Source organism: Sturnira hondurensis, unplaced genomic scaffold (assembly GCF_014824575.4).
Source record: "Sturnira hondurensis isolate 20B ecotype Veracruz unplaced genomic scaffold, ASM1482457v3 Scaffold0024400, whole genome shotgun sequence".
NCBI lineage: Eukaryota > Metazoa > Chordata > Mammalia > Chiroptera > Phyllostomidae > Sturnira > Sturnira hondurensis.
Window position 1 is genome coordinate 96,670 of NW_028097031.1, and position 117,773 is coordinate 214,442.

The following is a 117,773-nucleotide window of genomic DNA, read 5'->3' on the forward strand; positions in this document are numbered from 1 at the left end:
AGGTTCCTCTGAGGAGCCTCATGGAGCTTGTCTTGGGTGTCTGCCCCGGGCACAAAGGGGAGAACATTCACCCGTCAGCTCGAGTGGCCCCACAGTGTCGCCTGCTCTGCACTCTCAGATGACTCTGTGCAAGAGCCAGATGGGTCCCCAGTGTCCCCCATGTCCATGTCGGAGGAGCCCTGGAAGTACAAGGTCCTCACCATTGGCCACGTAGGACGGGCGGGAAGCTGTCCAGATGTGCTCGGGGACAGTTGCTGCATCAGCGGCTGGAGGAAGGGTGGCTGAAAGGGTCTGAGTGCACAGAGGAGCTTCCCACCCAGCCCAGCTCTTTGCAGGCTGGCTGTCTTTAAGCGGGTGGGGCCAGAGGACTCAGCGGCTGGGTTAGCAGAAGTGGCCACAGCAGGGGGGCTTGAGCTCTGGTGCATCAGATGCACCCACAGGGCTTGTTGAATAAAGCACAGCCTGGGAGGCCCGAGCCCCAGTTTCTGTTTCGGTACAGCCAAGGCAGGGTCTGAGCATCTGTAGTTCTCAAGTTCCTGGGTGATGACAATGCGACTAGTTGAGGACCACACTCCAAACATGTCCACACCACGGCCCTACGGCCACTGCTCCCGAGCCCCAAATTGGACTCACCCCGCTCTAAACTTCCCGCCCCAGTGTTTCAGCTGGTCTGGATTGGGCACCAGGACCCAGACCTCTGGCATCACAGCATCCGAGCCTTCGGCTGCCCTGCTTGGCTTGTCAGGCCATGGTCACTGTTACCAGAAGGCCCAGAAGTGACACTCGAGTGAGTGACTCTCCTGGGCTCCAGACGTGCTCCTCTTGAACTCCCTATGATAGATAATCAGTCCATCGTCAAAGCTCTTTTCTTTGCCTCCTTGTCCACTAGCATGGCGGTCCCCAAAGGACCCTGTGACAGTCATAGATCCCAGTTTACTGGGCCCTTACTGGCTGCCCTGCTGAAAGCATCCCTCTGCCCCCAGAACCAAAAGCTCTAATCTAGCAGAGCCTGGGTCTCAGGAGAGAGAGGTAGCAATTCTTCAGGAGGGTCACTAACTAAGATGGCGAAAGAAGTCAGTCCTGCGTCTACCCATTGGTGCTCGGACTGGTGTACATGAATTGGAGGGCGACGCGTGTCTGTCAACTGCTGTTGATGCATGCACACTGAATCCTGGAGGGCGGCCCCTCCACCCTGCAGGGCCCTGCCCTGCAGCTGGTGCCTTTGCCAGCCCCCTTCTTTGTTCTGTGGGTGCTGGTGCTTCGGGGTCTCAGGTGTGTATCCACACGAGCAGGTCCTTTGGTCAAGTGTCCATCGGCTCACTGCCTTTGCAAAAACAGTGGTTCTTGACGTGATGTTAGGTGAGACCCATGATGACGGGTCAGACATTAGCTCAACTGCGTTGGAGAACAACCGTGGGCAGGAAAGGTGAATTGTGTCATGAATAGATTCAAATCCAATAAGGACACATCACTGCTGTGCCCATCGGCATTTATAACTGTGGGTCTGATCATGCCCAGCTCGGGAGAAGACAGCCCCATTGCTGGGTCCCTTAGTGTCCCGGAATCAGGTGCCCAGTAGCGCACCAGGAGTCTGAGTTGTTCTGAGAAAGCATGGTTTCTGCCCAGGCTCACTGGGTTTCTGTCAATATAGCTGGGACCCTCCAGGGGCAGAGCCGCAACCTCCTGGTGCTGCCTGAGACCCCACACAGTGGTCTTCACTGCTGTGCGATGGCCGGAGTTGCAGCGCAGTACCACCAAAGCCTGAAACCGATCTTTTTGTGTGTGTGGAACCCACTCGGAACTGGCAGCCCTGATGAACGGGTTGGAGGAATAAACCGAGCACAACGGACATGCTCGCAAAAACCCAGAGAGGCCTGCAAACGCCGTGCCTCTGTCCCAGGGCCAAGGGGTGCAGTAAAGGACTTGACCTTTACTGCAGAGCGATCGTGCGGGTCTGCCCCAGGCCGTTGGGCCTCAGTTTTTCACGGTGTGGCAGGCCCGATTCCTCCGGCTGTCTATCATGCGTCCTCTGGCTCTCATAAACCTTCCTAGAGGATCTGGGGTGCTTGCCACTTTCTGAGGCTGAGTCTGCCTGACACTGTGGGCAAGCCTGATGTTCTGCAGGATGGCAAGGGGTCAGGGTCCTTTCTGACTATACTGACATAGCTATACTGACAGAAACCCAGTGAGCCTGGGCGGAAACCGTGCCGCTCCTGCACACCAGCGGCTGTCAGCACCGTGCCACCCACAGTGCCTTGGTGTTCTATCAATGTCATGATACTTTAGTGGCATAGAACACCACAGTTACTATCTTACCATTCTGTGAGGTGGGAGCCCAGCATGGGTGGGCCCCCATGTGCTCAACTCAGGGTGGTGTTAGGTCCGGGTTCCTTCCTGGAGGCTCTAGGGAGAACCTGTCTCCTGGCCTTTTCCTGCTTCTAGACACAGCTCACATTCCTTGGCCAGCGGTTACCTTCCCCCACCCTCAAAGCCAGCCATGTGCGTCTCTCTGGCTGTCCTTCCCTGGCCACCGCTGACCACAGCCCAGAAGGGTTCCCTGCTTTTAAGGACCATGTGACGAGGTTGGCTTGTCCAGACCATCTAGGAAAATGGCCCATCTAAGGTCCTTGACCTTAATCATACCTGCTTCCGCCATGCAGGGTAACATGCTCAGGGTCCGGAGATGGTCCTCTTTGGGGGTGGGGCCACCATTCTGCCAACTGCAGACAGCTATGGGATGTGGGCCCTGATTGATGAGTAAGCCAGCCCCGACCTCCTATGTCGAGGGTCTGCTTTATGACTATCCTGGGTATCAGTTGTGTTAGCCTGAATTCTCTGAAACAGCAGAGCCCAAGACAAAAGCTTGCAGGCAAATCATTTTCCTGGGAAATGACCCCAAGATGCAGGACACACAGGCGTAAAACAGAAAAGAGGAAAGCTAACATAAAGAAGCATTGCTGAATGGCCCTAGGAACTGCAGCATCTTCTGAGTGCTTCTCAGAACTGGATGCCCAGGGAACAAAAGGGAAAGGCATCTGCCCCCAGCAAGCGTCCACTGTTGGTCAAGGGCAGACCTGTGGGAACGTATCTCCTCTGCACTTCCAGGATGTGAAGGTGTGAATACCAGATGAGTTCTGGGGGGGCCCCACACCACAGCGAGGCCCACGTGAATGGGGTGTGCAGAAATCCGAAGGGGGAGGGGGCACTTCCTTCTCTGAGGTCCTGGGTGAGATCACAGGGCAGAGGTGGTTTGAGGTGGGGCCCAAGGTTTCTGAAGCGAGGACCAAAGGTGCTAAGGCTGGAGATCACTTGGCATGTGTGACGAGACGGCAGGAGGGGCACGGCACTGGCAGGCACCGGTTCTGCACCGTGCATCTGAATGCGGAATTGGCCGCTCAGGGTGCCAAGCGCTTGCCGCAGAGTATGGCCCGCCAGGCGCCAGCCAGCAGGATGGAGGCTACTCTTGAGCTGGACCCCAAAGGAAACAAGATCTTGCCAAGGTGGGTTTGAGCTTTCGCAAAGCTGATCAACTTTCATTGTTATTTTTTACTGTTGACGTCTGCACAATGATGGAATAAAACAAAGACAGTTCCTTGTTTTCTACTTGCAAGCTTTTAAAATTCAAGTGTGTTTTACTATTACAAGCTGGAGCTCTGGTTAAACAGGCAGTTCCTGAGGACTGGTTTTCAACGTCTCCAGCATCAAATCACTGCCTTTACAGTTTTGGGGGCAGGGAGGGGGATCACAGGTCACCTGCTTTCTCCCACCACCGATTAGGGGGAAACAAAGAGGAACCCATGTCTCCATGAAGAGCAGTTGCTAGAAATTTTGAAACATTCACCTTTATGTCAAGATTACACAGCTCCGGGTCACAGTCCTTGCTCTATCGGTCTCCACGCGAGTTTCTTAGGATATTTCAAACTGCAGACAAGAGATGAAGTGTTTCAACTAAGTCGCAGGAGGATCAAAAGCAGTTGTTTGCTTCTATCAGCTTCATTTGGCGTTAACCTCAGACGTTAGCGTTCACAAAACACCCCGGAAGGTGGGAAAACGGTTCCATGGAGAAGGGCAAGGGCCGTTAAAGCTGCGTTAGTTGGGTTTCTAGAATTTGTGAAGTGACCTCAGAGAAGGCTGGCCTTTTTCTGAGTGCCCCAGAGGGACAGGGGACCGACCCCGGAAGCAAAATCATGACTAGGTATTGAACCTGGGCATGGCATGACAAAAATGAGCTAATCGGTTTTAGAAAATTAGGTTTAATTCCTAATTCACAGATTCTTATGAGTTGATAGGCCCCTTAGAGGCCACGTCGTCCACTACCACCAATGCAACAAGTCTCTGTAAACCCCAGGGAGCACCAGAAACACGCAAGCCTGAGGCCCCTCCACTGGAGGCCCTGGCTGGCAGCAGGCAGCTCTGCATGGGCTATAAAACTGCTTTTAATCTTCAGAGGCCAACCGGTAATCCTAGGTTGTTCTTAGGAACACAAAGTAACTCTCTCTATAGACCTTCCTGGCTAACTTCACACACGCTTATCACCCAATTCAGGACCGACTTTGTCTGAAGTGTAACAGTAAGTCACCTGTATACATTCCTCCACGACAGACAGGTGGGAAGGCAAGACCACGCGTCTGGTAAGGCTCTATTTCTGACTTCAGTGAGTGCCTTATAAGCTGAAATGACATGAATGCCCGTATTTAAAAATAGAGTATTAGCTGATTTATTGCCTAAATGTTAGTAAATTCAGGAGGGAAAAAAAAAAACTCGAATAACTGAAATAGTTCTCTAAAACTTTATTCAGAATTATTCACCTCACTGTTAATAAGGCGTCCAGTTAATTCTGTGCCAGTATCACTAGGTCTGCCCATTTTTGGCAATGGACTTGGAGAAAGTCCATTTTCTGACACCCAAAAGTTAAATTACTTTCTTCAAAACACACCAAATTCCCAATACTTGCAAAAGTATTGCATGCACCATTTTCCTATCCATCTTTAAATGTGAACTTCCATTCATCTGTATCAGTGGATGTTAAAATGAAACCATTTTAACAAATTATGACTTTACAAATCAAAATACCATTAGTTAATATTAAACAAGAGTATTTTACAAACGCTACATTACACATTACCTTGCAATTTGAAACATTACATTTCATATTTGTGTAAGTTGATTTTAGATAATTCAGACTTCATGAAATTTAACAGCAAATGCAATTTTAAAAATTTAGTTTTGTACATTAGTTCCAACGGTCTCTATTTTACAATCTATAAGGCTTATCATGTTCTAGGTCAGCACCAAAATTATCTACAAAACTGTCTTATTCATACCACGTGATAGTGTTTTTAAGGTGAAAGTCTGAGAAGACGCTTTACAGACCCTACCCCCCCCCCCCCCCCGATCTGGAAGTAGGGCACTTGTTTTGGCTGATCAGAGCGCATAAAAATAGGGGTTGTACCTTTGCATTTTCATTAAACAGATTTTTTAAATGAAAAAACAAAAACCAAAAACACTGTGAACTTAGGTCGTCGGTGTTTGAGTTGAGTTTGTAACCCTGAAGCATCAGAAGTAACCTAACCACGCCTCGCCCCATCCTCCCTTTTTAAAAACTGTAAAAGGCAGCCAGAAAAATGGTTTATTCTTCAAAATAAGGTACAAGGGACTGCAGCAGCCACCTCAGTGCCGCCCAGCCTCACCCAGCACACCCCGACTCAGGAGGGCCCGGCGCTGTGCCGCGGCCCAGTGTGCCGCGCGGGCCACGGCAGGCGTCCGCCAGCGCCGGCATCTCTCTGCGCAGAGGCCCGACCATCCCTCGGGCCTGGGTGTGAAGCCGCGTTGCTGTTTCCAGAACCAGTCACCAGCCCAACTCGTCTCTCTTCAGAATGTACAAAGTCCAGAAAAAGGCCATTTGCTTTCAAACAGGGTTTGTGTGTATCACACATAAAAACACATTCCTAAACTATAAACTTTCCTCAAAACGCACAGGTACTTCCAGTAATCTCATTTGTTCAAAGTATAAAATTCGTACGTGTCCAGACAAATTAGAACCGAAGACAAGTGCCTCTCTTCTGCAGAAGCACACGACTCACTGAACCGCATTTAGGACGAAGCCTCACGCACACAGGCGGCCAGAGGGTGGGGACTTACAGGCCCCTAACAGGCCCGCGGCACCGAGCCTTGGCCAGACCCCACCAGGAAGCGCACGGCACACTGAGCAGAGACCTCCCCGAGAGCCTGGTGGCTTTCCAGGCTCCGTGTCAGTCACACAAAATGGTAAGCAACATGTAATCATTTAATATCACCCAGACACCCCGTTCCCAGCCGTTCCCACACACACCCACCCCCCAAGCCCCACTGGAGTCTCTCCCCTGCACAGGAGTCCTCAGTGCTCCCCGTTGCTGATGACAGCCGCTTCGGGGTCCGCTGCCGTTCCTGGGAGTCTGGGCACTTTCTTAGCAGGACTTGGAATGTGCTAAAATCAGAGGGGAAACATTGTCTCAAGGTGTGTTTTTTCCTTTTTTTTTTGAGTCACCGTGCTAATTAAAGTTTTCATAGAAAAACAGAGAGCGTAACTTCTGATAGGTGTGAGCTAAATATATATGCTATGTAACTGTTCATAGTGGGAACTAAATATCCGTTCTTTATCTCCTGGTGAATTCAGTATACAATTATCCATACAGCAAGAGACAGGAAGCCCCCTGGCCCCCCGACACAGTGCTTGTCACACTCCACATCCACAACTCAACACCAGAAGCTGGACCTGCCGCCTGATTTGTGTGGTGGCAGAAGACCACACCCATCAGACCTGTGATGCACAGATAAACTGAGAACCTTCAAGACGATCAAGTCCTCAGTTTGGTGCTGGCTGTGGTCCTGGTCAAGTCATTTGACAACGTGCAGCCTCACCTCTAAAATGGGCATAATATCACGGACCTCGGGTAGTTTGTATAAGGATTAACTTAGAAAATATAAACGAAGGACCTAGCATAAGGAGGAATTCAAAGCATGGCGATTATTGTCGCCACCTGACAGTTTGGGGGCCGGTCTGACAACTGGCCTGAGGCCTCCACACCCAACCCCACAGCTTCTCATCGAGCAGCTCCACGAACGAGCCTCTCTCTACCAGTCTTTCTTTAAGTCCTGGCATTGCTAAAACCTAGTGCTTTCAAAGTGCTGATAATTGAAGTGAAGGACTTTGCAGAACTGGACACTAGCACAGCTGGAACCCAACCCTAGAGTCTTGCTCTGACTTCCTCTGCTTCCTGGACTTTGACGCAGGCTCCGCCCAGCGGGGCCGTACGTTGTTGTGGATGAACAAAGTCACAGGGACTACCAAAGTCCTGTGGAGGAACAGGGACGGCATGGCCACTCTCAGGGAGAGCGTGTGCCCCGACCCTTACCTGGACAGGCTTTCATTGCTTTCTAATAGCATATACATCAAAGAAGGTTCTCATTCGTTTTGCTCAGGTTTGCTTTAGGTGATTACTTTTTACGGATAACAAAGGAAAGGATGTTACTGATTACTTCTTAAGAGATTAACAAGGAAAAAATGTTGCAAATGCAAGGGAATGGTAAGAGTGATTGGTCTGGTTACACTCCATCCTTGGGAGAAGTTACTTTAAAGATACGCAGTAAGCATTTGCTGCTTCAACTCAGGGTGAGGGAGATTTAACAAAAGCAAACCTCAAAGCAGCCCAGATACAATGCAGGCCTGGTTTCCCATGGGAAAGCTGATCCATGGATTTGGCTCCTGTGTGTCAACTCATGACTGCCAGTTTTCCAATAGGGCTGGACTACCTTTGCCATTGCCAGGCGGACGGGTTCCCTATAGGACATCCCTCTAAGTTCCTAAATCTCAGTTCAGCCCCCTAAGGCCAGGGATCTAGGGGTGGAAAGCTTGACCCTGCCAGAGTCCCGACTTACCTCAGCCACCGTGCTGGAGTGTACGAGCCCCACCCCTTCGTCCAGAGTGTCGGCACTGGGAGAGGGGCGCCGGGCATATGTTCTCCTGTGCTTTTCATCCACTCTAACCAGGTACCATGTTCCTTCAAAGAGTGAATCTATTGAACTCTGGGGAATATAGTTGGCTAAAAGCAAGGCAGAGAGTGTGTAAAATTAGTTACAACATACAACTATCTGGTAATAAACTAAAGAAGGCGCATATTTTCCCTTTCATCAACATTGAATTAGGACTGAATACGGCCTAGGTATGTGGGTATCCTTATCTTATATGTACCACATTTAATGTTGTTATAACCTCCCAATAGGCTTTTGGGCATACGTTTATGCACATTAACAGTTGAATGTAACATTTTTACCCAGGTGATGAGTGTCCTCTCGGAGCTTCATGCTTTCAGCAAAGAGAGCTGGAGTCACACAAGTTCTTGAGTCAAGCCTTGATTTAAGATCACGCAAACTTGCTGTTATTTTATCAAGAGCAGACCCTAAAACAGTAAATCATTCCAATGTTAAAAGACTAAAAATAGCAGGCCCAAAAGCCTAAACAAAATGTTGCCCAGTGGGAAAAAATATCTTATTTTTGTTAGAAATGCTGGATATGGTTTAGTACAAAGATGGTGTCTCTCTGACACAGCTTCCTACAGCCTCCGACTACCCATCTGCCTGGAGTCAGTGGGTACCCAGGTTAGAAAGCAAGCAGGTGGGATTCGAAACTACAAATAACTTCTGTACAGTTTTTTTTTAATATTTTATTTGCCTGGCTGGTGTAGCTCAGTGGATTGAGTGTGGGCTGAGAACCAAAGGGTCACTGGTTTGATTCCTGGTCACATGCCTGGGTTTTAAGATTTTTTAAAATCTTAAAAAAAAAAAAGATTTTATTTATTTATTTTTAGAGAAAAGGGAAGGGAAGGAGAAAGAGAGGGAGAGAAACACCAATGTGTGGTTGACTCTCATGTGTCCCCCACTGGGGACCTGGCCTGCAACCCAGGCATGTGCCCTGACCAGGAATAGAACCTGTGACCCTTTGGTTCCCAGGCTGCACTCAATCCACTGAGCCACACCAGCCAGGGCTGTGTACAGTTAGTTTTTAAAGCAGCCCAAGTCCACCATCACTTTTTCTCTATGGTTTTGCTCCTACCAGCTCAGGAAAGGCACAAAAATTTCCTTCAAATATGGCCAAGACCACAAAGCTATAAAAACTAGGTAACTTAGACATTACCAAACAATAAGAAATGATTCACTCATGTGATCAGACTCAATCATTAAACACTCAAAAGCTGCCTGCGTTAAGTAGGTGTGTTTCCTGTTTCCCCGACTACATGATTAAAACATGAGATAAAAGGAAACCTTTAAACTGGTATTTTTTTCTGACTGGGAAGGAAAGAAAGAAGATATTCTTTCTCACTCAGACACAGTCCTGCCCTTTACCCAGTTACAGCAGATCTGCGGATGAGGAGTGAAAATCGGGCTATGCTGAAAGAGGTAACGGGGGATGGGAATGTACTAATGATCTACGATCTACAGGACAGACTCAAGTGCCTGGGGGTGGGCTGCATCAGCCTCACAACAGCAGGTCCCCAGTACATTCTTGGTGAGAGCCTCAGTGTTTACCTGGTGTGGCATCTTGCGTGACCCTCAGGGAGTACAGGGTGGCTGCCAAGCCAGAACCATAAGAGAACACGCCAATCCTCTTTCCCGCCAGCTGCTGGGGCGAGTACCTGTGCAAGGGAAAATGATCAGGATGGCGAACTGGCCCAACACGACAATGTGCAGGAAGCTACAGGTGGGAACAAAAGTTTGTCCTGTAGCCATGGGACCTAACCCAAAGCTTTACCCTTACAGTAAGCAGACGAGCATCTTCGCCTCTTGGAGAATGTGGGACTTACGAAAGTTCTCTCATGGTAACATAAGCTACTTTGTCAACCAGGGACTGATGGTTCAAATGAAAGTCAGGAATAATAAAATCACAAGGCCAGTAGCCAGAAAGGCCAATGTGACATTAAATGCTCTGGAATAACTGTAGCCTCACCCCATAGACCCTTTCAAGTCAATGGACAACAGGCGGGAGAGCCCGTTGGGCCTCAGAACCCTAGCATCCCCACGTGCGGGGAGGGGAGGAGCTGAAACGGTACTTACTGCGCTAGAACAGAGGCGAGGGAGCCGTACACGGATGGCGTGTACATATTCCCGTTCTGATTTGATACGAGCAAAGATGTCTTTGTTTTCTGATGAAAGAGTTCAGAGCTAGCTTTCATGAATGCCTTTTCTACTTCTCTATCAAAGTAGGTATCTTCTAATTTAACATCCCTGAAAAATTTGTAAAAGGCAGTTTTAGTGTTCAGAGACCCCATCTGTGTAGTATTAGATCATGTGCCCAGGTAACATTTCAACCTGGAAGTGGGCGTCACTGTTTCCATGGCTCCATGCTAAAAGCCAAGCAGCAGCATGCTAACTGCGATGGAAGACACAGCAGTTGTAGACAGGTAATCCTTTTTCTCGACTTTTTTAATCATCTAGTTAAGACAACTTGATTGTAATGGCTTAATGAACCCACTCAAGCACTGCTGCCGCCACACAAAGTATACTACTTTAAGTCCACAATGTCTACTTAGCTAGAAGAGTTACTGCATCACAGGAGCCAAGTCTTACAAGCAGAGTAGACTCTGATCAGATGGAGAAGGGACACAGGCCAGGAGAAACAATGAGTTTGGCAGGTGCGGCATGCTGGGGAGCCTTCACAGTGGACGGCTGTGGAAGGGACAATGGGAGCAGATTTGACAGTGGCAGGGCGCAGGGCGGATCTGGGGCAGGCACCAGGGCTGGAGAGTGCGAGAGGGCAGTGAAGGGGCTATTTAAATGTGGGCACTTGCAGGGAACATTATCGTGGTGACGACGGGGAGCTAACAGGAGGAAGTCAGAAAATCCGAGTAGAAATGCCTAAAGAATTCCTGTAGGTAAAAGCCACCACTTCTCTGAGACTCAGTTTCTTCACTGATGACGTAAGAGGACAGACTAGGTTACTCCTAAGAGCCTTTTGACTGTCAAATTTTCAGGACTATACAAATCCAAGTTTAACATACATAAGAAGTATTCTCATATAGAAGGAAACAAATTCATAACCTCTTACCCAAAGGCTTCCAGGCCACTATAGATACTATTCTTATCTCTATTTGGGTCATTCAGGAAGTCATTCAGCATCATCCGAGCTAGAGATTTCTGAACCAGCTTACAGTAGGGGGAATGGAAGATCATGAAGCCGAAGTCATTCAAGGTAAAATGTTTATCAATTCCCTCTGAAAAAAAATCCAAAGACATTAAGAAACCCATATAAGCCACTAACTCTTGAGTTTTCATTTTTGAACAGGCCTAGGATGTTTCTACATCTTTAAATCACAACCAAAAATACACTGTACAATGAACCTCTATAGTTTAAAATGAGTATCAATAAGACAGCCAGAGAAAGGAGAGATTACTGGTTTCCAGAGGCAAGAGTCACAGGCCGTTAATGGATTATGTAATCAATTTAGTGAGTCAGGGCCAGTATTTTTATTTTTTATCTTAAAAAATCAGAATGTTTTTCTTTTTAATGTAATACAGTAGAAAATACACTGCACAATTTGCAGCATGGATAAGTAATTTCATGACATTTTTATTTGGGTTTAGCACGCACAGTTGAAAGTGTATTTTTTAGTCTGGGTCCTAATAACGTTACAAAATCACGCCCTGACAGGGTGGCTCAGTTATCTGGAGTGTCATCCCGTCCACCAAAAGGCTGAGGGTTCAATGCGCGGTTGGGGCTCAAACAGGAGGCAACCTATTGATGTTTCTCTCCTTCCCTCCCTTCTGCTCTCGAAAATCAATAAGCAAACCCTCAGGTGACACATGATGTTAAATATAAATATAGTATGACATTTTACACACTGCAAATGCTTCTCATCCGGCACCACTAGGTTTCTGAGTATCGGTTCTTTAATCCTCTCTCACAACCTCTGTACAGCAAAGTTGGACTATGGGAAAAGCACAATGTATACGACACTGTGTGTTTTGTTTTGTTTTGTTTTGAATCCCTGAGGGGTGCGCTGTTCCCAGAAGTACTGCAGTACCAGGCTGATGTGTGGAGTGGACAGAGCAAGCTCCGATTCCATCTGCCAGCTCCAAAAATCCATTTACTATCATGTCCTTGGACAGAGGATGTATATTAAACTGATAAGAACAGATACTACACTTGATCTTAACCAAAAGGCCAAGAAGCAATGACACTGTGTTTTAGCAGCATTGACTCAGACATTGTCCTTCTCTGTACCTCAGAACTTCTTCAGCTGAGCCAGCTTTGTTCTGGAAAAGGTATGTTGTATCCAGAAGAACTGCGCAACTACATCTATTTTCAATGCAGTCAAAATACATCAACAAACTGCAGGCAGTCTTTCCTTGGCCAGAGAGCAGTGCTTGAACCCTTGAAGCCGTGTGCTGTGTTCTACTGAAGTTCTGACTGTCGGAATGTTGTTTTGTAGACACCGCGCCATGATGTGACTGTCTGGACGTCTGTAATCAAGTTACACTGTGGAGTATGCCACTCTGTTGAGTGGTCATCAAAGACACAGACTGCTTGTTGTTTAATCAAATGTCCTAGAGCATGTACCTAATATTGTATTATGCTTATTCTAAAAAGCTTTGTGGCCAATTTTTGAAAACGATTAAAAAAATATACCACTGATGAACTTTCTCAGGGGTAAAGATGAAGATAATGATGACATTATAAAAGCAAACATGGGAACTTCCAGTCAAGATGGAGGTTTGAGAAGACATGCTTCGCCTCCTTGAGCTGCCAGAGAGAATTACAGCTAGATTTCAAAACAAATAATACCCAGAACTGTCAGAAAATCGAGCCGCCTGGGAAGCCCGACAACCAAAGATGTAAAGGCACACTCATCCAGGCGGGCAGGAGAGGCGGGGTCACAGAGACGGGAGGAGTGGCTTGGAGATGCACTATGGGGTGCAGAGGCGGCAGGGGGGCAGATGACCCCACGTTCAGATACGGCAGCCAAAGATCAGAAGGGATAACTTGGGAGCGAGTGATCCCAGCCCTGGGAAGATAAATCCCTAGAACTTCTGGCTGTAAAAATCAGTGAGGGTTGGGGCAGTGGAGGAAACCGCCAGATTTTCAGGCGACTCGGCTTAAAGGCCTTACATGGTCTTAGGACATATGCAAACCCACCCACTCTGGGATTCAGCCCCATGGACACAGCGGGAAGGGCGCCAGACGAGTATGAGAAGTGGGTGAAGTAGCCAGAAACAGAGCAAGTGTCTGACAAACTTCCAGAAGCCAGGCAGCAGCACTGTCCCCTCTCCAAGCCACTCCACCCCAGAGGAAGAAAAAAAGGGACACTAATGAAGGACGCCCACACAACAGGTTCTCACTGAAGACACCCAGCAATTCGTCCTCCCCAGAGACCAAGCCAAGGAAAACGTCAAACCCACCTTTCTGCCACCGGGCATGGATCTTTTTGCGGTAGACGGAGTAGCAGCGGTCCAGCGCACTGAGGTAGCACTGGATGGAGAGTTTCCCATCTACTATGGGGTATTCCGAAAGCATGTCTGGCTTATAAAAGTCATAGGCATGTTGCATGTGTGTCCCACGAAGTCCTGTTAGAGGCACAAAGGCAGATATCCATGGATTTCTGCTTCTTAATGTCTGCAGGTTAGTAAGCATCACCGAGGGCCTTTCTCAACCAGCCACTTCTGGCGACTTGCGGAATAAAAATCACAGGCGCAGCCAATACGCAGTTGAAAAGAAACCACCGTGTCTACATCTGGCCTAAGAGTCCTTGGATGTACATGTTTGTGAAAGTTTCCTAATCTAACTAGGAGACCACAATTGCTTTACTGAACTGAAAACAAACTTGCCAGTGACAGTGTGGCCGTGAGTTCAGGGACTCCTTTCAGTGATCACGCAAACCCACTCTCCTCCCTGGAATGGGGATGACCCCACTCGCCTCACGTAACTGCTCTGAACACTAACCACGATAATGCACATAAAGCGCTTAGCAGGCAGTGCCTGCACCCAATGAATCTACAGTCAGCACCAGCTTCTATTTCCAAACTTCTCGGCATATTGTGCCAAAAGAAAACAAAAGAAAAACAAAACCCAACTTTCCCAAACACTCACCTCGGTCAAAAATCAAAGGTGCATTTGGCCCGATGAGCAGAGCAATGGCCCCGACCCCGCCTGTAGGCCTAGCGTTCCCCGTGGCATACACAGCAATGTCCCCTGCGACCACCAGGGCATACCGTCCTGAAAAACAGCGTCAGTACAAAAGAAGGTCATCCACAATGTAAATACTACACAGGGAGACAGAAGAGTTACGTTTTCCCCAGAATATGCTTCCCAACTTTGGTAAAGAAAGAAAATGTCTGACTAAATTTTGATAAGATAATTACTGTACATGATAAAGACAACCAATTTATAACTCAGGAAAGTGGAAAGTCACAGCTATCCTCCCGTGTACATTCCAACAAGCCCTGGTGCTGACGTTTGCACACAGCAACGACTCAAAGGTCACCTGGGCCTACCTGCCCCCAGGAGCGTTTCTGGGGAACAGACACATACCGTCCCACGAGCTGGACTCGATCCAGTTCACAGCGTTGAAGATGGCAGCCGTGCCGCCGTAGCAGGCGTTCGTGGTGTCTATTCCCTCTATGTCCGTGTTCCCAGACTCCTCAAAGAGCTGCATCAGGTGAGTCTTCACCGACTTGGACTTGTCGATGATCGTCTCTGTTCCCACTTCTAGCCGCCCAATGCAGTTGTAGGAAAGGTTGTTTCTCTCCATCAGATTCTGAACCACAGTCATGCAGAGAGAGTTGATATCTTCTCTATCTGTGCAGAAGCCCATCCTGGCCTGGCCCAAGCCAATAGTATACTTTCCAGCATCTACACCATCGTATTTTTCCAACTCCACTTGATCAACATATTGAGAAGGAAAATAGATCTCCAGGGCAACAATTCCCACATCTTTTGGCCAACAGGCTTCTGCATTCAGAGGAAGTGACCCAGGCATGGTGGAAGAGCTTTAGAAAGAAAAACAGAAAAATACTGTTTTGTTATCAACTGTCAAGTTCAAACTTGATAAATTGACATTAAGAGTTCAACTATCGCCTAAAATATTAGTTTACTTCCTAAGTTTAGTATGTTTCCTCAGGGCAGTCAAATCTAAGTATGTGGCAGTAGCAACTGCAGCAAGAATTAAATACTACCATTTAAAATTATCATCTTTCAGAAAGGTTTGCACTTTATTTAAAACGAGACAGGTTTATAGATTTACAATATGATTATTAGACGTAAAGGAAGCTCAGATAAGATTCTTACATGTTGTAAAGAACTGTAAGATGAAATACAATGGCAACTTAGTAATACAACCCACGAATCATAAGTACCTGATGTATTTCTGGCCCCCCGAAGTTTAAATTAAGTCAGTCAGTCCTTCGTCACAGACACATTGGTTAGTCACAGCTACTGACTTTATAGGACTTTACAGATTGTTAGATCAAACAATACTGCATTCTCTATTAATCTAAATAATCCCAGCAAGTACAAAAGCCACACTGTAGAAGTCTACCAGTCCATACAAGCCAATCTACATACAGCCTGATACGTGGTCCTATCGTTCCAAAGAAACCCCCTTCCCAGAAACCCAAATGATTAGAATTTTATGCAAAGTTTCAGAACCTATCACAGGATCAAACGTCAATATTCTGTACTTTCTACAGGTTGTGTATAGGTAATAAATGATCATAAAAACCACAAGGTATCACTTTGCTTCTAAATTAGGGGAAAAATCTGATTGAATTTGAAAACTGGTAGTTCACACATTATTAGTATGGCAACTAATTCTGAGATGATGACCCTTAAAACCACCCCTTCTCTTTTTAAAAGGGCACCAAAAGGTTGGACACACTGTCAATACTTACAGTTAATAAGATACACTTATTAACAGTAAAAAAAATGTGCTAACCACTCAAGACCATTGTGCGTATAGGCAAAGCCACATAAACTATCAGAGCCTCAACTTCTTCAGAGGTTGTATTAACTAGGAAAACAGAAACTATTCTACACACTTCAAACAGAGGGACTCTAACACAGGGAAGTGGTCACAGGTTGTAGGCCCTCAAGCTGCAGGAGAAAAGGGGCGGTGGTTACTCAGGTCCCACGAGCCCGTTCCTCCTAGAGTTGCTGGAGCCCCAGCACCAGCCCTCCTGCCGCCGAGTTAGACCCAGAGGCCCAGGCCAGGCTGCTGCCGCCCACGAGGACACAGGGGCCCCCTTCCTCCTCCTGATCTCACTGAAGCACTGCCACCAGGGGTGTCTTAGAGCCCAGTTGGCACAGGGGCAGAGAAATACAGGTGTCAGGCTTTGGGGAGTGGCAGAGCCCTTATTTTTAGAGAGAAAATTCTTTCCACATCTGACCTCTGCAACTCGATTTCCTTTTTAGGTATCCCATCACAGGATGCTGTTGCTTCAGGGGCAGGTTCTCAGTTCCTCCAAGACAAAGGTCCTGGCTTACGAGAGTTACCTGGGTCAAACTGCCTCACTAACCTTCCATGGCATTTACTGACTCACCACTAGTTTGACCCCTGAAAATGGACAGTCGACTCCTGCATCTGTGTCACTTGTCCTGTGCCATCCTGGGAACTTGGGGGCGGCATTAGGTAAACTGAAACTACAGACTGCTGCCATGGTGAGTTAGCTGTTGAAGTCTTGAGAGAACATCAGAAGTAAAAGTATGTCTTTAAATCATGATATCTACCCTCAGCCCATAAGTCATTAAATTATGTGTGCATTAAAACCTAAAAAATAACCATCTCAAGTATAATCCCATAATTTAAGTTAAAGGCCTTAAGGGGTATCTGTTGAATCTTCCTGCTGAATATTAGAAGCTTATTCATATTTTTTTCATCCAACCAATGATAATGCATTCCATGCCAAAGATCAGGGTAAGTTTCAGAGCAGAGGGCCCTTGCCCTCTCAAACAGTCCCTGTCTGGTGGGATAGTGAGATACAACAGAGCCAGTCACATGGTTGGAGAATTACGCAGCCCGCCTGGTGGTGGGGACAGCAGGAAGAAAGGCTGCCCAGTTTCTGCTGCCGACTTGAGTCTTAGGAATGAGGAGGCGTGATCAGTCCAGCGCTGCAGAAGCCAAGGGCGCTGGGAGATCTCCGACAAGGTGGACAGCACACACAAAGGCACCCTCCAAGGGACCATAAAATGCGTCACTAATTTGTTGACGTGAAGTGTGAGGCCCAGCGAGTAGATCAGAGAGGTAAGAGGGCAACCTGGTAACTGACCAGGTCACAAAGGCTCTGGCCTGCTCACACAGGGGGTGTCAGCATGAACACAAAGATACTGAGAAGCCATCAGAGAACTGAAAGCAGGAATAATGTGGTCGTATTTAGTGTTCAGACGAGTGTTTGTCCAATTCTAGAATCAAGTTATGGATGACAAACAACACACTTTTAAGTTTAAAAACCAGAAAATAGATTGTACAGCACATGGTAAATGTAAGAATTTTTTTCATGCAATTGTTTCAATTATGCACACACATATAAAGAGTGCTTCTTACTGAGGGTCACTGTCTCTACAGTCACTGGTGCTGTGTAGAAAACAGACTTGAGCTGGGAAGCTGAGGCAGCAGTACAGATAAGACACAGGTCATGAACTAGAGCATGACCTACAGAACCTAAGGGGTGAAGAAGAAACGGCTTCCAAAAATACGGAAGAAGGAAAAAACTGGCCAAATTGTGACTGACCAGACGTCAGGAACGATCAGGCTGACTCCCAGGCAGGCAGCCTCCCCAGCTCTGGCCTGAAGCTCACTGTTGGACACTCGAAGTGAACAGAGAGAGAAGCAAGTCTCCACCTTGTTCTGCCTTTCTCCTCGCCCATGCAAACATGTCAATTTATAATCTAAAATTTTGCTACACTGAAGTTGAAATGAGGACATAAAGGACTATGTGATATGTCACTAGGCAGATTCTAAGTTTAGAGAAAAATAAAAATATGATTAAATCTTCTGCACAGTCCACAGAAAAGAGTTCTACAACTAGTGTTTAAAAAAAAATTCGATCCTGGCTTTCAGCACCAAATCAATCAATGACCAGTCCGCACACTTAGGCGAGGAACCCCTCCTACTGGCTACCTTCTAAGTCACCAGGGCAGAGGCAGGAGGATTAGCTACCTTCCCAGCCTGTCCCACAAGGTTCCCTTCAAATTCTTTTCAACTTTCCAGTCTGTGCTAAACACGCTGCAGACAGTGTAATTTCCCCTGCCCCGCCCAGCAGCTTGCAGTGCTTTTGGAAATAAAATGGACAGGGACATATCACCTTCTGAAGGTATAAACAACTTTGTAACAAGCCATGAACACCAGGCTTTAATTCCAGAATTAATCTGTATGTACCTTATTTATGGTAATTGACTAGCTCTGATTAATTATTGCACTTACAAAATAAGCTGCATTCTTAAACTATTTCATTTGGAAAACAAATGTAGCTAAACTAAAATAACCCACACACATCAGGTTAAATCATGACTCCAATCTTGGTATGAAAAACATTTTTTACATTGTCTAACTTGGTCAATATTGCTCATTCTCTTGGCTAAGTTTTCATTATACTCTTGGTAAAAAGCCATCTAATGTGAAATATTTAGATTTTGATTAAAATTAAGGAAGAGTAAGATTAACAAGGGAAAGAAGAAAAATACAGGTAAGTAATTAGCTTCCATGGCATTTAAAACAACACAAAGTTTGATATGTTTCTGGTCTGTATGTTTACCTTTAACTGTCCTATTAAGTGTACATTCTTATGTTGTCTTCTCAAATGTTCCCTGAAGTAGGTCAGTTACAAATTAGAAAAAGGGGAAAAAAGCCTAACTAAAGATCTGAGACGTTCACATTGTGGTATCTACCCTTAGCCCATAAGTCATCGAATTATGTGTATATTAAAACCTAAAAAAACAAGCACCTTAAGTATAATCACATAATCTCGGAGAATGGGGTATTTCTGATTAATTCACTATTCTGTATCTATCACAAAAAATTTTAAATAGAACAGTTTTAAAATCTGACAGTTTAAAATCATCTGCATATCTTTTTAACCTTTTGCTGATAAAAAGGTACTTCGTTATTTTTCAGAGCATTGTACTCATAATAATAAAGAAAAAGAGTCTAGGCAGGATAATGGGGATTCTGTTTTTATAATAAAACATATAAATTTCTTTAAAGAGGAGGGTAAAGGTACACTGTTACCACAATTCTGCAAAACTTTCAAAGCTATCTTCCAACAAGAACAGACCAGCAAAGACTCACGTCTGCTCTAAAGTGAAAGCTCACCCCTTGCGGTGGCCGCAAGGAGCTCCGGGCCTTATTTCCTAGAAGGACCCAGTGGGGCCAACATGATCCACTGCTGCCCTCCCACTGCAGTGAGAGGGCAGCAAACTCACAGTTACTAACAACCACACCTAAAACAAAAGCAAGCTCAGCTAATAGTTCCAAAACGCACACCTGACTATTGTCAAGATGCTATTGGAAACTTTGTCAAGTTTCTGTTATTTAGGGTCAGCCTCTCTGCACGAGACAAAAAGCTTCCAGAGAGTTGGAACCGTGTCTTGTTCATCCTTGTGTCCCTGGTACCTACCCCAGCATTTAGCTTATGGCAGAAGTTGAATGTTGAATAAATGAATTTCTACTAGCCTTCTGAAGTCAGTAATAATTGTGGGAAATTGTAATACTGAAGCACGCACACACACACAAAAGCAGAATCGTGAGTAATCAGATTATTGCTTCAAACACACTGACAATCACTGTCCAACCTCACATAATGGTGAAACTCCATCCACAGCCCAGCTACACAGTTTCAGCATGTAGTACAAAAAGCGCTACGCACATGCATGCTTACCGGTGCTTTTCCCAACCACACGATGTGCACAGTTATAGTATATTATCTTGTGAGTGAGCACTAACCTGCAAAATCAGTGCTAGGTTTTAACCATTAGTCAACTAAACACAAATCAGATAGGCTCCCAAAGCATGAGTGTCACTCGTATTTAAAGCTGGATGTAACCCCGGACTGAGTCTGCAGGTGTGTGCCCCCCTGGGGAAAAGTTAAACTCCCATTCAGAGGAACACCCCTTACCTGTGTGAGGGACAATGAACTTCAGTCTCCAGGTCTGTCAGTGGTTCCTCCTTCAGGCACTAGGAATTTCAAATGAGAACTTTGTTTAAAGTCATAAACAAATAATGGCTTGAATTCAAAGTGAGTTAAAATAAACATGGTCCAATTACATTATGTACCACAGAATTCGACTTTGCTTAGAAAATACAGTAAAGCTCACAAATGAAACTTCCCCCCTTTATTTGATTAGCTCTTATCCCTAGGGGGAGGTTCAATCCTGGTAATGAACGAACGGACATAAGCCCGTGTTCGGGCTTTCAAGCAAGTATGATGCTGGGAGAGTTGTGGTCTTCTTCACTAAATTTGGGTTTTCAAGAATTGGGAGAAAGGGCCCTGGCTGGTGTGGCTCAGTGGATTGAATGCTGACCTGCAAACCATAGTCACCGGTTCAATTCCCAGTCAGGGCACATGCCTGGATTGTGGGCTAGGTCCCCAGTGGGGGCATGAGAGGCAACCACACATTGATGTATCTCTCCCTCTCTTTCTCTTTCCCTTCCCCTCTGTCAAATAAATAAATAAATAAATAAAACTCCTTTAAAAAAAGAGAGAAAGGAATATAGGTAAAATGTACTGGGCTAGCAAATTTCCAGAGTAAAGAGACTTTATACATTCAAGAGCTTGCTCAGCATTTAGGAGTTTGTGGCTTTAGTAATCAGTGCCTCATTGAGCCTCAATTCCCCCGTCTGTAAAATGGAGCCAATACCTGCCTACCCCAGCTCACTCTGAGGTATTTTTGAGAACACAAAATATGTAAATAATGCTTTGTAACAGAAAGGACCAATACAAAATTTTCTGTATTGAGACAAACATCAATTTGTTGTTCCACTTATTTATGCATTCATCAGCTGATTCTTGTTTATGTGTCCTGCTTGGTATTGAACTTGCAACCTTGGCGTATCTGGAAAACGCTTTAACTGAGCTACCCAGCCAAGGCCAAAAGGACCAATACATTGACTATTACCCTAGTTCTCAGTATTTTTCACAAACAAAATGCCTGTCTTCCTAGCAAGATGTAATTATCTCCATTTATCTACTCTTATGCTCCTAGTTTTCAACTCAACCAACTTCACCCTCTACAAACTTTTAGAGTGATTTCCCCCTTACCGCTTGTATTAAAAAGACAAGCATTTGCTAGATCAACAAGAGAAGAAACATCAAGCTTTATCAGCATTTAAATTACGTGGTAACCTGCAGCATTTTCTGCAGCCCACCTGTTTGTTGTGTGTAGGATTGTTACTTGAGACAACAATTCTGATGTTTAACTGGAAGCTCCCTTTGTGCTAATTACCGGCCAATGTGGCACTGGCCCAGAAACCACAATGGTGCTGTTCAGTTAAAGGTTTACTTCCTTTACATCATCACGTGATTTAAGAGTGCTTTACAGACTTAGTACCTTTTAACTCATTGTTTACCCTCACCTCCCAGAATTAGTAAATCCAGAGTTTTACAGTAAAAAAAAAATACATTCCAAAAGACCCTCTTTGATTAAAGCATTAAATACACACTTTGAAAAAAATATTTTTTGTTCTTTATTATCTCAAGTGATGCTTTTGTAATCTGCAAATTAAGCAGACCATGGAGACCAGTTCTCACTGGTGGGGAAAACACCACTCCCTCTGCATGTTGGGACTACTTCAGTAACAGTAATATTTCTTCTGGAAGTCATGGAAGTATACGCATTTGACACTATTTATGCAGAAGTTTCCCCCAGCTGCCAATTCCCCCTCTTTCACTATTGATTACTTTAATTGAGGAAGGAGTGCATTTGAGATTTTGCTCCCCAGCATTAGGTCATCAGTTTGGTTCAAATAAACTCTTATAAAAATTCAAAAAATAACAGATAAAGAAATTGGGCAGGAAGGTTGGGGGAGGGGGAAGGGGGAAGAGGGAGAGGGGACAAAAGAGGGGGGTGGGCAGAGCAGGCACTAGGGCAAAGAGAGAAGGGAAATCGGGTCCCAGAGGGCAGCTGGGCTGCTCAGGCTGCCCGGGAAAGGGGGCCTGGAGACCAAGTGCACGCAGTAACGCCACTCTGGGGGAGAGCCCACTGGAAAGAGATTAGGCTCCCCATCCTCTCTACTCTGGCTACAACAGCAAGTCCCCAGCAGGCCAGCTTATTTCCTGCTAAAGGTGTTCTCAGAGCACGTGCCAGAGTGGAGCAGGCCAGGTCAGGACAGTTAAAGAATCACAAGCCACTGGGCAGGTTGGTACAGGGCAAGTTCAGAGATTCCTGAGAGGGAATGAGTTTGGCAGAGGTGAAAACTGAAGAATGCCAGGACTGCCCAGGGCCAGCCAGGGTCCTGTGCTGCAGCCTTTTGCTGGGGCCCAGTTAGTGCTCTGTGCTCCTCCTCTGGCTTCCCCTTAGCCTGGACTCAAGCAGACAGGCAGAGAAGTTCATCCAGTAAGCATCTTGGTACAAGGTAAACTATATAGGCAGTTTTACCTGGTGATCTTTTCCACCAATACAAGAGAGAAATCCAGGACACTGAGAATAAGCTGCCTTTCCACCTTAGGAGTAAGGAGGCAAAACCACTGTTAAGAAAGCCCTGCCGACACTGCACACGCTGCTGGTCTAGTTCTCCAAGCACAAAACAGGGATTTCCCTGCCTATTCCCCTCCCCTCCCTGCACCTTGCCCCCCCACCCCCACTCCTGCGCCCACCAGTTACTGCTCTGCTTATCAGAGATTCTATTCCAAGATCCTCTTGTAAGCTATCTCTTCCAGGAAGATCTCCTCGTTTTCTAAATCAGGGCCCTGCACTCCTACAGCAGGCTGGTTACCCACACCTAAGTCTTCACATTCTGCTCTGAAAACTACGGGGGAGCTTCTCAACCACACTGGGTCCCTAGACTCCTGTTTGGGGAGGCACTGTATTTTGATTCTTTTGAAAGCCCTTTGAGACCTCGGAGTAAAGGGCACTCAACTGCCATTTTTAAGTGGCTGAATGTTGAGTTTTAACAACCAGGGGACAAATCTTGTAGATGCAAGTACCTGTAGCAGCCCTCACTAGTGCGTCCTTTATTTGCTATCATTTTTAAGATGGGCTGTAGCACCAGTGTCCAGAAAATTGCTTTTCTATTGTTGTTGTTCAAAGCAAATGATGGGTTTCAACTGCTCCCAGACCCTAACCTGAAAAATGTGAGGAGTTGAAACAGAATGAGAAGAGATCATTTGTGGTTCTCACAATCATTTCCACATGCACACACCCCCAACCACAAACCCTAAAAAATGAAGACTGGGAGCCTGAGAGATTAGCTTAGTCCTGCTGCTCTAACTATACCCAGTCGGCAGACAGCAAGTGAGCATGGACACGTGCCAAGCACTAGGATGAAAAGATGATTAACAACTGAGTCCTACCATGCTTCCATTAGGTGGGTAATGTTTCCCAGCTTTTTTAACCTACACCACCTTCTCAAGAAAAGTACCACTCCTTCCATACTGTTCTTTTTGTAGCCCAACATAAAATTATAAGACTTTATATTCATATCTAAATGAAATTAAATAGAGATTCTGATATATAGCCCAACAAGCTCCTCCATCCTCAACTATTTCCCCACATTCTGTTCCACTGGATTATGATTTTAAATCATTCTCGGCTACCCAGAAAACACATTATATCAATGTCAGGGTTTTGCATTTCCTGGGAGAAAAGCTTTCTAAGGTTCTTGATCCAAAATTCTCAAAACCAATCCCAGGTAAGAGAAACAGGATGTGAAAGCATTTTGGAGGAATATTTAAGTGAACAAGATAAAAAACAAAATCCAGAATTAGCCTAACAGATGATGTGCCCTCCTGTAGCTTCAAATGTAACATCTGTATAACTCTCCCCGTTGGAAACACCCTCTGAGAACTGGAGTTACGGACTAAAGCGGAATCAAACTGAACTAGAATTGTAAACTGGGCAAACTTGCGAGACAAACCTACCAAAGACAGATACATAAGATGTGCTATTCCTGCTCCTCTTATCCAAACAAAAATATGTGAAATAAAAAAAAAAGTTTTGATCAAAGAAAGAACACAAGCTTCTTAGATGTCTCAAGCTTCAAGAAAACGCGTGGCACAGACACTTGGTTAAGGACTTTCTAACAATCTGTGCAATAAAAGTCCACACTTTATCTCAGAAGGAAAAATCTGTCAACTGTATGAGCACTTCCATTTGTCATAACTTGGTCATTTTCCTCGTCATCCTTTTTCGTGATTCCTCCCCGAAACAGCAAATGTTACTCAGCAGCAGAACACACCGCCCTGCTGCAGCAGCGTGGCGAGAGCATCGGGAGGGAAGCTCTGCGGCAGAGGCGAGTATCCAAAGGAGCCCGTGAGGCCCTAAGACCAAGGCCACAGGGCAAGCACGACAAGCAGGGGCAACCTTGCATAACCTGTGGTCCAATCCCTCCTCTACCCTCGTGGCTCTGACATGTCTTTGTGTGAGAAGGCTCGTGGGTGCCTGCTCACTCAACCATCCTAGCAGGTCAGGCTAGTCCTGGAGCTGTTAGCAGGAGGGAGGTACAGGATTTCAGAAGACCGCGAAACCTTTTTCTTTTTAACAGGCATAAAAAATATGGAGGCGAGAAGGTGGGAGAGGCAGGAATCTGTGGTGCCTGAGGCGAACGCAGTCAGAGCAGTCGAGAGCGCGAGTACTCGGCCAGGCTGGCTCGCGGGTGGGATGCTTCCTCGCACCCGCACCAGGAAGTCGGGCCGCCCACCCTCCCTCCTCCCTCCCTCTTCCCTCCCCCTCCGTCTGGGGCGCCAGAAGACACACCCCCGGACACCTACCACCGGAGCGTGAGCTTCCCCATCCTTCGGGTCCACCTCCATTTACCCCAGGCTCCGGAACGCCCTGGAGGCCCAGCTCCTTCCTCGCCCCTCTTGATGCCCTCCCCCCGCCCCACCCCCTCGGTGGCCGCGACCACTGCCCTGGCACCGCCAGCTCCGGGATGACTGGAACACTAGAACCGTAACCTTCAGCGCCCTTTCGCCTTCCCCGCTCCGCAGCTCGCCAGCCCGCACCCGGGTCCCGGACTCTCCTCCCCCCAGGTTCCGGCGGGGAGCCCCGCACGGACCAGACTCTCGGCGGGCCGCCCCTATCCTGAGCCAGACCGATCCCGAGCTCCTTCGGGCCTAGTCAAGGGCACCGTCTCCACCCGGCCCTCAGCCCGCCCGCGGCCCCTCAGCAGGCCAGCGCCGGTCCCCCTCGCGGGCTACCCACCCGAAGGTGTCCGGGTGGCGACAGAGGAAGAGAAGAGAGCCACGAAGGCGCAGGGTGCGGTGCCGGCCCTCGCCACCAGCTTTATAGCCTTCCAGCCTCCCGACTCCGGCACCGCCGGGAGGCGGTGAAGGCGGGGCTGGAGCTCGAGCAGCCAATCGTGGCCGGCAGAAGAGCCCGGCAGTGCCCGCCCCTCAGCCCGCTTTCTTCCAATGAGAAGGAAGATGGGGGCGGGAGCTCGCAAAGTTTTTCCCTCGTGGATGGAAGGGCGGGAGGAGGGGCGGTGTCGACGTCTGGGGGCAGAGGAAGTGGGGTGAGAGAGTGACGTAAAGTGGCCCGAGGACCGGCCTGCCAATGACAGAGCGGCACGAGATGACGAGAACCAACGGGAGCGGACTGAGAGGTTCTCCGACCAATTGGAGCCGAGCGAGAGGAGACCGGGGCCAATGGGGCCGGCGCGTCCCACCACTGGGGAGAGATGGCCAAGTGTGCTGGACAAGTTGGTCCTCGCTGAGAGTCTGTCACGTTGCCTAGCAACCACAGCTCTGCTTCACCTGTAAGATTTGTGAAGTACTTGTTTTACATTCCATCTTAACGTTTTCTAGTTTCCAGGGCTGCGAAGTGCACCTTCCTTACAAGCTGGAGCAGAATACGCCACCCAGAGTGTGTAAAGCTGTAAATATTCCAAATCTGCGATTTGTAAATACCCAATATGGCCACCTCTATTCAAAGCCACCTTGACTTTTTAAGAGACTGCTAGTCGGACAGCCCTTCCTAACTAAACCCAAGACAAGATAGTTTGGGGTGAGACACCAGCAAGGGCAGAAAGGGGAGTTGACCCTGATTCTGGGGTCTTTGCTAGCCTGTGCACTCTGAGAAAGGGGCTCCCAGAGGCTTATTCCTCAGCATCTTCTGAGCTTGAGATGTCATAGGTGCCAGATCAAGGGCCACTAAAGAAAGGAAGACACCCCATGATTCTCTGTAGAGAATCCACAGAATAGGGAGTGCCCCCAGAAAGCAGAGAGGAGCCACTCAAGCCCGAGGAAATCACTGGAATGTTATTTGGGAGAATCCAAAGGATTCTCCCGGGCCTTATGTTAGATTCTGCCTCCTCTCCTCCTCAGATAGGGAAACCCCAAAACTTAACTTTGGTGGGGCGCCAAGGGAGATTTAGAGTTGTTCTATCTCTCACCCTCTGAGTTTGGAAGCTGCTGATAAAGGGTCACTGATGATTCTATGCATCACATAACTGCTGTTACGAGAAAATATATTATCCACTATAGATACTGATCTAGTAAGAGACATTCTGTGCAGCGAAGTAGCAACATACATTGGCAATGGAACAAGAGGTGGCATTAAGTTTTCCAGGGGAGAGGAACACTCGTTTCTCTCCACAGTGTTGCCCTTGATCTTCATCCTGTTCCAGAATTCATGCCATTTCATATTTTCTGAGAGTACTAGGTGATAAAGGAAAAGACACATCCAAGTGTGATCCATAGCAATTTTGAGAGAGGGATTAAACATTCTTGGCCTCTTAGAAACCATTGAGACGCAGTTAAGGGTTAACATAAGAAAGAAGACACAGCTTCCTTCTCCAGAAAGTGAGGGCAAATAGTTCCAACCCCAAGAGCACACAATGGAAAATGTTTAGCCAGATCGTCATGAGGATGATCATCTGGTACAACAGGAAATTTCCACCAGGCACAGACTGTCTTTTTGATCAAATCCACCTTCATTTAAACAAAGTGAGCATGGCTGTTGATCAATGGGAACCCAAGCCATGGATAACAAAATGGGTTAGTAATGAAATACAGAACGGCTCAATTGAATTTTAAAAAGCAAGCCTCTGAGGTTCTGTAAAATATAGGAGATAATACCAGGCTCCACAAGTATCGGGTATGGCCATGCAATTGAGGATAAAGTATACATACTCCTCCTATATTTTTTCTGCAGGGGTTTTTTGAGCTATAAATTGACACAAGCAGAGTGAAGTCAGTGTCCTACTTGAATGTGCATTGTTAAGATATGGTAAGATATGTTTTATTACATTGTTTCGAAATGTCCTGCCAAGTAGTATTGGTCAAACCCTGCTGTTCAACGGTTTATTATTCTGCACTACTTTGACATGAGCAAAAGTTTCTCAAGAATCAGGCCCTGGCTGGTGTAGCTCAGTGGATTGAGCGTGGGCCTGTGAACTACAGGATTGCAGTTCTATTCCCAGTCAGGGCACGTGCCTGGGTTGCAGGCCAGTTCCCAGCAGGGGACTCACGGGAGGCAACCATACATTGATATTTCTCTCCTTCTCTCCTTCCCTTCCCCTCTAAAGATAAATAAAAAATATTAAAAAAAAGAATCAGGCAGATGTAACGATAACATTTAGTATTATAAATTCCACCAGCGAATGATTATTTACTTTCTACCTGCCCTGTGGCAGGGATTGTGCCAGACCTGTGCTGGCAAACTCTAGCTACATGTGTCTCTTGAGCATCTGAGAGGTGGCTGGTCCAAAGTGAGACGTGCTATACGGGTAAAATCCTACACTAAATTTTAGAGACCTAGTGCAAAACAGAAGGGAAACATCCCTTTAATACTTTTTATGTTGATTATATGTAAAGACAATGCTTTTGTTATATTGGGTTAAATAAAAGACAATTATTAAAATTAATGTAACCTATTTCTTTTTAGTGTTAAAGGCAGCTGCTAGAAAAATGGACAACTACCGAGGCAGCTTCCACTTGTGCTGGACAATCGGAAGACCAGACTCTGTTCTTTAAAGAGTTCATGGTCTAAAGAGTGGAGGAGAGAAAAGCAACGAGCAAAGAGCTGGGTTTCCAGCCTGTAACTCGCTAGTTAAAGAGTAGGAGAGGGTGGGGTGGAAGGAACTTCCAAATTTGCCAACAAAGATATCTCCATCTCTTCAGATTTAAACAGCTGTATTTGTCTGAATATTCCATCAGTTCAAAGTTGAATTCCCTGTCAGGGCCATCTCTCTGCAAGCCTTCCACTAGGCTAGACAGCATCGGGTTTTATGGGACTTACTGGGTTGTTGTCACATCGGAGGAGGGGCTCAGTCCTGCTTGTGGGTTCTGGTACTGGCTTCCATGGCTGGCCAGGCCCAAGCCTTGGCTGTCCCCAGGGCTGTTGACACCTAAGGCAACACATTAGGCTCACCCAGCCTATGTGCAGCAAAATCCTGCGGCCCTGCCAACCAGCGGGGCTAGGCTATCTTCCTCCTCCTGCTCTGCAGGAGGAGTTTCTGGGTGGTGGAGGGGGGCAGGTGGCAGGGTGACCTGTCCCTACCTGAGTGCACAATGACATGTGTCCTACCCTCCTGCCACACTCCAAAGTGGTCTTGTGGGTCCCAGTGAGAGATTCCCCTCTCTCCAGGATGTGGCCCCCTCAAAAGTTCTGAATAGCAACTCGATCAGAAACCCTACTGATCTAACGCCCCCACCCCAGCAATCCAGCACGTTTTTCCACACTGCTCCACTCTGCAGTTTGACCTCTGGCCCTTCCACTTGCCCATCTCTCACTCCTGAGAAGGTCACTACTGTGGGAGGATGCAAGAAAGGCAGTTTTTATTTAAAAATTTTTTTCCTTACTTGAGGGCATGCTTAGCGATTTTAGAGAGGGGAAGGAAAAGAAAAAGAGAAGGAGAGAAACATAAATGGGGGGAACATCAATCGGTTGCTTTTACAGGCCCCCCCAAAGGGTGACTAGAACCACAACATAGGCATGTGCCCCGCCTGGGAATCGAACCCATGACCTTTCGGTTTGTAGGATGACGCCCAACCAACTGAACCACACTGGCCAGGGTGAAAGGCAGTTTTTAAATAACACAATTGCTAGTTTTAATACAGTTCAAGTGCTACACAAAGAAGCATACCCAAAGGATAATGCAAGTTCAAAGGAATATCTAATCCATCCTGTGGTCAAAGAAGGCTTTTCAGGGGTTCGGGGTTGTGCACAAGCCGGACACAGTTTCTGACCCAGCCAAACTTGGTGGAAGAAATTCAACACTATGTAAAAAACCTGGTAAGTTGAGCTATCTTCCGGCAGTGACAATGCAATAAAGAAAATAATGCAGAGTAATGTGACAGCAAATGACTACGGAGTGGATAAGTGCGTGAGGTGGTTAGGAGAGGTCTCTCTGAAATAGTGGCACTTGAGGATAAGAAAGGGCCAATCTGCGGAACTCTGGAGAGTTCCGTAGCTGGGCTCCCAGAGAGCAGCGTGGGGCGGAGGCGGGGGGGGGGGGGGGGGGGGGGGGGGGGGCGGAANCGTGCAGCAGGGGCAACGGTGTGCCTGTTGGAAGAACGGGAAACAAAAGGACGTGCCTGAGCTGAGTTTTGAAGGACGACCCGAGTTCTCTGGGTTGAGGACCAGAGGGTGTGAAGAAGAGGAGGGGGAGGGGGAGTCATTTCAGGGAAAGGGATCCATCCAGTGTGCAATGTGGGGACGCATCTCTAATCCCAGGTGAAGTCAAAGTCGCAATCAGTGACTGCGAACCCTCCTTTGGGCCGGGGTTTTCAGGTAAAAGGAGTGGTGACGGAGCCAGGGGCCATCTTCTCTCTTCTCCACGGGGAGGGAAAGGAATAGTTCAAGAAAGTGCCCTTCCTACACTGTGCTCCTGAGAGTAATCCATTACTCACTTGGCAGCATCTGTAGTGAGAGTTTGCTGAATATTTATTCTTCTCCAGATTCTCATATGTGTCCTTTCTTTACTTTGTCCCTTCCATCAACCCCACTGTGCAAACTCCAAATTACGAATGAGGACACGGAGGCACAGAGAGGCTGGGTAACTCGTGCCAAACTACTCACTTGCAAAGTAGCAAAGCTGGAGCTCAAACCCAGGTCCTCCGATGTCAGAACCCCCGTTCCTTCCACTGTTCTATAGACAAAATTACTGCTGTGCTCAGAAATTGGGCCAATAGGCAAGGTGGTAATAAGGGGCCAGCCCTGACTACCTTGCGGAATCTTACCTTAGAACAGCTTCCGCACTTGGCTCATGGGCTCCACAGACTTCTTTCGGTTTGGTTTGGTTTTGGATATTTTGTTGTTTATGTTATTATGGTTGTCCATGTCTGTGGGTCACACATCTATAAAATAAATATTTTATATACATCTTATAAATAGATATAATATATTTATGTTTACAAATATAAATATTCGTATTTATAAATATATTTATAAACCTATTTATTTATGCTTTTATAAATAAATTCCCCAAACAGAATTTACTTATGAAAAATTGTGCATTTCTTCTTACACCTGTAAACTTCAGTCACCTTCTAAGTACTCTGCATTTGGTGCAATACATCTGTTGAGACTTTTTTCCACTGCTCAAAACAGTTTTTGAATGCATCGATTTTGATGCCTTTTAGTGCTTCTGCTGTTTTTTTGTTTCATCTCTTCCACATTGGCAAAACATTTCCTTTTGAGGTCTGTTTTTGTCTGGGCAAACGAATAGAAGGTGCTCTGGGTGAGATGGGGTAAATAGGGAGGGTGGAGTACAGGAGCCATGCCGTTTGGGGTCAAAAACTGAACACTCAGCGTGGTGTGGGCAGGTGCCCTCGTAACTCACCCATCATAAAATGGGCAAACATGTCGATAGAGTCTTCAAAAAAATTCGCTGAAGCTGAACACAGCCTCTCACAACAATGCCAGCTGGTACACTGATACAGATGGGTTCCTAGAACAATCACCTAGTAGGGGACGCCTGTACTACAAGGGGACTGCTCTCCAGAAGATAATTCTCTTTTTGGGGGCCCCCTTAGGTCCTTTGTCTAATCCCCCTCACCCTCTCTCAATCAGCCCCTACTTTCCCCTCCCCTTTGACAGTTGTCAGTTTGTTCCGTGTTTCTGTGCCTCTGATTTTATTTTGCTCATTAGTATATTCGGTGTTTGTCTTTCTCTGACTGTCTTATTTCACCTAGCATAATATTCTCTATTTCCATTCGTGCTGTCACAAGAGGTAAGAACTTCTTCTTTTTTACTGCTGTGTAAATGGACCGTAGCTTTTTTATCCACTCATCTAATAATAGACACTTAGGCTGTTTCTGCCTCTCGACTATTGTAAATAACACTGCTATTCTTTGGAACTGATATTTAGAGAGTTTTTGGATGTACTCGTGTTCTGTGAGGTGGAATCTCTGGGTCAGAAAGCAGTTCCGTTTTCAATTTCGTGAGGAAACTCCACACTGCTTTCCACAGTGGCTGCACCGGCGTGCATTCCCACCAACAGTGCACTAGTCTTCCCTTTTTTCCACGTCCTCACCAGCATTTGCTGCTTGTTGATTCATTAGTGATATAGCCATTTGGGCAGGTGTAAGGTGATATCTTATTGTGATTTTAATTTGCATCTCTCTGATGGCTTTATTGGCAGCTGGATTCCGGGAAGCAGCACAAGACAGATCCTTCTACTCCACCATCATCTCGCCCCCGGCTCCTCAGCCTTCATTCACCAGCTTGCTAAGAACGAGTTCACCTCTGAGGGGTGGGATACATGAAGCAAGTTTTGATGGGGAAAGTCAGAATGCCAGTTTACTACTTACAGTACAAAAGGGACCACGCTCCTCAAAATCTACATCACTCACCCTCTAGGTCAACCTACACAGGAACGAAGTTATCCTCAGGGCACCAATTGGCAAACCTGAAATTGAGGGGGGGAAAAAGGTAAACACAGCGCTGCCAAGCTACGAGGTTAAGAGAAGATGACGTATCCATTTGTCAATAGGACATTGTTCCCATTAAGGGTAGAGATATGGCAAGGCCTTAAAGCTCTCCATGGCCTTCCCCCATGCCCCTTTGAGAATGGCTTCACTAATGAGACGAATCCTTGAAGTCCACGCTCAAGCTCTCTTCCTCTGTAGACAGCCCTTAGTTGAACCCTGCATTTACAGCTACACTCCCCCTTTTTACGAGGCCATGGCTAACCATCTCCACTTCCTGCTGTCAATTCTTTAAACAAATCAGGATGATCAATCAGATTAGAGTCTAAACTGCCTAATTGATATTTGGCTTCTTTCAGGTGACTTCTTCTATATCCACTCCAGTAGGTGTCAACTTCTTAAAGCTTGTTCCTCTGCAGATGGTCTTGTTTCAAGGGCCTGAGGGAGCACCCCGCAGCAGACTCCACCCGCTGGAAACACAGTGTCCTCACTGTCCCTCACTGCACGGTGCGGTGTGGAAGGAATGCATGGGGACAGCTCCAGTCTGGGACAGCTGGAGCACCTGTAGGCCTGTCCCAGCGCTGCCTTAAAAAGCCTTGGGGGGCTTGGAGGGAGCATCCTCGGAAGAGCTTTACCTGCATCCCCTGCGGGAGGGGATGAGCACACAGAAACACGGAGATCGGAGTCTGCTTTTGGTCTGCAGATTTTTGAAAGAAAACCTGTTGGAATGGTCCCGTGAAAAAGGTGAAGGTGGATTGTAGTGCTATCTTTCAGTGCCTTGGAGGAAGCCAGTGGAGCGCCCCCAGCCCAGGACACCACCACCGTGAGAGAGCATGAAAGAACCCCAGCAGCAGGCCCCCCGCCTCCAGGGGCTCAGGGGACGGGAGGAGCGAGAACTGCCCGGCAGCTGTGTGCAGACCTCACTCTGGTTTTGCTCTGTTGTCTGCCTTTGTCCCCAGGTTTATTTCCTCACAGTGTATCCCGCCCCCATTTTAGCGTGTTTCTGTAGTGACCTATTAACTAATCTGCGACTGCAAATAAGCAGCCTGTTTGCTTAAGAGTGCTGGGAACTGATTTTACCAAAAACAGACTTCGACCTTCAGGCAGTCCAGTTCTGGGAGATTTGCTGTCCATCGGCCTTAAAACCATGTTGATGTAAAATCAGAATGATGAAAACCAGGATGATGAAAGTCAGACCTTCGACTGACTGGCTCCGAGATGGCTATCAGAGCTGACTGTTCTCACACACAGTATCCTCAACAGACCCCACGGCCCCCACTGGTTTTCTTTGTTCCGCCTCCCCTCTCCCTGCTCATAAACACTCCGGCCTGTGCTGAGATGTTAAGAGGGTCTTTATGGCAAGGGTCCACCATCTTTGCAGGCTGCCAGCTTTTCCTCCCACCAGCCTATCTCCTGAGTATTGGCTTTCAAGAAGAGGCCGCTGCACCTGGGTTCCGTATCAACAGCACGAGATGGTTGCAGCAGGTCTAAGCATCGCATTCTCAGAACAATATTCCAACATGGGAGAGGGGAAAGGGCATTCTTTTCTGAATCCTTTGGAAGAGCAAAGATGACTTTCCCAGAAGTTTCCCGTGGACTTCCTCTCGTAGCTGCTTGGGCAGAATTGCACCACGTGCTCATTCCTAAATCAGTCACTACAGGGGGATTGTAATTATCTTCAGCCATTCCTTTAGAAAATGCTAGATTCTGTTCACGAGGAAGATTGAGCCAGGGGCTGAAGGATGGGCAGAAGCTGAGTCTGCCTGCCGGGTGGCGGAGTCCCCAGCAGGGGGCTGGTGCACCTGACCGGCCCATGTCCTGTGTGTGAGTGTGGGTGCCTGGGAGCTGCACGGAGGGTGAGGAACCACAGGACTTCTGCCAGGCTTGGGGTTTTATGACAATGGGTTGCTGGTTGATTTAATTTGAAGGTTCCATTTACTGGTATATTAGCCAATACTCTTTTGGTTTCAAAGAGCAGAAACAAGCCCAAAGTTGCTTAATCACTTGGTTCACATAATGAAAAAGCCAGGTAGCTGCTTTCATTTTGAGGATAATTTGATCCACAGAGTCAGCTGATGTCTTTTACTATTATTGTGCTCTTCGTCTCTAAAAAGTGATTTCCTTGGTGTTGGTGTTTTTCTCAGGAAGCCTCCTTCCTTGCTCAAGGTTCCCACCCTATAAGCTTGATCTTTGGAAACAAGACAGGCCAAGTTCTTGTCCCCACAGAGCTTACTTTCCAGTGGAGTGGTCTCCTACCTGTGGTGGGGGTCCTCCACCCCGGCACTCTGCGCCCACCACACTGCTGCAGTTCTCACACCGGACGTGGGTGTTCCACACGCCAAGCAATTCTTTTGCACCAGCTCGGTGCCCTAGAGCTTAACTCAGTTCTGACCCTATCTGCCAGCAGATAATCATTAGGTCCCATAGGTTAAGAGCCCAGTCCTGCAAGACTGCCTCCCACCCCAACCCACTTCCGATGCCAATCTCAGGTCTAGGTCACCCCCTGTGCTACTGACCTGCCAGGTATAATCAGAGATTCCCCAGACCCACTCCTTGGTTTACGGTAATTGGCTAGAACAGCTTGCGGAACTCAGGAAAACAATAGCAGCGTGGGAATCATAACTTTAACCAAAAGAGGAAATCTCATCCTCAAAGTGACACCATACCCCGAGGTGAGGGGAAATGTGGCAGGTGTGGTCAGCAGCACAGAAACCCAGCGCACTGGGCTCTCCCTTTGTGCCAGGTGGGGCAGAAGGAGTGACTTCCGTGGAGTGTTCTTCATTCACTGTGATTCTAGGAGTTACCTGCTAACCACACACATGAACATGTTTTGAGGCTGGCTAGCAGTTATGGAGCATCTACTATTTTCTAGGCACTGTAGCAGGCATCTCAGGTCCATCATCCTACCCACGAACCTTTAAGTAGATATTATTCCCAATTTACAAGCGAAGAATTGAGGTGCAGAGAGTTTAAGTAATTTATCCATGGTAAATAAGCTGCAATTCAAACCTAGGTCTTCTTTGCCAAAACTCATGTTCTTTCCACTCTTCTATGGACCAAAAAAAAAAAAAAAAAAAAAACGGAGATGTGACCATAGATGGGCGAGTGACAGACTTTGGAAAGAGAAGGAGGAGGCGGTTTCTCTGGGGAGGTGCACAGGACGGTACTCATCCCTCTGAGGAACTGAACATGCTCAGGGATTAGGCCCCGTGGGCTCAGTAGCCAGCTTTCAGCAAAAGGCTCAGGAGTCAACTTCCACCCACCAAGCTGACAATGTGTATTATAATGTATCAGAATGCCAGCTCCAAATACAGTTACCCGGAAAAGCACAGACCAAGAAAATATGTAAACAAGAATATAAAATGTCCGTCGGCAAACATGTTTGAAAAAAACACTTTTTGGAAACTATCTTTGACGCATGCAGGCATGTCCTGATGTGTCCCTTCTGTGGGAGAAGCACAGAAAGCTTGCACTCTCGTGGCTTTCGACCAAGCACACGAAACGCTACCATGCAAAAATTGTTTCCAAGTACTAATTGTACATCCTGTTATAACCTGCTCTCAAAATGAGAGTGTCAAATAGCAAGCGTTAAGGAATAATTAAGGGGAAATACGCCCAGAACACTTATGGAAACTGAACGCTTAAGAAAAAGGATTGTTCTTAGATGTCTGCATGGGAAAAAGACACACGTGCATGCACACACACGTTTTATATGTAAATATGTACACATAAAGCTTAGGACTTGTATTTCCCAGACTACTTTATGAGGGATTACAATTAAAGTGCCAAAATATTTGTATCCGAATTAAGTTTAAATGATATGCAGTAAATTTGTTTTTAAGGGAAAAGCAGGAAGAAAAACACAGGCAAGCTGGCTTGCTAGTTTTGAGCATCGGATTGAGGCTCGGTTACTCATATTCTGAATACTTCCAGTCTTGAAGCAGAAAGACGTGAGAAGTAGTAAACATGTGAACTCAAGTATTTCTTGGCATAGGTATTCTTTCTTGATTCTCTTAGTTGGAATGAAGATAAACATTTACTGCTATATGGACTTTTTGTCTTGTGGAGTTTAACCCTTTAAAAGTCCAACTGTGCGTGTCATGCCTCGTGGTAATAAAGGCATGACAGGGTACAAAACTGAGGTTTACACAGGACCTGTTTTAACTCATGCAAACATTTGGTTATTTGCACTCATGCCCAAAATAGCTGTTGTGCACGTTTGCTGGTTTTTTCCCTTGACTTCTTAGCAGGTGGACCTCTTCCCTTTATGGAACACATTCCCGATGAATATTTCTTGACGTCTTTTTCCCACAATCTGGTGAGAAGAGCAAATAATTGCTTTATCAGACTCTCTAAAGGATAGGGAGAGAGCACATGACCTAGAGTCAGCTTGTTAGATGCACCCACTTGGGACTTTGACTCTGAAGCCAGTGTTGCCAAGAGGCAAAGAAAGTGGGGGATTCCTCCTGCCAGTGGCTGCCGTGGCTGTGCCGTCCATCTTCCAGAGGCAAAGGCCCCAAGTGTGTTCTGGGTGAGTGATGCAAGCCACGGCCCTTGCGTGTGTTCACAGGCCCTTGCCAGCCAGCGTGTGTGGCTCCTGCAGGGACTGGCTGGCCTCCGTTCATAGCTGTCCGTTTTCCAACGCTGGTTTCCAGCCATTCCCCGAAACTCTCCAAGATGCCTGATATCGTCTCAGTAAATCCCTTTTCTGCTTAAACCAGCCAGGAATGGGGTCTGATACAATGGCTAACTTTCTACAGGTTGCACCTTGCTGAATATGTTGTACTTAATTTTATGCTAAAAATAACCTCTACAGTTATTTGATTCTCCCTGTTGGTACTGGGAGATTATGAATGTGAGATTTTAATGGGTATGCGTTATAACCCAATTTGCCTGACTCTTAAAAATTCATGTATTGGGGTGACTGGTTAATAACATCATACAGTTTCAGGTTTACAACTTTATGAGACAACATCTGTGCACTTGCTCTATCGTGAGCTCACCGCCTAAGTCAAGTCTCCTTCTGTCAACTTGTGTTGGACCCTCTTCGCCCTCTTCATCTGAGTCTTTTTAAAATTTCTCCTTGTGAACCCTAGAAAAACAAGGTGAAAATGGCACGGACTTTGTTGATGTTGGGAGGGGGTCCTGTGGGGGGCAAGGCTGTACAATATTATCAGCCTCTGTACTTATTCATCCCCCTCCTCTGGGAGGACCCTAGTTAGAGGCTGAGGGTGGAGGTACCAGGTATGTGGCCCTACCCCCACATTGGGAGCAGTGACCTGCCCAGAGAGTGTTCTCAGTTGCCATCTACCGGGGCGTAGCTTGATGTATTGACCTGGCCCTCCTGGGAGAGGCTGGCCCCCCGTGACCTGTGCCTGGGAGGACAAGCCTGTGATTCTGGGCTGCAGTGTTAGGAGGCGCACGGATACTACACACTAGGCCATGTCTTTTGCCTTGGCTTTCATCAAAGGCAGTACTTAAACCCCAGCCCACAGTTGTTCCAGAACTTGACAGGAGAAAAAAGAATTTTTTATTGAAGGCCCCTCAGAGTCTCAACAGATTTACACAAATTGTTTCACGTGTACTTTCAGAGTCAACTGTAAAAGTTCAAGATGTCTATTTTCCTGGGCTGGGGGGGGGGGGTTGCTGTGGTTTTTTTTTTTTTCTTTCAATGTCAGTCTGGACCCAATTGGGAAAGAGAAAACACCCAGCAATTTAGAAAAGAAAATTTTAATATTAAGAATTATTGAGTAAATCACGAGATTGAGATAAGAGGGATTGGCTGGCCCAGAAGTAAAAGGAACCCTGAAGAAAACAGGAACAGCAGAGAGAAGCTGCCACCATCGCTGAGGCAGAGAGAGAGTGCTGGGGGCGGGGGACACCTCGCTCCCCCAGGCTGAGACCCAGGCTGTGGGAGAGAGCTCGGCTGAGGCTCATCCGTGGGCAGAGAGGTCGCTGTGGTGCCATTACATCCTTTGGAAATTCACCCTCCCGGGTGCTGGAGAAGTTGGGGCTTACCAGGGACAGTGGGTAACCGAACTACGCAAGGCCAGGGAGCTGGTTTGGGGGGTGGGAAGTGACCGGCCTCTGGGTGCCACCAGGTGACCCCCCGCATTGCTGCACTGTGCTTTGCAGGAGTCTGATAGGAGGGGCCTGTGGAACAGAGAAGCAAAGCCCCTCTTCCTCCTTCAGTGTCTCCTTAATGTTATTGGCAAAACGACACCGGAGGTCAGACCACGGAGGTCAGACCACACGGATCAGCAACCTCAGCATTTGAGTTCGGGCTAAGAATTCAGAGCCAAGACTCCAGTTATAAAAGAAAGTTTGTTTAGAAAGTCACAGAGGTAGAAAATGTGAACCAGCTGGTCTGTGTAGGCTTGGGAAATAAGTTACAGAGGTAATAGAAGGGCCCCTTGGAGCTTAAGAGAGACAAAGGCAAAGGTAACACGCCTGAGGGAGGAAGGGAAAGGCAGAGGCGTGGGCTTTCTCCTGAGAGAGTGCCCGGGAAGGAAGGTGGGTGGGTGCAGCCTTGCTCTGCAGAAGGAGAGAGCCGCGCTGGGTTCTTTGTCTTCAGGTTTTCATCTGCATTCCAAAGGCAGAAATGAGGTCCCGGAGAAGGATCTCAGTAGAATGTTCATCAGCTTTATCCTGATGCACTAAAATGAGATTTATTCTGGACTTTATCCATCCTTGCAAGTGGCGAGGGCACAAGGCACTGATTAGATGTGTGCTAGTTATCTTCCTGAGTAGGGCAATAAGAGCTATTTCCGCTCTGGTTGGGAAGGAGAAAAAGAAACCATTCACTCTTAAGTGTCCGTAGTTAGAGAAGAGAAGATTTGGCAATTTACTGGGTGGCTGTAAACCTCTTGGCCACTTAACAGTCTGTCTGGGTTTCCCTGTTTCACTGGTCCTGGCTCACTGACCCTCCTCATGAGCACCTCTCTACTGACGCAGCCTCCCGTTGTGCTGAGGGAGAAATATTTAACGGTTCCAGGACCGTTTGTACAGGGCAGGCCTAAGGGTGAAGTTAAATCCAAGACACAGCAAACCCATAACTGACATAGTGAGATATGATTTGATTGTATTTTACAGTGATATCAAGTTGATGTATTTTATGACACTCTCAACTGCTTTGGAAAATTCACTGTAACCCAACACTGAAGCAGTGTCTATCTGTGTTTATCCAAAGGCATCCAAGGATCTGGAGTTCCCTATTTGCATTCTCTGTCATTCCCTGCGAGGGAAGAAGGAGAATTTTCTTCCCTTCAGATAAATGGTTGTATATTGAGATGGTACTGACAGGTTCACTAGGTTTTTATCACTCCTTCACATCCTTCTTCACAAGTCTGTTCCTATTGTCTCTTTTTCTAGGCTTCCTATCTCTATGGATTTGTGGCTTCTTATTTTTTTCCAGAAATAGTCATTTGCATGCAGGAAATCAAGATAATTTACAAATGAATTGGTAGGGAATCAAGAGGAAAAGACTTTAGCTTCAGTCATAGTGGATAGGCTTAAGTGATCACCAAGGGAGCAGGGAGATCTTACTGTGACCCTTGTCTTCGCCCATCAACCTTACATTTTTGCAGCACGTGGGAGCCGCCCAAGAAACCCCTCACAGAAGGATTGAGACTGACCCATCGCCACACGAAGGTGACTTCCGGCCTCTGCCTGGGAAAAAGAGGCAGAGATCACTGACGCCAGAAGAGCCCTGCCTCAGGGAGGGGTGCTCCATTCCAGGGAATTCTCATTTGTGTAGACTCTGTTTTCCCATAGACAGGGTTAGGCACAAGGAATCCCCCTTCCCCTTTATTTTTACCACGTTTAACACCCATCACCACACAATTACAAACTTCTGTGTGTGTGATGAGACGTTTTCAGATCTACTTTCTTAGCAACTCTCCAATGTGCAACACAGTATAGTCACTATACTATTTAACACCCATCACTACACAGTGTATGTCACCACGCTGTACGCGACATCCCACGACATTTACTTTGTAACCGCCGGTCTGTGCCTTTTGGCCACCTCCACCCACTTTACCCGCCTCCCCACCCTTGCCTCTGGCAACCACCCACCTACTGTCTGTGTCTGTGAGTTTGGGTTTGTTTGTTTTTGTTTTTGTTTTTAAGATCCCACATACAAGTGAGATTGTATGTGATTACGTTTCAACCGGAGCAACACAGAGCAAAGAGATGCTTTGGGGGCAGAGTGAGGGGAGGAGAAAAGACAGTGATTCTGCACGAAAGCAAAATGTGTCTGTGTGTGCATGCATGTTGTGTAGGTTGTTATATATAAATAAATACAAAATAGTTTACATATTTATGCCATTCCATGTTTTACATGTGAAATTTTGGTTGTTTATCACTATGCTAACCCATGAAGTCTAGAAATGGGCAATTCTGATGTCTCCCATGCAAATCTTTATGTTCTTTCCTCAGTTTTCTTATCTTTATTATATTTTTTCCACTACCATTTGGTTCCTTTATGCTGACCCCCACCAATCACCACACTGTTGTCCATGACCATGAGTCCTTTTTCCTTTTTGCTCAATTCCTCCACCCCCTAATTTTCCCCTCCCCCAACAATTCTGGTGTCTCCCATACAAATCTTTATATACGAGTTTGAAAACGTTTTAATTAAAAATTTTTTTCAATTACTGCTGACATTCAATATTATTTTGTATTAGTTTCAGGTGTCCAGCTTAGTGATTAAGTAATCACGTCCTTTGCGAAGTGTTCCCCCCAGAACTTCCAGTCCCCGCCTGGCACACACGTGGTTACTACAACACAACTGACCGGGTTTTCTATGGGTGCCTCCCATCCCGGGACTGTTCTGTAACTACCATTTGTGCTCGTTGACCCCTTTGCCTTCCTCACCCAGCCCCCCAACCCTCCCCTCCTCTGGTAACCGTCGGTCCAGTCCATTCTCTGTACCCAGGAGTCTGTTGGAGAAGGACACCAGACTCCAGCACACTGTGTGGTCCCGCAGAGAACAACACTCGCATCATCAGGATGGCAAGGGTGCTGTTTATTGGCTGCGTTCGCTTGCCTTTGCTGCATCACAAAGCACCGCAAACGCAGCCACGTAAAACAGTACCTGTTAGCTCACGGTCTCTCGGTCAGGAGCCCAGATGTGGCGTGACTGAGTTCTCTGCTGTGGGTCTCTGCTGAGTTCTCTGCTGTGGGGCTGAGGTATTGGCTGATGTGCATTCCCTCTGCAGGCCCCAAGGAAGGACCTGCTCCAAGCTCATTTTTGTTCCTGGCTGAATTCAGTTCCTTGCGGTTATAGGACCCAGGTCCCTGTTTTCTCGCTATCTGTCAACTGAAGGTGACTCTCAGCTCTGAGGCTACCTGTATTTCTTGGGACTTGGCCTTCTCCATCTTCAAAGTCAACAATGGCAAGTGGAAGCCTTCTCTTGTTCCCAGTCTCTCTGACAACCTGCCTCTGACCTCTAGACCCAGACCGAAAGGGCTCTTGTGACTGTCTCTCCCACCCAGATAATCTCCTTCTCTTAAAGTCAACTGATGTGTGACTCCATTACATCTGCAAAATACCTTCCTTGCTACACCTAGGTTACTGTTTAGGACAAGGTATGCGTATTCTAGGAAAGAGGCGTTGTGTTCTTGTAGCATCCTTATCTCCAAAGGCCAAGGGGCACAGAGAAGAATCCTCACAACCAGGCACCACCGAGGCTCCCCAGCCTGTTACGCTGATCTCCTCCTCTCTGGCCCAGCCTGCTCCTCCACGATGCTCCACGCTCCATACTCCACGCTCCACCACACCAGCATCAGACACGCCGGTCTGCTTCCTCTGGGCGTCATTCTCTGAAGGCTCCTGGGTTACACAAAACTGATACTAAATAAATGTGTGTGCTTTTCTCCTGTTGCTCTTTGTCAGTTTAATTTTTAGGACCTACCCACGTGTCCGAAGGGGACTGAGGGAAGAAACATTTTCCTCCCCTTACCACCAGAAGTGAACTTGGCTCCTTGACTTGCTTATTTACAGTTCCTAAGATTGTGGGTTTTTTTTTTCTCATTTTGGCTGTATAGCAAACTGTTTCAACCCACAGTTGTGCCTTATGGTTGGGTTAAAACTGTATTATTTAATCTGTCAATAATACTTGTGGTTAAAACAAAAAAAACGAACAAAAAAGTTAAAAGAGTTTGTGCCAAAGAAGTAGATTTGGGAGTAGGAAGGCTAAGTGAGAGAATGTTGGTTTTCGTTATAAATTCTGCTGTACTTTAGATTTATTTCTACTCACTGTATTACTTTAATAAATACAACCTAAAAAAACCTGTGGGATTAATTCTGGGACCTAAACAGTATTGGTAACGCAATGATGCTCTGATAGGCTCGTGCCAGAGACCGTGAAGTGGGATTTCCTTCAGAAACTGCACACGGTCCAGAGAATGTTTTCCTTATTTGCATTGTTATAAAATCAAAAGTTTTTACAGTATATTTTATTGACTATATGATTATATTTTGCCTCCCTCCACCTGGTATCCCCTTTCCCTCCAGCCATCCCCCCACCTTTGTTCATGTCCACGGGTCTTGTGTGTGAGTTCTTTGGCTTCTCCATTTCCTATACTCTTCTTCACCTCCCCCTGTCTATTTTGTTCCTACCCAATTATGCTTTTCAATTCCTGCACCTCTCCCCCCATTCTTCCTCTTCTCCCTCCCTGCTGACGATCCTCCAGATGCTCTCCATTTCTGTGATTCTGCTCCTGTTCTGCTTGTTTGTGTAGTCTGTCTGTTTGAGATTTAGTTGTTGGAAGTTGTGAATTTGTTACCTTTTTCATGTTCATGGTTTTTATCTTCTTTTTTCTTAGATAAGTCCCTGTAACATTTTATGTGATGTGGCTTGGTGCTGACGAACTCCTTTAGCTCCTCGTCTGGAAAGCACTTTATTTGCCCTTCCATTCTAAATGATAGCTTTGCTGGAGAGAGTCATCTAGGTTGTAGGACCTTGCTTTTTATCACTTTGAACACTTCTTGCCAGTTCCTTCTTGCCTGCAAAGTTTCTTTTGAGAAATCAGCTGACAGTTTTATGGGAACTGCCCTGTAGGTAAGTAACTAATCTTCTCTTGTTGCTTTTAAGATTTTCTCTTTATCTTTAATTTTTGGCATTTTAATTATGATGTGTCTTGGAGTTGGCCTCTTGGCATCCATCTTGTTTGGGACTCTTAGACTTATGTGTCTGTTTTTTTCACCAAATTATTGAAGTTTTCTTTCACTATTTGTTCTAATAAGTTTTCGATTTCTTGCTCTTCCTCTTCTTTTTCTGGCACCCCTGTGATTTGGATGTTGGTTTGTTTAAAGTTGTCCCAGAGGTGCCTAAACCTATGTTCATTTTTTAAAATTCTTTTTTCTTTCTGTTCTGGTTGAATATTTATTTCTTCCTTATGTTTCACATTGCTGATCTGAACCCCAGCTTTCTTCCCTTTATTGTTGGTTCCCTGTGGATTTTTCTTTATTCCACTTAGTGTAACCTTCATTTCTTCCCTTAAGCATTTGCCACACTCAAAGTGAGTTCTCTGAGCATCCTGATCACTAGTGTTTTGAACTCTGTATCTGATGGGTTGGTTGCCTCTGTTTCATTCTTCTTCCAGGGTTTTGTTCTGTTCTCTCATTTGGGCCATATTCCTTTTCCTCCTCATTTCGGCAGTCTCCCTGTGTTGGTTTCTGTGTATTAGGTAGAGCTGCTTTGACTCCCTGTAAAAGGTACCTGTAAATTGTATGGGGTGGAGCCTTAGGCAGTCGCCAGGGTGGGGTAACCTGCTTCACCACTTTGTGGCTCTGTGTGGGGGGAGGGCTCGGAGAGGGGACACTGCTGCTGCCTGGCTCCTGGAGGTTTGCCCCGCACCCACCCTGTTTCCAGTCACTTCACCCACTTTCCCTATGTGACTGGTGCCCTTCCAACTGCTGCCCTGGTGATGAAACCCAGAGCGGGTGCGTTTGCATAGTTCTAAGTCTGTGTGAGCCCTTTAAGCAGCAAAAATCCAGCAGTTTCTCCTGCTGCCCCAACCCCCACTGGTTTTCACAGCCAGAGGTGGTGGGCGTTTGTCCTTCTGGAGCTGGACCCCTGGGATCTGTGGTCTGTCCGGGGGCTGGAACCACTCGCTTCTAAGGTGTCCTTCCTGGTTTTTCCCCACCGCACGTAAGCATCCATTCCGGCACTGCTGCCGCCGCCGCTCGGCCCACCTCTGTGACTCTCTGCCCTCCTCCCCGTCTAGATGAATGTGGCTTCTTTAAACCCTTGGTTGTCGGCCTTCCATACAGCTCGGTCTCCTGAGGGTTCTGGGTGTTGCTGTTTTGAGTTCTGGTTGTCACTCTCCCTGTGGTTGCACGAGGAGGCAAAGCCATCGACACGCACTTCCATCTTGACCAGAAGGAACTAAAATGAAAAATGTAAAATGTAGCATGTAGCTCTGGTCAGTTTAGCTCAGTTGCTTGGGCATCGTCCTACAAACCAAAAAGTCAGGCGGTTCGGTTCCTGGTCGGGACGCATGCCTCGACTGCAGGTTCAGTCCCCAGTTAGGGTGCATACCAAAGGCTTCCAATGGATATTTCTCTCCTCTCACAGATGTTTCTCTTCCTCTCTTTGGCTTTTAGAACCTGTAATTTGCCATGGCTGGTGCGGCTCAGTGGACTGAGCATCACCTGTGAACCAAAAGGTTGCCAGTTTGATTCCCAGTCAGGGCACATACCTGGGTTATGGGCCAGGTCCCCAGCTGGGGGCGTGTGAGAGGCAACCGACTGATGTATCACTCACACGTCGATGTTTCTCTCCTTCTCTTTCTCCCTCCCTTCCCCTCTCGCTCAAAAAACTTGATGCCATTGTATGACAGTGCGGTGGTCTGAATGTTTGTGTCCCCCTCAAACTCCTTTGTTGAAATCGTAACACCCATGGTATTTGTGGATGGAAGTCTTCCAGGCATGAGGGTGGAGGGTGGGGCACTCATGAATGGGATTAATGTCTTATAGAAAGGATGACAGCCCCGGCTGGTGTGACTCAGTGCACTGAGTGCCGGCCTGAGAGCCAAAGGGTCACTGGATTGATTCCCAGTCAGGACACAAGCCTGGGTTGCTGGCCAGGTCCCCAGTAGGGGGCGCTCATGAGAAAACAATGCATTGATGTTTCTTTCCCTCTCTCCCTCCCTTCCCCTCTCTCTCAAATTAAATATATAATACCTTTAACAAATTAAGAGCTTTAAAAATACCTTTAAAAAGGTAGCCAGAGAGCTCCCCAGCCCTTGCCACCGTGTGAGGGTTGAGTGCGAAGTCAGTTTCTGCAACATGGCAGAGGGTTTAAAACAGACCCCGAATCTGCTGAGGCCACTGCCCTGGACTTCCCAGCCTCCAGAACCATGAGAAATAGGCACTTGTTGCTCCTAAGCCACCAGTCCGGTATTTTGTTGTAGCAACCTGAACCAACCAAGACGTTGAGAAACTGTTCTCCTCAGATCACCTGTATTATCATATTATTATAGTAAGAAGCTTAATGGGGTTACGTGAAAGAATGCTGAGTTTTTTACACAATCTGACGTTAAGTTGAAGAACCTGAGGAGGCAGAGTTTGCAAAACAAAGGTGACAAACAGCTTGCCTGAGGTTGAGAAACAGCAGAGACAGGTTGGGGCCTGCCGTAATTGTTGAGGCTGGTGACTGTGGTGCGGGCACCCACAGTGCCCGTGGCGGCCTGGTGTGCTTTCCGTCTAAGGCAAACCTGTCAGCAGGCACCTGCTAGGCCCCTGTTAAGCGCCAGGTGCACGGATCTTGATCTGAATTCCTCTCCCTCGCCCCACCTCTGGGCCCACACCACCCAGGGCCCTCTGCCTGAGGAGAGAGCAGGAAGCGTCTGGAGACCTGGCCACAAGGCTTATCTTGGCCACTTCCTGTGTGACCTTAGGCAAAGTAGTTAACGCCTATGAACCTCAGATTTCCTTATCCAAGAAGTGGAGATAGCAATATATCACAGGATTCTTGGTGAGAGTAAGTAAATCGCCTGCAGATTTGTTGCCGACGTGTTAGACGAAGGCTGCTTGGCAATACTTCAAACTGTATCAGGCTCAGCACTTCTGTGTGTCCCTTGTCACTTCCAAGTCATCCTGGCGACACCACTGCCTGGAACCGGCCAGCAGGGAGAGGGACAGGCCACCTGACCCCTGGCCAAGTGGATGCGTGCTCCTGATACCTATTAGCTGCTGAGGAATCCAGGTCTGACTCTACTCCCGAACCGTCTGTGGGAAAGGAAGCTAAGAAAGGGTCGGCCCACAGAGTGTGGGGAAGGTGGTCAGAGTTCAGAGAGGTGGGCTCCTTGCTTAGGGAGAGTGTAACATCGCCATCCAGCAGGGGCCCCCCTTCCAGACCCGCCCTCCTGCCCGGCAAGCTCTAAGAACTGACTGGGGGTGGGGGGCGGCTCCTGGAGAGCAGCGGGCATTTTTTTTTCAGCATCGGAATTTATCGATCAGTAATTAGCAACAGTAGTTATTCCAACTAGGTGTTTTAAAGTGATATTCAGCTAAAACTTCACATAGAAAATGAGCTCCAATGTCTATAACTCCAAAGAATGCAATAAGAATATACAGACTCACACAGGAAGCATTCTTACGGAAAATGTTGAACCTCAGTGCACTCACGGGAACAGGCCAACCCGTAGACTTCTTTGAAAAAATCTTTGCCACGGGAAGAAAGGAAAAAAGCAGAGAGACTTTCTTAGACTAAAAGATACTGGAGAAATATAATAATTAATTGCAATATGTACACCTTGGTTGAGAGATTGAAAAAACTATATAAAATACTTTGGGAATAGCTGGGCAAATTTGAATGTGGCATATATAAGTCTGAAACTGTAATTTTTTATGTATAAAGCTGATCATGTGATGATATTAAAAATGTCTCTATTCTTGAGGAACGCTGGTTGTAACAGTAAAAAGAAATGTAGAAGTGAAGCATCGTGATGTTTGCAACTTAATTTCCAGTAGTTTAGACTTCTGTATAATGTTTTATACACATACTCAGAGAGAGAGGAAACAGGTGGGCAAACTATTAACAACAATTCATCTGGATGACAAGTAAACAGGCATCATTGTACCACTCTTTCAACTTCTCTGTAGGTTCGGGAAACTTCACCGTGACAAAGCTGAAGAAACTGTATCTGTATGCTGTGCTCTTAAAATGCTATGTGAAGCTAAGTGTTATCTCCTCATTTCATTTTTCAGTTCAGTGTATTATTGGCCACCTTTGCCTGCTGTGTCATTGCGATTTTCAACAAACATCGTTTTGTTTTGCCCGGTCGGCTCCCGAGAAGGAGCATTCACATGATAAACTTATGACCCGCCTTGGCCACGCTCACGCCAGGAAGGTGTTCACAGGGTCATCTGGGCCGCCTCTGAGAAGGCGCTCCGTGGCCCCGATCTCTGTCCCCCCTGGGACGGCGGGCCGCGCGATCGCTCCTCTGGCTGTGGTGTCTCCTCCTGCGGCAGATGTGACCTTTGGCATCTCTCTTGCCTGCTTGTTCTTTCATCCACTGCTTAACAATGCGACTGTGCGGGCTGGCACAGATTCTTCTGCGCTTGACGTGCAGGCTGCCGAAAAGAGAATTAAAAGAAAATCAGGAAAGGACAAGCCAACACTTGGTGACTCACACGCAGTTCCCACTTTCAGACACAGTGGATTCTTACAGACTGAACCCTGAAATCGAACCCCACGAGGTCAAAGCTTTACTGTCCTGTGGCCTGGGGCTCCTCAGCAGCAGAAAGTCCTAAAGGAAGAAGGAGAAGGGACTAGGGGAGGAAGAGGAGGGGGGAGGGGGAGGGGGGAGAAGCAGGGGGAGGTAATAAACCAAGTGAAAACAATTCTCTTTCTGGACCCCAAGCTTCATCCGACAAACAACTCAGCCCTCATCGCCCGTCTCAGATAGGCCCTTCCCTCCTCCGTCAGGTTTTCTAGACCCGCTCAGCTAAGCGCCCTCTTTGCCCTCTGAGTGTCCATGGCCCTGACCCTGGTCCCTCTTCTGGCACTTGGCTGACTCTGTCTTTTATTCGAGTAGGCGCCTTGCACTTTCTCCTTTACCTGGGTGTTATTCTTTGAGGGAGGAGGAGTGTGCAAGTGTCTGGAAAAGGTCTTGTTCACCGTAGGAGTTCAGGAATTAGTTGTAGATATGAAGTGAAAATTGTTCAAAATAAGAACTGTCTGGTTTTGTTTCCAACGAAACAATCAACTGAAATATTCTAGGTTTCGTTAACCTTTTAACGCACTATAGGTCTACACCGCATCTCAGAATTGGTCTCCTTTTTCTGTGTGAGAATTTGACTGTGGGGTGGCAGACCCCATCCCCAGTTTCCAGTACTGGGAGACTTTCTTGTTACAAAAGACGTTATGACTTTTAACTCCCCATCAGATACCATCCAGTTTTCATTAAACGTTGCAAATCCTTCTGGCTCCACATACCCACTAGTTCTGGGTCTGGATAAACGGAAATCTTGTCGGGGGAAGGCCGGGGAGGGGCGGAGGAAGCTGCTGTTTCTCCAAATGACCCATGGAAACGTCAGCTCCTGGGGGACTCCCGAAATGGGGGGGGGGCAGCTGGGAAAGGTTTGAATGAGCTTCAGCAAAATCAAGCCAACGTGTGGGAGGGTTCGTTGGAAAGAAGTGAGGCATCCTAACAGGACGATACTGAGGCTCCTGTACCTTGTAGGTCTCTGTCTTGCATCTGCTTATCCCCAGGAAACTTCTCTGAAACTCCTGTCACCAACGGTGTCCCCTGAAGATCCCAGCCTCTACTCACACACACCGGAAACGTCCAGTTTCTCATTTTCCAGAGCACTGTCTATCTGCAAACGGCCTATGGATTTTCACTCTCCAACTTCCACCAGAACTATTTAGGAAGATTACATTTTAAAAACCTGATAGAATTGTGGCCAGGCACACACTCAAGTTTGTCAAGGGACATGGGCACTGGAAGCAGCCCTTGGGAGGCACCTGAGCCCATGGACGGAGCCCCCGTGGTGGTGCGAATTCAGGAGAAGCTGCTAATAAAGTCTCGGTCCGCTCCCTTCCCCCACGGGGCCAGCCAGTGGTGGAACTCCGTGGCCCTTCTCCCCAGAAACACACTCACCTGTTCACAGCCACGTTCATGGCCCCCCCCCCAGGGGAGTCTATCAGAGACACCTCACAAACGCTTCCCCTGGACTTCTAAGAGCCTTGCTTTGGAGCAGGGTGTCTCAAAGCTGGGTAACAGTTGGCTTCCTCTGAAGAGGGGGGAAGTGCACCCTAACTCTCAGAGGGTGGCCCGCAGGACCCAGCCAGAGACACACTCCTGGAGACCTGGAGGGCAGAGTCTGTTTTGTCACGGGCGCATCCCCAGCATGTAGAATGGTACCTAGTCGCGAATCAGTGACGGTTTGTTGAATTCCTTGGGTAAAGAAGGAGGTTCCCCAGTGGCTCAGGAACTCGGGGATGAGCAACAGGCCTGGGTGGCCCAAAGAAGGGCGCACTGAAGGGCTGGTTGGCAGTGCCTGGCTCCATAAGCCGTGTCCGGAGCAGCACGCGGGTGGGATGCCTGACGTGCTGTCACTGCGAGTGGAAGGTGTCAAACGCAGCGAAGTGTGGGGAGAGCAGCGCACGGTCGGCCCCGCCATCGCTCGTGAGAGACCTGGGAGGGACTGTGCTCCCAACGAAGCTGCTCACTGGCTGCGTGCCACCAGGCGAAAGGACACAGCCAGCGCCATTTGCTCTGTGGCATCGTTTGCCACGCAGGCCTGTGACCTTGGTTAGACATGATGACCCGAGCCCTTCCCTCTTCTGGGCTTATGTCCCCAGGACTGGAAATGACGGGAAGCAGGAACAGAACCGACCTCTCCCTGCAGCCACAGGCGGAAGATAAGGTCGGAGCAAACGGCAGCCTCGGGTTCCCACACCCCAGCAGCCGGGGGCCACACAGCAGCAATCCCACCTTTTTACAATCCAATAAAAACCCCAAGCCCCCACCCCTCAGTGCCGGTGTCTCTCTCCCTACCACACCCCCCGCCCCTTTTGGAGAGTGAATGGAATCTCTACTCTCTACACTGTCTTCTCCTTGGGAATTCTCTCACAGACTGCGTCACCGACCCCCCAACACCATGTGCACTCTGTGATCTCCCGGTCACATCTTCCTCCTGAATGACGTGTGATTCATGTGCCTTCCTCACAGCATCGATTATCAGCATCCAGATTTGCAAAACACCAATGCATTTCAGAGTCTGCCGTCTCCACGTGGACACCGAGTACTCCTAAGTCTAAAGTTCCATTGACCACGCCAAGGGTGAGGACAGGGTGAGAGGGTTCACCGTGAGCCGACAGCCCAGAGTCCAAAGCAAAGAAAGGCGCCTGTGCTTGATGGTACGTGGCAGTTGTGACAGGGGCAGTCACCTCTGTACTTCGGTTTGACCTCACACACCCCCTGGATGAACTCAGGAGTGAAAAGGATACCACCCCACATGCCTGCCTGGAGCACCTTACTGTTGGAGCCAAGGCATAGAACAGTCGCCTTCTGGTTTGATGTGTGTTTGTTTTTCACCCAGAATGTCCATTGTTTTGTTTGGGAAATTTGTGCGCCTTGCTCAGTGACTGAAGGCACGTAGCCTTGATCTCAGCCCTGCGGGGCGGGCAGCAGGGGGTGTGGGGGGGCTGGACACCCTAGCTGAGGTACAGGGAGCCAGCATCACTCCAGAGAGGTGGGGGGGAGGTGCAGAGTGGACTGTCCCCTCCCTGCTTCCGCGAACATTTGCATGTACCAGGCGGAGCCCTCCCACGAGATGTCACCGGGCAGGTTTAGACCTCCCGGAGGACCGGCACTCACATGACAGCCGCCAAGTCACAGTCCCCATCAGCTCTCTGGATGCGACAGACATTCACTCTCTCCAGAAGCCTTCGGGAGATATGCTGGGAGACCTCGGTGCAGCAGCTGGAGGCAATGGGAAGTATGGCTGAAAGAAAAAAAAAAAGAAGGAAAATGTTAAATTTACAGTTTATGGGACAAATGGCCCAGTTCTCATCTTAAAGATTCCAGAGAAACAGAATGTGGATCCTCTTGAGCATGTGCTGATAGACGGCTTCCTGCGTGCAGCCCCTGAGCAGACACGTGTCTGCCTCCCAGAACTGACACTGTGTTTGCGGGAGATAAAACTAAGAACGTACATGGAACGAGCGGAGAGATGGAAAAACGCTCCAGACCACAGTGCTAGCTGGGGAGTGCAGACTGACTGGAAAAAAGATGGAAGAAGCGACCACATGGGTCCCTGCCGCAGGTTTAAAAGTTTCCCACCTGGGAAGGACTTGGCTGAATCCTGAAGGGTTCACACGGGTGGAGAAACCTGGAGACTTACCCCGACTAAGTGCACAGTCAAGAGTTCTGACCCACGCTCTGACCAGGGTGGCTCAGGGGATTGGGCAACGGCCCTGCAAAGAGAGAGTTTGCCGGGTTTGATGCCCAGTCAAGGCGTGTGCCCTAAGTTTCAGGTTTGGTCCCTGGGCTGGGCGTGTATGCAAGTTCTGAGATAGGGAAGCATAAAATACATTCCAGGTGCATCTAAGGTGCAGAGAAAATAGACCCCTCTGTCTGGATTGAGTAGCTAGGAAGATGGGGGATGGGGACTGTTGTTCAAAAGACAGAGGACACACCACTGAGGCCTTACACGTCAGTCTAAGAGGGTTAGCTTTTGTGGAATGGAGACCATTAAAGGTCAGAGAAAGGAGGAGGGCTTTAGGAAAATCCACATTGCAGTGATAAGCAGGATGGATTAAAATGGGAGGGATGGGGGAGGGTAGGAACTCAAGCTGGGAGGGGTTTATGTCACCCAGAGGTAAGGGGTTGAGGGCAACACCAACGTAAAAGGAAATCTCACCCCCACTAAGAGTGTTCCTGCAAATTCCCACCTGCCACAGGCACCAGGCGTTTTCCCACACTTCCCGTTTCACCATGTACATAGGAAATTAAAGAAAAAATTGAGGAGTTAGAATCAAGAGGCTGCAGGTGGCAGCACAGGTGGAGAAACATCATTTCGAACAGATGTAAGCCCCTGAGTGAGGAGTTAATAGAGGGGCTTCAGCTGCTTGGTGCTGTCAGCTGTAAGCAACAGTCACCTGCCCGGGGGACAGGGGAACAGCTCTCTGTCCCTGCCTTGCCCACGGCGACCGCAGGCTCCGCACAGCTGTGGGCAGAGAGCAGCCGAATATGAAGAGAGACTCTATGTGACTCACACTCTGGGCACCACCAGAACTTTCCATTGCTGTTCCTCCCTTTACCTGTTCATTTAATTATTCAATAAACGTTTACCAAGCAGTTACAGGCACCATGCTCATCGCTGGGAGATACAGAAATAAATAAAATAATATGTCCCTATCCTTAAGAGGCTGGAGTAGTGGAGACAGATTTGGAACTAAATGCTTCGGAAATTACTGTGTCGGCCCATGGTAATTGTACGTCTGATATTTGGTCCTCCTGAAAGGTTCCTGCAAGCCATGGAGACCGGTGTGGAGGTGCTCATTGGAGCAAAATGTTAGAGACGATCAGCATGTCCGCCTGTAGCTAAATAACTACTGGTCCATCTAAATGGAAGAAAGGATGAGGTTGGTATATAGCTGCTCATGTGTGTGAACCCCATAATTTATTGTTAAGTGAGGAAAGCAAATCTCAGCATGAGAACTATAAATGATTCAATTTTTATTAAAAAATGTGCACAGACACACTGAAGGAGTGGGAATAGATAGCCCCAGATTTATAAGCAAAGACTTTTTCTAGAAAGAAGACAGATTTTCAACTGGCCTGCAATACTTGTCATTTTTTAAAATGTCCAGTGCTGCCCTGGCTGGTGTGGCTCAGTGGATTGAGTGCTGGCCTGTGAACCAAAGGGTTGCGGGTTGGAGTCCCACTCAGGGCACCTGCCTGGGTTGCAGGCCAGGTCCCCAGTAGGGGGCGCGTGAGAGGCAACCACACATTGATGTTTCTCTCCTTCTCTTTCTGCTTCCCTTTCCCTCTCTCTTAAAATAAATCAATAAAATCTTTAAAAAAAAAGTCCATTGCCCTGGAGATCAGGACAGACCCTACAGAAACACAGAATGTTAGAGAACCCCACTAGGGAAGAAGGGGAGCAGCCAAGGATGAGAGGGTTGGACCCAGTTTTAGAGGAGGGGTGGGGATTCATGTGACGGAGGCGGGGCAGGGGCCTGGGACCTTCTGTGTGGTGGTAACGTCACATCCGGCGGAGTAGCGTGGGTGGGGCGGGGGGAGGAAATGCTGAGTCCGGTTTGCAGAAGCTCCTGTCTTAGACACCTGGCGATCTTCTCTGGCAAGATTCTTATCAGCAGTAACAGTATAAGGAGGAGGCTCAGCAGTGACTTTAGGCCTTCTCCTTGACCAGGGGAAAGTGCCTTGACCTTAGTCCCATCTCCTCAAGGAGCACCTGTGCCAAGTGCACGGAGTGCGTTCTGTCCACAGAGAAAGGCTGGCACCTTCTTTCCCACCCGCCCACCTGCCCAGCAGCTCAACACGGCTCTTCTGGGAGCAGAGTCTCGGCTCGATTCCCACAACCTAGTGTCAGCCCAGTGTGTGTGTGTGTACACACGTGTACATGTGTATGCGTGTATGTGTATATGTGTGTGTGTATATGTATATATACATGTGTGTGTGTGCTGACGCTAGATTGTCAGAATCAAGCTGAGATTCTGTTCCCAAAGGAGCAGTGTGTATATAAATATATATATTTATATATCAATATGTATATTTAATTCTCAGGAAATTAGAGTACATACAATCTCCAAGTATCCTTTATTTTTTTACATAAATTCATTTACAAAAATGTATGTCTTCAATGACTCGTTTTCTATTTATTTTTTTCCCACCTGGGTGCCGGAGAGTGCTACTGGACAAGGACCCGCCCACCGCGCTGCCTCGGGCCGGCCCGTAGTGCGTGGGTTCTTGACTGCGGGCAGGACAGATTTCATAACCCGTGCCCAGGTGACTTTTGAGAGGACGTTTGTTATGCTGGGGACAGTGAAGCGAGAAAGGGCTTAGGACAGAAGTGACAGGAGAGAGCCCAGGCAGGGCTACTTCAGCTCCCAGACAAGTCAGAGAAAAGGGGGCCTTGGGTCAGGCTCGGGGGTGAGCCCGGCAGAAGCTGCTGCTGCCCGCTGCTCCCCTGGCTGCAAGTCTCATGGGGCCCCTTAGAGTTTAGGAGATGCGCCTGCCTACAGGGAAAGGAGAGCAGGGAGGGAAGGGCCTGGTGTTCTCCGGGGAGGGTGAGCACACCTGTCTTCGATAAGATCTAAACCATGCATTTAAATGATCAGTAGAGTTGAAATACACCCACGCAGGCCATGTGAAGTGTTAAGTTCTGCTCAGCCTCACTCCAATTCTGAGTGTTATGCAAGTCTGCGGCAGCCCAAACGAGGAAAATATCTCCATGTCCCAGTGCAAGCTATTTCATGCCGCAAGGATCTCTCTCTTCTCTCTCAGCTGAGAGCCAGTAGGAGCTTCCCATTTTGTTCCGCACGTGAGGAGTGTGTACAGAGGCACACCCAAGCATCGCCTGACCAGGTTCGCTGGGACGGGAAAAGCATTGTTCGTCCAGCAAACGCGCATCACCCTGTGTGCCAGGCCCATAACTCGGCATCGGAAATGCTGAAATAAAGCAGCCATAGTGTCTGACAGTGCAGGGAGGCAGGCGGGTAAACAGACACTCACGACACAGCCAAAGAAGGGTTAACAGAGATGCGCCCCAAGTGAGAGAAGCCAGATTCAAAGGCCATGCATTGTAAAATTCTGCTTCTATGCAATGTCCCGAGCAGGCAACTGCACAGAGATGGAGAGGAGACTGGCGGTGTCCAGGGCCCCGGGTGCAGGCCGTGGGGTGGGGAGTGACTGCTCACAGGTGGGAGACGAAAGGCACTGGAATCAGTGTTGGTGACATTGCAATTCTGTGAACACACTACAAATCACTCAACTGTACACTGTAAGGTGGTGAATTTTATGGTATATCAATTATATTTCAACTTCTTAAAATGTGCTGCAAGGAGAACAGAACTGTGGTTGTCTGGATGTTTACCAATACTGATACATTTATTTCCTAAAACTAATTGTTTTTTTCTCTAGCTACACGGTGCCACCTATTCTCCAGGTCACAGTTTTATTTTTAATAGTCCGTTAAAAATTTGGAATTTATCCATGCATCCATCGGTGCATCAACTCTTCTTATTACGGGAATTCTTACAGAATGAACCACTTTCTGTGTATCTCTATCTATTCCATATCTGTATCTATGTCAGAGGTGGAGATAAGAAAATGAAGAGTGACAAGCTTCAAAGGGCTAACACACAGGCCACTGCTATGTGCCGTGACCCAGGCCACTGCGAAAGAGCAGATGGACTTCCCGAAACTGTGGGGATAAAGGGCCGCCGCACACCCGCTTATCTAGGAATTTGAGTTTGCTGAGTATGACATCAATTTGAGGGGTGGTTTTTAGCCAGAAAGACCCTCACGACTTCTGAGTGCTTAGTAAACTGGATGGCATTTCTCAAATTTCTCAACCATAAAGGTGGGATGGGTTCACCTGGAGATTACTTGACCCAATCGGGCTGACTGCCAAAAGGCAAGAGACCAGCCGCCTTTGTTACAGGTGGGTGGGTGTGACTGGTCCCAAGGGAGGTAAAAGCCCAGAATCCTGTGAAAGCGCACCAGGAGCCAGGCCGGGGAAAGCCGGCCAGGGTGGTTTGGACTCGCGCAGTGCTAAGAGTCTCCTGGATAATGTTGCCCCCTAGAGGTTTTCTCATGAAGCCTCGAGCCAGAATATTTCCATTTTTAAAGAATGGTCAGCAATTCCTCTGATTTCCATGTAAGTGAGATTTAGCAGTGGCAATAAGGTTGAAAAGGGGATTAGGAGGCATTTCTTCTGCATTAACATAGTTATCATTTNCGTGGGTGGGTGTGACTGGTCCCAAGGGAGGTAAAAGCCCAGAATCCTGTGAAAGCGCACCAGGAGCCAGGCCGGGGAAAGCCAGCCAGGGTGGTTTGGACTCGCGCAGTGCTAAGAGTCTCCTGGATAATGTTGCCCCCTAGAGGTTTTCTCATGAAGCCTCGAGCCAGAATATTTCCATTTTTAAAGAATGGTCAGCAATTCCTCTGATTTCCATGTAAGTGAGATTTAGCAGTGGCAATAAGGTTGAAAAGGGGATTAGGAGGCATTTCTTCTGCATTAACATAGTTATCATTTATACAATACATTTACTTGTTTGTGGAAAGCCAGCTCACGAGGAATTAGGGAAAACATGCCTTCCTGCAAATAGCACCACTGTCTAAGACCAGAAACGCCAAGGAAACGGACCTGCCTCTGTTCTAAAACGGGACTTCACACGCAGACCTGTCTGATGGAGCGGGGGCTCCCCAGAGGGAACTGTGTGGGGATTATTGCAAATGAGAAAGGAACCCTGCAGAGTGGGCTCCATAAAGCAGCAGGGCCCAGAGGTAGCGGGGAGCAAGAATGGTGGCTTCACCTGCATCACCCCAGCCCGTCCCCTGACCCTTCCAGATGCCTCTTTTTTTAGGGGGGAAGGACCCTCCGGAGTGTCAGCCCATCAGCTCCACTTGGAGTCTCCTCTAAACGGTGATTAATGAGCGCAGCGCCTGCGGCCAAAGGTCAGTCCTCTGGGCGACCCAGGGAAGCAGCAGGGCGTGGGCAGTGGGTCCAGAGCAGCTGTCAAGCAAGTAGGGGCTCTGACCATGGGAGAGACCAGCCTCGGACCCTATCAGACCACCTTTCCCTGGTTCTTAGAGTGAAAGGACTCTTCTCTAGGACTCCCAACTTGAGAATTATCAGGACTGTTGTGATTGAGGAGTCANCAGCTCCACTTGGAGTCTCCTCTAAACGGTGATTAATGAGCGCAGCACCTGCGGCCGAAGGTCAGTCCTCTGGGCGACCCAGGGAAGCAGCAGGGGGTGGGCCACCCAGGGAAGCAGCAGGGGGTGGGCAGTGGGTCCAGAGCAGCTGTCAAGCAAGTAGGGGCTCTGACCATGGGAGAGACCAGCCTCGGACCCTATCAGACCACCTTTCCCTGGTTCTTAGAGTGAAAGGACTCTTCTCTAGGACTCCCAACTTGAGAATTATCAGGACTGTTGTGATTGAGGAGTCATGGAAAAACCTGTCAGAATCAAGACGGTGACTGGCCCCAAGGGAGGTAAGAGGTGGCGGGGGGGGGGGGGTCACGGAGAGGGACTCAGAATGTCACAGACTATGCACTGGCCAGTCTGTGCAGTCTCCACGGGTAAGATATTCCTGTGTGTATTCCTCCTCCTCAGCCCACTCCTCAATAATTAGCATTGCTCAAAGCTCTGTTCTTGACCTTCTGCTCTTTTCTTTCTATCTAAATTACTACCAATGTCCTGACATATATCCAGCTGCTGTTGAACGTGCACTTGGATATCCCACCAGTTTCCCTGACTCAGTAAGTACCCAGATGGAGATGTTATCTCCTGCCCCCTTAAAGTTGCTGCTTTCTCATCTGCTTTAACTGTCACTTATAGTTACTTGAGCCAAAACCTAGCCGGCGTCTTGTCATTCCGACCCCCTGCATGCCCCGCAGCCAGTCACACACTCCTGGAAGCTTTATTCCCTCAACATTGCTCAGGTGTGTCTCTCCCTTTGCATCCTTGTTACCACTGCCCAAATTCAAGGCCTCGTTAATTGGCTCCTGGCCTACTGAGTCCCCCAGTTGCCTTCTTTCTCCCAGCCTTGTCCATTCTCCATGCGAATCTGTGGTCCCACAGCCCCGAGCTCCCTCCGGGCATCTTTTCTACCCACGCCCCAGCACAGTGCCTGGGATCAGTGCTGAGTAAACACCTCTTGAGCTGAACTGAATTCTGTTGTAGTCTTATATGTCTTATTTTACTTTGGTTTAAGGCTTTCAGTGCCATTTAAACTCTTTTCCTTTAGTTTTTTTTAAGGAAATAAGATGATCAGTTTTGGGTCAAGGTCTTATGTCCTAAATGTTCTAAACTTTCATAGTGTTTTTTGGAAACAGGCCATCCATTTACCCTCAAACAATTAGGGGTCCACTCAGGAGGAAATAAACCATTTGTCTACTACATTTACTATTTTAAAGGGGGATATTAGTATCTCATTAAAGCATCACTATTTGTCTTCTTAATGATAGTGTTACTGCTGTTGATTCTGTTGGTTCTGGGCTGTGATCCTTGTTGTTTTCAGTATTAAGTGGATGGAGTGATTAGCTGTGAATGTCTGTCCCTGGTTTGGTTCTGTCCATTTTGGTCACTGCGGGCTTTAAAGAGTTCTGTGTTCAAAGACCGGTTAAGATGAGCGCTGAAGCACAGCACACCCCATGTGTGGTACGAAAACTAGGTTCTGGTTTTGAGGAGAGGACCCTGTTACCAGCTTCCCCTCTTCCTTGGAGGTGTGGCACAGTCTCCTGCTACTTACATGTGGTCCCCAGAGCTGTAGCAATGGCATCACTTGGGGGCTTATTAGAAATGCAGTTTGAAAAGCTCTCGTGTAAAGAGCACCACCCGCCACAGCAACATGGAACAGAGCACAGGCGCATGCCACGGTGGGAGAAAGGCCTCCCAGGATAAAGGGAAACATCGCTCAGGAAGGCTCACCTCACCCGGCTGCTGGCAGCATCTCGAGTCTAGGAGCGCAGACTGAGAAGGGCAATACATAAACACACGTGAGGCTCCGTGTGGCTGGTGAGGGACACACTCCCCCATCCCCTGGGACTTCCCGCCTTGTGGAGACACATCACTCACGGATGCCTATGGACACAGGTGTCCACGCCGTCCCCAAGCCACGATGCATGAAACGCTGAGCCCAAATAAAGTCCTCCCCTGGACTCTTTGGAACCCTGGGATAATGTTTGGGTAATGGGGCATAAAGGATGGGTTTTCTTTTCCTTGGTATGGAGACATGGTCACAGCACTTCCCACAGCATGGACGCCGGAGTGGCCAGGGGGGTCTTCCTGAAGGGGGGTGAGTAACTGGGGCCACAGAGATACGCTGAGAGGCATCACTGCACCATAGTTAGGCTCACAGAGACAGACAACCAGGTTCGATTCCTGGCTCGGCCACGTACGAGCCGAGATTGGGTGAGTTACTTAATTCTCTGTCCCAGGTCCTTTATCTGGAATGTCGGCTGGGAGGGGAATGGCACCTACCCGACAGGGTTGCTCTGAGAATGGCATGAGTTCGTGCACAAACTGCTTAGAACAGGGGTGACAAGGAGTAAGCATTCAGTAAATGGAAACAAGCAAACAAAAACGTCTAGATGGAGGCCGGTATGCTGCACAGTCCCCGCCCCGTGGCAGGCATCCAGGTGTCTATTCAGTGCTTGTGGAATATGTCTATTTTTTGCCCCTCCGCTTCCAATTCACCCTCCACTGCCAGTGTTTAAAATACTACTTTTCCTTCTCCAGCTGTCCTATTACACTTTGTCGGTAGAGGGCACTAGAGAGACGTTGCCTGAAGGAGGCTTTCCGGGGCTGTTTCGAGCCGCTCTTCTCGGGCACCGGGCTCTGGGAGAGCGCAGCGGGCGGCAGCGCCCCCCTCGGGTCGGATACCTGAGAGCTTTCCCCTGCACACTGGAGGGCTGCCCCACTGATTATTTTTTGCCTTTCAGGGGAGCTGTGGCTGTGCCCGCTCCCAGCTCTGGATCTCAGTTGGGCAGTAAAGGGGTACAGGCTCTCTTCTTGAAAACCCTGTCTCAGTCCTAGGAATCTCAGTATGAGTACTTCTTTCCGGCCTGTCCCTTGGTATAGTTAATGATTTGTTACAATGAACTTTCCCTGTTCAAATTATTCTCTGGTTTTCTTCCTTGATAGGACCCTGAGTGATAGTGAATGAATCAATGAAACTGTAATGTTCCAAATTGTTCTGGGATGTTTGTATGTTGTGTATAAAATAAATGATGCAAACTTTTATGACATAATCGTGTGTGTTAAACAGGCACACTGTTATGATTAAGTAAAATGATTAATTTACATGTATTTTAAATTCCAGTTGACATTTAATATTATTTACATTAGTTTCAGGTGTACAGAATCATGGTTAGAACAATTAATTTTTTTAAAAAAATAAATAAAACAATATGTAGACTGTGGTCCTATTTATTTTTTTAAAAATAAGTGTGGATGTAAATGGGTTCATATTTGTCAATTCACAGGGGAAGTTCTGGGAGGACACACCAGGAACCCAGAAGAGCTATTACCTTTGGGGAGGGGAGAGAGATTTAAAAAATGGAGATGAGGTGCATTCATCTTTTTAAATCTATATTTTATATTTAAAAGTTTCACGCTAACAATTATTGAACAGCCACTATGTGCCAGACATGTTCCATATATTCCCATTTAATCATGAAAATAACTAGGTAAGAGATGATTGTTATTTCTATATTATCGATCAGAAAACTGGAGCTCAGAGTGATGAAGCAACTTCCCAGATTCTGACTTGGCCTTTGGGAGGTCAAAGCCCACCCGGACTCTTCCTAGTTGAGTGCTCCAACACTCCTCAAACTTGCCCTTTCATTGGCCTCTGAAGGGGCTCATGGATGTGCTCTCGGGGTTCGTGAGCTCTGCAGGCCCTTTCTAAATTTTAGTGTGTCGTTTCAGTGATCATCTTTAAACAGACAGGTTCTGGGCCTTCTGGAAGGCCATCTTAAAAGAACACGTTCAGAACACTTGAACTTCACTTGTTTGCGTTAGTGTCACCAAGCCACTTCCTGCCTTAACTGCCCCGGGTCACTCAGAACAGAACAGAGTGGATTCCCACGCATTCCTGCTGAGGGCAGGACAAATTATAGCCACGAGGCTCAAATGGAACAAAGTGGTGGGAAAAAACACCTCTTACTCTGCCCGTCAAACTCAAAACCCGAACCTGGAGAATCAGCACTGTACGCGTGTTTGGAAAGGTGATTCGTGTTTCACCAAACAGTATGATTATATTAAGGTCATGTTACCTGTATGTCTTCCTGACTTTGTAGCTGTGTTTTTATTATTTTGATTTTATAACTCCAGAAGAAGAGAGATATAGGTATACAATTTTACATTAATACATCAAGTAATATAGTAAAATAATTTAAATACTTAAATATTCTCAATTTCATTGAGAATTTAAAAATGGCTTCTTTCAAAGGGGCTCACACGTGCCTCAAGTTTGAGAAGACTGCTGTTAATCACTCTGCCTCTGGACATAACAAAGGGCATTTTTTAAAAGATTTTATTTATTTATCTTTAGAGGGGAAAGGAAGGAGAGAAGGAGAGAAATATCAATGTATGGTTGCCTTTTGTGGGTCCCCAGCTGGGAACTGGCCTGCGACCCAGGCATGTGCCCTAACTGGAAATTGAACCGCAATCGTGTGGTTCACAGGCCCGCGCTCAATCCACTGAGCTACACCAGCCAGGGAACAAAGGGCATTTTTAAAAGCCCTGGACTACATTATAGATATGATGACTGGGTTTTTTTTTTTTAACCGAAATCTAGACCGTTAATCTAGCTGTGGTGTTGAGGAATGCAGGACATATTGTTTTAACTAGAGGGCATACCTAGGGGGAAACCGAAGGGCAGGTCACTTCTCAGGGACCACTCCTGCGGATGGAGAGAGTCCCTGCGGTGCAGAACAACTTCCAGGCACAAATGTACAGCCTGGGGAGCCCTCCCTAGGAAGTCTGCTATGATTAAAGTAAGCAGAGATAGTTCTCTTTTATACAGGATGCAGGCAGCAAGTCTCTAGCAAGTGTCTGTGTAATCAGGAGCCATGCTAATCTGAGAAAGTAGATTGTCGGTCAGAAGGAAGCCAGTTTGGGACCCAGTGAAGCCAAATCCCCAGCTTGCATCTGGCGGACATGGCCTGGCCCACAAAGCCCCACCAGGGCTGTCCAGCCTGTGACCCGCAGGCCACATGCAGCCCGGGATGGCCGTGAATGTGGCCCGACACAAAATTGTAAATTTACTTAAAACATTATGAGATGTTTGTGTGTGTGTGATTATGTGTTGCAATGTATTTAATGTGTGGCCCCAAACAACTCTTCCAGTGTGGCCCAGAGACGCCAAAAGGTTGGACAACCCTGCGTGTGGCTTTAAAGTCTGGCTCAGGGCTGCAGAGAGTGGATGGCAAACATTTTTATGGTCTCGATATTGAGTTCTGGGAGCCAGTCGCCACGCCAGCAGGTGTGGAGTCTGCCCTCTCGCCTCTGGGCGGACTCCAGGGCTTTCATCTGCTGCCTCCTAATTTGTGCAGAACACTTCGGGAATGCCAGTCCCTGCTGGCTACCCTATCCAGGTGGCCATTGCAGGGATCAGTAAGAAAACGGAACTGTCAATACCTGGAAGGTCAAAATGTATCTTCCAGAGTCCCGAACTGGCACAAACCACTTCCCTCTCCCCTCCCCCAGCCTGCAACAATGATCAAGGCCGCCTGTCCTTCCCTGCACTCCTCAGTCCTCCCTGTCTCCCTCCCAGCTCTGTCCTGCTGGTTCCCAGCCCTGCCCAGCGGGGGTCCCTCCCAGAGCCTCCCCAGGGTCCTGGGACACGGACACTGAGAGTCTGCTGAAGACAGCAGAGGGTGGGCCTCTCACTTCCATGGCAGTGTTCAGGCCTATTCTGACGCATTCTAACCCCAAAGCACTCACTTTTTAAAGGGTGGAGTATTGGGCCTTCTCACACAATATGAAGTTCCTTTGGCCCAAATGGCCTTAGGAAAAGCCCCAAAACGAACCCAAAAGACTATGGCTGGGTGTCCTCAGCTCCCTTTCTCTCTTTTATCACCGGCTGTTCTTTTCCACACAAGGGTGAATCTGTGTTCTGCTGGCTCCTGTCTCTGCCTGGACTCAGTCCCAGGAACTCCGCCTGGGGCCTGGCAGGGCTTCCCCCACTGCCTGCCCCTCCACCCTCCCTTCCCCACCTCACCTCCCGGTCCTGCAGGCAGGTGGATTTGCGTTGCCAAAATGCCCTGGTTTAGATAAAGCCTTAGCAGGTAGACCTTTGAGAAACAGTGAGTGAGTCCTAAAATTTCAATAGTGAATTTTTCTAAAGAATATTACAGAAACATAAAATGAAAAACTCTGCTCTCTGTCTTGATGAAATGGATGGATAGAAATCTATTTTATATTTTAAATGGAAGAGATTACCCAGATTTTTCCCGGGTTCGGTAATACAAACCCAGGTTACTGGTGCGTTACCCCAGCCCCTACACACACGCCTCGGGTGCTAGGCAGTTGCAGGGATGCCAGCAGCTCCAGAGACGGGCCAAGGCTGGTCTGCTCCTGACAGTCCCCACCAGGTACCTGGGACCATGGCTGCCGGGCCCGCTTTGTCAAGAGCAGATTTAAACTCCAATTTGTACGTGTGTTTGTGTGAGTAGGTGTTTGTGAAATCAGTCTGGGTTTAACAGTTGGCCTAATTTTTTTTTAAAAAAACAGGCCAACATGTCATCTCTGTTCTGGATTTAGAGAATCTTTTCAGGGTAAAGTTGGAGGGCAAAAAGATGGGGAGGAAAGAGTTGGCTCGGTCCAGTGTTGAGCCTCCGAGTTCAACGTTTTCTACATAAGCGGGAAGCTTCCTCGGGCCACACGCAGCTACAGTCTCCCTATGAATGCTGGCAACTCACAAGTTTCGTTCTCTGTGACACAGTTTGTCCAGGTCAGGCTCCTATACCCTGCACCCCTTTTTAAGGTCGGATGGAAGTTCAGGTTTCCAGCAGCCACAGGGCCGACTTTGTCCAGAAAACTTGCCATTTACACAACCCCAACCCAGAAGGTCAAGTCCATCTTTCTCCCAGGAGCATGGGCACCCACCTCCAGTCAGTTTAGCAGGTTAGGGCGAGGGGAGACAGATGAATCACAGGGCCTCCTGTCCTACCTCTCCCGGGGGTGTCTAAGTTGCTGCCACCAGAAAAGGAAACGCAGCCCAAACTCGCACCCCTACAGAAGGAACTCATCGACCAGGCAGCGAATCGCTGGTACTTCTGTTCAGATGAGGTCCCTTCCCCAAAATTCCTGGAGATCAGGAATTTAAACTTATGCCTTTACCCTGCAGGTCACAGTTAATTCCTATCTGAAGAATGAAATTCCTGCTCCAAATTGCTAGCAGCCCTCCCTCATCGTGGGAGGCAGGCCCCCCACTCACCCTGGAGGCTGAGAAGCAGGCACCCCCACTCACCGTCTGAAGGGTAAAGAGCCACCCAGGCAGCCAAGGCCACGAGAGCCAGTCCCGCCTGCTGCATTCCTGCCTGTGGCCCCGGCTCAGGCTCACACGCACCACCACGCCGCAGGTGAGGCGAGGCTAAAGTCTTCCCGGGGTGCAGAGAAAGAGCCCGAGGAAAAGGCCAGCAAACCCCGCCCCCCGGAGGTACTGGGGCACCTATTTCTCAGGTTTCTTTCCTGGAGAGAACAGGCTCTTTCTTGACATGGGACCTGTGTCTGGCCACAGGGGATCAAGCCATGTCAGTGGCTATCTGACAGCTGGTGACATCATTGTGAGTTGGGGATATGCTTCAGGTCATTTGGAAATCATTAAAAAAATAAAATAGCTGTCTATAAGAATTTCCCCATGGACCCACGGGTCAGAATTTTGGAGTAGGAGGCCAGTAATTTGAATTTTTTTAAAAGCTGGTTAGAACATTGTCCTGATGCCAAGGTTGTGGGTTCAATCCCTGGTCAAGGCACAAACAAGAAGCACCCCCCCAACCCCACCCCGGATCTTTGGTGTTGAGAACAATCACCTTTCAACCTGCGTGATGTCTGATTTGTAGGGAGCAGGTTCGTTGAGCAGGGCAGAGCCAGACAGTGTTCTCATACTCAAAACACTTCACAGTAGGCTCTAAGCTACAATTTTTTAAATACAGTGTGCTGTTCTCATCTGATTACAAAATTATATCTGGTCCCCTGGAGAAAATTGGCAGTGTGCAAAAAGAGTACAAAGAAGGAGAGTGTTTAAATATCCAGAAAAAAAGCTTTCTTAACCCTTTGACCCATATTCCTTTGGTCTTCTTTCTACGCAGATCTACTCATTCATTCACTGCACCAACCTTTATCAGGGACCTATTGTGTTGCGTTAGGTGCAAGCTGTTGTGTTGGACAAATGGCCACAAAGGGGCGGCAGTCCCTCCTGAAGAGAGGACAAGGAGGCAAGTCTCGCGATAAACTCTAGTCGGCGAACGCACAGGGAAGCACACGTTCAGGGCTCTCGTAGACAGGGCTGCTGCGCCCTGTCTACGGGTGAACGGGTTCTCACACATGCTTTTGAGTTGCTGCCTCGTTTAGTATTTCCTAGCACAAAGGGTTCATACTGTATTGAATGCACCTCTTAATGTTGAACTTTTAGACGGTGGATTCTTTTCCTATCACAAATAATTCTGCAATACCTCACTCACAGAGTTCAAACCTTTACTACTCATTCTTTTTTTTAAAGATTTTATTTATTTATCCTTAGAGGGGAAGGGAAGGAGAGAAATATCAATGTATGGTTGCCTCTCGTGAGTCCCCTGCTGGAAACTGGCCTGCAACCCAGGCATGTGCCCTGACTGGGAATTGAACCGCGATCGTGTGGTTCGCAGGCCCGTGCTCAATCCACTGAGCTACACCAGCCAGGGCTGACACTCATTCTTTAGAATAAATTTGGAAAAGCAGAATTGTGAAGCTACAGGGCAGGGATATGCCACATAAGCCCGGATCTCCCGGTTGCGGCTCTCGTCCGGTTGCTCTGCTTGGACCCTCTTCCCGGCCCCTCCCATCCCAGTGAGAAAGCTCCTACTCATGCCTTAAGTCACGACTCCGGGGTCACTCTGAACACCCCTTCCCCACCTTCTTCACCTCTTCTCCCTCGCTAGGGCTGCCCTCTGTCCTCACTGCGCCTTGAGAGCAGGAAGCTCTTGCAGTTGGCTTTGCCTCCCTGCGAGCCACTCAGGCTGGACCCATGGATGCCCCACTCACAGGGTGCGAGTGAGGGCAGCACAGCCACTGGGCCAGGGGCCCTGCACCCACCGCCTGTGTCTTCGTGAACTCCTGTCCTGACCAAAAATGTCCTCGTAAAGTGCTTATGTGAACATAAAATACAATATCCATTCACGTTAATGTGTATTTATTGCACACAGTATGTTGTTGTGTGAGAATATAAAAGTCATCTGTAACCACACAGCCAGTGAAATGCGAACTCCTATTCAACATTCGGATGTCTATCCTTCTGGAAGTTTCATTTCTCTGTACGTTATGCGTACGTGCAGAGAGAGTCATGTGACCCTCACTGTGACTTCGGTTTTTAGTTAAAGGGTCAGGAACTGTCCTCCCCGGCATGGCCACACCTGCAGACCTGCGCTGCCTTTTCTCTGGCAAGGGACTCATAGTGCTCATGGTCTGGCCGTGGTGCATGGACTTAATTCTCTCCACTGCTGAACGTTTAGGTGGTTTGGTTGTATCCCTTTCCTGGTGTTTATCATTACTTTTGAAATCGGTCGCTTTGTTCACTCGTCTAAACATTATTTTTTAATTCTTAGAAGTGGAACTTCTCAACGGGTGTGTCCAATTAAATCTCTTTAATATATGTTGCCACGTTATCTCACACTATTACAAATGTCCCTGTGTGTGCCTCTGTCCGCCAGTCGAGGGGCTCAGTGAGGGCAGGACCTGTACCTTGTTCATCGTTACACAGCCAATGCCTCGCTCGGTGCTCAGAAAGCGCTGGATGCTTAGTGGCTGTTGGAGGAACAAGGAACTGGGTTATTCAAACAGACAGGCTTTCATCGCATGGGCCAAATCTTGCCGATGTGGTCCCAGAAGTCTACGGTGCTAATGCCCTGGCCTCTTCTGAATATCTGTAGCCTAATTGGTAATACTATTTTATATGTCCATTTCTCAGTAGAAATTGTTTTCTATACCACACACAAAGCCCTCCCAAAATTATACATTGAGTTTCCCGTAAAGCATGGAGGATGGTTAGATATACAAATCTGTATCGCCAGGGGGTTTATAGGCTTGAAACAAGAGCCGGGGCAGGGGGGTGGGGTGTGTGTGATATTTCAGAAATCTGTGTTCTTTAGAAACAGGACGAAACATCTTCGAGCTGAGATGCCTTTCAGGAGAGCCACGCTGGGTCCCTGACCCTGCTGTGTTTTCCTGACTTACTCTCTTTAGCTAAGTGTCGGTGGGGTTGGGGCCAGGCGTGCCAAAGTAAACAGAGGAAAGTGCAGGACTTATCGAAGCAAACAGAGTTTGAACCTAGAGCCAGAGTAGGGAATTCCCCTCTACTCAGTTTCTTATTCCTGGTTAACACTGTGGTTTCCTTTCCAGACTTAAATTTGTAAGCCTTCTTTTTTAGGACTCACGCTTTCCAGACATAGCAATAACCCAAACTTGTTCCAATGCCATTGCTACCAGTTTTACGGTGATGCTGAAGCCCAGGAGTTCAGAAACTTGCCTAAGATTAGTAAACAAATTGGGAATAGGTGGGGGAGAAGAATATTTCAAGCTAATAAAGCAAAGAGAATACCAGCAGGAAAATATGGAAAAGAAAAGCAGGAAAGGGCCTGGCTGGTGTGGCTCAGTGGATTGAGGACAGGCCTGTGAAGCAAAGGGTTGCTGGTTCAATTCCTAGTCAGGGCACATGCTTGCTTTGTGGACCAGGTCCCCAGTGGGGGGACACATGAGAGGCAACCACACATTGATGTTTCTCTCCCACTTTCTCCTTCCTGTTCCCTCTCTCCAAAAATAAATAAATAAAATATTTTAAAAAAAGAAAAGCGGGAAAGGATCTTTTTATCTTAAAACACCTTGTGTGTCTACTGTAGACACTAGACACATCCAGAAGTTGTAATGTTTGTGTGAACGGAACGCACAGGAAAGTTAGCATTTCACAGCAGGGAGAGCGATGAGTAACCAATGAATGGCTGAGAAATGCCTGGTTAGCCATGTGGGCAAAATTAAGCAGCAGTCTTAAATCCCAAATGTATTAAATATTTAATATAAAGAATTAAAATATAAAATTATCCAAAAGAAATATGGAAGCTTTTTTCTGGTAAGTTTTAGAGCAGGATGGACTTTCTAACAGAAGCCATAAAGAAAAGAATGAGACATTTGATCATATGGAAAAAGTGAGACTTCATGGAAATACAAAAAAAAAAATCTCACTAAAATGCAAATAGGAAACAGCCGTGTGTGTTTGTGTGTGTGTGCATGTGTGTGGTGGGGGTGGGGGCACATTTGTAAGACAAGGAAGGGCTGCTATACAAAGAGGTCTTATAAATACCAGTAAGGAAGTGTTCAGTGACGCGTCGAAAAAAGGCGCTATGGATATGAACAGAACTAAAAAGGCTTGTAGATATTTCTGAATGTTCAACTGTATTCAAGTTAGCAAAACAAAGTGAGATGTGTTCTCACCTTCCAGACCGTCAAAGGTCAAACTGTTTCATGTCACATAGTGGTGTTAGCGAGTACTTACTCACACGTGGTTAGTAGGAACGCAAATTGGCGCTGCGTCCTAGAGGGCAAATTTGGAAATACCTGTCAACTTAACACGAAGATGTCCTTTGACTTCAGAGTCACACTATCGGAATTTACACCACAGATGCGGAGACATGCGTGCAGAGATGTAAATTTAAGAATCTCGTGGTAGCATTGTTTCCAATAGCAAATTGTTAAAAACAACCCATATATCCATCAAGAGAGTGTCGAAGAAATAACCTGTGGCGTACCCGCACAATGGACTATAATTTAACAGTAAAAAGGTGGTAGCAGTGTGTTGTAAGGAAAGCTCTCTGGTCTGCGAGAGAAAAGACAAAACAAGGTGCCAAGCAGTGGAGACACACACAGACCTGCACACAGTTCCTCGCTCTGGCCCCTCCGGCACACCTGGTGCCCAGCCTCATCAGCCATTTAACTGCACGGAGCAAATCATGAAGCCACAGCACGGATGGAGACCTTGTCTGGTTCTTCTAAAAGCAACCTCAGCTGGAAAATGTTCCATCTTGTTTCTAAATAATTCAGAATTCTAAAATATCTCACACACTTACTCACCAGCCTTGGATGTTTAAACGGATGTCTAGATCTCCATAGATCTGTAATCATAGTGTATGCAGACACACTCAGACAGATGTATGAAAATGCTTGTTATGCACAGACGATTTCCAGAATGTTGAAGCACACATTTTTACTGCCTCTGAGAAGGGGGAAGGTCTGGGGTGGTGGAAAAACCTTTTCATTGTTTATACCTTTCATGGTTGGAATTTTTACTAATGACGTTTGTTTCTTATTGCTGGATTACAAATTAGCAAGACGTAATGACTTAAAACATTTTTTTATTAGCTCACAGTCCAGTGCGGCTTACCTGTCCTCTGCTCGGGATCTCACGAGGCTGTGGCGTCAGCCGGGGCTGCTGGGCCACCTGAGGCAGGGGTCCTGTGCAAGCTCACGTGGCCGCGGGCCTTCATTTCCTCACCCCTGAACTCAGGGCGGCTTGCTTTCCAAGGCTGGCAATAGGGCCAGCTCCTGATTCTCTTTCAGAGGGCTCCCCGGTTCAGTCAGGTCCACCCAGGATAACCTCCTCTTTATCAAAGTCAACTTCAGGGACTTCAATGCCATCTGCAAAAATCCCCTTACCTTTGCCATACTCTGTCAGCTATTAGTGAGTCCAGTGGCCCATCTGCTCTCAAGGCAAGGCCCTTATAGAGCGGCTGGAGACCAGGAGGCGAAGTCAGCGGGGCCTCCTTAGCACTCCTGTCCACCACACTGGTATTACCAACTGCGAAGCCACAGTGACCACTGCAGTGATATCTAACACGCTAGAGCACTTGCTGTGTAGCAGACATTGCTTCAAACCCTTTGTGTGCATTGTCACTTAATTGGCAGAACGGCCCTATGAAGTAGGAAATCTTACTACCTCCCTTTCACAGGCAAGGAAACAGGGGCATGAGTCCATGGAACTTGCTCAAAGTCATGAAACTTACGAGGGTTGGGGCTCCCACCGGAACCCAGGCAGTCCACGTCCATGGTTCTGTGTTCCGCACCACACCAGGTATATATTTGGTAGAAAAACAGTGGTAAAAAAATGTTTTAAGTGTTCCAGTGACTGAGGCTTCGTAACAGACAGGCCAACGCCTGTGGCCTCAACGACCACAGCATTTATTTCACTCACGAGTCCGTGCCTTACGCCGGCGTCACCTGGGTGACTGGCAGCTGCGACCGCCTGGAGGGGCTCACTCCCCTGTCCGGCCGTTGATGCTGGCTCCCAGCCGTACCTCGGTGGCCTCCTCATGTGACCAGCTTGCAGTCCTCCCCACAGCATGGTGGCCGTTGGTCGTCTTGCGAGTGTGAAAGTGACCGGGTGGAGGCTATATTGCCTTTTATGTCTGTCTTGGAAACTCATGCAGGTTCATGCCCACCACATTGAATTAGTTGGGATGGCCACAAGGTCCTGCCCAGGCTGTAAGGAAAGTCCTATCCAGGGAAACAGGCTTCACCTCTCCGTGAGCGTGGCCAGGTTCTGGAGGAGCGTGAGGACCTCAAGTATTGCTGCCCATCTGCCTCAGAAAGTTTGACCAATGTATTCCTCTATGTCACAGCCAGCCTGCTTCCAGACCATCCCAATAATTTAGCTGTAGTTTTCTTTAAAAGCATCCCAGAAAGGCCCCATGATTTCAAATAATCAAACATCAACACCATATCCATCTTCCTCTCCTCTTACATATCTTTCCTTAGGCTAAAGAACAGACGGACGGTGAGCTCCCATCAGTTCTTCGCTGCTGGCTTTGAACCTGGAAAATTATATTTTCCTTCTTTTATTTTTTATCTTTATTTATTTCTATTACTATTTAGTCCCCTTATATCCCCCCACCCTAGCAATCACCACACTGCTGTCCATGTCCATGAGTCCTTTTTCCTTTTTGCTCAATCCCTCCACCCTGTAACTTCCCCCACCCATTAGCTGTCATCTGCTCTCCATCTATGAGTCTGTCTCTGTTTTGCTTGTTCAGTTTGTTCATTAGATTCCACATATGAGTGAAATCATATGGTACTTATCTTTCTCCGACTGGCTTAGTTCACTTGGCATGATGTTCTCCAGGTCCATCCATACTGTTGCAAAGGGTAAAATTTTCCTCTTTTATGGCCAGTAGAATTCCAGTGTGTTTATCCACTCATCTACTGATGGATACTCGGGCTGCTTCCGTATCTTGGCGACTGTAAATAATGTTGCAGTGAACATAGGGGTGCTTGGGTTCTTTCAAATTAGTGTTTTGGGTTCCTTCAGTGTTTTCCTTCTTTTAGCTGATACTTCAGGGAAGAAACCTGATATAAGATGGTCTAGGATGTGTCAGCTCTTATATTCTAAGAAAACAAATGTAACCATTCATTCATTCATTCACTCATTCAGTGAAAATGTGTTGAGTCCCCACCTTGCACTGCGGAAAGTGTAAGGTGGGGCCAGTGTTTCTGCCCTTGAGGAACCTGGGCTGGTGCAGGGAGGGAGGAAGAGAACCGACAATTTCAGCGTTAGTTCTGGTGGAAGGTCCCAGGCTTTTGTGTTCCTCAGGGGAAATCTGGACAACCGCCCTACAGGTCCTATGATGGGCTCGTTCTTGTCTGGGATTGATGCTTCCTAGCACCAAGATCCTCAACAAGAAGGCTTCCTGTGCATGACAATCAGTAATTCGAGCCCCAAACTCTGCTGAGATACCACAGGTTTCTGCAACCAGCTCTTAGGGTGCTGTGGGATATTCCTAATTATGGGGGTGGGGGGAACTCAGGGGCATCTGTGGGGCACCACACATCTGCTAGTATGAGGTCGTTTGGATCTAACAAAATAACAGGAACTGTTTTGTATTTCTTTTGGTCTAGTGGTATAGCAAAACATTACTGGGATGTGAAGAACTGTCAGCCAAGAAAGTTTGAGAACTCCCATAGACCCCCATCTATCCATTTTCCTAATACTTCCTTGTGTTTGTTTTTTTTTTTCCCAAAGTGAACACACACAGGATGAGCCAATTTTTCTCGGGAGCAAGGCATCATCTCCTGGGCCTTGTGCAGGGCACTCTCCGGCAGGGGGTGGGGGCATCAGTCGCCAGCTCTCCTTCCCTGTTCCGGGTTCGGTGTGCCCTCAGCCAGGCACTGGCCCCTGCCTTTGGAGATCAGCCTCAGTCCTCACTGGAGCCTTCTGCTGACCTAAAGATTCTGCACCCCTGCCCTCTTTGCCTCTGCCCAGTTCTGGCTGCTCAGCAAAACGTGGAGACATTGTGAAGGGCTGTGGTGGGTTTGGCGCCCCCAGATGAATTTCTCTCTGAATCCCTGGTGAGCTGAGAAAGCCCCTTCCCTTCACCAACATGTCTTTGCCCTGGTTTCTTGTTGACTGATATCTGGGGCTCCCTTCCTAAGAGAGCACCGAGCCTTTTACATGAACCAATGATAAATGATAAATGCACAGACATGCTGGAATTGCAGGCCTCTCCCCCAGCAGCTGAATGAGGGTCGGACAGGACAAGCCTTTGGGCCCTGCCCCACGTCACACTGCAATGACAGGACTGGAAGACAGGAGGACGCAGAGGACTGCACGGCACTGGAGCCCTTGCTCTGCTGTGGAGCCCGGACCGAGAGGCCGAGATGGTGTATGGACAGCTCACACCTAAGGTGAGTCGAGGGGAGTGAGAGCTGCTCAGGTGTGTGAGCGGGGAAGGAAATGGCTTCCAGAGAGAGGGAACTGTGCACAAAGGCGAACTGTGCACAAAGGTGGGCCCCGCGCATTCGTTCTAGGCTCTGCGATAGTCCAGGGCTCCGTGCGAGGAGGCTGGACGTCAACCACAAAGGCCGCCATCCAGGGCAGAGGAACCACATTCCTGATCTGGTCAAGGGAGGGCTGGTTTTCCTTCGATAGCCTTCCTAGTGTTTTACTCTCAGATTGTAAGTAGCCCCGGTTTGGAGGTGACTGGCACTGAATCCGTAGGCATCTTATGGTGCTACACCCATTCTCCGAAGTTCTCGGTGGGAAGGACACAGGCCGACAAGACACCAAGTGAGATGCCGGGGCTCTAGGATTCAGCTCCCAGTTACAGCTTCCAGAAAGAAGGGCTAGCCGGACGGAGCAGGCCGCAGGCTTCAACCCTTCGGGGTTTCCACAGTGCCCTCGGGTTACCGTGACAGCTCCTTCACAGGTAGGCAAGGTTTTCCTGGCCTGGGTCACGTCAGCCTGCTGCCTCCAACCACGCCCCCCCCCCAAAAAAAAAACACGTGCTCCAGTAATTCGGATTACCTGCAGCCCCACTCCAGGCTTCCTGAAGGCTGAGCCCCTGCCTCCCCTCGCAGGGTCTTCCCACCCCTCCTGTGACCCCCTCTCACCTTCGCTGGAGCCCTCCTGCTTTGCTCTTAGTGTTTGGTAACTTGCCCTTTCTCTCCCAGGGGGCCCAGAGGCCCTGTGTTTGCTGCTACGAAAGCACTTACCATGGTGTCCCAAAGTGTCCTGTCTCTGTACGGCCCCCGACTTGGAACCCGGCCATTCTTCTGGGAGGCTATGTCTCTTTCACCATTAGAACGTTGGTCTTTAACGCACGACCAAGGAACACATTAAACATTTGTTCAGTAGCTGCTGAACCAATGTCACGTGAGGGCAAGCACTGTCTTCATTTTTACCCACAGGAGCCAGGAACAGTTACTTGGCTAAGCCTTGTATGAACTGAAATCTTAACTTTTAAATAGAGAAAGGGTTTACATAAAGATTCAATAATTCTACATGGAGAAAGCAGAAGAGTGATAGAGCTGTAAGCGTTAATAGCAAGGGGAAGAGAAGGACATTATTATCCCGAGAGTAAATTGAACTCTGGCAAGACAAGTTCGAGGGCCTTTCCCTGAAATTCAAGGAACCCACCATTGCTGGGACCAGTCTGGGCATTATAGACAGCGTGGGAGGGGAGTCTTGAAAAGTAGCTGGCCTCGAAGGGGATGAGTGATTGGTCCAAAGACAGCTGGGCTAGATTGAAGCCAGGGCACAGGGTTCAAGGCAGCAGTCGTGGGAAGGTGTGTGTGGGGGTCGGGGGTGGGGGGTGGGGGCGCGGCTTGACAACTCATATTAAACAAACAAGACCCGTACCCACAGAACAAAAATTAAAAATAAAGGTAAACAGAATATTGGCGCCAGAGATCTCCCTGGCCTAATCCCTGGAACCTGTCAGTAGGCTACCTTATGTAGCCACAGCAGCTTTGTAATGTGAGTAAGAACCCTGAGATGAAGAGCTTAGCCTGGATCATCCAGGTGAGCCCCAAATAATCACGTGCGCCCCCAACTCAGAGAACATTCCCAGCTGGGGCCAAGGGGGAAGTGACTATGGCAGGAGGGCCCGGGAGATGCCATTCGAGAAGGAAACCGAGTTGACCTTTGCCAGCTTCAATGGAACTGGGAGGAGGTGGCCAGGAGCCCCAGGGCAGGGGAGGTGTAGGAGCTGAAAGAGGGGCGGAGACAGATTCTCCCCTGCGGCCCGGAGGAGCCAGGCCCGCCAATGCCTGATTTTAGCCCAGGCGGACCTGTGCTGGATTTCAAACGTAAAAACTGTCCGATAAAGTTTGTCCTGTCCTGAAGCACTGAGTTTATGGTAATTTGCTGCAGCAGTAGAAGGATGATACAGTATTCACACACACACACACACACACACACACACACACACCTCTGAGTGGGCCATACAGCGTCCCCTCTCTCTTCTGTGCTTTCTTCTCACTCTTCGGTGGTCGTTTTACCCTTTCAAAGATCCCCGGAAGTTTTTTCCATCCCATTTCTCTTGGACTGATATGTCGAGGTGGGGGCATGCGGCTTGCAGAGTGATTTCCTCTGGGTTTCATACCCTGGGACTGGCCTGGGCGCCTGCCACTCTCCGGGAAGCCGGACTGGCCAGGGGCAGCCTGGTGCCCATCTGTTCAGAATGTAGAGGAACATTGGCTTCTCTGCGGGCCAAGAAACCAGGCCCAACACTGAGACCATTGTTCCGGGCCAACACCCTGGAGGACCAGCAAGAAGGAAGTGTATTTATATGTGTCTCTCCGCGGTGGGGCCACACAGCTTACAATGGGGTCCTTATAACTGGCCTCTTACTGATACCTGAAAAAGCTCCAGCCACTCCCCGTGACTGTGTGAAATAGCTAAGGGTAGTGAGGTGTGACCACTGACATTTAGAGGTGGCACACTGCCTGTCCTCTGGTATGGAGTGCTAGTCCACATTTTATGTTCTATTTAGCACACCCAAATATTTAGGGGAAATTTTCTCCCTGCCTTCCCCTTTGTGTGATTGGATGGTATTGCTGACCTGGGCACCTGACCAGTGCTCTTAATTAAGCAATTAAGTCAAATCTGTATTGAATGCGTAAAGGTGTGTGAATTCCGGTGGGTGCTTTCATAACACACAGATATCTGAGGAAGATCAAAGCATGTGTCCAGGTAATTACGGGGCTGATGGGATTGGACAGCTGCCCAGACCTCAAAGCGCCATTAGTGCTACTGGTTATGTAAAGCCAACTGTAGCAGGGTGCAGCCAAGAGGGGGACCCCAGAAAAGAATTTAGGATGGGGTCCAGAGCTCAGGGTGTCCAGGAAATATTAAGATGTCCTCACCCACCCCCCACAGGTGTCAGCTAGGGGAAGGGACAAAGGAGAGGGCCATTGAGAGCTGTTTTGCATAGCAACAATTTCGAAGCTTACCTCTGGAATGGCCATTTAACATACCTATAACCTTTAACTGGTTTCACAGATATGTTAAATAGCAGTGGCCATGCTTTGAACCAGGGAGAAGGGAGTGACTTCTACCCAGGATGTAACCGGGGGCTGGTTCCCCGAGTTACAGTGCCTGCCTGCATGACAGCGTGGAGTTACCTGGCTCCACGCCATGGGGCCACACCTGCCCAGACTCACTAGGGCAGCCCAGTAAAGCTGGCAGGACACGGGAGTCTTGGCAGGTGTAACCGATTGTGGGAGGAGTCAGAAATGGGGCTGCAAAGGAGAACTGGTGCGGGGATTTAAACGCAGATGTGGCAGCCATTGAGGAGAGAGCCACACGGTTTTGCCAGAGTGGGGACCCCTGCAGCCAGGTGAAGAAGAAAGACACTCACTTTTGGCCAGAGTGCTGACCCCTGCAGCTTTGGTAGAAGAGGCCCACACGGCTTTGGGGTGCTCCCTTTGGCTGCGTGGCCTGGGAAGCAGGAGGGACTTTGCCTGGAAGAAGGGTGAAAGAACTCTTTGCCAGTAGACCATGAGAAGGTGCCACATGGCTTTGGATTAATTGGTGATCCCGTCTGGACGATAACATAGCTGACGATGCCAGTGGCCTGGAAACACGGACGTGTGCTTCTTTTCCTGAGTTACAGTACCCTGAATTAGGGCAGGGGGAGAAGGAAGCACTGTAGGCGTCTGTGGTTATCCTAAATGGGGTTTGATATTTTTATGGGGACATCGGGTCACTGCTTTAAGTGTGTATAGCTTTGAATAAACCTTTCCTTTCCTTTTCACAAATCTCTGGCATTGAGAGATGGCTTTCCTCTGGTGGCGGACAGACGAGCCCAGTAGGTATTAGTATACCGTCCTTGGGAGGGGCCCCTGTTTTCTGTAACAGTTTTTGGCATCCCTTGGTGGGTCAAATATTGTCCCCCCCCCCCAGACTTCTGTTCAGTAACACAACGACTCCTGGCAAGGGCAAGCAACAGAGTAAAATGCTTCAGAAACTCATTAATTATTATGATTCCTGGGAAGTAAGCAAATGCCAAGGGGGCGTGTGGTAATGCTGTGGATTTATGCAAAGTGCAAAGTAACTGTGGAGAATCATTCATTCATAGTTTCTCAGATCAAAATGGAAGCCTCTGAGCCTCCTGGCTGGGGGGTGGCTCTAACATGGGTCTTGGAATATCCCTGGGTTGGTTGACACATATGTTAAGTGACAGAGCCATGTGGGTCTATCCGAGGTGGTGAATCCGCGTGGACACAGAGAAGCATGTCGACGGCTTGCTCCCCCACTGGGACAACCACGCCAGCACCCACGGCACGGGCTTCCGAGGAACCCTGGGTGTCGGGGGCTAAGTCAGACCAGACCTGCCCCGCAGCCTGAGAACCGCGCTTACGGTAGAAAAGTGGAAATACCACTACGGGTTTTTACTTTTTAAATATTTCATACAGATGGTATTGCATATCATTACACGGGTCTGCTCCATCCGTGAGTATTGCACAGTTCAATAACTGAGGGTGTAATTCTCTAGTTAAAGGCTTTTAAGTGGTTTCTAGGTACTTTGTTTTTTTCATTTTCAGCAACCAACAAAACTGTCCTTTGTACATGTACCCGTTTAGTTCTTCAGAATAAATCCCTAGCATTGGAATTTGGAATTCCTGGGGAAAATGACTTAGACTTTAAAAACATATTACTAAATTCTCTCTGGCAAGAAAGTTCTGTTCCACACCAACAATGCCTACTCGCTTTACACATCCTGCCAACACCGAGTCTTCTCGATTTTTCGAAAATTTGCCAAACTGAGAATCAGAACAATTCACTACTGTTTTATCTTACATGTTAATTAGATTCAATGGTTTGGGGTTTACATTTAAATACTTATTTCTATAACATAGCAATTACAATACTTACAATAAGTTGCAGGAATTAGAAACAAGCATTTTTTGATAAAATGGAGAGGTAAAAGTACCCTCATAAACAAAATAATATCTATAAATTCATAACAAGACTAAATCAAAACCCACCTCTTACCCTATCTACGGATTTCAGTATAAGTTCAGCGTGTCTTTCATCCTGTGGAACAGGCATTACTCACACAGTCACCGCTGGCGAGGAGAAGCGGCGAGTGGCTTTTCTCAGGAGACCCTGAGACTATGGGCCTGCACACATGTGGAATGATTTATAGGGTATTCTGTGCCGAGGCAAAAAGGTCGTCAGATTCCCCTGAGGTCCTGGGATAGCGCAGTTCTGTGCCAGGGGAGTCACTTAATGAGATGAGTGGATTCGTAATTCGGCAAAGAAATCCCTTATGGGCTATCGCTTTGCGACTTGAGTCCAGAGGAGACACTGTGGGAAGCCAAGCGGAAACCCACCTGCACGTGCGATCACTGGGTCACTGTTTGTCAGGACATCTGGGGTTACACAGACCGATAGACATCCCTTCTCTGGGAGCCCAGCACACAGGCACATTCCCATGATTTCTTCTGTCCGCCCGGCATGGGTGTGTCCTGGCCTCTAGAATAGAGCACGGAGCATGCACAGCCACGCACGGGGAAAGTGAGCACACCCTCCTTCAATCCAGTGTTTCCGGGAGGCGTCTGAATTGTGGATCGTAAAAATTTGGTTTGGGGTACCTGCTGATCCCTGGCTTTCCGAAAATCGTAATGTGAGATTCTCTCTCATCCTATTTTTGTGTCCTGAGACGTTGGGGTTGTCACCACTGAGGATATTCTCCGGTTTCCTCCAGCCGGGGGCACAGACTGTGGGGCTTGAGTCAGGTGGCTAACCAGCTGGCTAGGAGCCGGGGACAGGAAGTGACAAGCAGCGTTCTCTCTGCCTCAGCTGTCAGGGGAGTGTGGACTGACTCACCAGGGGTCCCAGTCTGTAAGAGGCCTGTCATCTTCTCCCGCAAGGTTTTGTGTGTGCTGGGAAGATCTCCGCCCCAGCACTGCCTTTCCAGAAGCAGATAGGGGGTCTGTCACCTTATTTCCACAGGAGATCACTTTCACGGCCTCCTGTGACAACGGAGGTCTTTGGGAACGGCTCTGGATCTTGGGAAGGCTGTATCTTTTGCGGTCAATTTGGTGATGCCTCTTTTGTCCCAGGTGAAGCCAGAAAAGGCTTATTGGTTTTAAGCCATAGAACGGCAGAGTTGGCTCACTGATGAGAGGGGAGGAGAGGAGAATGAAGTGAAGGAAGAAGGGTGGGTGCAGAGCGGTGGTTCCTAAGGTGTGGTCCCTGGGCCGCGGCACAGATATCCATCGGGAACTTGTTGGAAACGCGAATTCTCGGCGCCTACGTCAAAACTCTGGGGGCAGCTCCCGAGCAATCCCTGTTTCAACCTGACTTACAGGTGGCACTGACGTCTGCTTGTTGAGAAGCACTGGGAGAGAAAAAGAAACCAGTCGGAGGTCTCAGGGCTGAGCAGCGGCACCTGGAAAGGAGGTACGAAGGCCTGCCACACGGTGTGGGGCTGGTAGGACGTGAGGATGAAGAGAGTCGGGGCTCAGATGAAGGGGGAAATACTGAAGCCCGGAGTTCCCGCGGCCCCTGATGCCTGAGGGTGACATCGAAAGACAAAAGGGACCCGAGTACTCACGTGGTCCAAGGTGGGAGTGGTCCTAGAGGGTGGTGTGAGAGGGGGAGGAACACCAGGAGATACCAAATGAAGAAAACGGAGAACTCGGATGGATAAGAGGTTTGGCTGTGACAGGGTGAGCAAGGACCAGAACAGCCCCTGTTCCTGTCCCCTTTGGATGGGAAAAAGGACAAAACTAAGTGAGTGTTCCTCCAGCCAAAAGAGCTCAGGGGGGATCTGCCTGATGGGGTGCAGGTGGGAGGCTGATAAAATGGGAATTTTAACCCATAGGCATCAGGGGCCCGCAACTAAGGAAAACGAGACTCGGGGATGCTGAGTTCAGGTGAGGGCCCTCTGGGCAGCCAGCATACCCAGTATGGCTCAGGAAGGTGGCAGCGTGGGCAGGCGGGACAGGTAAGAGGATGGAGGATGTCCAGGGGACAGACGTCACACACGTGCAGACGAGACACAGCCCAGCCATCAGGCTAAGGTCATGACAAAAACTCCTTCACTAAGAAAAGCAACAGAACCAGGGCACAGGAGGTCAGCCGCCGTGTTTCTAGAGGTGATGACCACAGCTTTCAGAGACCACTGCGGGGATGGGAAACACTCCTGATGGTAGTGGTGAGAGCAAGGATGAGCCCACACTTAGCTGTTTGGGCAAAGCGTCACGGGCAAAGTGAACCCCCATTCTGATAAAGAAAGTTAGAATACCCCCCAACTTTTCATTGTGACATTCTTAAGGAAGGCCCTGTGTTTTAAAGATAGTCCTTTGTTTAATATGGAGAAAAAGAAAAGTAGAGTTTTATAATTTAGTCAGGAAAAGTTATACAAGATGCAGACTTTATTTCCATGGATTTCTGAAGTCATAGGCTTTTTAAAAACCTTTACCTTAATTTACCCCCCACAATATTTACTATTAAGTCAACCAAATAGATACAATAATTGCTCTCAAAAGATAATGACAGATTGTAAGACCCAGTAAGTTGTAAAATATAACAGATTACCACCAACTGGTTAACAACAACAAAAACTAAACTGAGGGCCTGGAGCCTTGGTAACAATTTACGGAACCACTCCACTTAGTAACAAAGGCCTGCCTTGGATCAGTAAGGCATCGCCGCACCATTTCTCAGAGAGGAAGGCACATAGTCACTAGCGTCGAAAGTCACGAATGAGTGAAAAACACGAAGACGGCGCATGGTATATGTGCCGTGAAAGTCGGTGCCTTTGCAGTGTGGACTTTCATGTCTAAGTAACATAAACTGTGCGCATGTAAAATTTACAGCGTTAGATTCCCTTTGCCAATGAAGGCTAATCACTTTTGACAGAAGGTCAAATCAAGGAAAAAATCAACTTTTCTAAGACTACTTTGAACAAAAATGCATTGTCTCTCAATATCAGGCAGATTTTTTAAAAAAAATGACATAACTGGTACAATATTTCCAAAGAGTGTGTAAACACATTGACAGCAACTAGAACCATTTTGACGGCACATTCAGGAGCTCACATTCAAAATGACATCACTGGAGAGTCCTTTTCTGGGTGTGAATTCAAATTCTATGGTTATGAGCCACATATCAATATTTTTTTCACATTAATTTTTAACAAAGGTTTTGTTAAATTTAGTTATGCTTTTCAAAACAGTTAAAACTGTAGCACATGAGATCTGGGGGCAAAGACACCCAAAACAGCACTTCAGGAAGATGTTACTCTGGCCTAAAGTGACTGCTGAACAATAGCTTAGATCTAATGTCAGTTACTGTCATGTATGAATATCATGACAATTTCTCACAAGACTACTAAAGCCGATTCTGCCAAAAATCACAATGCACTAGAGCACCCGGCAAATTAAACTTCAGTCCAGATACGCACACGACGGAGAGAAATGTGAGCATCCCTAGTCATCTCATTCATGATCTCACTAACACGGCCATTCCACTGTTGCAACGTCTCAGGGAAACGAGGATCCAGGTATAACCCTAACTCTCCACAAATTAGTCCCCCTAAAATTTGAACTGTTTTTCATCAGGAAATAGGCTCCCTTAAAACTATACATCCAGAAAACTTAACTGGATGTTGATCTAATAGAGCTACGGGCAAAGCCAGATGGATAGAAGAAACGATGGAATAAACGGACCTCTAGCACTACATATAGACAGAGAAGCAGCATTCTAAGTGTATCACTTTAAAAATGTGTCCATGCCTGTCGAGCAAGAGGATTCAGGAATTATAATAACGCAAGTACCTAATGTGTGTTCGAAAACTCCCCTCAACGTGGGCTTGCCCTTCACTGTCTGTCTGAGCCAGGCTCCTTGCAGGCTGCCACGTGGTCAGCTCAGACATCGATGCGAATGCCGTGCTTTGAAGACATCACGTGTCTGGCCCCGGTGAAATACATGGCCAGGGAGCAGACGTGCGGTAAGGACGAAGTGACCACCACATACAGCCAGAACGGCAAGGGAGCAGTGTTCCCAAATGGGCATATCCACAGGCCGTGGCGGATGCCATCGCGGACGTGGTGGGAGGTCCAGGACATGAACACCATCCAGGGCAGGAAGCACCAGGAGTCTTTGAGCTTGAAGAGGAGCATTGTGAACTTGAGGGTCAGAGCCACAGCGGGGATCACCGTGGAACAGTGCAGGAAAGGCCTTCGCGGGAGAGTCAGCGCAGCCTGCCGGGAAAAATGTGCACACTTCATTCACAACCCAGGATCAATCAAGGGGCTGGGTGGGAAAAAAATGTGAGATGGTCAAGCAGGATACTGGGTTTGCCAAAAAGTCCACTAAGCTTCTTTTGTAAAATCAAAGACACATTTTTCAGATTCACCAATAACTTTACTCACTTGGATACTTTGAGCATATCAGGTATTTTCTGCGAGGTATAACGCTGACTGTTCTCAATTAACGAATGTCTTGGTTTGATCACTATGGACTTCACCTGGTCTACCAACCGTGGAGCATCGTCCAGGGAGAAATCTCCAGCACGAAACCTCACAAACCACTTCGGACATGTTCCATCAGTCACAGCACCTTCTCCACACACTGCACACATTTTTTTTGCACTTCAGTTGCCTTTTTACCTTCCTTGAAATTATAAAGCATAATACGCCAAAAGTGTGTATTTCTTCCACCTACAACATTAAAATGGCTATGCAAAAAGGCACCAATTTTTTTTTTTAAAGCACACTGATATGCCCGCTGTCACAGTTCAATCTAACACAACTGTTTCAAAAGAAGTTAAAGACAACTAAGCGCTACTGGAGCCGTCTTACAGAAAGGACCAAGCGAACTTTCAGCCGACCCAATATATGTATCTAAAAGCAAAACACAGGCACAGGCACCAGTCTGGTGATAGCCAGAAGAAAAGGGGGATGGGGAGAGGTGGAAGGAAGAGAGAAAAGGGGGATAATTGGGGAGGAAGAGAGACTTTACTGTGGGGGATGGGCGCACGCTGCAGCACGCAGATGACGTTTTGTTGAGCTGTACATTTGAAACCTGTATGGTTTTAACCAACGTCATCCCAATAAGCTCTATTTAAGAAATTTAGTTTTAAAAAGGGATCAATATCAGCACAATGCTATACTTTACCTGCACTATCTTGTTTAATTCTTGTAACAGTCCCATGAGCCGGGGACTATTTTACAAAGAAGAAGCTGAGACTGGGAAAGGCTACGCAGCTGCCCCGCGCTGGGCGGCTCAGGGGTAGAGCTGGAACTGACGCCGGGCCCCTGCCTGGCCCCGCGGCCTGCAGTATAACACCGCGGCTTCTGAGTGTGTCAAAGAGTCAGCAGGGCAAACAGCCCACATAGCTTTAAAAACTGCACCGAGAGATGAATTCTGGAGCCCACCCCGACCTCTAACGTCTGTCACTCACTGTTTGCTAAGGAGCGTCGGGGCACTGCTTGTTCGACCCTCACAACAACCCTCCCGAGGCCGTTAACGTTACAATCCGCATTCTACCCTCGAGGAGGCTGGGACTTGGGGAAGAAAAGGAGTGCTGGCGTGCACAACACTGCGCCCCCGAACTCAGACCTCTGACCCCGACCTTGCACTGCCTCTACAGAGAGCAAACAAGAGCTCAACTTGTCTTTAGTCAGGAGTTACCGACTCCGCACTGGCCAAGTCTCTAAACCAGAAAGGCAGCCTCTGAGAAACACCGGTGCAATGCTGACACGTGACAGGGAGAAGAGGCCACCGTTTCCCCTTCGTTCACCAAGTCTCTAGGAACACTACCAGGTGGGCCGGGCACTGTTCTAGGCCAGTGGGGACAGAAGTCCTTGCTTGCTCTGAGTTTATATTTCTTTCCATGAAATGTTTACAGGTCATAAACATGTGAAAGGTAGGCAAATCTGCTGACCCCAGAAAGTATTATCTGACCTGCCACGCTAAGCTTGGTTCATTGGCAAGTATGGCTAAACCCCCGACGACGGAACGAAATCCTGCAACTTCTCTGCCAGGGACTGTGTCCCGACCAGCCCACTGAAATGCACACCTGTGGCTCCCAGAGGGACTCGAGAATGAATCCACTGAAGTCACGGCCCAGGCCTGGGATCATCTTAAAGCCATTCAGCTGTTAGTGAGCACGCAGCAGCTGTGTGCTAGTGATGAATCACGAAGAATATGCGGGCAAATGTAAGTGAGACCCTGAAGAAGAACATGGACACAGGGAGGGCAGGACAGCCCTGAGAATGACCCCACTGCCTGTGCGCACCGTCGGGGGAGAAAGTTCCATATAATGGAGCTAACGATGTTAAAGGACCGAAAAATTAAACAGACATGCTTCTTACCTTTAAAGACAGGGATCTAGCTAGGAAAAAGTGGTCTACGTCAATAACAGAGGCTAAAAACCCAGCTAAAACGATTTCTCTCAAGTCGGTCTTCTTCTTGACTCCGATGACGATTGCCCAGGACCACATGCCGATCACGCCGTGCACGGCATTGTCGGAGAGGGCGCGCAGCCAGGGATTCTGCTGAATTAGGGAAAACTGCAGGAGCCGGTCAGCGACCAGGCAGAAGAGCCCCAGCCCGAGGCTGGAAAGGACAGACTCGGTGCTGCAAGACTGGAGCAGGGCCTGGGTCTTCTCAGCCTCGGATGCCATCCCAGACAAAGCGTCAGAGCACACGCAACGCCATCAGGACACGGGCAGCCGGTTCCCGTGGCCATTCCCAGTCACCCTAGCATGGGAAGCAGAGAAAAACATTCAGACGAAGATTATGGGCTGCCATAGAATACTATCAAAACATTATCAGCAGTAATTTCACAAATACAAAAACCAAGGTGTAAAACTGGTATTTCTTTTTTAAACTGTCATCAGTAATTTTACTTTTCCTGGCTTTCTTGAGATATAATCAATTGGGTACACTGTGTAAGCCAAGGTGGACAGTTTTATGATTTGACATACATACATACTTTGAAGTGATTACCACAATAAGGTTAGTGAACACATACACCACTTCACATGTCACCTTTTCTTGTGTTGAGAGCATTACAGACCTACTCTCTCCGTAACTTTCCGGTACAAAAAACCGACATTTCTTACATGCCGTTAAGCATGTAAGTGACCCGAAGAGGTCTGATAAGTGACCTGAAGAGGACGGCATTGTAGGCAAGACAGGCTAGATGGGAATGTGTGTCAGGGACGTTTGAGAGAGCCTGCTGACTGTCACCTATTTCTCCGAGGCCATGCCTCCCAAAGTAACATTCACTACACGGCCGTGGGCACCGTCCCTGCACCCAGCAGTACTGTCCATGCTTCCTCTGCTAACAGCAACCCCTTCCTTTGGGAAAGGGGTTGATATCCACACTCCAGAGCCGAACAATTAGGATTCTCCATCTCCCTTATTAGTAGTCGTGATTAATAATGTCTAATTAGTAATCACTTCCCAGTAGTGGTTGATTAATAGTGATTAAATGAGTGATGGAGATGGCCCAGGCTGGACCAGACTCCTTTCCAGAATTTTCCCGAGTGGAGCTGGTGAGGAACATTCATTTCCTCCTTGCAGACCATGGGCTCAGTGACAAGGGGCAGGCTGGGGAAAAAATGTCGCAAAGACATCAAGCCCTCAGGTCCGGTGCCCAGTTCTCAGAGCTGCCCTATACTCCCGTGACTTACCCTTCATGGCTATGAGCTACTCAGCACTTTCCCAATAAACCCCTTTCTCCTCTCTGGGGCCTCTAACTGAAGAACCTTAACTAATATGAAATGTCTGTTGCAGAGTGGTTAGCTGGCACAGAATACTGAAATCATTTGTCCAGTTAAAGTTGTCCATGTTGTGTGACACCTGAATTTTTGTTTTGTGTTGTTTTAATTCAGAGACTAAAGAATAAATGATTCATTGAGAATGACTGAACTTCCATTCTGTAATAAAAACTACATACAGATCATTACATTCTTTAAACTTTTTTTTTTTTTTAGATTTTATTTATTTATTTATTTATCTTTAGAGGGGAAGGAGCGGGAGAGAAACATCAATGTATGGTTGCCTTTTGTGCATCCCCTGCTGGGAGTTGGCCTGCAGGGAACCAGCCTGCAACCCAGGCATGTGCCCTGACTGGGAATCGAACCGCGATCCTCTGGTTCGCAGGCCTGTGCTCAATCCACTGAGCTACACCGGCCAGGGCCACATTCTTTAAACTTTATAGGGAAATGCAAAAGACCCAGAATAGGAACACTTTGAAAAGGACGAATTAAGTTGAAGCACTACACCATTTGATTTTAAGCCTTATAATAAAGCTACAGTGATCAGAACTGTGGTACTAGGCCCTGGCCAGGTGGCTTAGTTGGTTGAGCATTGCCCTGCAAAGTGACAGATTCCTGGTCATGGCATGTGCCCCGTTTGGGACTTTGTTCCCTCCTTAGGGTGAGTTCAAGAAGCAATCAATCGATGTCTCTCTCTCACATTGATGTTTATCTCCTTTCTTTCTCTTAGTTTATTATGTGCCAGTTACACTCCAAAAAAGACATACTTTATTGTCAATAACAATGGCAGACTTCCACGTAAAAGGAGCCCTCTGAAAACAGGACAGAGGTTATGGAGATGAAAAGCCCAACCGCCCAGCTGAAGGTTTAGCAGAAGCATTGCAAAGGGAAATGACTGCTTCAAAAACCACAAGTGAATAAAAAAAGTTTCGATTTTTATTTTCCCCCTCCAAAGTCTGAGGAGGAAAAAAGGACAAAGAACTGAGCATTAAAAGAAAAAATAAATTTAAAAGATAAAGAGAAAATTCTTTATCAGCATTCAAGTCCAGAAAAAACAAAAAGGTTATCTGCAAAACAGTGTGACTGACATTAACAAAAACACCGAACCGTCATGGGGCACAGAGCTCTGAGAGCAAAGGGTCGCTGTAGGATTCTACACGCAGGCAAATGAAGAATTTTGAGAGTTCTGCCTCAGAAATTACAACACCTACGTACAATTCCTGGGAAAAAAGGCCGAGGGGTAGGGCTTCTAAATCTCTCAATCTCTAGGGAGAGGGGAGAAGACTAGAGAACACTTGATCAATATAGTACAGCAGAACAGAAAAGGAAAAAAAAAGCAAAGAAAACCTTACCTCCACCCCCAAAGCAATTGGGACCAAACACAGCAAACACAAATACCACAGTAAATATAAGTGTATTACATTTCTCTATTAAGAGACAGACTGAGACAAAAGAAAAGATCTTTTTTAAGCCTCTAAGTTTTGGGGTAATTCATTATGCAGCAAGAGTTACAAAACAGTTTCTGTTTTTAGAAAGGTAGGATTATGGTCCCAGAAACACACGGTTCTGACATCTATTCCTCTCCAACTACTGGCACAGATATTCAGACTCTCAGTGTGAGACAGAGAGACTTAGTGAGTGAACTTCACCTTCTTTACTGTCTCTCACCAGGACACCTGAGGGACCCATTTGTATTCTCACTTTGTTCACCCCTTTTCTAAGTCCTGCTTCTCCCCCCACAGATAGAATGGACTCAGGCACCTCCCAAACCATAAAAGAGCCTTCTGTTTATTTCACATATTCACTTTTGGGGAGCAGGTTCCTTAAGAATAGTAATTATCATTTTCTTTTAAACCTGTCATGCATAAAATCTAATGTGCTCAGGTGTTAATAAATATTTCATGATACCAATAAAAGGGATGAGCAGTTAAACAATCCTCAGCCTCGGAACAAAAGCTGACCCCTCTCTCCTGAGAGCCCGTCTCCCACATTGGGCATTTCTCTGACTGGCAGGAACCAGTTTCTGCCATTGCCAAACTCTGCCACACCTTGTCCTTATTGCAGTAAAATGGCACCAACTGCGGGGCCTTCAAAGTACACACAGCAGTCATCTCCTTTTCCTTTACTCCACAAACACATAATTAACCAGTAAGTTGAACGATACACTGTTATGTACTGTCTGCCAATAATTTCTTAGACATATTTCTGCCAAAACAACTCAGGGCTAACAAATTCCCAATGTAAATGTAATCTCCTACTTCACCCCCTTCCTCTTCCCTAATCACAAACGTTTACAAAAACTGGAGGTTAAAGGCACAATATAAAATCAGAAAACTGCCTTTATTATGCTTTACAAATAAGTCCTCTTCACTAAACTGTAGTTGCTAAGGAGCTTGTATTTCTTTAATACTACAATACCCAAAGCAGATGCTGAACCTAACACAGCTAATTTGCAAAGAAACACAAATCTTGCTCACTTTCACGGAAACTTGTTATAGCCTGCATATAAAATGTTTAGCTCCTCCAACCATTACAAATAGAACATAACGATGCTGCATGCAACTTGGTGTTTCAAGTCTCAGCAAATCCTCAAAGTCATTCTTTCGTCAGGTTGTTGTGATACCGTAACTTTTAAGACAATTAAGAAAACAGGGCAGGAAACCATGACACCTGCAGGGAAAAGACCCAGTCACATTCGTCGCATCCTTGCCTCCCAGGATGGGGGTCGCCCAAGGGCTCTGCAGCCAGGTCACAATAGCAGTAGGCAGCTCTATCAGATTCCAGGTACCCCCCTGACCCATCCCCCGGCTCCCCAGCCTGGGTCAAGGAAACGCCAGTGGCATGAAGCCTAGGTGAAGACGCGACGAAGCGGAGGGCGTTGCGGAGCTTTGTGCAAGTCCCGGGGTCCCGGACAGTGCCCATCCGTGGGCCAAGCACACCCTGCTTGCTCTTGGGTCCCGCGCGCCTGCCGCACCTGCACGCCCCCCCCATCTGGAACCTGGACTTTCCAGACTTCAGGCTCAGCTGGCCCCTGCTGAGGACGGCCCCACACTGAGGACGCGGTTTCACAGCACCCATCACGTCCCCTCTCCCACCCGGCCCGCAGCTTTGCAGCACCCACCCTCGGCTCTGACAGCGGAGGCCCCGCCCCTCCATTGTCAATACCATAGAGATGCCGGCGCCGGCCAGAGCGGCTCCAGTCCCCGACGCCGGAGAGGACGATGGGATAGGCGCCTCCGCCAGGAGCCGACAAGAACTGGTATTCGAATGTTCTTTGGTGGAAGGACTGGATGCCTCGGGGTCTTCCCAATCATGTACCCCCAAAAGGAGACCTTTGGGACGACAGGGTGGGACTGAAAAGTGCCATATTGGCTCCGTCCGTCAAACCTCCATTTGTTCTTGACATAGCTGGCGCCGTACTGCAGACCCAAGTGGTGGCCGGGAAGCCGGGGCGCAGAGTGAACCTCACCGAACGGGGTAGGGGCCCGGCCTGGTGTCTGGCAGCCCAGCCGGGCGCCCCAAAAGGGTCGAGGAAGTCCCGACTCCCTTGACCCACCCTGGGCCGACCGCGCGGTGCCGGGTGCTGGGCGCAGACGCCCTCCGCAGCGCTTCACCGCCCCCTTGGGGCTGTCTGCGTAATTGCCAAGCCTTGATTGATGGTGAATGCCTCACAAGATAAAACTGTAATTTTACAATTTTTTCTAATAAATCTGAAATAAAAAATAGTTCAAAATTTCAAAATAGTCCTTTATTAATAAGGTATTTTATAATGTATATTTTAAATTTACAGGTTACAAAGCTTAATGTCACTTCTCATGTAATTATTGTACAGATGTCCTATATACAATCCCATGGCTCTCTAGTAATTTTATACTAGTCACTTGACACAACATCCTTAAGATTTAGTAATATATTATAATAATCCCATTTCAGTTTTTAGAGTTTGATAGAAGACAGTCAATATCCTGAATAACTTCAGAGATTTTTTTCAGTGCTACTGATACTGTCTTTTCATTAACTTCTAGCAAGGTTCCTGAGTGTTCTGGTTTATATTCAGAAGACTGTTCATTCTTCTTGTTAGACATCTGACTTAGGACATCACTGTTCTCCAATAATGCTAAGTTGCTTGGTTAAGGAGATTTTTGTCCACATTTTTTTCACTATACAAGTATTTTTAATTTCAGGAAGCCTGACCTTCATATTAAAGTATGATTTTTCCATTGGGAGGAAGATCTCTTAGCACTTCAAAACTTACCAAGTCTATCCTTTATAGATGAAACTAGAGTATGAGAGAGAGGTCAAGGAAAGCATATATATGTGTGTGTTTGGATGAAGGTTTGATGATAGGAGAGAAATAAAAGAATTAAAATCTCAGTAAACCTTTAGCTACATTTACAGAGGAAAACAGTGAGAGGACTCAATTAAAATTACAATAGAAATAAATGGAGAAATTGCAACTGATAGCACATAATATAAAGGAGCATAAGGAACTACTATGAACAATCACGCACCAACGAATTGGACAATCTAGAAAAAAATAGATAAATTCCTAAAAACAGGCAACCTATGAAGACTGAATCATGGATAGAAAATCTGAACAGACCGAATGCTAGTAAGGAGATTGAAACGGTAATCAAAACCTCCCAACAAACTAGAGCCCAGGGCCAGATAGTTTCACTAGTGAATTCTACCAAACATTCAAGGAAGAATAAGTACCAATCAGGGGAGGGAACACTTTCAAACTCATTGTATAAGGCCAGCGTTACTCTGACAACCATGACCAGACAAAGGCACTACAAGAAAAGAAAATTACAGGTCAATATCCCTGATACACATGCAAAAATCTGTAAGACATACTTTCCACAGACAAGATACATCTTGAGTATCTTAAATATTCAATGAAGCTCCACAATATACATGTGGATTAACATAAACTACAGTCATGAATTAAGCCTGAATGGAAAGGAAGTAATTATGCAGGACAATACATTATATTTAAAGGATACAGTTAAACTTCTGTATCTTTTCAAGTTCAGAAGCCACACACCTGTAGGGGGAAAAAAGTAAGTTCATGTTAGTTGTCTCATTTCATCCACAATATTTTAAATAAACATACTTGAGTTTTTTCATAAAGGTTAGAATTTTAGAAAAACCTAAGAGTTCTTTTATATTGGCTTTATCTATCAAAAAGTCAACTTGACTCAGCTGATAAATCTATTGAGTGTTTTTAATGAGTAAGCCAAGTGAATAAAAGTACCCACCTCCAGGGATTTTTAATCAAGTATTGATATTTGAAGGTAATGGGCCTTCCTGCTATAACTTCTTAGACTTAACCAAGCACACCCTCTATTTCCTGAAAGTATACTTGAATTTCAAAAACCTACTAAAATCCCATCACTTTTGTAAAGTAAGTGATTTCTCCTTCCTTGAATTCCTATATTATTTCAATCAATCCTATACCTATTTGTAATGTCTTTTCTTGAACTATTTTATTTCCTTAATGCCTAGACTGTCTCAGTAGTACGGATCTTTTCTTATTCTCCTGTATTGTACACATACAGCAAGACTTCATTTATATGGAGTTCAGGGGATGGATGGTTTTGGAGGGTTTTTAGCCAGTTGAACTAGGTCATAAAACATAACCGTTTCTATTACATTCCTTCTGGAATAGACTACCTTGTCATTTCACTGTTTTCTTAACCACAGTATACTAGACATTCTCTTCTCCTTGACTTGTAGGATTAGCATTATGAACATTAGCCCTCACCATTTTCCACAGAAACAGATTTGGGGGCAACTGGTACGGCGTAGAAGGCAGTTCCAGCAGAACCTCTTGCTTGTGTGTTCTCTCTTTTTCCTCATCAAGCTACAATGAAATATGAGCAGCGGAATACAACTAGAAAATAATGTGACTCAACTAGCTCTCTGCAAAATTAAGGAGGGCATTAATGTTTAAAACACCTCTTTATTCAAGTCAGTGGAAAGGTCTTCTCGAGGGTTCCTAAGAGGATAGGCGACTTCTCCACTGGCTTTCCTACAGTGGACCACAGGTACCTCCTTGTCGGCTTACACTCCCTCCCTGACCTCCAGCCTATGGACCATGAGAGATCTTTCATCATGTGAAGCATTTATGATAAAGACTTGGAATAGCTCTGGAATAACTTCCAGTAACTTCCAATAACTTGGAATAACTAATAAAAATCAGCCCTGCTGATTTTTCATCACTTCAAAATACCTATTTTTTTTAAACAGAGACATTTTTTTCTGGCCATAAACAACGAGACAAACTACCTTTAGTTCTGTTGCTCATATAATGAATCAACTTACCAAACATCTCCTATATTATTTTTAGACTAGCATCCCTATTAAGAAGTTGAACCAGACTTTTGGCCAAGATGGAGGTATAGGTAGACACACTGTCCCTCCTCGCACAACCAAAATTGAGGACAACAAAAATTTAGAAAAAAAAGCATCCAGAACTGACAGAAAACTGAACTGTATGGAAGTCTGACAACCATTCATCCAGACCGGTAAGAGGGGAAGAGTCGGCGGCCAGTGGAGAGGGGTTGGGGCAGGAAAAAGCGGTGACTGGACGGCCCAGGCTCGAGGATGGTGGTTGGCAGACCCCAGGAGCAAAGGCGACAGCTGGCAGACCAGGGCATGGGGTGGCAACGAGCAGACACAGTGAGGCCCACAAGGCAGTTGACCGACTGTGGTCACACAGTCGCATGCAGACAAACCAGGTGAAAATGGGCAGCAAGACAGACTGCGCAACCCAGGGCCCCAGTGACGGGAAATAAAGCCTAAAAGCACTGATTGAAAACACCTGTGGGGTTGAGGCGCTGAGAGAGACTCCCAGCCGCACAGGAGAGTTCATTGGAGAAACCCACAGGGTCCTAGAACGTACACAAACCCACCCACCAGGGAACCAGCACAGCAAGGGCCCAATTTGCTGGTGGGAAGCAGCAGAAGGGACTGAAATCGAGAAAGAGCGAAGCAAGCACCACTGTTCCCTCTCTGACCCTGCCCCCACAAACAGCATCACAACCCAGGGACTGGGTTGCCCTGCCCTGGTGAACACCTAAGGCTTCGCCCATCACTACATAAAAGGAGTGACCAGACCCCACCCCCCCAGAATGGCTCAAACAGAAAAACAAATCAAAGCCCCAAAGGCAATACATTTAAGAGATAGCCAACCTATCAGATGCACAGTTGAAAATACTGGTGATCAGGATACTCATAGAATTGGCTAATTTTGGTTGCAAATTAGAGGAAAAAATGAAGGCTACACTAAGTGAAATGAAGGAAAATGCACAGGGAACCAATAGTGATGGGAAGAAAACTGAGACTCAAATCAATGGAGTAGACCAGAAGAAAGAAACAACCAAACAGAAAAGAATGAAGAAAAAAAGAATTTAAAAAAATGAGGAGAGTCTTAGGAACCTCCAGGACATCTTTAAAGTTCCAACATCCAAATTATAGGGGTATCAGAAGGGGAAGAGGAACAGCAACAAGTGGAAAGGTGATATGAACAAATAATAAAGGAGAACTTCCCCAGTCTGGTAAATAAAATAGACTTCTAGGAAGTCCAGGAAGCTCAGAGAATTCCAAAGAAGGTGGACCCAAGGAAGAATACACCAAGGCACATCATAATTACATTAGCCAAGATGAAAATGAAGGAGAGAATCCTAGAAGCAGCAAGATAAGGGGACAGTCACCTACAAAGGACTTCCCATCAGACTGTCAGCGGATTTCTCAAAAGAGACCTTGCAGGCAAGAAGGGGCTGGAAAGAAGTATTCCAAGTCCTGAAAGGCAAGGACCTACACCCAAGATTGCTCTATCCAGCAAAGCTTTCGTTTAGAATGGAAGGGCAGATAAAGTGCTTCTCAGATAAGGTCAAGTTCAAGGAGTTCATCATCACCAGGCCCTTATTATATGAAATGTTCAAGGGACTTATGTAAGAAAAAGAAGATAAAAAATATGAACAGTGAAAGGATAGCAAACTCACAGTTATTAACAACCACCCCTAAAACAAAAGCAAACAAGCAAACAACTAGAACAGGAACAGAAGCACAGAAATGGAGATCACATGGAGGGTTAGCAACAGGGGAGTGGGAGGAGAGAGGGGGAGAAGGTACAGAGAATAAGTAGCATAGACAGTAGGTAGAAAATAGACAAGGGGAGGGCAAGGATAGTATGGGAAATGTAGAAGCTAAAGAATTTATGACACATGGACATGAACAAAAGGGGGGAATGTGGGTGGGAGGGGGTGTACAGGGTGGAGGGGAATGAAGGGGGAAATGGGACAACTGGAATAGCATAATCAATAAAATATATTTTTTAAAAAGTTGAATCAGTAGGCTAATAACAGAAGGTGAGTTGGGAAAAAATACTGAAGGACCATTTAGGTAGCTATTTATTATACAGTCTCTTCTTCTCTTTCCTCGGCCTACTTCTGACAAGAAAACAATGTACAGTGGGAGATGTCTTAGGGCTTTTTGCAAAGGGAATGGGGCTAATGCAAGTGGTCCCCCTCCCCTACTCCTCTCCAATTCCTTTGGCTCTCCGAGGCTCCTCACTGTTTCTACTCATCGCTGCCATCACCAATCTTCACCTCCGGTCCCTCACTTTTTTATGTGTCTGGACAGTTATCCTCTTCAAAGCCTTCATGTAAAAAGGCCAGCTGCTTACAAACTGTTCGAGCTGAGTGATGATGAACTGACAATTTTATAGCTATGTACTATTTCCCTTCCTTCCCAACTATATGTTTTGCTAGTTACTTAGACAACTTTTCTGCTCCCAAACTGGCTGTAGTGGAAGAATGACGAATAGGGAAAGCTGAATCCTTATAATAGCAGAGGCAATCAAACAGTATCTGCTGGTGTGTGCCTCTATCTAAGTAACCTCAGAAAAAAAGTGGTAAGAATCAGGCTAATGTTTACATTTTTTCACCACACTATGCTAAGCACCTTACAACCTACTTTAAAGCTTCCTAAATTGTTCCTGGTATCCTTCTTTTCCAGTGTATTCAGATTATGTGCTCAGGGATACTAACCTTCCTAATGACCTTTCTTCCTGTCATTTTTTCCATTTGAAAAAACAGGATTTTTTCCTTGTAATTCCATCCAGTCTGAATTCCCTTAGTGAAATCCATTCAAACTCCCACTATACCTAACAGATAGCACCTGCTCCATAAAAACTATCTTCTCTCCATCTCCACATTCCAAAACATCCACTTTTTCCTCTGTCCTTACTTCCTCCCTAAAATGTCTTACTTTCCCAAATATTTCTCTGGGCGCGATGCCAATGTCCTACACACCAAAAGGCACACAAGAGGGACTAAAACGCTTGTCTTATTTGTTGACTTGCCAGTTAACTTGGGGAAGGCACTAAAAATCTATTTTTTCTGAAAGCTTATTATGTAGACAACATTTATTTCCCTTAATATTACTAGAGATTTTTTTTTTAAAAAACCTCCTTTAAATTTTTCCATAAAATTTTGAGGATGAATTGAAAGAGTTGCTTTTTGACATGATGTTTTCAGTGTAGTTTTCTGACCTCCAGATGATATATAAGATGATGAACTATAAAAATTATATATCTGATTAAAGATAAATTATTTTTAATCCTAAGCTATCAAAAATGTAGTTAAATATATTTAAGAAAAGGTATTCTTAGGAAAAAAGTCGTGGAGTTTACCATTTGACATTTTAATTTTTGAGTAGTAGTTGGCTCCTTGTACAGATTAAAGGAAATAAGCATGGGACATAAAGGAAATAAATAAATGGGACTTCACCAAAATAAAAAGCTTCTGCATAGCTAAACAAAACATCAGCAAAATGAATAGGGAACCAACCAAATGTATGGGAAAATATATTTGCCAATTACACCTTGGATAAGGGTGTGATTCCAAAATGTATAAAGAATGCACATGATTCCACTCCAGGAAGACAAACAATCCAATTAAGAAATGAGCAAAGGGCCTGAACAGACACTTCTCCAAGGAGGACACACAGAGGCCCCATAGGCATATGAAAGGATGCCCAGCGTCACTAGCCATCACAGAGATGCAAATTAAAACCACATTTGGTTTTAATGCGAAGTGAGGTACCACTTCACACTGGTCAGAATGGCCGTCATAAATAGATAAAATAAACAGTGCTGGAGGGGATGTGGAGAAAAGGGAAACCTAGTGCACTGTTGGTGGGAATGCAGACTAGTGCAGCCACTGTGAAAAGCAGTATGGAATTTCCTCAAGAAATTAGAAATGGAACTGCCTTTTGACCTGGCAATTCCACTGCTGGGATTATACCCTAAGAATCCTGAAACACAAACTCAAAAGAACCTGTGCACCCAATGTTCATAGCAGCACAATTTACAATAGCCAAGTGCTGGAAGAAACCTAGGTGCCCATCAGTAAATGAATGAATCAGAAAACTATGGTACATTTACGTGATAGAATACCACGCAGCAGAAAGAAAGAAGGAGCTCCTACCCTTCGCAACAGCATGGATGGAACTGGAAAGCATTATGCTACGTGAAATAAACCAGGTGGTAAAAGACAAATACTATATGATCTCACATGTAAGTGGAACCTAATCAACAAAACAAACAGGCAAGCAAAATAGAACCCGAGACATGGAAATACAGACCAAACTGACAGTGATCAGAGGGGAGGGGAGAGGAATGATGGGGAAAAGAAGAGGAAGGGTCGTCAAGGAACAAGCAAACGACTCAAGGACAAAACCAAAGGGGGGCAGGATTGAGGGTGGAAGGTGGAGGTGGGTAGCGCAGGGGAGAGTGGTGGGGGAAAGTGGAGACAACTGTGCTTGAACAACAATTTAAAAATTTAAATGATATATAAATACCAATTTTCTTCAGGAACAGAAAATGAAGGATTTATGAGCGTCTCTCTCTGACTAGTCTGGGTCAGTTTTCTGCACCATGCTATTACCGCTGACATATACCTAGATTGAATACATTAAAGAAATACTTGTATAATATTTATAAAAACACTCAAAATGATTAAAAATTAATATAATTTGGGGAGAAGGATAAAGAGAATATGTAAAGTAAGGCATTTACTTCATTGGAAATATTTATCAAGGAGAAAATTATTTACTCACATTCATGATTAATAAAGATGAGATTTAAGAGTCAGAAAAAAAGGGGATATTTGGATTGCATTCAAAGTTCAATTTCAAATGTCTAAATTCTCCTTTTAGTTTTTCAAAGAAAAAATAATATTAAACTTTATTATGTAAATGTATTTACACATAAGACTAAGTGAGCATTTGCTTTTTACAATTTAAACTAGAAGATACCCATGAATGCATATGTGTGTATATGTATGTATACACACACACACACACATATATATATAAATAATTCACTGAATATGCAAAACAAATTCAAGTTTAATAAAATGATTGTTCTGAAGTAACTGGCTAAAAGCAAATAGCAATGTTTGCTAAAGATACTATCTTTTTGAGGCAAACTATTCAAACTAGCGATGAGTATTGGAGCAGTTAGACCAAAATGCAGTAAATCCCAAGGGAATAATAAATTCGAGATAAAAAACAATTCTTTTGCGAACATTCTCAAAGGAAAATCACTAAAATGTCAAAAACATCGCAAGTACAATGATGATAACAAATTATGTAAACAAACAAAAAAGCACATTCATAAGAAGCTGCTTTGGAGAATCTTCATTTTAAGAATAATCAGGTAGAATAATCAGGCTGGTGTAGCTCAGTGGATTGAGCTCGGACCTGCGAACCACACGATTGCGGTGCGATTCCCAGTCAGGGCGCATGCCTGGGTTGCAGGCCAGTTTCCAGCAGGGGACTCACAAGAGGCAACCATACATTGATATTTCTCTCCTTTTCTCCTTCCCTTCCCCTCTAAAGATAAATAAATAAAATCTTTAAAAAAAGAATAATCAGGTAATTTATTTTTTTCTACTTTATAGAAATTTACAGAGGGGTAGTTATTTGCAGTTGCAAACCTTATTTCAAATTGGTTAGGGTGTTAATTGGTTAACATACCTCACTACAACCTCCACAGCAGACCTGTTACATCTAACGCTCACTTGGAAAAATCGCTTGAGTACAAACGGAAGTGATTAAAGCCGGCCTGATCTCTGCAGTTATTATGCCAGATGCCAATGTAACTGTGAGCTGTGAAAGTTGTGAAATGACTTCATTCACATCCACATGTAAAAACTAATAAAAATATAACATGCAAATATAGTTTCTACCTTTCCTGTCAATTAAAAGTAAAGGTTTTTTACTAACGCAAAAGTAATTTTTTAAAATTGCCTTTCAGTACCTTTCATATGGTCCAGAGTGTTCAATCTGAATTAACTGCTCGTGTCCATCAGGAAAACTTAACTTACACCAGCCGAAGCTGAGCCCTTGATTTACCTTAAGAAGCAAGAAGGAAAGGTAAGTTTTATCATTCGAAACGGGTTGGGGGGCGGGGGAGAACCCAAAGAAAACACTTTTATAACTTAACAATTTTAAAAAGTATATAAATCATAAAAAAAGTATTGTGCCTACTTTAAAAGTTATATGAGATATGATGATTAAACTACCACTGTTATGTAAATAATTACCAAAAGAACAAAAATACTAGTCTTTCCCTCCAAGAGTCACCTTTATAAAAATGATTGTTTGCCACACCTGTCTGATTTTTGCTAGGAATTCCAATGAGATCAGTAAAGCCTCTTGACAGATTTTATACTTCAAAAAGTAAATTGAGATATAACAAAAAAAACAAAAAAATAAGGCACCAAAGTATTTCCACAGATTATAAGAAATACAAAATAGATTTCAGTCTGAAGGATGCTCACCTGATTCTTTTCGATAAAAGAGCCAAAATTCCAATTTAGGGTTAGAGTAACGCCATCTAAAAAGATAACGTGTACTTTGTCATCAGAATATGCAAGAAATCTTCCCACACTGGGTATGAATGATTCTCTCAAAAGCAAAGGCAGTATATTGCTATCATTTGTCCCAGGGACCTAAACCAGGTAAGTAAACACAGCAGGAAGTAGAGTTACCCATTGATAAGATTTAAATGACTAATAAACTCTGAGGCAACTTTCAGATTCTTATACAGAAGTTCAATATTGTAGAATCCTTATATGTTATAACTTTTCCAGAAGTGAATGCCCCAAACAGTCTATTACAAGGAAATTAAGCTCCAGTATCTTGGGAAAGTCGCTGTTCTGCTCTGGACTTTACATAAGACACAGACAAAAATTACAGCAGCATAACCAAATTAGTAAAATATAGAAATTGAAGTCTGAAATTACTTCCTCCAAGTGAGCATTAAAGAATATACTTTTACAATATGAAAAGAGTAGAAGACTGTAATACTAAGGTTTATAATTGTTACATAGGAACAGAGCAAGCAGTTATCTGAACTTAAAGGCCATAAAAATATACAAATCCCATCAATTCCCATGGCCTTCCTGTTCCTTTAAAAGAAGGAAAAAACGTACTATATACAATAAAAATGTAACATAAAAGCATCATTTTGCAGTGTTTATCTATTAAGTGGATATTTTTCTGAATAAATCAATGCTAATGTTACAAAGAGTTTCCCGTACAACTCAGATGAAAGTAGGACTTAGTATCTATATGAACAATAAGAACAATTCAAAATATCTTGCTTTTGAAATAATTTTAAGATACCATTTTCCAGCAGCATATACAATAGTTATGGCTTAGAGAAAGCCTCATCTTGGCACAATGCTGGAGAATCCTGTGAATTGGAAAAACACGATTTCAACACTTGCAAATAATAGCATTTTCAAATTGTAGCAAAACATTCTCAATGCCATACAGCAGCTAGTTTCATCCTTTTTTCCTCTTGTGGCACGCATAAACTAATAAAATTCTTCAGCACACCAAAAAATATATTTTTTGCCTGACAAAAAATAGGTATTATTTTGATTCATTCACAGCAGATGGCTATCGTTGTGTTGGCTGTTGTTATTTTTTGGTTTGTCAGTCTAAGGGAAGAGAGGTCAGTGCCCCTGACTATATTCAGGTATTATGTGTTTTAAAAATTCTTTGTTTTTCATTTATTAATTTGAGAGAGAGAGAAGAAGCAGGGGGCGGTGCGGTGAGAGAGAAACCTTGACTTTGTTGTTCTGCTTATTGATGCGTTCATTGGTTGACTCTTCTGTGTCCTGACCAGGGATGGAACCCGCAACCCTGGCTAATCAGGACAACTCTCTCCAACCAACTGAGCGGCCTGGCCAGGGCCTTGTATGTTTCAAAATTCTTGTGGCACACGGGTTGAAAACCACTGCCATACGACATCTCAGGCAAGTAGTTCATTTCCACTGAAATACGTCCAGACCTATTTCCTTCCACAAATCCCCAAGCCCTTAGAAGCACCACTACTGTCCCTTTGTGCTAATCTTTTGTACTTAAAGATATTCCTCTAATTTTTAGTAACGAAATGACTCCAATTTGCAGGTGCAAATTCTTTTTAGGAGGGAAAGATTGACAGTGTCTGAAAGGTTTAGCATAGGCTAGAGTGGCGGGATATAAACTGACTGTTTCTAGGAAATCAAATTACGGATCTGCTCCTTCAAATCTACTTGGAACTGGCTTAGACGTAGTTTATAAAAATAAATAATTTAACCTAACATTACCTTTTCATTCTCCTGAGTGCTACAGATTAATTAATTAGAATAAAAAAAACCCGTATGAACCAATCTATACTTCATCTTCAGCACACATTAGAAATCTTTATCACTCTGAAGATAATAAAGTATGAAAATTTTAAATGTATCATCTAATCCTCAACTTAATTCCAAGAAGTAATAATGATGCCAAATTGATGAGAAGTCACCTATTTCTTAGCAGCACTTGCTCACCACATGTAAGTATTTCTCCACAGTTCACTTTATATTTCAAAGACGGAATTAGTCTTTTAACGATACAGTGATTACCTTGTTTTATAAATGATGAGACCAGAAAACAGATTTTTACCAGATACATATGTTTCCATTGTACTACCAATTCTTAATTTCATCCTAACGGCCAGAAAAGGTACCAAGGTTATCAGAACTTACCTGGTTGCCTGTTTGATTAGAGAACGCACGGAGAACAGACTTCCTGGTCTATCTGGAGGAAGGTTATTTACTGAATACATTTTCTCTTCTCTCTGAAAATTAGTTTAAGATGAAAAATATCATTAATAATAAATATTGGCCATTATTACTTAGTTATTTTTCTTGAAATGTGTGTTTATATAGGAACAAAGCAAGCAGTTATCTTAACTTAAAGGCCATAAAACTGTATGTTTAAAAGTATTTTATGATACTTTTCCATTTTTCCTACCTATTCAAAACTTATATTCTCGTGGCCTATAACTTACTGTCCAATTTAAACCTAGGCTATAATTAAATTAACATGGTTACAAACTAATTTTTCTACATATTAGGAAACATCACATAAGCTTTTCCCTTTAGACTCATAAACAAAAAACTAAACAGCAAAAAATCATTTTAATTTCATGAACCATTTTGTTATATTTTATTAATGGAATAAGTATTGCTACAGTTTATGGAAGACAATATTATTTAGTTTGAATTAAAAAAATGATTGCTTCTGAATTTCCTCTTTCTCAAACTCTCTACTGCTAGTGTTTCCCAGGACTCTCCCTCCAGCCTTCTCTTCTGACTTCCTGGTTTCTTCTTGGGTTAATTCCACAGGGTTCAAAGCTAAGTTTGTAATCATTACAACAGCAACAGCTAATGTTTACTGAATAGTTATGTGCTAGACGCCTATTTTTAGGTAAGGAAACAGGCTTGAGGGCTGAGAAGTAGTAGAGACCTGTTGTGAAACACAAGACAGCACAGCCCATACTTCACTGCCAGAATTCAGTGACAGTAGGTGCTTAAACAATAATCGCTGCCCTTTTATCCTGGGCCATGGACTTGGCTATCAGAATCCTCACTGGGCTTCTCCCCTGACTACCCTGAAAAAGAAAAGAGCTAGTTCGAAATATGTGTATAAGATTTAAGTCCCTCCTGATCCCCACCCCCACAAAATTTCAGACTCCTCTCTGAAAGTAATCACTTCAGTGTATATCTGCCCAGATCCTTCCCTGTGCATTTACATGTGTGTGTGTGTGTACACACACACAGTAATACGGTATTATATAGGTTTGGGGCTTTTTTTTAATGTAAAGAATACCACTGTACATGTTAATACGGTTTTCTTTTTTTCACTCAACAGTGTCTTGGAGAGCTTTCAATATCTCCTTATGCACCTACATTCTCCTTATTCTTTTAAACTCCTGCACAGCATTCCCCTAACCTGATCACTAAAGCTTACCGCATCATTTCTCTACTGATGAACATGTAGGTTGCTTTATTTTTTGCTGTACAAACAATGACACAACTGACATTCTTGGCCATGCTTCTTTGTATGTATGTGCCAATATTCTTCTAGGATTCATTCACGGAAGCATTTCTGGGCAATTTTATATGACATTATCAAAGTGGCCTCCATGATGGCTGAACCAATTCACACTCCAGCAATGAAAGCACCCCATTTCCTACCCCCTTGCTGGCAGTACACAGTCTCCACCTTTTAAGTTTTTGACAAGCTGATGAGTGAAAAATCTTAAAATTATTTTCATTTCCCTGAAACAAGAGTAAAGTTGAACATGTTTTCAAGTATTATGGTTTATATACATTGCCTTTGCTATTATTGTAACCATGAGGAGAGGATTATCATTAGTTTATAATGTATTTTTTCCATGCCTTTGCATTTTTTTTGCTTTATCTAATTTTATAGACATTATTTAAAATTTAATGTAAGCTTGAAAATTTCAAACTTGCCAAATTTTTATGGCTTCTGTTTTTTCTGTATTGTACTTAAGAAGGCCTCTCCTACATTGAGATTATTAACACCTTTCTCCTCTACTTTCTAACAATTATATAAAGGTTTGGTTTCTTACATTTAGCCCTTAAATCCATCCAGAATTTATTTTGGAGTATGGGTGAAAGTAAGGCACAAACAACTTTATCCCCAAAAGAGAGCCAACTGTTTATCATCTTTTCACTCAAGTAGACAGAGGATAGTGCAAGTGTGAAAATTCCACCACAAAGGCACAACTTGTTTGAAAGTTTTGTGTTTTACCCCAAAAGCTCATGCTTCTAATCCATGTTTGTTTTGTTATAAAAATGATCATCCCCTCCTCCTGATGCCTTTGAGTAAAACGGAAGCTCCAGGAAGACGTACTGTACTCATCTTGTAGTTCTGTGAACTCCTGGTGCACAGCAGTCAGCAGTGTACATATGCTTACCCACTCTTACCTGCCTGTTTACTCGGCTGCCTCATGTAACGCGCCCCCCTGCCCCACCCCCCCCACATTACTGGCCACACTTTCATTTCATTTGCTTGTTTGCCAATCTAACCACTAGACTGTGAACCCTCCAAGCCAGGAAATCTTCCTCTTCATCCAGCGAAGACCACCTGCCTAAGAGTGTTCAATTAATACTTATTGAAAGTGAGTACTCTCCTATAAATAGACCCCAGAAGGGAATCTGTTCCAGTATACACTAAAATATTTATGAACGAAACACTTGGGATTTATGTAAAGTTAAATAGGGAGTCAAGGGGGCAGTGGGAAGTACAGATGAAACAATTTGGGTGATGGGTACATGAAGGTCTGTTGCATTTGTCTTTCTACCTTTGTATTTGTTTGCAAGTTTCCATAGTTAAAAAGAAAAAACCTGCTCTGTTTTTAACTCTTCTCCCTAGCACTTCTGATAATCTTATCACTTAAATACTCTTCTGTAATAGGGCGAGAAAACGCGTTTATTATGTTCCATCCTGCAAAGCAAAGCCATGTTACACTATGTGAGCCCTGTAAAAGGGTGATGTCAAGTGTCAGATTGGGGACAAGAATTATTAATAAAATATCCACATTAGAACACATGAGAACACAGTGAGAACAAGGTGATTAATAATTATTGTGCCAACGCTGGCAGTAGGTTATGTGAATTGTTTAGATAAGTAGTAGCGAGCTATGTTATGTAAAGATCAAATATCCCACATAGACCCACAATTATTTGGAAACAGTTATATACCAAAAATCTTGAGTTGAGACTCCATTGTCACCTCACCTCTTCTGATCCTTCCTGGGTGGAGTAATATGTAAAAAAGTTCCCAAAATAAGCTCCTTCTGATTTGAAAACAGATCCATCTCCAGGATAAATCTCTATTGAGTTCACATTTTTATGGGTAAGTCTACGGAAAAGAAATAATCATTTAAAAATGTTTTTCTAATTGAGATGAAAACATGCATCAAGTTGATTATCAAACAAAAACAAAAACAAAGATGAATTTTTACCTAACTAGCAAATGGGTAATTTCATATTCTGCACCACCAGCCAGCTAAATGAATTTTTTTGCAAAAGAATAAATAACACACAGAGAACTGGTTGATGTACCTACTTCAGTTAACTAAGCTCTGCTTCTGGAAGTGAAGCAGCTTGTCTCCTCATCCTGGGAGCCCCACATCAGAGTGGCTGGTACGTAACAGTCACCAAAGCAATGCTCATTGCCTAGGAGCTAAATACAACAACTCCAGAACCTGAAAATAAGATCCCCCCTTAATAGTGAACTAGTAAAATTAATACCTGACAGGTGAAAAGTCATGGGAGGCATAAAAACTTAAGCCAAGTCAACTTTACTGAAACATATATGAGGAATGTGTTGTCAGAAGCAAGTGGGTCCTCGTGCAGGAAAAAGAGAGCCCCAGAATAAACACTTTGCAGTACTCTTGAGCATTCTTTACAGACGTGAACCTCCAGAGCGGGCCAGCACTAGTGCTCCAGTCACCAGAGCGGGAGGGGTAACTCAATGGAATAGTGCAGGCACAAAGCAGCCACTCAGTGAGTATCTGCTGCGTGAATGCAGGCTGAAATCTCCCCTAAGCTATCTAACCTCTCTCACGCCACACTCACCAGGCAATCTTCTTCTGGGACTAATTCAGACAGCTAGATCCCCCACGCTTGGACGGGGGTGTCCTAAACAGATGACGTGTGTACTGCATTCACTGGCAAAACTAATCCCTGCCTCTGGAGGTGTCACAAAAATCTTGCAAATATGGTTAATGTGAATTAGTAACAAGACCCGTTTCCCTAATATAATTTTTGTGACCTTAAATCTCAGGACCAAACACAGGAGCATGGTGGCCCCCACAAAAGTGTATCCTCTTGTAGTTTATCTGCAAGCCTAGTCCTGGCTCCTGTGACGTCACTGAATGGCTCCAACTCCAACACAGGCGCCTCACCTGTACGTAATACCCTTGTACCACACCACTCTCACTAGTTCAGGATAGGGATGTTCTTCTTCATCAGACTGTCCCGGTGAGAGTGAATCACAAAAACTCCACCTGTGCAGGATCAAATACAAGTTATGGTTTCGGGTTACTCAACACAATTATCTGGAGAAGTCAACAAAATAGTGCTGCTGTAACAAGAGTTATTTCTTGCTTAATTCATTAGATCAAAAAAAGTAAAAATGAGTATGAAAGTATATTAATTATATTTTAAAATGAGCCGGTTTTTCATGCATTTTCAATGATCTCTTTATTGAATCTCAGCATGATTGCATAAATTAACTGTTTTACTAACCTTTAAAATTTGGGATCCAAACAACGAATACTTAAAATACTCCTGGTCTCTATGGTGGGCCAGGCACTGTACATACACTGGGGATATAACACCCAGAAAAGCAAACATGGCCGCTGTGATGCTAGAGGGTAAATACTGAGCGTGCAGAAAGGGGAATCTCTGAATGCTACAGCACTGTGTAAGAACCCCATCCAGTCTCCGGACTTGGAGACAACCACTCTCGGGAAGTAAGGCTCACAGAGACCTGGACGTGAACGTAAGTTAGCAGCGTATTCCTGGCAGAAGAAAGAGCAGGTGCGGTGGCAAAAGAAGCCTGAGCAGGCTTTCCAGGGCCTGCCGGAAGTCCAGTTCAGCAAGAGGGTCGGGGATCACAGATACAGGAAGGAACCAGGCGGTGAAGGCCTATTAAGCCATATTTAAGGATGATGAATTTCAATCTACAGGCAGTGGCGAGTTATTGAAAAATTATTTAGAAGCATTAATCTCTTTTGATGCACATTGTGTTTAAATAACAAATATGTATTCAAAAGACTACCTCGGATCAAATTCCAATTTTGCAAGTACTAGCTATGTGACTTTGCTCTGGTTGTTTAACATTTGTTTCTTAAATTCCTCCACAAAATGGGGTGATGATAGATAGATAGTACTTATCACCCCATTGCCTTATTACAGGGAGGAAACAGGAAAAGTACAACCATACCTAGCACACAGTGAGTGCTTGGGGTTAGCTCTTATCTTTATCACTGCACCGCTCACACAGAGTTCACATTACAAGTCTAGCACCATCAGGTTCTTCACCTCGTAGTGGAGGTAAAAGGTTTATACCTAGCCATCCCAAAGCCTTTCCACGTTACCCCTTCATCAAAAGGACACATTTGCAGTCAACCAAAGACAGGGATGGCCTGTGAGACCAAGTATGACAGAAAGAACCAACCACCATAAACTTCTCAGTGCTGTCTGCCAACAATCCGGGGAACAGGCTCCGCCCAGTGGCAGTGGACGTGCCCACAGAGTGCTGTGCAAGTCCCTGGGCCATCCCTTCCCCACTAACAATCGTTCCAGCCTGGCCTGGGCAGCTCAGTTGGTTAGAGTGTAGTCCTGATGCACCAAGGTTGTGGGTTCGATCCTCTGTCAGGGATATGCAAGAATTAACCAATGAAGGCATGAAATTGATGTTTCTCTCCCCCTCTCTCTAAAATCAATACATTTAAAAATTAAAAGATAAATAATCTTTTCAGTGACAGTGTCCCTCGCTAGACCATAAGCTCCTAGAAAGCAGGGACTGTGTCTTAGTCATCGCTGTCTCTGTGCTTAAGGAAGCATCTGGTGCACAGGTGGCCTTCCCTAAACATTCGTTCCATGGACGCAGAGTTAAGAAACGATCAACACACATGCTAGGGAAATGATGTACTAGCAGTTTTAAACAAAATTTTGGATCAACTGAATGAACTCTCCTTATAAATGGTACCAGATAATTAGAAAGAAAAATTACCCTTAGGAAGACTGGTTCTGACAAAAGCTTTATGCCAAGTGAGCAATTAAGCCATTACCTGTGCAGGTGTGGCACAGGACAGCTGAGTGACAGGGCCCTGGGAAGAACAGAAACCTCTTTTCCTCTTCCCTCTGAAACACCAGGAGTTAGAGTTGCATCCTGGGTGACGGTTACATCAGTTCCGGACGAACTGCGCACTTTATGATGAAAACGAAGTGCTAGAGACAGAGGGTACTTCCACTCCTCTGGGCAGGAGGCCACAGACCAGCGCTGCTCCACCCACGCGTGCACGCACGTGTGCTTCGGGCCAGGCGGAGGCAGCGCCTCCTTCTCCTCGGTTCCATTTACACAACGCTCCTTCTCCGAAGGTCCTTTAGATTTCATGATCTGACAGTGAAGTTCATTTTCTTTATTCTCCAGTCTCTGTCCTGGCAAGGTTCCACATGCAAGGGTTTTACCTGCTTTTTCAACCAGTTTATCTTTCTTGGCTTGACTATTTTTTTCTGACAGTACTATAGACGGGTCTGGCTTCTGGCTTACTTTACACAGAAAATGCACAGTAAATTCCTGCTGAGAGGTGGGCAGGCAGAGGTAGGCGTGGCCATCTAAAGAGGCTACTTTCACGGTGCCACCCTGCAGCCACGCTATGCCGTCATCGGTATCAAGACTGGGCCACCTCACTTCTGAGATGTCGAGGAAGACACGCTGAGTCGAGGGGAGAAAGGAGATGGTCAATATTTTCTGTTAACAGACCAAATTTTCCATACATTTGATACTTATATGTAACAAAGCTCTTGAAGGCTGTTTTACTACCCAGAGAGAATAAAAAAGGAGATCCAGGTGTCAGCCTACATACGATTTTCCACAGAATATCTGATATGTCTTTAGAGCGGTAGAACACACACACATTGACCAAAAAAATGAGAGAAAAGAGGAAAAAAAACATCCTAATTATATCTAGTGTTAGACATATTTTTTGCTTAAAATGTACAGTGAATTGGAGATAAAAAGATTTTGAGCCCCTCCCAAAGGTCTGCTCTAAAAAAACTATAGCTCTGGCTGGTGTGTCTCAGTGATTAAGCGCTGGCCTGTGAACCAAAAGGTTGCCGGTTCAATTCCCAGTCCGGGCACATGCCTGGGTTGTGGGCCAGGTCCCCAGTCGGGGGTGTTTGAGAGGCAACAGATCTCTGTGTCTCTGGCACATTGATGTTTCTCTCCCTTTCTTTCTCCCCCCCACTTTGTCTAAAAATAAGTAAATAAAATCATCTAAAACAGAAAATTAAAAACAAAAGACTGCAAATAAAGGAAGACTAGCACTATAATGTACCACAGTAAACGCAATCATAACTTAAATGGTATGAAATTAGCACATAAAGCACTGATAGAACAACTCAGAGAAAATGGAAACAGACTCAATATATCTTAAAAATGCTACATGTGATAACAAATTTTTCAAAACAAAGGGGAAAAGGGAGAATTATTTAAGAAATGGTACTGAATTATTGAATAGCACCTAAACCTGGACTAAAGCACCTGTCCTGACTGCACCTGGCACACCACACACTAAAATAAATTCCAGGTGATTCAAGGAGTAACATTTTTAATAACTGAATTACTTGAAGGTCAGTGGATGCTGACCAACAGCAAACTGACTCGTAACAGGTCACAATGCCTGCCGTGAAGTTTCATGTCAGATCAAAACAGCAGGCGTCACAGAACAGTCTTTTCATCGGTTCATCCTGCCAACGACTAAATGTTTCAAATTCCATTTACATAAAACTTTAAGTTTACCAAAACCATTGTCCAGAAAACCTCTTAAATTTTCACTGCTATGCCAGGACACTAGAATTAAGGGCGGAATTCACTGATGGCAAAGCTGGTTTGTAAGGATGATCGGTTCGGGAGGTTCTCTCTTCTAAATTAGACTACCTGATGGTCCTCCTGCAGCACCAGCAGCAAGACACCCAATTTCAATGAGTAAAGTTACTCCACAGACACAGTGGGACAACAGCCTTGTAGACGAAGTTTCAGCTCACAGTTTTTCATGGCTTCTTTGTCACGAGACAATGTAACAGGAAATCGTGACAGTAGTAGAAATAGGCAACGGAAGTAGACAATGGGCAGCTTCAGAGTCAAACAGACTGGGTTCAAATCACTTGACCAGTAAGAAAACTTCTATGAAAAAGTTAGGCAAATTCTGAGATTTAGTTCTTTCGCCTGTGAAAAGGAGCTGGTATCCAGCCAATACACCTTTCTGACTGGTTGGACACCCACTTTGATCAGCAGGCACCCCAAGGCATATGGGTGCTATCAAATGTTCTAATGTCACTCCCGGTTCTTGGCCTTCAGTAAAGGACAGTTACTATTATTATTCCAAGTTCAAAATAGAATACAAGCAAAAGAATAAAATTTGTAGGCCCATAAGCAATTACATATCTCTGTTACACATGAACAAACAACTACACATAAGCTACTAAAAATGTCCACATAATTTCTGAAATTTCACACTTCTAATAATCGGTCACCAATATGAAAAGTGCTGAGTATAATCCTGGGCTACAAAGAAAAAAAGACAGGCTAGTGAAATATGCAACTTCTGTGTCTCAATCGATATATAAAATATGAAAACTCCCTAGTTGAAATATAAAGGCCTATGCACCTTATAGCAACGTGTCCATTCCAAGTGTCATAAAGAAAAAGACTAAATATTAAAAAACCTATTCTAATCACCTGTCCTCAAATCTTACAAAATTGAGTTTTAAAAAATTACCTTTTTTCTTTCAGAAGGTATAATATTTTCAGATAAAAAAGGGCAAGTGGCGAAAGAGTTTCGAAAATCTAGGGCTCGCTGTAGTTGTTCCTACAAAAAGATACAAACATAATCTTGAAGAGTTATTGGAATACACTTAGTATGGCAGCAATCCAGCCTACTGGTTACTTCCCACCTCCACAGCATTTCAGCACTAAAGAGTGGGGTTTGCGTCATATTCACTTACCCGGTAAGTGCTAATAACAAAGCGTGTCCTTTGACGAATTCTTTCTGGTTGTTCTAAAGGATGTGCTGAAACAGGAGGTGCCTTTTCAAATAAAAACTCAGAGCCACAGGGAGAAAGCTGCAGTCTGGAACCGTCGACATACCGTACTTGCACTGAATCATCTTCATAAAGCACCATGCGCACTTCAGCCGCCATCACTATTGTGATGGATGAAATGTCCTTCCACGGCAAAGACTGAGGAATTAGGCAACAGGAGCACAGATAGTTCTCTTAACATATACAATTTCTATCAAAATAAGCTGATGCATTTTCTAAGAGCATAAGTAAAACACACTGCCACTGCCTTTACTGTTGTTGAAGGAAAAGTGATTACCGATTTTTCAGAATATAAGATGCACTACGGCCCCACCATTTGGAATAATGGTTGTTAATGCAGCTGTCGAGTTCTGTTTAGATTTACATTGGTGAAATATTATGTTATTTATGCTATTAAATACTTTACCACATTTTCTGCTTCAAAGTTTTTCCCCCTATTTTCCTCCTCTAAAGCCTGGGTGCATCTTATGGTCCAAAAAATATGGTATCTTACTATACACACTTAAGTGATCTGAAATTAACATCCTTAACAGAATGCCCTGATTAACTCCCAAGGCTTTACTCCAGGGTGGGTATAGAACCTAGAAGGCAAAGATGGCCCACCAGTTTATTACTGCCTTTATCATTTTAGGAACTTTACTTCTCCTGGAGTTCAATTTCAGAATATCGTATGTTCAACATCTCATTTCCAATAGCAAGTAAATTCCACCTTTGCAATAAGAATCCAGGAGATCATCTGTAATACAATGCAAAAGGCAGGCCAAAAGTAACTATTAGGCCTAAAAGAACACCTGGATTCTTGCCCCTTGCTTGGCATTCAGGAGGTATCTTCATGTCACTACAGAGCAAGCTAACTCATCTCTTAGGTCTTAGATTCATTCTCATCTCACTTGGTCCAATTTCCTCTTTTCTATGCTTTCTATACAGGTACAAAGGAACTAGAGGGCTGGGCTCCATCCGTGTCTACCATGTACTAGCTAAACACTTCAGGCTGTTTGTTTTCTATTATAGAATGGGGACGGTAAAGGACTGTTGTGAGGATTAAAATGAGAACACATATGACAGTACCTAGTATTGTGAATGTCACTTTGTAGGAGCTCAATAAATACGATTCCTCTCTAACACTCACTGCATCTCCTTCTAGGACATTATCTCCTTCTACTACTCAGGTGATCAAGATTCACCTGTCAGAAAAAACCAAATTCCCACAGATACCACTTTCCCCGTTTACCCCTATTTCCTACCGATAACACCTCTCAAGTGCAGAATCCGCTCACTGCCCATCAGTCTTCACTACACTGCAATCCAGCTTTCTCCTCCACCTCTCCACTGAAATCATTTCACAATGGTCCCCATCTCCCTGCGCCCAGTGACTTCAGTCTTCATCCTAGCAAACCGGTCAGCTTTCGGCAGCACTGTCCACCCTGCTCTACCTCTGTTTTTAATGTAATGATTCTTCATCATTCTCTTAAACCAAGGATTCAAGACCTGACCTGAGTCCCCATTTCATTTCTTAACCATACACACTCATGTCAGTTTTATACCCACCCTTGCTTTAAAAAAAAAATCTTACCCCCTTTCAATTTATGTAATTGCTACATGTGATTAGCTAACAATTGTTTATGGACTATGTGAGGATATAAGTAAATGTTAAACCATAGGGTCTCTCCTGAGGAGATTCACACAACTTTAATTATTTTCTTTCTCTAGAGACCTTCCAAATCCACCCGACCCTTCTCCAGAGCTTCCAGCTGCTGGCTCTGCACCCACACCACCCCCCCCGCCCCTGTCCGCAGAGAAATCACACTCAACGACTGAGGAACTTGGACACTTGCAGCAAACAGACCCCTGCAACAGCCCCCAACTCCACTTCCAACACTCACTTTCCTCTTGTTCAGGCCGCTTACAGGAGCCAGAGGTATCTTTTAAAATAAAAATGAGACATTGCTCCCTGGCTCACAACCTGCCACTTGCACTTGGAATAAAACCCAAATTCTTAACCATAGCCAAACCTAAGCCACACAATCTACCCCCCCCCGCCCCCGCCCACCTCTCAAAATGTCGTCTCTTAGCTCTCTCCCTGTTCATGGATGGCACTAGCTCCATTGGCCTTTTTTGTGGTTTTTAAAACAAGCTGTCTCCCACCCCAGCACCTCTGCACTGCCTAGTCACATGTTGGCTCTCTGTCACCATTAAGATCTTGGTGCAAAAGTCACTCGTTCAGAGGCCTCACACGACCATTGCAATTGACCTATCTGAATTCCAGTTGCTCCCAGTGACCTTTTATCCACATCATCCTCTTCCTTTGGGGCATCTATACTCTCAGAACTGATTCTACTTTTTTACTCACTGCTCGTCTTTTCCCTCTAGGACATAAATGCAATCACGGCAGAGACTTCATTTGTCCTAATCAGAACTGTACCCCTGGCATCTAAAACAATACTTGGAAAATAATAGGGGTGAAATAAATATTTACTTAATAATGAAAGAATATTTTAAAATTCTTGCTTTTTGTCTACGGCCATACCTCCATTCAGCGCCTGAGCTGATCTAAATTTCTTGCTTTTCTTGACTTTACAATTTGAGTTAATGCAGCTCAGTGTTAGCAATATTTGACTTCTGACTCTGTTTCCTTCCACACTCTTGAACAAGTCCTGTTCATTTGGTCTCTCTCAGGAGCCTGGCTCCTCCTGTTCTACTTCAGGCCATCAGCTCTTCCCAGTCCCTGCAGCTCCATGGGAACTTTCTCTAGCGCCTTCCCTCTCCCATCCATTTCCAGTACTGCTGTCATAGGTAGCTGTGCCCAGCCTAGCCCATACCAACCACTTTACAGCATTCATTCGCATACTGGTTATGTGCAATAAATATTAATAGCCACATATATGATGGCTATTTGCTATTTGGGGGGGGGCAAAAATAGGTGCATACACAAAGGAGGAAGCCCTGGATGGTGTGGCTCAGTGGATTGAGCGCTGGCCTGTGAACTAAAGGGTTGCAGGTTCGAATCCCAGTTTAGGGCACAAGCCTGGGCTGCGGGTCAGGACCCCCCCATTAGGCGGGCCCAAGAGAGGCCACACTCTTGTATCTCTCTCTCCTTTCCCCTCTTTCTAAAAATAAGTAAATCTTTTAAAAGAGGCCACAAAACACTGTTTAAAAAAAAGGAGGAAAACATATTTTGTAATAACAAAGATACTTGGGAAAGTATCTTTGGCCAAGGTTTTTATTTCTTTATAAGCAGCTTATTGAGGTACTTTTCTTTTTAAATAAGAAGTTTACACAAGAACGTAAGTGTAAAGTTTCAGGCGTATCATAAATCTGCCCCAGTCCACATTTCTAGCCACAACTGTCTTACTCCTGTTTGTTTCCAACACCCAGCACACCTTACGTCTGAGTATGTTTAACGATCAAAAGGCCACAAGTCTGTTATTAATTTTTTAAGTCACAACTCTGTTCTTAACGTCAATAGGAATCTCATTTTTCTTTTTATTTTACAGAGAGGAGAGGAGGGAGGGGGAAAGAAAGAGAAAAAGAGTCCTCGATTTGTCGTTCCAATTGTGTACGTATCCATCGGCTGACTCTTGCACGCACTCAGACCTGGGGAACCGCAACCTCGGCGTCAGAGGACGTTCTAACCAGCCGAGCCCCGCGGCCGGGGCAACCTCGTTCTTCAAAATGCAGTATCTAGCTACAGAAAAAGTTCACCCAAGCCAACAATGTTTTGAACTCACACAGCAGTTCCGAGCTGAAAAGTCGTGGAAACGAGGCCAATCAACGGCCCTTGAACTTTAACTTGCCGAAAGGCTCCGACCGCAGCGTCTACGCCAGTCCACGACTGCTTCTGGAGGAATTTCTCTTGAATTTAACAAATTACCAACAAGTGACGTTTCTCGATGAAACAATCACAACCGCGGGGGTCTAAGGCCACTGGGAGTGTTCTGTCCGACGCGTCCGTCAGTCCTGTGTAGCTGGACCAACAAAACAGGCAAAAAACAGTGATTTAAACTTTCCCGCCCCCTGGGGCAACCGCTTCCCACTCTGGAAAGCGGAAGGCCGGAAGTTCCGCCCCCAGCCACCTTCCCGTTCCTGGGCCACGCCCCCTCGCGCTCCCGGCGGAGGGAAGGGCCGGAAGTGGGGAACGTCGGAGGGGGTCCCAGTCCGGAATCTGGTCGACTCCTCTTCCGCGGCCACTTCCGGTACTTCAGCGCAGAAGCAGTCCGACTCCGCCGCGGGGAAGCCGGTGGTGATGACCTCTTAACGGTCCGCCGCGCGGGAGGGCCCTGGTGCAGCGACGCTGCCTTAAGTAACGGACCGACGGTTGCACCTCAAGAAGGATGTTAACGAAGAGCTTGACCTTTTCTTCTAAGTTGGTGTCAGAAAATGTCTTTTCGTGTCTGCACCTGTATCTAAAATGGCAAGTAGGCTTGACTGCTGTTTCTTGTCATTAAACAAGTATTTACGGAGCGCCTGCTCTGCGCCAGGCACGCCGGGGAGAAAGCAGGAAGGGGGTCCCAAGGTCGAGGCTGGGAGCTAGAGAGTAACTGGAAAGAAACGACTAGACAGGAATTTGATCAGAGCTGTGGTAAGTGATCCTAAAATAAAATGCACCGGTCTGTGCCAGCATATAGTGGTAGCCCTAACCTGGACTGAGGAAATACTTCCATGGAAGTCCAGAGGATGAGTAGCCAGGTAAAGAGAAGTGTTTCAAGCAGAGGTGACGGCCTGGATTAATGCCCTGAGGCCAGGAAACCAGTTTGGTTCGGGAAGGATTAAAGAGCAGGCCTTTAGGGCAGAGAAACCTGAAAGGGGGGCTACGAGGTAGGCAGGGCAAGGTCATTAGAATTTATGGATTGCAGACTTCATCTTAAAAGCAAGGGTAAACTATTACAAGGGCTCTGGGCAAAGGTGGGAGCACCACGGGGTGGGGAGAGATCTACCTGCTTAAGTCCATCTCCTTTTTTAAACGTCTGATACGCCCCTTGACATCAACCTTACCTGAAGTTTTGTATCATATAGTGCGAACTCAGGTCCTGTCCCTCTCCCACCTTTTTTTTCTCCAGGGTCTGAGAACCTCCTAGATGTAAATTCTCTTTATAACTCACGTGATGCTCTTTGTACTTTAGAAATATTCCTGGGACAGCTGAGTGGAGAATGGATGGTGGGATGCAAGAGAGGATGTGGCAGCCCAACAGAAGGCCCTTGAAAAAAGAGAGAGAGAGCAGTTCAGACTGGGCGGTGAGGATGGAGAGCACAGCTCCAAGGAATAGTTGGATGAACTATATAATCTTGGTAGTGCTTGAATGTGGGATTTTGAGGGGAGGGTTGGAGTTTAAAAGTTACAGGTTCTCCCGTTTGGTGCACATGGTAGGTGGCAGCACTATCAGTGGGGGGCGGGGGTGCAAGTGACTTCGAGCAAATTTTGAGGCTAGTGTGACTTCGAGTTTGTAAGTCTTCCTGGTGGAAATGACAAGTTAGCAAAGGTGCAGAATCAGAATGCAAACAAGTCTGGAGGTCACCTTGGCCTGATGGCTGCTGATTGCAGTCCAAGAATAATGCAACATGAGAAAAGAATGCCAGGGACCCAGCTTTCAGGAAGACCAATAGGTACAGATGAGGTGAGGGACGAGAACCCCACAAAAACCCCGAGGAACAGAAAGAACCAGGAAGGCAAGCTACTGTGCTCTAGATGTCTAGAGGTGTTCAATTTTGGTGTCACTCGACAGTGTCAGATATCACCTGGAGAATGAGAGGTTTTCTTAGGCTCCACCGAGAAAGAAATGCCAATCAGCCATAAAATAGGCAATAAATAGCTTTATTGGGGTTTGTGCACCCGGTGAGATTACCCGGTCTGCAGGATGAGGCCGTGGAAGTCACCCCACTCAGGGAATGTAGTGGGGTTTGATTTTCGTTGGTTCCCCGTGGGAGCTGGGGATTTGTGCCCTCTGAACAAAGAAGCAGTACAGCCTTGGTGGTCTCTTCCTCGGACTCAGGTTACTGTGAGAATATCTGTCTTGGCAAAGGCTAGCTCGAGCTTCCTCCTATCCCCGCCCACCCTAACATTCTGACCTCTTTGATAGGATAAGGGGCATCGTGTTCACCTGGCTACTTCCTGCTGTCAGATGGGCGTGGAGAGGAGGGTCTAGAGGTCAGCTGTTTCTCGTTCACCAGGGAGGGGCGAGGAGGTTTGTGTCTGTAGCAACATCTGGTGAAAAGTAACCCTGGAAGCTTTGCGAATTCTTTCCTGGAGGAATCTCAGGAAACAGGGGCCAAGCATTAATAGTATGCAGATTATGATTGGCCCTAGCACCAGGGCCAGGGTTGTAAAAAATAGGGAATGTCACCACGGGGTTATTTTAAGAGTGGTGGGGTCTTGGAGTAAGCTGTGGGGTCAGCACAGTTGGGAAGCAGGGGAAGGCTGAGGAGGAGTTAATGGTCCGCAGCATCGTGCCATTGCACCAGAAAAACGTACCCGGGGGGCTGGTAGTGGTTCTCGATATCTGCACGGTCTGGTTGCATGAGGAAGCGCCTGCAGTAGTGTAACATACTTTGGGGCGGTTCATTATGTTTTGAAAGAGAGGTACATCCTTTAGGAAAAAAGGCGTCGGGGAGTTCGTGACCTTGAGGGGAGTGGGTATGGGAACTGCTACCATAGGGGAGCGATCAAGAAAAGCACACAGGAAACAGTTGGTGACGATCAAGAAAAGCACACAGGAAACAGTTGGTGACGTTTCCTATGTCAGTGATATTGAAGAACTGAATTCCTTGGCGTATGAGGCTCAGCCAAGAAAAAGGGTCACTCTGTTTTCTTTGTTGGATCTGTGTTTGCAAAGATTGTTCATGTGTTAATATGGTATCAGTTAATAGAGTTGCATTCCATGGTTCTGGAACAAGAGTTTGGTATATTTCAATGGAACTCTGAGGATACGAATATGAGAGGCTTTGGTATAGTTTTCCCTTCACTTCCTGTTCCCATCTGGAGTCCCATGGATCATACATGGTAAAGCACCACGACTGGAGAGTATTCCATGTATGGCATCTGTAGTAGTGGAAGGGGCAGCCTCCATATGTGTCTGGCCAGAGTTTGCACTTACTTTTTGTCTGGTCATAGAGGAAGCAGAGAATGTGCCATCCATGCCGGGCAGTCCAGCCGTCTAGCCCTCTAAAGCTACTTTTGGGAGCAGAGAGACGGATGGATGTAGAGTAACCAGTTTGCAGTCCGCAAAAGTGACAGAGTGAGAATTTACCTGTCTGTTTCTGCGATATATTTACGTACGAAGAATCTTTAGATGTATTTGGTTTGTAGGTTAGGGGGGGTTTTTGGCAGGGATGGGTAAGGAAGAAGGAGGAGAAGTAGGATTTGTAGAGACTTTATTGGGAGAACCTGGAGTTCTAGCAAAGCGGACTCGGGTGTCTCCTATGGGCTGCACTGACCACTTTCCTGAGGCAGGGGCCGGCTTAAGGTGGGAGAGATGGACCCACACTGGCTGACCCACCAGTTTCACTGCTGTGGGGGTGGTTAAAATAACAGTACGAGGCCCCATCCACTTGGGCTGGAGCGGTCCAGGTCGGAGTTCTTTGAGTAATACCTGGTCTCCAGGCTGTAGGAGAGTGACTGGGCCTGTCTCAGGACAACCCCCGCCCCCCCCCCCCGCCCCCCGCCCCGAGGAGAAAGAACTCTGTCTGCATGTTCACGGAGAAGATGCCGGAGGAGAGAGAGATAGGGCAGATAGGAGGCCAGAGGAGGAGTATATACTGGCAGGTTATGGTTAATAAGGAAAGGGCGGCCGTACAGTACTTAGAAAGGGCTAAGTCCTGTTGGGAAGTTTGGTTAGGTGGGTTTTCAGGATACTGTTAGCCCGTTCTACTTTACTGGAAGACTGGGGATGATAAGGGATGTGCAGCTTCCAGGTGATGCCAAGGGAGGAGGAGACCTGCTGGACGATTTGGGTGATGAAACCTGAGCCGTTGTCCAACTGGATGGAGGAG

General features: G+C 46.2%; 4 protein-coding genes and 1 non-coding gene across 9 annotated transcripts; all 5 read right to left on the reverse strand.

The window, feature by feature from the left end:
• Window positions 1-4,775: 4,775 nt before the first annotated feature.
• HMGCS1 (3-hydroxy-3-methylglutaryl-CoA synthase 1) lies at window positions 4,776-25,505 on the reverse strand. 2 transcript variants are annotated; one of them, XM_037038469.1, is made up of 12 exons: window positions 25,379-25,505; window positions 22,616-22,680; window positions 20,137-20,195; window positions 14,561-15,018; window positions 14,120-14,245; window positions 13,432-13,596; window positions 11,081-11,246; window positions 10,090-10,260; window positions 9,565-9,671; window positions 8,313-8,438; window positions 7,918-8,081; window positions 4,776-6,466 (listed from the first exon to the last, which is right to left on the reverse strand). In XM_037038469.1, the coding sequence occupies exons 4-12, from the start codon at window positions 15,006-15,008 to the stop codon at window positions 6,377-6,379; spliced, it is 1,563 nt and encodes a 520-aa protein (XP_036894364.1). In that variant the 5' UTR covers window positions 15,009-15,018; window positions 20,137-20,195; window positions 22,616-22,680; window positions 25,379-25,505; the 3' UTR covers window positions 4,776-6,376. The 2 variants fall into 2 exon arrangements, with proteins under 2 accessions (XP_036894364.1, XP_036894363.1); XM_037038468.1 differs by lacking the exon at window positions 22,616-22,680 and having other exon boundaries at window positions 25,379-25,468.
• LOC118981726 (U2 spliceosomal RNA) lies at window positions 12,023-12,208 on the reverse strand. Its single transcript, XR_005065405.1, has one exon. It is a non-coding gene; the product is annotated as a U2 spliceosomal RNA (small nuclear RNA).
• A 21,255-nt stretch (window positions 25,506-46,760) lies between the features above and the next one.
• CCL28 (C-C motif chemokine ligand 28) lies at window positions 46,761-64,390 on the reverse strand. Its single transcript, XM_037038467.1, has 3 exons — window positions 64,241-64,390; window positions 50,887-51,013; window positions 46,761-47,632 (listed from the first exon to the last, which is right to left on the reverse strand). The coding sequence occupies exons 1-3, from the start codon at window positions 64,302-64,304 to the stop codon at window positions 47,422-47,424; spliced, it is 402 nt and encodes a 133-aa protein (XP_036894362.1). The 5' UTR covers window positions 64,305-64,390; the 3' UTR covers window positions 46,761-47,421.
• Window positions 64,391-80,139: 15,749 nt separating this feature from the next.
• TMEM267 (transmembrane protein 267) lies at window positions 80,140-89,037 on the reverse strand. Of its 4 annotated transcripts, none has more exons than XM_037038465.1 (3): window positions 88,696-89,037; window positions 84,118-84,505; window positions 80,140-82,002 (listed from the first exon to the last, which is right to left on the reverse strand). In XM_037038465.1, the coding sequence occupies exons 2-3, from the start codon at window positions 84,427-84,429 to the stop codon at window positions 81,667-81,669; spliced, it is 648 nt and encodes a 215-aa protein (XP_036894360.1). In that variant the 5' UTR covers window positions 84,430-84,505; window positions 88,696-89,037; the 3' UTR covers window positions 80,140-81,666. The 4 variants fall into 4 exon arrangements, with proteins under 4 accessions (XP_036894360.1, XP_036894359.1, XP_036894358.1 ...); XM_037038464.1 differs by lacking the exon at window positions 88,696-89,037 and adding an exon at window positions 88,652-88,684; XM_037038463.1 differs by lacking the exon at window positions 88,696-89,037 and adding an exon at window positions 88,505-88,644.
• A 275-nt stretch (window positions 89,038-89,312) lies between these two features.
• CUNH5orf34 (chromosome unknown C5orf34 homolog) lies at window positions 89,313-113,812 on the reverse strand. Its single transcript, XM_037038527.1, has 13 exons — window positions 113,519-113,812; window positions 109,695-109,928; window positions 109,469-109,558; window positions 106,757-107,403; window positions 104,864-104,965; window positions 103,692-103,815; window positions 100,626-100,717; window positions 99,232-99,301; window positions 98,385-98,555; window positions 97,862-97,956; window positions 96,400-96,498; window positions 90,537-90,577; window positions 89,313-89,647 (listed from the first exon to the last, which is right to left on the reverse strand). The coding sequence occupies exons 2-13, from the start codon at window positions 109,887-109,889 to the stop codon at window positions 89,460-89,462; spliced, it is 1,914 nt and encodes a 637-aa protein (XP_036894422.1). The 5' UTR covers window positions 109,890-109,928; window positions 113,519-113,812; the 3' UTR covers window positions 89,313-89,459.
• Between the last annotated feature and the right edge of the window lie 3,961 nt (window positions 113,813-117,773).

Excerpts from the sequence above, each read along its gene's own strand:
- TMEM267 (XM_037038465.1), bottom strand. The coding sequence starts at position 84,429 with ATGGCATCCGAGGCTGAGAAGACCCAGGCCCTGCTCCAGTCTTGCAGC. Across the intron at positions 82,003-84,117 it reads CTAGATCCCTGTCTTTAAAG|GCTGCGCTGACTCTCCCGCG; the intron begins GTAAGAAGCATG and ends TTTTCCCGGCAG.
- HMGCS1 (XM_037038469.1), bottom strand. The coding sequence starts at position 15,008 with ATGCCTGGGTCACTTCCTCTGAATGCAGAAGCCTGTTGGCCAAAAGAT. Across the intron at positions 8,439-9,564 it reads CACGCAAGATGCCACACCAG|GGTCTGCTCTTGATAAAATA; the intron begins GTAAACACTGAG and ends TTACTGTTTTAG. Across the intron at positions 8,082-8,312 it reads AGAGGACACTCATCACCTGG|CCAACTATATTCCCCAGAGT; the intron begins GTAAAAATGTTA and ends CCTTGCTTTTAG.
- CCL28 (XM_037038467.1), bottom strand. The coding sequence starts at position 64,304 with ATGCAGCAGGCGGGACTGGCTCTCGTGGCCTTGGCTGCCTGGGTGGCT. Across the intron at positions 51,014-64,240 it reads GGCTCTTTACCCTTCAGACG|CCATACTTCCCATTGCCTCC; the intron begins GTGAGTGGGGGT and ends TTTTTCTTTCAG. Across the intron at positions 47,633-50,886 it reads TGTGACTTGGCGGCTGTCAT|CCTGCACGTCAAGCGCAGAA; the intron begins GTGAGTGCCGGT and ends TCTTTTCGGCAG.
- CUNH5orf34 (XM_037038527.1), bottom strand. The coding sequence starts at position 109,889 with ATGGCGGCTGAAGTGCGCATGGTGCTTTATGAAGATGATTCAGTGCAA. Across the intron at positions 104,966-106,756 it reads CCTGTGCCACACCTGCACAG|GTGGAGTTTTTGTGATTCAC; the intron begins GTAATGGCTTAA and ends GATCCTGCACAG. Across the intron at positions 100,718-103,691 it reads CCCAGGAAGGATCAGAAGAG|AGAGAAGAGAAAATGTATTC; the intron begins GTGAGGTGACAA and ends ACTAATTTTCAG.